The sequence below is a fragment of the Pongo abelii genome, chromosome 19 (assembly GCF_028885655.2).
Source record: "Pongo abelii isolate AG06213 chromosome 19, NHGRI_mPonAbe1-v2.0_pri, whole genome shotgun sequence".
NCBI classification, from domain to species: Eukaryota; Metazoa; Chordata; class Mammalia; order Primates; family Hominidae; genus Pongo; species Pongo abelii.
The window spans coordinates 1,187,701-1,309,596 of record NC_072004.2 but is presented as its reverse complement, the minus strand read 5'-3'; the positions used below and the strand labels follow the sequence as shown (position 1 = coordinate 1,309,596).

Below are 121,896 nucleotides of genomic sequence, written 5' to 3'. Positions count from 1 at the left end.
TTCTGTAGGAGTCCAGGAATCCCCAAACGTCCCATATGCAATAGGTAATCCAATCAGGTTGGAGCAGAAAGCCGCCTGAAAGTGGGAGTGCAGAACGGAGGCGCTCCAGCAGCGGCATAAGCGCCACGGGAATGGGGAGATTATCTGCAGCTGGGGGGCGGGGGAGACCGGATCCCAGGTAGGACAGTGGCTAGGCTGCGTGTCCCCACCCCCGACCCTCGTTTGACCCCTGGGTCTCTGGATGGCGGGGAGCCGGGGCGAAGACAGCACAAGGACGGGGCCCTCGGATCCCTCACGAGCGGGGCAGAGGCTGCCGCGGCGGCGAAGCGACAACTTCCGCCGGAAGACGGCCCCTGGCGCGGGGCACGCTGGGAGCTGCAGACGGCGGGCGCGGGCTGGGCTGGGCTGGGCTGGGTCTAGTGGCGGCCGTACACCTCGCGTCGTTTGGAGCAGTGTTGCGTCGTGCGCTGATGACAGGCCCGACACGCCCCTCTTACGTCCGCGAACCCGTCTTCGCTCAGCCTCTCGCAGCTTTGTGCTCGTGGGAGAGTCCCGCCTCCTTCTGCGAACCGCACCAGCCAGAGCCCGGGGTGCGCGGAGGGCGCGTCTCTGACGGAAGCCGGGGCGGACGGTCGGAGTCCGGAAGAAAAACAGTCCGCGACAGCGAGGCGCGTGAGACCGGCCGCCCGCAGGGCTGCTCTGGCCGGGACCCGCTGGCCGGGAGACACGAACCTGCCGGACCACCGCGCGGGGACGACGGCGGCCATGAGCTCGCGGAAGCTGAGCGGGCCGAAAGGCAGGAGGCTCAGGTGAGGGCGCCCTGGCGGCAGAGGCAGGCCTGCTCGGGGGGATCGGCGCCCCTTGGGCTGCGGGCTGGGGGTGGACGCAGACTGGGAGACAAGGCACCAGACTTCCACGACTGCCTTTGGTTCAGGGGCGCTCCCACCTTCCCCCACGCCTGTGTCAGGTGGGCTGTGTTGGGCCCGAGCCTCGTGCCCCCTCTAAGCCGAGGCCGCCAAGCTCGTTCCCACTGGGGCGCAAGCAGGCGTCCCGGTTGCTTTCTGGAGAGGACAGCCATGTGGGGTTGTTTGAGGTTAAAGACATAACGAGGCCGTCACCCTTCGGCTCTAGGTTAGAAATCTTTTTCCTACTTTTCATCAGCACATACATCAGGAGGTCTGCCTGATGCCATGGTGAACCCCGGGAATCCGAAATCAGATTGAGATAAGATCCTTTAGGGAAGTGACTTAGCCTGGTCTCTTGCCTGCTCTTTCACGGGGAACAACGCTAATCGCCCACTTAGTCTAAGTCACGATGCTTGGATTTGCTACTAATCGTCGGATTTGAGAGTGGGAACAAGAAATCCGGACTTTTGCTCTCCATCCTCTTAGAGTGAGTCTGGGAAAAGAAGTCTCTGAGTAAAAGGTCTTTGTTCCTTAAGCCTCTGTCGGACAGCAGGGGGAGATCGTAAATAAATGAAGCTCAAAATCTCAGGCCGAGTGCCTGGGAAGGTGGTTTCTGTATAGTGTTGTTTATGCTAACAGGGAGGGACAGGAAGTTGCTTTAAACTGGCCAAGAATTTCTTGAAGTGCTTTTGAGAACGTCGACCTCTAAGAACAGGGTCTGTTGGAGAGATGTTTTGGCATCATCTGCCCTTTTCTCCCATCCCCCTGTACTCTCTGCCATTCCAGATCTCCAGCTGCTGCAGGTACTCCTCATCGTGTGCCTAGGACTCATGCTAGGCTGTTCCTGGTCTCTGCAGGGTCTGCAGCTCCTGCCCGCTCTGTGCTCCGCACAGTCTGGGGCTTCTTGAAGAGCTGCTGTGACTGACTGTTCCACTAAAGACAACTGTAGGTCTCTCTTTCCTGAGCCTCTGACTGGATCCAGTGTCATTGAGGCCCCTGTTCTAGTTTTCTTGATTCCCTAAGACTTGTAAGCTGAGGTGGAAAATGTTATCCAACTGATGACTTTTCCCGAGAGAGTACTCTTTATTTTTCACAGAATACTGCGCAGACATAGAGCATAGACTCTTAAGAGAGTTGTCGAGAAACCTGTTACTTAAAAACTCCTTGGCCAGGCGCGGTGGCTCAGGCCTGTATTCCCAGCACTTTGGGAGGCTGAGGCGGGCGGATCACCTGAGATCAGTTCAGGACCAGCCTGGCCAACATGGTGAAACCCCGTCTCTACTAAAAATACAAAAATTAGCCAGATGTAGTGGCACACACCTGTAATCCCAGCTCCTTGGGAGGTTGAGGCAGGAGAACCGCTGGAACCTGGGAGGCGGAGGCTGCAGTGAGCCGAGATCATCCCACTCCACTCCAGCCTGGGCAACAGAGCCAGACTCTGTCTCAAAAAAAAAAAGGCTCGCTGAAGTGCTTGGCAAAATTGGTTTGCTCCAGGGATCTGCTAGGGAGGAGAGAGGAAGGGAATATGGTGGTGTTATCTCTTTTATTTTTTAAATTCCTCTGCCCTTGTAGTGCTGAGGCCTATCACACGGTGAAATCTGAACCCCTAGGATCTTCCTGGTGGGGAGAGAAGTAGGGATCGGAAGTTGCTGACTGAGCCATAGATGATCACAGAGGGGTGTGGGTGGCTGGAGGAGCTGATGGAATTAATACATTCCTGGCAGTTCAGCCCCCTAACCCTTCCCTAGCCTGGTCTGAAAGTCTTGGGTTCCCTTTGGCAACTCTGCTATATCAGCAGCACCAGTGCTGCCAGGTGTGAGTGGCTGTGAGCCTGCATGGAGGACCCAGTCCAGGGTGAGGATTTCTTGCTTCAGCAGAGAAAGGTGAGGACGGACAGCTGATGGTTCAGTATCCCCATTCCCTCCACCAGCACAGAAACCCACATTTCCCATCATGAGTGTGGCAGATTGTGGTGACATGAGCAGGCCTAGACCCCGTGCACTATCTTTTTTTTTTTCGTTTGAGACAGAGTCTCACTCTGTCGCCCAGGCTGGAGTGCAGTGGCACGATCTCGGCTCACTGCAACCTCCGCCTCGTGGCTTCAAGCAATTCTCCTGCCTCAGCCTCCAGAGTAGCTGAGATTACAGGCGCCTGCCACCATGCTGGGCTAATTTTTGTATTTTTAGTAGAGACGGGTTTCACCATGTTGGCCAGGCCTGTCTCGAACTCCTGACCTCAGGTGATCCGCCCACCTTGGCCGCCCAAAGTGCTGTGATGACAAGCGTGAGCCTCTGTGCCCGGCTGGCCCCGTGCACTATCTTATCCTCCTTCCTCCATGACGTCCCTCTGCATCCCTTCCACAGCATACATGTCGTGACTTGGAACGTGGCTTCGGCAGCGCCCCCTCTAGATCTCAGTGACCTGCTTCAGCTGAACAACCAGAACCTGAATCTTGACATATATGTCATTGGGTAGGTATCTGCAGGCTCCTTCGCCCATCCCTGACCAGTCCCAAGTTTCCCTGTGGGAACCACTGTGACCTGCCCTCCTGCCCTCTGGAGTCTGAAGGCTGGGAGCTTTCAGCCTGCTTCAGGGACAGCCCCATGTCTCTGGTCCTGGGTCAGCAACGGCAAAGGGGGCTGGAGATCAGCAGGCAGGGGAGGGAGACCTCATGGCCATCAGAACTCAGGGCTTGAAAGTCCGTGAAGAAGGTATTAAATATCTGTGGCAGGGGAAGTAGCCTGGAGGCCGGGGGCCAAGCCTCTGAGCTGGCATGGTCAGTTTGCAGGAATTGAACTCTGGGATCATAAGCCTCCTTTCCGATGCTGCCTTTAATGACTCGTGGAGCAGTTTCCTCATGGATGTGCTTTCCCCTCTGAGCTTCATCAAGGTAACTTGCCAGTTCATGGGCACTTGACAACTGTGTTTTCACATCTCCACTGACCCCTGCTTGTTTGGTCTGATGTGTTCCTCTTACTCCTACTCAGCCTTTCATGCTGTTTCCCATTTGTTTAAAGGGCTAAACCTCACTTCCACCTGTACCCCTGGGGCTCCTGCCTGCCTTCACCTTTCTGAGGGAGCTGGAGTCTCCAGGGGTTGGGTTAACACCTGGATATGTTTCAGCTTGGGAAGATTCTGAGGGGAGGTGCAGCAGGGCTTGTCAACACCTCAGTCCTGGCCCCTGCCCCAGCCACCAGTCTCTATTCAAATGCCCATCCTGAAGTCTCTGAGTGTAATCATACGGCTGTCATTTATCAAGTGCTTACTTGGTGTTAAACATCATAAGTAGCTCTTTATATTATATATGTTATTTTAAAATCTTAACAAGTCTGTTGAAATAGAGGTATTTTACAGAGAAAACCATGGCTCAGAAGTCACATGCACTATCTGGGATTTGGATCCAGATCTCTCAAACTTCATAACCCAAGTTCTTAACTACTAATACTTTATTGCTATGCTGGTGAACTCTAAGACTGACAGATCTTAGACATGGCTAGCCTGCTGTTGTCACAGGGTATCCTCAGGTCATACGGGATGTGCACTTCAGATTCTAGGGGTCCAGAGGTTGGGAGAGGGGAGTCAGGTGTGGGGAGTACTTTGGGTGGCCTTCTTAGTCTGAGAGACCAGTATACTCTGGGGTGTCTTTAGACAGTAGGAGCAGTCCACAGGAAGGCCCTGGGTTGCCAGATCTTCACCTTGGTTCTGCCCTGCACACCTGAGGGATGAAACACACTCCCATTCACAGCACCTGGTATACAGCTGCTTAGAAATACCAGAATTCCCTCTTTTTCCTTCCTGGATGACTCTTGTACTTCAGAATGGATTCTGTCAACCTAGTTTGCCTGGGGGTACTGAGGCAAGAGCTGTGTGTCCTTTGGAGGGGGAGCAGAATGGGGAGGAAAGAATCTAAGGTTTAGAACTCCTGCTGAGGATAGAAAACGCCAGCCCGAGTCCTTGGTTCCCTCCACATCAAACCCAGAGGCCTCCTTCTGTAGATAGGGAGCTAGATCCTTATAGAGGACAGAACCACTTCTCTCTCACCCGCCACTCCCTTCCCAAGACTGCAGACCTGCTTGCTTCTTGGCTGACTGGCAAAGGATTGGTAGGATGGAATTGAGCCAAGGAAATTAGCTCAGCTTGTGGCAGAGACACAGCCCTTTCTACCCATGTGGCCTACTGAGATTGGGAGGCCAGACTGAGGGCCTGGCACCCAAAATGAATGCCCTTCTTTCCCCAGCCAAGAATCAGGGTGGATGGGTGAGCTCCGTGCATTTGCCAGCTATAGACTGAGAAGGGCTGACCCCCTTCCACTGCTCCAGGGCCCCCAGCCACGTCCTGCTAGTCCTTTCTTCGCTCCTCCTACTTCATTTCCTCCAACTAGAACTTTCCCTAGAACTCTCCTGCTTTTCCCACAGCCCCACCCTTTCTCCCAGTCTAACTCTGTCCTGCCCCGACCCCACCCTCCCCGCCCCCACTTCCCTGCTGCTCCTTCACAAAGTGAGCCAGTGTCTTTGTGGTGGAACCCAGTGGCCTAAAGCTGCTTTGTGGGTGGGGATTAAGCCTGACATTTTTCCTGAGTCTTTATCAGTCCCCTTGCTTCAATCCTGACCCTGGGAGTCAGCCCCTCATGGTCCAGCCCGTCCTCCATCCCTGTTGTCACGTGTGCTTGGGTGTGGGAGAGAGAGAAGACTGGGGAGGAAGGTAGGCTTGAGGACACATCTGTAGCAACCTCTGGCCCACCTGAAGTTCTGATGCCTCTCTTGCCCAGTGCTGGGTTTGAGGTTCCCCCTGCTTTGACTCTGCTATGCTAGGGCTCGTGGCCTGCAGGATCAAGTTTCATAATTCCTGGAAGGCCCCAGTACGCGCTCCCCACCCGGGGATTTCCTCCTTGGCCTCCACACTTCGTTCTCCGGAAACAGCTCCTCGGGTGCTGGTGGTAGACAGCCTGAAGCTGAGAGGGAGAGCTACTGGCTGCGGCCCATTCCCACCCCGCCTTTTGCAGCTGCAGATAGTAGGGATCTTGGCAGTCCTAGCCCTTTGATGTTGTTTTACAATACAGGTAGCCCTACTGGTTCCTTAGCCTCCCTAAATCTTAGTCCCCCATCTACATAACAGGGACGGTGATTCCTTACAGGGTTGACAGGAGTAAATGAGAGAGGAGGCACTTGAGCAGATATTAGCTATTCTCCCCAGCCTGTGAGCATGTGTCCTTACCTGCTGGCATTCCATGGGTGTTGCCTTCATGGACACCCAGCTGCACGCTGTATATAGTCATGGGGTTTGGGGGGAACATTTTCTTATTTTTTTTTCACTGAGCTATAATGTACACAGAAAAGCATGCAGAAATTCAGTGTACACTTTGATGGATTTTTACATATACCCATGTTACCATCAGCCACATCTAAATAAAGAGCAGGCCGGATGCGGTGGCTCACGCCTGTAATCCCAGCACTTTGGGATTACAGAGGCAGGGAGATTGCTTGAACCCAGGGGTTCAAGACCACTCTGGGCAACATGGCAAGACCCTGTCTCTACAAAACAAACAAAAATAGCCAGGCATGTTGGTGCGCACCTGTGGTCCTAGCTACTCAGGAGGCTGAGGTGGGAGGATTGCCTGAGCCCAGGATGTCAAGGCTGCAGCGAGCCATGATTGCACCACTGCACTCCAGCCTGCTGGACAGAGCGAAATCCTGTCTCTAAGTAAAAAGGGAGGAATGGGGGCAGATGGTGGATAAAGAACATTTCCAAGGAGAGAGGGAGGAAGGGAAGGGGATAAAGAAGAGCATTTCCAGCATCTTGGAAACCTCTCATGTTCCTTCCTTTTAAGAATGCTTGGCCGGGTGCGGTGGCTCATGCCTATAATCCCAGCACTTTGAGAGGCCAAGGCAGGCAGATCACCTGAGGTCGAGAGTTCAAGACCAGCCTGGCCAACACGGTGAAACCCCATCTCTACTAAAAATACAAGGCCTGGTGGCAGGCACCTGTAATCCCAGCTACTTGGGAGGCTGAGACAGGAGAATCACCTGAACCCAGGAGGTGGAGGTTGCAGTAAGCCGAGACTGCGCCATCGCATTCCAGCCTGGGCAACAGAGCAAGACTCCGTCTCAAAAAAAAAAGAATGCTTAAACCAAAAAATAATAGCTTTCAGATAATCCCCACAGCATCTATGAGATGGATTCCTGCTTTATCAATGAGAAAATACACTGAGAAACTTCCTCAATGTCAAATACTAAGAATCAGAGCCAGGGTTCGAACCCAGATCTAACTTCAAAGCCAATATCCTTAGCCTTATCTTCTCTTCCCGCCACCCCCAGGCCTAGGAAATCTAAAACCTCAGCCCCCAGAATGTATCATTTGGCAGCTGAGGAGAAGAATGAAAAGGCTTGAAACTGAGATTCAAACTGGGATATCATAGACCCTGGAGCAGGACACTGCATGTAGCTCTCTAGAGTCCCTAGCATGGGGCTTGGAAGGGATGCACTTGGCCTGTGCGGTTTAATGAGCGACCTTTGCCCTCTCTCTCCTGCAGGTCTCCCATGTCCGTATGCAGGGGATCCTCTTACTGGTCTTTGCCAAGTATCAGCATTTGCCCTATATCCAGATTCTGTCTACTAAATCCACCCCCACTGGCCTGTTTGGGTACTGGGTAAGGACTGAGCTATTGTCTGAGTCGTGAGCTGGGAAGGGCTGGGAACTGTGGAGCTGGGCAAAAGAGAAAGGAAGTGAAAGGAATCTTGGTCCTCTGTCCAGCCCAATGCATGTTTGTTCTTTTGCCTCAGAGTGGGCTTGCTATCCCTGAGGCCAGGCGAGGCGAGCTGGGCTCTGTGCATGGAGAGATCACCCTGGGAAGCTTAGTTGCTGTCCCTAGGAGACCCTGCGGGAAGTGAGACTGTCTCCCCTCAGGTCTAGGATGTGGAAAGAGGGGTGTGTCCAACCCAGAGTAGCTTCCCACTCTTCTGTTGACCTGTTCTACCAGGGGAACAAAGGTGGAGTCAACATCTGCCTGAAGCTTTATGGCTACTATGTCAGCATCATCAACTGCCACCTGCCTCCCCACATTTCCAACAATTACCAGCGGCTGGAGCACTTTGACCGGATCCTGGAGATGCAGAATTGTGAGGGGCGAGACATCCCCAACATCCTGGACCACGAGTGAGCCTGGGTCTGCAGACCGTTCCCCGCCCTCTGCCCCACGCTAACCCAAGCCAGCGTCCTCTGCCCCGTCACGGATCCCCCAGTGTCGTCAGTGTTCTGGCTCCCACCCTCTCCCTGCCCCTTCCCTGGTGCCCATCTGCTGTCTCCCCTTGCTTTGCCTGCCTGGGGTCCCCTTCCTCCAGCCCATCTGTCCTGCCTAGAAACCCTGAACACTTGGGAACAGGTCAAGGACCTTGTGGCTCCTGAGGTCACCAGGAGGGCTTCTCAGCCTTTCCTCGTGACCAGTTGAGGAGAGGAAGGAAGGGCCACAGCCTGCTCTGTGTTTGCCAGAGCAGGCTCTTTGGTAGGTCTCTTCGGTTTGAATGGTGGTTTAGGATCCATGAGAACAGTTCCAGAGGACCCATGCGTGCTCTGGCGTTTCACCCGCCCCTCAGGCTTTCTGTGCCCCAGCAGCCTTTGGGTTGAGCAGGCTGAGCCACCTGGTGATCACCCTTCCCTGACTTCATCACAAATCCTCAGGCTGCCCTCCTCTTTTTCTGAAGCCTCATTATCTGGTTTGGAGACATGAACTTTCGGATCGAGGACTTTGGGTTGCACTTTGTTCGGGAATCCATTAAAAATCGGTGCTACAGTGGCCTGTGGGAGAAGGACCAGGTATCAAGGGAGGGGAGGGCCCCAGGGGGTGATCTGAGCCCACGGTGGGGGCCATGTAAGCTGTACAGAGTGTTGCTAGATGCCATCGCTGCTGTTTTCTTTTGCCCAGGTCTGGTGGGGGAAGCTGTCTAGCAGGGCTTCGCATCCAGGGGTGAGGCAGCCACGCCTGCCAGTGCCTGATCTTCACATGGAAAAGCCAGGGTAACAGCCCCTGGATGTGCTTTAGAATAGGGAGCCAGAAACAAAGCATGAAATGAATTATTTAAAAAAGAAGAATAGGGGCCGGGCATGGTGGCTCATGCCTGTAATCCCAGCACTTTGGGAGGCTGAGGTGGGTGGAGCACCTAAGGTCGGGAGTTTGAGACCAGCCTGACCAACATGGAGAAACCTCATCTCTACTAAAAATACAAAAAAAAATTCGCTAGGCGTGGTGGCGCGTGCCTGTAATCCCAGCTACTCAGGAGGCTGAGGTAGGGGAATCGCTTGAACCTGGCAGGCAGAGGTTGCAGTGAGCAGAGATGGCGTCATTGCACTCCAGCCTGGGCAACAAAAGCAAAACTCCATCTCAAAAAAAAAAAAAGAGAAGAAGAAGAATAGGGAACCAGAAGGGCTTTGCACCAGGCACCATCATGCATCAGCCCATGGTATCCCTGTCATCTTTCCCATCCCCAGCCTCGTTTCCCTCCTGGAGGGTGAGATGCCCTTTTGGAGGACCCTGGCTCCCCCAAGTTCCCCTCTGACACATGTCTGCTAGTGACCTCCTCTAGAGATGGAATTGCAAGTCGGGTCCCTGCAATCTAAGGACTGGGAAACAGCAGACAGCTGCCTCCCCTGGGCCTTGGTAATGTTTCTGAAAGGATTCACCTGCTTTCTGGTGGGAGTGGGCTGCTGAGTAGTCACTGGGGCAGTGAGGAAGTGGAGTGGCATTGCTTGACTCTTGCCCCATTTGTGACGGCATGTGCTGATCCCTTGAATGGAGTGTGGTGCTGGGTCACTGGGTCGAGACTACTATGAGACGGGGACTATGACTTTGCAGCTCAGCATTGCCAAGAAACATGACCCGCTGCTCCGGGAGTTCCAGGAGGGCCGCCTACTCTTCCCGCCCACCTACAAATTTGATAGGAACTCCAACGACTATGACACCAGGTGAGGAGGAAGTGGGGGGCCAGAAGGTCTAGGAAGTCAGGTTACACTGACCCTGCTGGCATGAGAGCTGTCTCAGAATAGAAGTGTTAGGGGGGCAGGAATTGGTCTAGTCATCCCCTCTCCAGAGTGGCACCTCCTGTCCACTTCATGAGGCGCTGACTGGGGGAGCCGTCCCAGACCTCAGAGAGAGTGGGAGGAAAGCCAGTGCTAACAAGGGCAGGAGAGGTGTGTCGGGGGTGGGGGTGTTACAGATAGAACCAGAGGAGAGGGTGGAGCAGCTGCCTCCTGACCTAGGAGGGACTGCACTTCAGCTTCTGGAAACCCCAGACCTTCTGGTCCCCAAATGGGGCAGAAAGCTTGGCCCAGCCAGTTACTGGTATTAAGGACGCCTGCCCCAGCCTATGAATGGGTCAGGTCCTGTGTGAGAAGGTGAAGTAGTGGGTAGAGAATTTCATCAGGATCAGTGCAGAGATCATGAGTCTGGTAGTTAGAAGCACGGCTCTGGCTTACTTTAGCCAAAGTGTTTAGGCCTTGATTTTGTCAGCTATAAGGTGTGGATGATAAGAGCACACACCTCATGGGGCTGAGGATTGAAGGAGGCCGGCACCCAGTAACCATGGGAGAGAACTGCTGTTGTGACTTTTCGATTCGTGCCGGCTGGGCGCGGTGGCTCACGCCTGTAATCCCAGCACTTTGGGAAGGCCGAGGCAGGTGGATCACTGAAGGTCAGGAGTTCGAGACCAGCCTGACCAACATGGTAAAACCCCATCTCTACTAAAAATTCAAAAATTAGCTGGGCGTGGTAGCACGCGCCTGTAGTCCCAGCTACTCGGGAGGCTGAGGCAGGAGAATCGCTTGAACCCAGGAGGCGGAGGTTGCAGTGAGCCGAGATCTCACCACTGCACTCCAGCCTGGGTGACAGAGCGAGACTCCGTCTCAAAAAAGTAATAATAAAATAAATAGATTCCTGTCTTCCCATCATAGATTTACTAAAAACCTTTCTAAGAAGCTGAGAAGGGGCCAAATAACCACCAAAACCTGAGAAAGAACCGCTGGCAACATGTCCCTGACTCATTTTGGGACAAGGCCCCTAATCTCTTTGAAGAAAAGAAGAGCCCCTTACATGTCATGAGGGTCTTTGTTCCAGCGGGAGCAGCTCATTCATTCCTCCTAGCCGGAGTGTCTCTGTGAGGGAGGCGGGAGGTACCAGCAGGGCAGCCCAGGGCTTTGGGATTTAGCCAGGGAAGAACTATCTCCACAGCCAGACCAGGACAAGAGGTAGAACTCAAGCTTGGTTCTGGAAGTGGTACAGCAAAGCCAAAATATCCTTGCCAAGGAAAGGGGGAAAGAGTGAGCCGATTCAGCAGTGTGGAGCAAGACAGGGTAGGGTTGTGAGCAGGGCCGTCCACAGAAGAGGAGGCAGTGGACGATGGGGAAGGGATCCGCCCTGGGCAACAGAGCAGGCAGGAAAGGAGGTAAGAGGCCAGGCTGCAGCAGGCTGGCCGGCCCAGATCCACAGCTGCAGGGAGACTGCCGGTCTCTCCACTGGAAACGAGAGTCCTGGTGGAAGCTGTAAGGACAGGGTAGAGCCTTGTGTGGGGAGGGGTTGCTTGAAGCCAGGAGTTCAAGACCTGCCTGGGCAACATAGTTAGACCCTGTCTCTACAAAAATTTAAAAATTAGCTGGGTGTAGTGGCATGTGCCTGTAGTCCCAGCTACTCAGGAAAGCTGAGGCAGGAGGATCACTTGAGCCCGGAAGTTAAAGGCTGCAGTGAGCTGAAATTGACCCACTGCACTCCAGCTGGGCAACCCTGTCTCCAAAAAAAAAATCCTCTTTAAAAACTTAACAACAGGAAGAGAGCTGCTGGCAGGCCCTACAGCCAGGCGTCCCCTTCTCCCAGCCCTGTGGCAGAGAGACCTCCAGGAGACTGAAGTTTGTTGCAAAAGCTGGATCTGGGCTGGAGTTGGCAGGGTCTGAAAGGGTAGAGAGCTTTGCAGAAGTTCAAGGGCTTCCCCAGGTAGCTCAGCCAGTGAGTGGCAGAGCTGGGGCTGAGACTGATCTCTGAGTCTGTAGCCCACAGTGCTTTCCTCAAGCCCATCGTACCTCAGGATTCACGGTCATCCTTGCCAGCAACAGCAAAAAGGATGGCACAGTGAGGACGGCAGACTCCCGCTAAGGAGGAGGCATGCACCTATTTCCAAATAACAGCTCATCGTGATTGGCGTGCAGGTGTGCGCTGAAGCTTCGCCTGTATCAGTTCCTACTACGTCCTCATTAGGTAGACAGTGTTATTATTGATTGTTTACAAGGAAAGCAACTGAGTCTCAAAGAATATATAAGTAACGAGTAACAGACTTTGTCATCGCACGAGGATTGGAATCTGTATCTGTAGACTCGTATCTGTGTCTGTAGACTCATGAGCCTTTGGTACTGCTTCCCTTTGGCTGGAGCCCAGGAAATGCAAGAATGTCTGGGCGGGAACAGGGGACATGGTAACTGAAATATTCCTGGCTGGGGCCAGGGTCCAGGGGCAGCTGGGAGTTCTGCAGTGAGCAGGGCCTGAGCCCACCTGGGGAACAGACATTCCTATCTAATGACACTGTTATTTTATCCTTGGAAACCCAGTTGAGACATCACTTCTCCTAGGACGCCTTCCTGGCCCCTCCCCATCTCACTGAGAGTTCCTCTCCTGCCCTGTGCCACCCCCAGCCTTGCGCATGCCATGCTTTCAGTGTTGCTTTTAAGACACAGCGTACCTTTCTTACTGTACTGTGATTGCCCAGAGAGCAGAGACGATCTGATTTAGGACCATCCCTGGGAGTAGCACAGTGCCTGGCATATGTTACCAAGCCTGGGAGTTAGTCAATAGAAGGTTTCCAGAACTCCGTGCAGAAGGTTGGAACAAGTGTTAAGGAGGTGGACAGCTAAAGCTAAGAGAGGCCTATCAGACTTCCTGTCAAGGAGAGTATCTTGAAGGAGGCACAGAGTTTGGCAGAAAGCAGAAGGGTGGGCTTTCCAGTCAGCACACTGATGAGAGGCACCTGGAGGGGGCCAGTTTGATGAAGTGACTGTGAACGTTAGTGTGCTCGGCCAGCCACTACAGTGTCCCTGAGCCAAGATGTAATGAGAAACGAGGCCAGCTCCCTTATAGGGGAGGGTGAAAGGGCTGAGGGCAGGGCGGGAATCCTGCTAAAGTCCGCGGTTACACTGGAGTTTTGTTACAGTTGTCACTGTGAGCCCAGACAAAGTGTTTTATTTTTTTCGAGACAGAGTTTCCCTCTTGTCACCCAGGCTGGAGTGCAATGGCATGATCTTGACTCACTGCAACCTCCGCCTTCTGAGCTCAAGTGATTCTCGCCTGCCTCAGCCTCCTGAATAGCTGGGATTACAGGCACCCACCACCATGCCTGGCTAATTTTTTGTGTTTTTAGTAGAGATGGGGTTTCACCATCATAGTGAGAACTCTCCCCCTACAAAATTTTTTTAAAAGGCCAGGTGTGGCCGGGTGCAGTGGCTCACGCCTGAAATCCCAGCACTTGAGGAGGTCGAGGCAGGCGGATCATGAGGTGAAGAGATTGAGACCATCCTGGCTAACATGGTGAAACCCTGTCTCTACTGAAAATACAATTAGCCGGGTGTGCTGGCATGCACCTGTAGTCCCAGCTACTCGGGAGGCTGAGGCAGGAGAATGGCGTGAACCCGGGAGGTGGAGCTTGCAGTGAGCCGAGATCACGCCACTGCACTCCAGCCTGGGCGACAGAGAGAGACTCTGTCTCAAAAAAAAAAAAAAAAAAAAAAAGCCAGGCGTGATGGGTCACACCTCTAAACCCAGCAATTTGGGAGGCAGAGACAGGATGATCACTTGAGCCCAGGAGTTCAGGTTCAGCCTGGGCAACATGGCGAAACCCCATCTGTACAAGAAAATACAAAAGTTAGCTGGGCATGGTGGCACATACCGGTAGTCCCAGCTACTCGGGAGACTGGGGTGGGAGCCTTGCTTGAGTCCAGGAGGTTGAGGCTGTAGTGGGCTGTGATCACACCACTGCACTCCAGCCTGGGCAACAGTGAGACCATGGCTTAAAAAGAAAAAAAAAATAGCTGGGCATGGTGTGTACCCCTGAAGTCCCAGCTCCTCAGGAGGCTGAGGCAGGAGGATCATTTGAGCTTCGGAGTTCAAGGAGGCTGCAGTGAGCTAGGAGGACACCACTGCACTCCAGCCTGCATGACAGCAAGACCCTGTCTCTAAAGAAAAACAAGGTGGGGTGGAGAGAACTTGGTTAATTTGTACACGCTCACTTTGCTTATTTCTTGGATTTTGCTAAACAGGCTCCTCAAGAACTTTGTCCATCCTACTTCTCATATCCCCAGTTGCGGGGTACATAAGAAGGGCTAAGTAAATCTTGGTATGCCCAGTGATCAGCCTGGCCATAGCAAGGAAAAGGAAAAAAGGGGGGTGGGGGTGGGCTGAGAGTCCTGAGGAAGGAGAGACAGGCTGTGGTCAGAGCTTGGGGAAGACCCTTACATGACAGCAAATACGGGCTCCAAACCATCACAGGGAACTTAGGGAGGGAGAATGCTTTGAAAGAGAGAGGACGTGCATTTGTGTGTTCATTACCAAGTTTGTTTGTTTGTTTGTTAGAGATGGAGTCTTGCTCTGTCGCCCAGGCTGGAGTGCAGCGGCGCGATCTCCACTCACCGCAAGCTCCGCCTCCCGGGTTCACCCCATTCTCCTGCCTCAGCCTCCTGAGTAGCTGGGACTACAGGCACCCGTCACCACACCCGGCTAATTTTTTTGTATTTTTAGTAGAGATGGGGTTTCACCGTGTTAGCCAGGATGGTCTCCATCTCCTGACCTCGTGATCCACCCGCCTCGGCCTCCTAAAGTGCTGGGATTACAGGCATGAGTCACCGTGCCTGGCCCTATATTTGTTTTTTGTTTTTTGTTTTTTTTTTTTGAGATGGAGTCTTGCTCTGTTGCCCAGGCTGGAATGCAACAGTGCGATCTCGGCTCACTGAAACCTCTGCTTCCCAGGTTCAAGCGATTCTCCTACCTCAGCCTCCTGAGTAGCTGGGGTTACAGGCACATGCCACCACGCCCGGCTAATTTTTTTTTTTTTTTGTATTTTTAGTAGAGACAGGGTTTCACCATGTTGGCCGAACTCCTGACCTTGTGATCCGCCCGGCCCCATTACCAAGTTGTAAGCATTGCTAGGCACCTGCTGTCCAAGGCAGATTCAGGGACGCAGTGTCTGTAGTCTCCGGGATGGGAATACCACATTCCAATGCCCTCTGAACACTCCTTAGAGGAGTGAAAGATTGGAAACGACCCAAGGAGCCAACAGGCAGACCAGGGTTAGTCAAAGTTACCGCTTCTTGACCACTCCCTTGACGCCCTTTAATTTCGTTACTGCTCTTTGAAGTAAGTACTGTTATCACCCCATCTTAACAGTTGAAGAAACTGAGGCTTAGAGAAATGAAGTCACTTGCCCAGGGGCATACAGCTTTCAATTAACAGGACGGAACCTTCCTCCAACTGGTCTCTGATTCTAAAGTCTGAGCTCACCACCGTGACGCCATTCTCCTCAGTTGCTAGAATACTTACTCTTTTACTGTTGAAGGGACACCAGTACATTGGGAACATTTATTTAAAATAGCAGTTGAATAGGCCAGGCACGGTGGCTCACGCCTATAATCTCAGCACTTTGGGAGGCCAAGGTGGGCGGATCACGAGGTCAGGAGTTCAAGACCAGCCTGGCCAGCATGGTGAAACCCTGTCTCTACTAAAAATACAAAAATTAGCTGGGCATGGTGGTACATGCCTGTAATCCCAGCTACTTGGGAGGCTGAGGCAGGAGAATCGCTTGAACCGGAGGCAGAGGTTGCAGTGAGCCGAGATTGCGCCACTGCACTCCAGCCTGGGTGATAGTGAGACTCCATCTTAAAAAAAAAAAAATAGCAGTTGAATAAAGAAGGAGACAAAAATAGTGTTTCCAACTGATTGCGAGTATATGGAAGCTGTAAACATTAAGATTAGATGCGCATTTTTGAGGGATGAGCTTCAGCTTGGGTTTTTAGCAAGTGTACCTGGTTATTGAGTACCTGTGTGCCAGGATCTGTGCTAATGCTGAGGATACACAGGACACTCCAACAGCTAAGTCCTTGCCTTCAGGTCTTACACACTAAGTGACGTGCTGAGTGCGAAACAGAAAATTGCAATGTTGCGTAATCGTATAATACTGGTATAAAATGCTTCAGTGGCCGGGTGCAGTGGCTCACGCCTATAATCCGGCACTTTGGGGGGCCAAGGTGGGCAGATAACGAGGTCAGGAGATCAAGACTATCCTGGCTAACATGGTGAAACCCATCTCTACTAAAAATACAAAAAAATTAGCCAGGCGTGGTGGCGGGTGCCTGTAATTCCAGCTATTCTGAAGGCTGAGGCAGGAGAATTGCATGAACGCAGGAGGTGGAGCTTGCAGTGAGCCGAGATTGCACCAGTGCACTCCAGCCTGGGCAACAGAGCGAGACTCTGTCTCAAAAAAAAAAAAAAAAAGCTTCAGAAGCAAAAAGCTGATGTCTGGGATGGTTTCGGCAAAGGCCTCTCCCTGGTGAAGAAAGGTGTTCCAGGCAGCAAATACTGCAAAAGCAAAGGTCCAGAGGCTTGAGAGAGTCACCAAGCTGGAGTGCGTCTGGGGAAGTGGTGTGAGATGAAGGACAGGGGTGGTCAGACTTCTGAGCCCCTTGAAAGCCCTACTTGGGGACTTTAACTTTATTCTGGAGGCAGTGAAGACGCCTTAAAGGTTCTAAAATAGCCAGGTGCCCTAGCACATGCCTGTGGTCCCAGCTGGTCAGGAGGCGGAGGTGGGGGGTTGCTTGAAACCCAGGCATTTGAAGCTGCAATGAGTTAGGGTTGTGCCACCGCACTCAGCCTGGGCAACACAGCGAGACCCTGTCGATGTATTGATCAATCAATAGGTAGATAGATAGGATTCAACACAGTGAGACCCTGTCGATCGATCAATAGATAAGATAGAGTGTGTGAGACCCTGTCTATAGATTGATTGATTGATTGATCCAATCAGGCTTTATTACTCTGGGTTGATTCAAGAAAGGAGATTGTCCACGAAGGGGGTGGAACCCAGAAACAGCAGCTGTCCTGCTCCCCCACCACACACGTACCCCACCTCCAGGACTCAGAGCTGCTGGTCTCCAGGAGGGCAGGGACTCAAGGCCAAGCTGGCCTTAGAAACTGCCCCAGTAGTTGCTTCGGAAGGCTGGGTTATGGGTCAGAGACTTGTCTTTGGTCAACTTCAGTTACCTAGAGGAGGAATGCATTTTGTCTCCGGGGCGTATGACCTTTTCCAAACCCCTCAGGGAAGCTGGCAAGTGAAGAACAGGTGGGAGGTCTCTCTGTCGACTCTTCTTTTTTTTTTTGGAGATAGAGTCTTGCTCTGTCACCCAGGCTAGAGTACAGTGGTATGATCTCAGCTCACTGCAGCCTCCACCTGCCAGGTTCAAGCAATTATCTTGCCTCAGCCTCCCGTGTAGCTGGGACTACAGGCACCCGCCACTATGCCTGGCTAATGTTTGTACTTTTAGTAGAGACGGGGTTTCATCATGTTGGCCAGGATGGTCTTGATCTCCTGACCTCATGATCCACCCACCTTGGCCTCTCTAAGTGCTGGGATTCCAGGTGTGAGCCACCGCGCCCCGCCTCTCAGTGGACTCTTGAGAGGAAATCATAAAGGCCAGTGTGCATGGCGCGCTCGTTTTGCACCAAGCACTGTGCTAAACATTTTATGTACTTTATCTCATGTACTCATCTCAGCAACCCTACATGGTAACTACTGTTATTCCCTCCACTGGCAGGTGAGGAAGTTGAAGCCTGAGAGAGGTTAGTTTGGTGGTTAAGAGCATGTGCTCTGTGGTCATGCTGGCTGGCCCTGAATCCTGGCTCCACCACTTAGTAGCTTGTGACTTTGGGAAAGGTGCTTCCCCTCTAAGCTAAGTCTCAGTTTCTCCACCTGTAAAGAGAGCATGATACACCTAGGCACAGTGGCCCGTGCCTTCTAATCCCAACACTTTGGGAGGCTGAGATGGGAAGATCCTTTGAGGCCAGCAGTTCAAAACTAGCCTGGGAAACATACTGTCTTTACAAAAAAATGTTTAAAAATTAGCCAGGCATAGTGCCACGCACTTATCGTCCCAGCCACTCAGGAGGCTGAGGTGGGATTGCTTGAGCCAAGTAGTTTGAGGCTACAGTAAGCTGTGATGTAACCACTGCACTCCAGCCTGCATGACAGAGCAAGACCCTGTCTCTTTAAAAAAAAAAAAAAAAAGGTATGGTAACAGTACTGATCACAGGCATCGTCTGGTAAGCATTTCCTAAATGCTTCCCTTCCCTTTCCTGAGGCATACTTCTAGTATGCAGGGCAGCCATATTCAAGCTCAGGTGTGTCCAGCCTCAGAATCTCAAACCTCAGCTACTTTGATCCACTGCTGCTTTTGCTCAAGAAAGAAGCAAAGCTTTGAAATGGAATGTTTCTGAGTCACAATTTGATCCATAAAAACATGAGCTAGACATATAGAGGGTCCTGGGTAAGTCTGACAAGGGCTGGCGTACTTTGGATTCTGTTGGGCACCTTCCTGCCTGCCGCCTTGCTCCCTCCGGCTCTGGCCCTGGGGGTCTGTGGCTGCCAGTAGATGCTGGAGTTAGGGGCTCCAGCAGCTCATGTGGGCTCATTTCTGCTCTTATGCCAACCCTTTCTTCTCTCCCCATTCTTCCTCTTTATGCCCCCTGCCCCTACAGTGAGAAAAAACGCAAGCCTGCATGGACCGATCGCATCCTGTGGAGGCTGAAGCGGCAGCCCTGTGCTGGCCCCGACACTCCCGGACTGCCGGCCCCAGACTTCTCCCTGTCTCTGAGGAGCTACGGCAGCCACATGATGTACGGCATCAGCGACCATAAGCCTGTCTCCGGCACGTTCGACTTGGAGGTGAACTTCCGGGCTGCCTGATACTTGCCAGAGGAATAGCTATGCTGGCCACATCCCCAAGCCCTCCATCCCTGGATTCGAATGTCAGCCAGTCCCCCAGGGGAGACCGGTGGAGGCCATGATTGCCTTTCCTGCCAGGTCGGATATCCCAGCTCCTCTTAGGAGCCGTTGATGGCTCTGTCTGTCAAAACCGTGTTCAAACCCTTTGTGAAAAGGTTTCCATTTCCTTTGGGTATTCTCCCTTGGGGCTAATGAGTTCCATTAGGCTTATTACCCAATGTGAGAAGTAGGACTTCTTTTATTTGTCCTAAATCTATCTGGATCAAGTTGCAATGGGAGCTCCCTCCATCCCTGCGTCCTTGTATCTTGCTATCTAAACGACCAAGGCGGTGTTGGCCTCCTTCAGGCTGCTGCCCCTCAGCCTTCACATTTTCATACGGGTTTACTGGCGTGCGTGTGTGTGTGTGTGTGTGTGTGTGTGTGTGTGTTACTGGTGTGTGTGTGTGTGTTACTGGTGTGTGTGTGTGTGTGTTACTGGTGTGTGTGTGTGTGTGTGTGTGTGTGTGTGTGTCGGTCTCGTGTGTGTGTGTGTGTGTGTCAGGGTCTCCTTCTGCCGCCCAGGCTGGAGTGCAGTGGCGGTATCATAGCTCACTGAAGCCTCCACCTCCTGGTCTCAAGTGATTGATCCTTCTACCTCAGCCTCCCTAGTAGCGGGACTATAGGTGCACGCCGCCACGCCTGGCTGTTACGTATTTTTTGTAGACACAGGGTTTCACTATGTTGCCCAGGCTAGTCTCGAACTCCTGGGCTCAAGTGATCCTCCCAAACTGTTGGGATTATGGGTGTGAGCCACCGTGCCCAGCACCCCCTGGTGTCTGCGTTCTGTTCTTGGATTATGGGTGTGAGTCACCGTGCCCGGCCCCCGCTGGTGTCTGCGCTGTGTTCTTGCACATCCACAGCTGTTCTCACCAGAGCATCCCCCCATGTGGGGCTTTGGGTCAGATAAGGCGGGAGGCCTGAGAGCAGCTGCCTAGCCGCCTCCTTAAGCCTCTCAGCCGTGCCTCTGCTCTCCACCCTTCCTACCCCCCAGCGCTGGGCCCCATGGGATTCCCTGACAGGGCCAGCCACCCCCCTGACTGGTGTTTGGCCCTCTTTCCTGCTGGCTAGCCAAGGTCTGTTGGAGCAGCCCAGTGGAGTTCCATACCCACCCCTCTGGGTGCCCCACCTCCCCTCTATGTTGGAAGGGCACAGTGAGGAACACTTGGCCTCAGAGGAGGGAATGATGCTGCGGGATTCAGCCCCGTTCCCATCCCCGTGTCTAGCTGAAGCCATTGGTGTCTGCTCCGCTGATCGTCCTGATGCCCGAGGACCCGTGGACCGTGGAAAATGACATGATGGTCAGCTACTCTTCAACCTCGGACTTCCCCAGCAGCCCGTGGGACTGGATTGGACTGTACAAGGTGATGTGGCGGCAAGGCAGGAAGTCCATCAGCAACAGCCCCTGGTTCATCCTTCCCAAGGGCTCCTGGGAGCTGGGCAGATGCTGACGAACTCACACTCATCTACCCCAGTGGGTCTTCTGTAGCTAAGGGCTGGCAGTGAAGGGCGGCAGGGAGGCGTACAGTGCGGTAGCCAGGCCCAGCAGTGAGACCATCTTCTCCTTAGGACTTGCCTTGGGTCCCATGTCCTCCCTGACCACTGATGGCCTGACTCCCCCTCACAGGTGGGGCTGCGGGACATTAATGACTATGTGTCCTACGCCTGGGTCGGGGACAGCAAGGTCTCCTGCAGCGACAACCTGAACCAGGTACGTCACCAGCACCAGGTACATCACCAGCAGGCAGGCCTGCCTCAGCACTCCTGTCTTGTGGAAGGAACAGAGTGCTGAATAACTTGTCACTCAGAGGTGGGTGGAGCCCAGAGCCCTGGAGCTGACCCCAGTCCTGTCCATCCCCCTCCAGGTTTACATTGACATCAGCAATATCCCTACAACTGAAGATGAGTTTCTCCTCTGTTACTACAGCAACAGTCTGGGTTCTGTGGTGGGGATGAGCAGACCCTTCCAGGTAAGCGATGTTGGTGAGGGAAGGGGAAGAGTGAGGGCTTGAGCTCATCACTGGTTCCCTGAGGCCCAGGCCTGGGAGCCAGCCTGTACATGAGGAGCCGCTGCAGTGCAGGAATGGGGGGGATGGAAAGCACGGAGGAAGACCTGCTCTCCGTTTCCACCACCTGCTTTATCCCTGCAGATCCCACCTGGCTCCTTGAGGGAGGACCCACTGGGTGAAGCACAGCCACAGATCTGAGCCAGGATGGGACTGAATCCCAGGCGGAGGCCAGAGCTGGCAGCCAGCTCTGCCTTTCCACTGCCAGGAGTGCTGGGGGCCCAGCCTGGCCCCCTGAAGAGACAGCCAAGTGTCCTCCACATACTCCTCCCAGAGTGAGCTCTAACCAGGCTCCTTTGCTCTCTCCACTACTCATCTCTGGAATTAGCCACTTAAATACAGGTTTTTGTTGCTGAGATGTGAGTGAAACCAGCTAGTGTGTCAACAGTGAAGACCTGGGGACAGTTCTGCGTCTCATTTCTGGATTCCTACCCCCTCTTCTAGTCTTGCCCAAGTAGTCCTGCCAGGCACATGCCCCATTTGGCACAGGCCTGCATTCTTGTCGTGCCGTCCTGGGCCTCAGGCTGTCTGGGAGGGGAGATGCTCACATTTGTACAGGCTACATAGACTGGTGCAAGCAGTGCTGGATTCCAGGAGTCTTGGCATCTCATAGCTTGTCCCCGTGAGGAGTGAGCAGAGGGTCTTGGATTCCTGCTTTCAGCAAAAGCAGTCTGACTCAGTGGGCAGAATGGAGGGGCCCCTCTAGCCAGGCTCTTACGCCATGGTTGTGAGCAGGTTGATGAGGGTCCTTCGGCCAGCACAACCTTTCTCCCTACCCATGGCATGGAGTCTGACTTCGTGGAAGTTCCATATCCTGAACAGAGAGAACTGGGAAGGATCCAGGTTCGCTTCTGTTGGTAGCTTGAGTCCCATGCCTCCACCCCGCCATCTGAGGAAGGGGTGACAAGTGGTCAAGGAGCTGTGGCCACAGACTTTTCCAGGGTGGTCCTTGTCAGGTTAGGTGCATCTGCGCCACCCTTGTCAAGAGTCATTGACGACGGGCCCCCCTCTGGATCCCCCGGGACCTCAGAGTTGGGGCAGGCAGAAGGGAGAACCAGCTCAAGACATTTTGGAGGATCTGGCCCTGGGGGTCTTCAGAGAACACACTCTAGGGGCTTTGTGGACATGGCCTGTCCCCACATCCAGCACTTGCCTGCTGCCATGGTCACTCAGCAGCCCTTTTCCCAGGAGAAGACACCTCTGGGAGCCTGCTCAGTGCTTGTCCTGCCATCCTGTGTCCTGGGACTGAGGGTTACTCCAGTTGCTCTGTGTTGCATATTCTCCCCCACAAGCCTGTGTATGAAGAACTGTCCCCTGGCTTCCAGCAGGCCATGGCTGGCTGTTTCGTGACTGTTACATTGTGCGGGATAATTAGAAGCATGGCTTTTACACTTGTGTGTGACTGATGATTGGGGGGTGGGGGGTACGGTGATGTGCCTGGGACTAGCTGTAGATTCCAGGAACAGGGGCCCTGTAGATCCCAACTAGACTTCTGTGTCTGAGATTTGCAGAAGTGGCCAGGATTGGGGCTAGGATGAGGTTCTAGAATAGTGAGCCTCTGGGGCCCTAACCAGGTGGAGCATACCATCTATGCCGGTGGCCGCTTAATGTACTCTGTTAAGTCAAATGAGCTCTCGTTCATCCCTCCTGACCTGCTGCTCTGCATACCCTGGTGTTGAGCCTTCTGCCTGCGTTAACCAGTCCAGAATGCCACCATCTTCTCTTTCTGCCCCACTTCTCCTCAGCCCCTTCTTGCTGAGTTTTCCCCCATGGTAACCTATCCCTGCCCCCAACACATATACCTAGGGACCTCCAAAGCCCTCACTCCCCCACCTGTTCCTTCTCACATACACAGCCATCGCGAGGGTTACTGCATGGCACCCTTCATTGGGCAGACGGGAAAGCCAAGGCTCAGAGAAGTGGTGCAGTCTCTTCAAAGTTCCAGGCGCCTGTGGTTTCCCACAGGACCAGAAACAGGATGGGGTCTGAACCCACCCGCAGAGCGGTCTCAGTAGTCTGTAAAATACAGATGATGTCCCTATTCTCAAGATTATTGTGGGAGAACAATTGCAGAAAGTGTATCACACTAGACCCACCTCCCCGTTCTGATTAATGCAGCCCCGGGGCTTGACCCCAGGGGTCCCCCCACATGCTGGGGGTGTGAACTGAGGTCCCCACACCCCCAGCCTCCTGTGTGGGAGGGGTGAGCCCAGCAGTGATTGAGAGGCGGAAAGGGGAATGGGGGGTGCTCTCCGTCCTCTGGGCCCCAGTCAGGATATGGCCGCTCTGGGTCCACCCCGACCCGCTGGGTGGAAACAGGAAATAAGTGAGACCTGGTGTGCACTGGGTCTACGCCTGGCTCCACGGCTGATAAGGGCCATTGTGTGGCCGCCGGGGATGAGCCTGCTGTGGATAGATGTGCTTCCCGGAGGAAGGAAGGAAGGCTTGCTAGCTTTTCCGGGGCGGGGGAAGCTGTGGGGAGAGAGAAGGGTGCTGGGGGGAAGGCCCCTGCCTATAGGGCTGTCGGTGCCAACACACGCCCACGGGACTCAGCCCTTCCTATGCCAGCCTCTCCCTCTGGAAAGGTCTGTTTCCCCTATCCACTTCCCTGTTCTTACTTCCTATAAGGAATGGCTGGAGACTGGAGGGCTCAGTCTCAGGCCAGGAAAGTGTCAGCTGTGATTTAGCAACAATAAAAATAGAAAAGCAGGAACATCAGGGGTGGGGGTTACCTGGGGGTACTGTTGAAACACAAGGGATGAACAGGGCTAGAGGTTGCCCACACCCAGGGAACCCAGGAACTAACCTCACAAGCTCTGAGGCTCAGAGGAGGGTAAGACAAGAGCTTCCTCACAGCAGGACAGCCCCCTCTCCGGGCCCTGCATGACTAGGCCCCAGCAGCCCTGGTCTCTCAAACTCATGGTGGGGGCTCACCTGCTGTGGGGAGCAGCCCCATTGAGGGGATGTGCAGGAAAGGCAGTGCCTACTGAGGGGTCCTCTTGGCCTAGGGGAGGGCATGCCTGCTGGTTTGGGGAGTGGGCCCTGTGCCCTCTAGCTGGTACCAGAGAGTGGGCGGGAGGGGGGGCCCAGCCATAGAACTGCTGTGGGGATGGGGGGAAGGGGAAAGGCGTCCTGCCCTTTGACCTGGAGCCCAGGGTCCCCCATGGGTGGCTGCATCGGCTCCTCTGGTTACCTGGGACAACAGGCATTTCCTCCATCCCCAGCCCCTCCTCTTCCTGCTCCAACCATCCGGGCCAAGAGGCCTCCCAATCAGACCTGGACGGCTCCAGCTGTGTCCTGAGGCGCTGGACCAGCCACATCCCCTGGGGTTGGAGTTGAAGCAGAACCAAGTGGCCATCCCGGCGTCAGACCATAGGTTCCTGGCTCCCGGAGCGGTCAGAGCCAGCGAGTGGGCAGGCAGCTTTTGCTCACAGGCCCCGGTGCCCAGGGCGCTGGCTCTCCGCAGGGCGGAATGGCGCTGCAAGTTGAGCTGGTACCCACCGGGGAGATCATCCGCGTGGTTCATCCCCACAGGCCCTGCAAGCTTGTAAGCTGGGATGCTCTGGGCTGGGAGGAGGGTGGGAGTGTCTCCCCAAGGCCGGGCAGCCCCTCTCAGGCGGAGCCCTCGGGCAAGAGCTGAGCAGCGGGGAGGGGTTCCGATCCTTGGAGGGGCCAGAACAGACTGACCAAGACGGGGTGAGTGGAAGAGTAAGGATGTAAGGGCCACTACCAGCAGGAGTTTTGGAAGTGGAGGTCTGGGCTTGACTCTTCTCCAGCTTCCTGAACCTCAGTGGGCAGAACTGCGAATACTGGGCACAAAAGGCAAGTGCCGGCTGCAGTGAGGTCGAAGGACGAGGGCATGGAAGCTCCAGGCTCAGTCAACGCCCCGCTCCTCTCCAGTCCGCAGGGCTGGGACCGCCCAAGACTCAGAACACAAGGCCGGTGTGGGAGGCGGGTGAAGGGACACGGGTGGGTAGAAACGGGGGAGCGCGGCCCTGGCCCGGCCCGCAGGAAGGGGCTGGAGATGCAAAGGGCCCGGAGGAGGGAGAAAGTCGGGCGCCCCCACGCCCCCAGCACGGCGGCGGGGAGCCGGGTCTTCGGCCGGAGGGGCGCGCGCGTGTTCGCTGTGGCCGGACGCGCCTGCCCCGGGAACGGGCCGAGGCGGGGGCCGCACGCACCGAGGCTTCGCGGACGCGGCCGGGGCTGAGGCGGGGCGGGGCCGGAGGGTGCGCGGCCCTGCCCGGGATGACGACAGGCTGCGGCCCGGCCCCCGGCGGGCCCTGGGCGGGGAGAGTGCGCCCGGGCCGCGGATCCCCGAGCCCGCCACGCCGCCCAGCCCGGCCCCCGCCCGCGCCGGAAGAGCCACGCCGGTGGGTACTCGGGGCGCGGGGACGGCGGCCGCGGGGGGCGGGTGTGGGGAGCGGGCGGCCGGGCCGGGAGCCGCCGTGCGCGAAGCAGGGGTCACGGCCGGGGATCGCTGGGGCCGAAGAGCGGCCGGGTGGACCCGCGCGGGGGGTCCCACGACCCGGAGGCGCCGGCGTAGCCTGGTGGAGACAGGTTTACCTGCGGGGAGCGGGAGGCGGGGAAGAGCGACCTGGGCTGCAGGACCCAGGACCCTGCACGCCCTTCGGGCCCCGCCCGCAGCCCTGCTCTGCCTCTGGGTTCCGGAGAAGCCGCCTAAACCCGCCCCTTCCCGTTCTCCGCCCCTGGGGCCCAGCGCGCCCCGAGTGTGGCGGGCGGGGGGCTCCGGGGTGGCCGGAGAATGAGGATGGCCACGCGGCCCCCAGTCCTCACGCTCCGGCCTCCCGCGCACACGCCTGGCTCTGAGATTCATTCATTCATCCAGGAGTCCAAGAAGGGGTGACTGAGCCCCACCGTGTGCCTCGCTGGGTGTAGGGAGTGGGAGCCGTCTCCTGGGAGGGACTGACAAGGAAACAGCTGATTCCTGCGGGGTGCGATAAGGAGGCGCTGCGTGTTCGGGAGAACCAGGAGGGGGTTCTGGAGGAGGTGACACCTGAGCCGAGTCTCAGTGAGGTGGGCAGGGAGAGTGCCCCGGACTGGGGAAGCCGCAGGTGCAGGCACTGAAGCTTGGACTGGCTGGCGACGGTGCGAAGGCCCCCTCCTGGGGGAGGGGTGTGGAAAGAGGGGACTGGAGCGGGCTACCTGGCACACCAGAATGCAGGAGCAGTGGGGTAAACTGAGGACAGCAGAGGGGTCTCGGGAGTTCATAGGCAGGGTCCTGGTAAGCAGCAGTGAGTGTGAATCATGGGCCTGGCACATGGAGGGTGCCGTAAACCTTCACTCTATGAACATGAGATGTTGATTTGATTTGTGTTGCCCGAAGGGAAATGGATTGGTAGGAGGAAGGCAAGGAGGCCAGTTAGGCTGCTGTCTTGGCCCAGGTAAGGAGCAGTGATGGAGGTGAGGTTTTTGTTTGTTTTTGTTGTTGTTGTTGTTTTGTTTTATTTTGAGACGGAGTCTCGCTCTGTTGCCCAGGATGGAATGCAGTGGTGCGACCTCTGCTCACCGCAACCTCCACCTCCCGGGTTCAAGCTATTCTGCCTCAGCCTCCTGAGTAGCTGGGATTACAGGCGCATGCCACCATGCCCAGCTAATTTTTTTTTTTTTTTTTTTTAGTAGAGACGGGGTTTCACCGTGTTGGCCAGGATGGTCTCAATCTCCTGACCTTGTGATCCACCTGCCTAGGTCTACCAAAGTGCTGGGATTACAGGCGTGAACCACCGCGCCCGGCCTGGAGGTGAGGTTTTAGCAGGTCGTAACCACTTGGTGTGAGGAGTGGAGGGAGGAGAGCAGGGCTGTTAATGTCAGGCTGTGATGACCAGCTCAAACAGTGCCACCCTTCTCTCTACAAGGATGTTAAACAGGGAGTACAGGTTAGGGGTCAAAGGCCCTGTTTCCTTTTTTTTTTTTTTGAGGCAGTGTCTCACTCTGTCACCCAGTTGAGTGCAGTGGCGTGATCTCAGCTCTCTGCAACCTCTTCCTCCTAGATTCAAGCGATTCTCCTGTCTCAGCCTCCCAAGTAGCTGGGATTACAAGCGTGTGCCACCATACCCTGCTAATTTTTTGTATTTTTAGTTGAAACGGGGTTTCACCATGTTGGCCAGGCTGGTCTGGAACTCCTGACCTCAAGTGATCTGCCTGCCTTGGCCTCCCAAAGTGCTGGGATTACAGGCATGAGCCACCGCTCCTGGGCCGTTTACTTTTTTTTTTCCCCCATACAGATTTATGTTAACATATTACGGGTTTATTGCTTTGTTTATTTGTTTGTTTGACACTGGGTCTTCTGGGGCACCCAGGCTGGAGTGCAGTAGCACTATCATGGCTCACTGCAGCCTCAACCTCCTGGGCTCAAGCAATCCTCCCACCTTAGCCTTCTGAGTAGCTGGGACCACAGGCACACATCATGCCTGGCTAATTTTTTTAAAAAAATTTAGTGGAGGCAGGGGTCTCACCACTATGTGGCCCAGGCTGGTCTTGAACTCCTGGCCTCAAGCAATCCTCCCACCTCGGCCTCTCAAAGTTCTGGCGTTACAGGTGTGAGCCACTCACTGCACCTTGCCTCTGTTCACGTTTGCTGGACCCCACAGGCAGAGGTGTCTGGCAGCCAAAGACCCATGGTTGTGTAGCTAGAATGGACAGTCCTTGACCGAGGCCCTGTGAGCAATCAGGGTAGAGACCCTAAGTCGCCACTGTCTCCTCCCCATTTCCCTTCACAACAGTTCCCTGAGACCCAGAATGGTCCTTGGTGGGCAGCCAGGCCCAGATCTAAGATTGGTTTAATAAACAGAAGCTGAAGCCCTGCTGTGCCCAGCACTGTGCCACCCATGAGACAAGCTATGGCTACCTTTCTGCTGCCTCAGGCTCAGTGGACATCGGTTTATAGCAGCAGTCGCGGGTGCCTCAGATGACACCCCCTCCCAGCCCCCAACACCCCTACCCCACGGCAAAAATCTGTGTGCCCTTAGGCTGGGGGAACATTTGAGGTTTCTGCTGTCCCCAGAAGTCAGGCTTGTAGGCACCTGGCCTATAGGAGCTGAAGGGCACTAGATAGCCCAGGTCTGCTGGGCCACCCCATCCCCTGTGGTTCCAGTAAACGCCTCCCCAGGTGGGAGAAGACCCAGAGGCAGCCTTGGGGAAGAAGTCTCTTGTGTCACTCAGGGGCCACGGCCTGCAGGGAACCTCTAGGCCCAGAGCCAAAGGCCCAGGCCCACTCCTAAAGCCCATATGTGACATACTAGAATCCCATGACACCGACAGGGGCCTGTACCGTGTTACTGAAGGTCACAGCCCTGGTAGCCCTGGTAGCCCTGATAACCGCACAAAGAGGCTCAGGGCAGCCCTGCAGTAAGGTGTTCGAGTGCCCGGGTTCCAGTCCCACTCCTGAGACCTTGCACAAGTCACCTGCCCAGCCTCAATTTCTTCTGCATTGGAGTGATCATACAGACCTCATGGCTTGGCTGGGGTCTCTGAAAGGAGTAACCTAAGAAAGCGCGGAAAACGCAGGAGGCGCCTGGCGCTGCAGCCTCAGCCGCGGCGTCTTTCCCACCCGGGTTCCCCGCTTCCCTCCCCGCCCGGGGCTCGCGCTTCCGTCCAGTGAGGCGGGGCAGGCCGGGGGTTGCCAGTGCTGGAGCCGTCTTGGGGCCCGCGAGCCGCGGAGACGCCCCCTCCTTCCGCCGCCGGGCGGTAGCTGCGGGGGCGCCAGCGGGCATCCCGGGAATGCGGCGGCGCGGCCCGGGAACTGGAAGAAGCGGGCCCGACCCCTCCGCGCGCGGATTCCCCTCATTCCAGCCGCGTGACGTGGAGGGGCGGGGCGGACACTGCGGCCGCGAAGCTCCGCCCCGCCCTCTGGCCGCGCCCCCACAGGCTCCTGCCACGCCCCCGGCCCGAGTCCCCCACGCCTCGCTGGGCAGGGAGAGAGCTGAGCTTCCGGTAGGGGCTCTCTTGACCCTCTACCCCGTCTTCTAGGACGTTCCCCACCCCTGGACGGGCTGGAGGCTGGGTCCCCTCCTTGCTCCCTCTAGATTTTTCTTGTTTTGTTTGGAGACGGAGTTTCGCTCTGTTGCCCAGGCTGGAGTGCACTGGCACAATCTTGGCTCACTGCAACCTCCGTCTCCCAGGTTCAAGCGATTCTCGTGCCTCAGCCTCCCGAGTAGCTGGGATTACAGGCGCCCACCACCACGCTCAGCTAATTTTTGTATTTTTTAGCAGAGACGCGGTTTCGCCATGTTGGCTAGGCTGGTCTCGAACTCCTGAACTCTGATGATCCGCCTGCCTCGGCCTCCCAAAGCGCTGGGATTACAGGCGTGAGCCACCGCGCCTGGCCCTCCCTCTAGATTTTAAACCTGGGGGCACCGCAGCGGGCGTCTCCTCCCGCCCTCCCCCGCCTCTGCCCGAGACGCCCCCATTCCCCCTCCCCCGCTCCCACTCCCCCACCAGCTGGTGTCCCCACTGGGGATCCCCGGGGCCGCCGCTCCGGCCGGGCTGTTGGTTGCAGTAACGAGCCTTCCCCGCAAGGATCCAGCCCGCACCTGCCGCAGCCTCGCCCTCTCCCCAGGGAGCGGGGTCCGCGAGCTGGGTTGGGGCGCTGGGGCTTTGGGTCCCCGCTCTGCCTACCCCACCAGAGCGAGTCTGTGTCCGCCGTTGTGTTGGTGGAGGAGGCAGGTGCCTGCAGACGCGCCTGAGGCTCTCCCCACCGGATGGGAAGCGTGGCCCACGGCCTGGCTCTCAGTAGGCCTCTGCCCGCAAGCAAGTGAGGAATGAGCGTCCGGCCGAGGGAAGGCGGCGGGTGGGGGCAGCGGGGTCTATAGGGGGTCCGGGAGGTGCCCTTCGCGCTCTATCTCAGGCCACCCGACGGCCCTTCTAGGCCTGTGTTAGCCTCATGTTAGGAATGAAGAAAAGAAGCCGAAACGTTAAGTGACTAGCTCAGAGTCCCACCGCGAGAAAGAACCAGCCCAGCCTTTTGCAGGCTCCAGACGTCCCCGCCCCTGCCCGCGGTGGGATCTGAGCCAAGGTTCGCCCCAGGCCAGGGAGGGTGGTGCCCGCAGAGCCCAGCAAGGGTGGTTCTGCCGAGGCTGGTTCGGAGGTGGGGGGCGTCCCGGAGATCCGGAGGGACTAGGGAGGCCCCCTTCAAAGCAGGGAGGGAGATGGGCCGGACACGATGGCTCACGCCTGTAATCCCAGCACTTTGGGAAGCCGAGGCAGGTGGATCACCTGAGGTCAGGAATTCGAGACCAGCTTGGCCAACATGGTGAAACCCCGCCTCTACTAAAAATACAAAAATTAGCCGGGCGTGGTGGTGCTCACCTGTAATCCCAGCTACTCGGGAGGCTGAGACAGGAACATCACTAGAACCCGGGAGGCGGAGGTTGCAGTGAACCGAGATCGCGCCACTGAACGCCAACCTGGGAGCCAGGGCAAGACCCCGTGTCAAAAAAACAGAAAAAGAAAAGGAGGGAGGGAGGAGGTCCGGGCCCAGAGGCTAGTGGGGTGTCCCGGGTGGGGAGAGGCTGTGGGTCCCAAATGCCGTGGGCGGGGGGGACGCGAATTTCCCAGAGGGTGAACTGAGCCCTCCAGAGGGGCCGGGGACTCCGCGCGCTCGGCCAGGGCACCCGGTGGCCGTCCCTGTCCCTGCGGCGCGAGCTCCGTGCTGACGAGGAAAACCAAGATCTTCCTGGGTTCGAGGCTCGGGCCAGGCCCCGGCGCGTGTGGGTGGACGGCGTCCCGCACGGAGAACGCTCCGCCCGCCTGGCGCGCCGGCCGTATTTGGACATTGGTTCTATTTTTAACTTTCCCGGGACCCGAGTTCGGAGGTTGGGGGAGGAAAATCCCGCTTCCTCTGGGACCCGCAGGCCTCGGTGCCCGCCCAGCGCCCAGGCCCGCCGCGGAGTGTCGTCCCAGGCCCGGAAGTGAGTTCCGGGTCGGTGTAGACGCGGCGGCCGCGCGGGTTCCGGGCTCCACCCTGGGGCCAACGGCGTCCCTCCTGGAAAACCTGACTCAGGCGGAGCCCGCCCCGCCCGGCCCCGCCCCCAGCCCGCGGACCCCCCCCGGACACCCCGACACCCCCACCTCCACCAACCCCACCTGGAGGGGACCCCAGCCCGGCCGCGCGGGAGGCGGGGGAGGCCGGGGAAGCCCCGCGCTTCAGGGGCCCGGGGCGGGGCGGGGCGGGGGGCGGGCCCTCCCTCGCTGACGCCGCCGCCGAGCCCGGGACCCAGAGCGCGGGAGCGGAGCGGGCGCCAGGCCGGCCGTGCAGGATGCGCTACCGGGCGTCGGTGAGCCGGGGGGCGGCAGGGCGGGGCGGGGGGTCCCGGGTGCCCCTCCCCACCTCGCGGCGTCGCCTCGGCCTTGCCAGGAAGCGGGCGCGGCCCAGGAATTCCGGGTGGAAAAACGTCCCGGGAAGTTGCAGGGGGAGGAGGAGGCCGAGGCGGGGAGGGCCGCGCGGGACGCTCGGACCCGGGGCCGGATGAGGAGCTGCCGGGGACGCCTGAGAACGTGAAGACCCCTGACCCGAGGGCGAGGGGGCGGGGACCGCGGCTGGATTTGGCAGCCGCTTCGGCGCGGGATTGGAGCGGGGCGGTGAGGACAAGCCTGGGAGGGGCAGGCCCCCCGGCCCGGCCCTGAGTGACGCTCCAGGCCAGAAATCTGGGCCTTTCGTGGTCAGAGGACACCGGCGGCCCCTTTGGGATCCACCCCCAATCACCACCACCTTGTTCTTCTCTGACCCTGGATACTCTGGGTGTCCATTTTTTGGAGCCCTGAGACCCTGTTTGAAGAGGGATCCATCTCAGCCCTGGTTGTGGGGCGAGGGTCTTGCTGAGCCTGTACCACCCTCGACCCTCCAGTAGGACCCAGAGGCAGCTGGGCTTTCCATGGTAAACCCCCATCCCCTGAGGCTTCTCAGGACTCTCAGTGGAGGAGGTGCCTGGGGAGCCCAGCAGCTGGAGGAAAGGGAGTGGCCCCAGCCATGCGAGGGAGGGCCCCGCCCAACCCCCCCGTTCCGGAGTGGGTGGCTGAGCCCAGCTGGGGTGGGAGGCCGTCTGGGGGAATCCCTCTGGTGTAGTCTGGGAGTAACCTTTTGCCTGGTGCTAGACGCTCTACCCGTGGAGGTGCGGGTGGGCCTGTGTGGGAGAGACGGCCCCACCCTGCCTGCAGAATTGACCGAGCCATTTGTCCTCCAAAGCACCTGTCACACGTGGCTCAGAGCTAAGGGACCTGAGGTCACCTGGTCTAACTCAACTCCTCCTCCTTGAGAAGGAAGGAACCCAGAGAGAGGAGGGGATTGGTCCAAGCTCAACAGAGCAGTCTTTCTGCTGTTTCAAGGAGTTCCTTCTTGTGACCCCCCCCCTTTCTCCACCCAAAACCAGCACCTCCCGGGTTCTGCCCTCTGGTCCTGCCAGCGTCCGTGCCCTGTGTCCGAGTCGCAAGTGGTTCATGTTGTCTCTGTTCTGTACCCGCAGCCTCGGTGATCCCTGTGCTGCCACACCGGGACCCGGGCCCTCCACACCCGGCTTTCCACACCCGGCCCACCATGCCCAGGCCCTCAGCACCCGTCATGCTCATGTCCTGTGTCCAGCCCTGAGTTCACAAGCCCCTACGTTCCCTCTCAGTCCCCCAGGCGCAGTGGAGAAGTGGCCTTGCCCCGCCCCCGATGACTCTGACCCTCTTCTGTGGTCCGTTCTCTACAGGCCCTGGGCAGTGACGGGGTTCGGGTGACCATGGAGAGTGCGCTGACCGCCCGTGACCGGGTGGGGGTGCAGGATTTCGTGCTGCTGGAGAACTTCACCAGCGAGGCCGCCTTCATCGAGAACCTGCGGCGGCGATTTCGGGAGAACCTCATCTATGTGAGGCCCTTGTGGGGAGACGGCAGGGATGCTGGGGTCACAGACACGGGCAGGCGGAGGGGAAAGAGACACCAGGGGTCACCAGGATAAACTTTTTTTTTTTTTTTTGAGACAGAGTTTCACTCTTGTTGCCCAGGCTGGAGTGCAGTGGCGCGATCTCAGCTCACTGCAACCTCTTCCTCCCGGGTTCAAGCAATTTTCCTGCCTCAGCCTCCCGAGTAGCTAGGATTACAAGCGTGCACCACCACGCCCGGCTAATTTTGTATTTTTAGTAGAGACGGGTTTCTCCATGTTGGTCAGGTTGGTTTCGAACTCCCGACCTCAGGTGATCCGCCCACCTTGGCCTCCCAAAGTGCTGGGATTACAGGCGTGAGCCATCGCACCTGGCCTGGGATAAACTTTTGACCCTCTTCTCCCCACCCCAGACCTACATTGGCCCCGTCCTGGTCTCTGTCAACCCCTACCGGGACCTGCAGATCTACAGCCGGCAGCATATGGAGCGTTACCGTGGCGTCAGCTTCTATGAGGTGCCCCCTCACCTGTGAGTGACCCCAGCTCCTCCGGGAGCAACCCCTCTGTCTCCATCTGAGGTGACCCCGCCCAACCCTTACTCTAAAATGATCCTGGCCTCCTGCGCCACATCTGTGAGGAATCCCACAGTTTCTCACCCCCCAGTGACCAGAGATGAATGTCGCAACTCAGTTCCATCTGGGTGGGACTCAGTCCCTACCCCGACTCACACCCATGACTTATTCCCCAACTGGGAGTGGCCCCCCAATCTTAGTGACCTCTGAACCCCACCTGCGAAGACCCCCCAGCCCTATCCGTGAGTGACTCCAGCCTCCACCTAAGTGACCTCCAGACTCCCACCTGTGAGATCCTCTCAGTCCTCCCGCTGGCAGTGACGCCCATTCTCAGCTGTGACGGATCTCCCGTGGCCCACACCTGCGAGGGACCCCCAGTCACCATCCTCAAGGGTGTATTCAACTCCCACCCACGAGAGGACTCCACCCAGATGTGGGAGCGGGACTCCCGTGGGGCTCCGCTTGGCCCCCCCCTCCCCAAACTCCCTGACGAGCCTCTGCCCCAGGTTTGCCGTGGCCGACACTGTGTACCGAGCACTGCGTACGGAGCGTCGGGACCAGGCTGTGATGATCTCTGGGGAGAGCGGGGCAGGCAAGACCGAGGCCACCAAGAGGCTGCTGCAATTCTATGCAGAGACTTGCCCAGCCCCCGAGCGTGGAGGTGCTGTGCGGGACCGGCTGCTGCAGAGTAACCCGGTGCTGGAGGTGAGGGCAGGGAGAGAAGGCCAGTGCAGGAGGGCAGAGGCAGGGAGAGAAGGCCAGTGCGGGAGGGCAGAGGCAGGGAGAGAAGCCCAGTGCGGGAGGGCAGGGGCAGGGAGAGAAGGCCAGTGCGGGAGGGGAGGATCAGGGAGAAAAGGCCAGTGCGGGAGGGCAGGGGCAGCAGTAGCTACAAGGCGGGGTGGGGAGGGCAGGGGGAGAGTGCCAGGTGTCCCTCATACCCCCCGTCCACTCCTAGGCCTTTGGAAATGCCAAGACCCTCCGGAACGACAACTCCAGCAGGTTCGGGAAGTACATGGATGTGCAGTTTGACTTCAAGGTACCATGGATGTGTGTGTCGTGAGGATTCCCATTCAGTAGACTCTTCGTGTGTTAAGCACCTGCTAGGTACCAGGGACTATTCCAGGTGCTGGAATTCCAGCAGTCAAACAAAGCAAACAAAAATCCTGCCTTCCAGGGTGATAAACAATAAACAGGGAAATTGAGGCTGTGGCAGAAAATAAAATGCAGTAAGGAGTTGGGGGCAGGTGCGGTCGTATTAGGGTAGGCCTCATTGAGAAAGTGGCATTTTAATAAAGTCTTGACAGCTGGGTAGGGTGGCACATGTCTGTTGTCCCAGCTACTCTGGAGGCTGAGGCAGGAGGATCACTTGAGGCCAGGAGTCCAAGGTTACTCTAAGCTATGATCATGCCACTGTACTCCAGCTTGGGCTACGGAGTGAGACCCTGTCTCTAAAAAAAAATTGAAAATAATGGCTTAATGGAGACAGAGGAGCGGGCTGTGCAGGTGCCTGTCCAGGCAGCGGGAAGGGCCAGGACAAAGGCCTAAGATACGAGGGTGCTGGAAGTGTTCCAGGACAGCACGGAGGCCGCAGCCGCCAGAGAAGAGAGCAGGGGCCTGGGAACAGAGAGAGGCTACACGGTGCAGGCCCTTTTGGGTTGTTGCAAGAACTTTTTTTTTTTTTTTTTTAAACTGAGTAAAAGGGGAGTTGTCAGGCTGGGTGCGGTGGCTCATGCCTGTAACCTGAGCACTTTGGGAGGTTGGGGCCGGTGGATCACGTGAGGTCGGGAGTTCAAGACCAGCCTGGCCAACATGATGAAACCCTGTCTCTACTGAAAATACAAAAATTAGCCAGGCATGGTGGTGTGTGCCTGTTGTCCCAGCTACTCAGGAGGCTGAGGCAGGAGGAGCACTTGAACCCGGGAGGCGGAGGTTGCAGTGAGCCGAGATCGCGCCACTGCACTCCAGCCTGGCCCTGGGAATTCGAGGCTGCAGTGAACTGTGATTGCACTACGGCACTCTAGCGTGGGTGAAAGAGCAAGACCCTGTCTCCAAAAATAAAAAATAAAAAAAAAGACTTTGGCCGCTTCACTAGGAGATTGGGAGTAGATGAATAGATGGTGGGGGAACCAGGCTAAGCAGGGAAACCGGTTAGGAGGCTGATGTCATCGTGTAGGTGACAGGTGACAGTGGCTCAGACCAGTGTGGTGCAGTGGAAGTGGCGAGCAGTGATTGGATTCTGGATGTTTTAAAGGTTAAGGCAGCAGGATCAGCTGCCTGATTGGATGTAGGGTATGGAGAAATACAGGCTTTCAGGAGGAATGCCAAGTCCTTGGCTTGAACAACGAGAAGGATGTAGTCCCCACTGACCAAGGTGGGCAGACCCTAACAGGAGCTCGTTTGAAGAGGGAGAAGGTCCGGTGTTCAGCTTCAGGACTGTTGAATTTGCGATGCCTGTCAGGCATCCAGGTGGAGCTGCCAGGTCAATGGAGTTGAATCTCCCCATTTCCTAGATGAAGTAACTGAGTCCAGCGTGGGTGGCGTGCCTGAGCTCACACAGCTGGTGGCAGGGCTGGAATTGGCGCCCAGTTCTGGCTGCCAAAGCCCAGGAGTTCAGGAGAGAAGAGGGGCAGGTGGGCTCTTTTTCCAGTCCCCCTGACCCGGCCTCATGCCCTGCCCTGCCCACAGGGTGCCCCCGTGGGTGGCCATATCCTCAGTTACCTCCTGGAAAAGTCACGAGTGGTGCACCAGAATCACGGGGAGCGGAACTTCCACATCTTCTACCAGCTGCTGGAGGGGGGTGAGGAGGAGACTCTTCGCAGGCTGGGCTTGGAACGGAACCCCCAGAGCTACCTGTACCTGGTGAAGGTGAGTGGCTGGCAGGCAGGGCAGGTGCCACCCAGGGATCCGGTGCCAGGGCTGGCAACCCAGCTGTGCCCTTCCTCCAGGGCCAGTGTGCCAAAGTCTCCTCCATCAACGACAAGAGTGACTGGAAGGTTGTCAGGAAGGCTCTGACAGTCATTGATTTCACCGAGGATGAAGTGGAGGTGAGGCTTCTTCCGGGACCCTCCCTTTCCTCCTGTCACACCCCCAAAATCACCTTTTTTTTTTTTTTTTTTTTGAGACGGAGTTTCATTCTTGTTGCCCAGGCTGGAGTGCAGTGGTGTAATCTCGGCTCACTGCAACCTCCGCCTCCCGGGTTCAAGCAATTCTCCTGCCTCAGCCTCCTGAGTAGCTGGGATTACAGGCGCCCGCCACCACGCCCAGCTAATTTTTTGTAGTTTTAGTAGAGACGGAATTTCACCATGTTGGCCAGGGTGGTCTCGAACTCCTGACCTCAAGTGATCCACCTGCCTCAGCCTCTCAAAGTGCTGGGATTACAGGTGTGAGCCATTGCGTCTGGCTCCTTTTTTTTTTTTTTTTTTTTTTTTTTTTTTTGAGATGGAGTCTCGCTCTTTCACCCAGGCTGGAGTACAGTGGTGTGATCTCAGCTCATTGCAACCTCTGCCTCCCAGGTTAAAGTGATTCTCATGCCTCAGCCTCCTGAGTAGTTGGGATTACAGACACCTGTCACCACAACTGGCTAATTTTTGTATTTTTAGTAAAGATGGGGTTTTGCCATGTTGGCCAGGCTGGTCTCGAACTCCTGACCTCAGGTGATCCTCCCGCCTCAGCCTCCTAAAGTGCTGGGATTACAGGCGTGAGCCACTGTGCCCAGCCCACCCCCAGAATCACCTTCCACCTTTAACACCCATTCCTACTTCCAGCCCCTTCTCCTCTCCTACACTTCACCACCCACCCCTGCATGGCCATCTGCTAGTTGCCCTCTTAGGGCTCTCTGGCCCCTCTCACCCCCTCCTGCCCCCGGCCCGCTCCCCCAGGACCTGCTGAGCATCGTGGCCAGCGTCCTTCATTTGGGCAACATCCACTTTGCTGCTGACGAGGAGAGCAATGCCCAGGTCACCACCGAGAACCAGCTCAAGTATCTGACCAGGGTGAGCAGGGTGGGCAGAGGGTGAGGGGAGGACAGCGGGGGCTGGGGGTGCACCCTCACCGCATCCTCGCCTGCCCTTGGCAGCTCCTCAGTGTGGAAGGCTCGACGCTGCGAGAAGCCCTGACACACAGGAAGATCATCGCCAAGGGGGAGGAGGTGAGGCTGGGCCCTTGCCCTCGGGTGTGGAGGGGCAGGTGTTCCAAGGCAGCCCCTACTCCCGTCACTCCCCTTTGCCTGGTTCCCTCAGCAATGCTGGAGGGACAGAAGGAAGGCTGCTCAGAGAAGCAGAGTGAGAGCCGGGCGCAGTGGCTCACGCCTGTAACCCCAGCACTTGGGGAGCCCGAGGTGGGCGGGTCACCTGAGGTCAGGAGTTCGAGACCATCTTGGCCAACATGGTGAAACCCCATCTAAGAATACAAAAATTAGCCGGGCGTGGTGGCAGGCGCCTGTAATCCCAGCTACTTGGGAGGCTGAGGCAGGAGAATCGCTTGAACCCGGGAGGTGGAGGTTGCAGTGAGCCGAGATCGCAGCAACAGAGCTAGACTCTGTCTCAAAAAAAAGAAGCAGCACAGGGAGCTGGCCAGGGTCTCATAAGAAGAGAGTGACAGTCTGGCTGGAACCGGACTCCCACCTCAGGAATGAGGCCTCCTGTCCCTCTACCACCTTTCCTCTGGGGTGGCCACCTGTCCTCCCTGAGGTCCCACTACCAGCACCCCTCCCCATACCGCAGGCTCGCCCGTGCCGCAGGCTCGCCCGTGCCGCAGGCTCGCCCGTGCCGCAGGCTCGCTGGAGCTGGGAGTGCAGAGTGGTGACGGCTTCCTGGTCTGTCTGAGCCTGGGGGCAGGTGGGATGCACAGGCTCTGTGGCATTCATCTCCTTGCCTCACGCTGCGTCCACAGCTCCTGAGCCCGCTGAACCTGGAGCAGGCCGCGTACGCGCGAGACGCCCTCGCCAAGGCTGTGTACAGCCGCACTTTTACCTGGCTTGTCGGGAAGATCAACAGGTCGCTGGCCTCCAAGGTGAGGGCTCGGTCCACACTGCTCCTGAGGCAGGAGGGAGGGCTGTTGGCGAGGCGGGGGGGCTGCGGGGTGGGGCTGGCACACGCAGGGGGCCCACACCTTCGGTTGAATGACCGCCCTAGGATGCGGAGAGCCCCAGCTGGCGGAGCACCACGGTTCTCGGGCTCCTGGATATTTATGGCTTTGAAGTGTTTCAGCATAACAGGTCAGTGCCATCTTTCCCCCCACCGTCTCTCCTTCCGGTCTCCTGTCCTGCTCCCTGTCTTCTGTCCCCCAGCCTCTCATTCCTGCCCTGTGACTCCCCAGCCAGCCAGGGGCTGTCTCTGTGTTTCTCACCTCCTGTGCTCAGAGGCCTCGTCCAGCTTTTCCCCTCTCCTGGTCCTGTGTCCCCGCTGAGCCACTGCAGGCTCTTCTCCTTCCTTACAGCTTTGAGCAGTTCTGCATCAATTACTGCAACGAGAAGCTGCAGCAGCTCTTCATCGAGCTCACGCTCAAGTCGGAGCAGGAGGAGTACGAGGCAGAGGGCATCGCGGTGTGTGCTAGCCTGAGGGCACTCTCCGTGGGCCACAGGGAGCCTGGGTATCGGGGCCCCTGGGAGAGGGTGCCAGGACCCCACAGTGATGCCTTCCTTCCCTTCTGCCCCTCAGTGGGAGCCCGTCCAGTATTTCAACAACAAAATCATCTGTGATCTGGTGGAGGAGAAGTTTAAGGGCATCATCTCGATTTTGGTGAGTCCTCTGCGCCTCCAAGGCCTCGTGCTGGAGGCTGGTTGGGAGGATGTCCCCCTTCTCCCTTCCCTCCAGGCTGGTCCACAGAGGGCCAGAGTTTGGGGCTGAGTAGAGACAGAGCAGGGCTGTGAATGGAGGATGGAGGGAGGTGCCACCCCAGTTGGAAGCTCTCTGTGGAGGCTCCCTGTGATCTGCCCCTCCCCTGTGTCTGTGCCTCCCAGCACGGTGACCCCAATCCTCTGTGCGCTCTGGCCTGTCCCCCATACGTCCCTCCCCCTGTGCCACACCCCCCAGGATGAGGAGTGTCTGCGCCCTGGGGAGGCCACGGATCTGACCTTCCTGGAGAAGCTGGAGGATACTGTCAAGCACCATCCACACTTCCTGACGTGAGTGGGGCTGCGGGGCTGCTGGGGGCGAGGACTCACTTGCAGCAGAGCCTGAGGGGTGCAGGAGTCCCTCCACCATCACAAAACACCAGCCGCAAGGACGTGACCAGAGAAGGTGCTGAGTTAAGGACCCCTCACTTGTGTCCAGAAACCAAGAAGCTTAGCCAGGCACGCTGACACGCCTGGAGTCCCATCTATGCAGAAGGCTGGGGCGAGAGCATCACTTGAGCCCTGGAGTTTTGAGGCTGCAGTGAGCTAGGATCAACCCACTGCACTCCAGCCTGGGCTAGAGAGCGAGATCCTATCTCAAAAAGTGAAAAAAACAGCCGGACGCGGTAGCCCACGCCTGTAATCCCAGCACTTTGGGAGGCCAAGGTGGGCGGATCATTTGAGGTCAGGAGTTCAAGACTAGTCTAGCCAACATGGTGAAACCTCATCTCTACTAAAAATATAAGATCAGCTGGGTGTGGTGGCAGGCGCCTGTAGTCCCAGCTACTTGGGAGGCTGAGGCAGGAGAATCGCTTGAACCTGGGAGGTGGAGGTTTCAGTGAGCCAAGATTGCGCCACTGCACTCCAGCCTGGGTGACAAGAGCGAAACTCCATCTCAGAAAAAAAAAAAGGAGAAAAATAAATAAATTAATTTTTTAAAAAAGAGAAAGAAGGCCGGGTGCAGTGGCTCACGCCTGTAATCCTACCACTTTGGGAGGCTGAGGCGGGTGGATCACCTTAGGTCAGGAGTTCAAAACGAGCCTGGGCAACATGGTGAAACCCAGTCTCTACTAAAAATGCAAAAATTAGCTGGGTGTGGTGGCAGGTGCCTATAATCCCAGCTACTCGGGAGGCTGAGGTGGGAGAATCGCTCGAGCTGGGGAGGTGGAGGTTGCAGTGAGCCGAGATCACGCCATTGCCCTCCAGCCTGAGCGACAGAGTGAGACTTCAACCCAAAAAAAAAAAAAAACAAACAACAAGACACTAGTAGCCTAGCTTCTTCCCTATTCTTTTTTGAGAATGAAATTTGCTAGGATTTTTCATCTTCCTTTTTTGGAAATTGCTTTTTATTGAAGGAATCCTCTGAAGTGGGGAGACGTAGGAACAGGAACAAACGCCTCTGTCCAGCGCGGTCTCACGCATGCTGTGCACGTCGTCGCTTCACCTGCAGCCGCTCCTTGAGGGGTTCTTGGTGTTTTCTCACTGAGACTCCAAGAGGCGAAGTCATTTCCCCAAAGTTAGCTCTCATCTGGGTTGCCGAGCTGGGGTCGGTCCCAGGGCTGTTGAATGCCAAAGCCATGAGTATTTTTTGCATAATAATATATTGAAAATTTGTTTCTGGATGGGCGTGGTGGCTCACGCCTGTCATCCCGACCCTGTGGGAGGCCTAGGTGGGCAGATCACTTGAGGTCAGGAATTCGAGACCAGCCTGGCCAACGTGGTGAAACCCCGTCTCTATTAAAACTACAAAAATTAGCCAGGCGTGGTCGTGGGCATCTATAATTCCAGCTACTCGGGAGCCAGGAGAGTTGCTTGAACCCGGGAGGCGGAGCTTCCAGTGAGCTGAGATGGCGCCACTGCACTCCTGCCTGGATGACAGAGCGAGACTCCGTCTCAAAAAAAAAAAAAAAGACTTGTTTCTAGGAGTCTCTCTGAATCTATTCGGGTTTAGGGGCTGCCTGATTCATTAAATAATAAATACTAAAAACTTGTTTCTGATTATAAAAATAATATTGCTCATTAGAGCAAAGCTGGAACGTGCACAAAAGCCACCTGTGATCCTGTCGCCAAAAGGCCGTGGCTGTTCACTGTGTGAGGCGTTTCCCTCCTGCCTTTTTCTATGCGGTTTTTTTCATAGTCGAGAACTTCTTGTGTATGAGGCTCAGGGTAATGCTATATCCTGTGCATTTTCCTGTATCATCAAACAGAACATTTTCCTCAGAACGCTTCCTGGAGCAGTTCTGACCCACAGATACTCCCCTCTCTCACCCAGCCCTTCGGGGGCCCTGGCCAGCCTCCCGGGTTTCTGCTGGAATCACAAGGCTGCCACAAACATCTCCGAGCCTTCAGTCTTTGTCTGTGTCTCTGGTTAGCTGCTTGAAATAGTTCTTAAAAGTAGCAAATGGGTGAAAGGGTATAAACACGCCTAAGACTTAAGTGCCCTCTTGGGGCAGCAGATTCCATTCTGAAAAGTAGTGGGCAGCTCACCACCCCTTCTGAGCAGAGCCCGCAGCGGCCAGAAGCAACGAGAGTTGCCCTCCCTGCAGCGTGCCCTGGCCGTCAGGAGGCCCAGGTCCCGGTCCTAGCACTGTGTGGCCCTGGTCGAGGCCATCTGCGTCTCTGACACTCCGTGGTCTGCTCTGAGCAGGGAGGCCACTGGCCCTGCCTGGCCTGCCTCAGTGACCCAGCCCTGGGGTACACCTGCTCTTTTTTTTTTTTTGAGAAGGAATCTTGCTCTCACCCAGGCTGGAGTGTAGTGGCGCGATCTCAGCTCACTGCAACCTCCGCCTCCCAGGTTCAAGCGATTCTCGTTCGTCAGCCTCCCAAGTAGCTGGGACTACAGGCACCCGCCACCAAGCCTGGCTAATTTCTGTATTTTTAGTGGAGACAGGGTTTCACCATGTTGGCCAAGCTGGTCTCGAACTACTGACTTAGTGATCTACCCGCCTCGGCCTCCCAAACTGCTGGGATTACAGCCGTGAGCCACTATGCCCGGCCTGGGGTGCACCTGGGCAGCTGGTTCCTGCTCCTGAGGCCCTTTCAGCAGGCAGAGGGCTTGGCTCAGCCTGGCAGCCATCTGCAGCTTCTTCCCTGTCACCCCCAGGCACAAGCTGGCTGACCAGCGGACCAGGAAATCTCTGGGCCGAGGGGAATTCCGCCTTCTGCACTATGCTGGGGAGGTGACCTACAGCGTGACCGGTGAGGATCCTGGGGCTGTGTCCCCACAGGGGCCTGCGGGGAGGCTCTGTCTCACCTCACATCTGTTCTCCCCTCCCAGGGTTTCTGGACAAAAACAATGATCTTCTCTTCCGGAACCTTAAGGAGGTGAGGCGGACCCAGGGAGGCCAGGATGGGGGTGGGGATAGCCCACAGCTCTGCACCTGTGTCCAGGAGCCTGTCCTGCCTGTCCCTGTGTCCCACCCTGACCCCAGCTCTGCCCACACAGACCATGTGTAGCTCGAAGAATCCCATTATGAGCCAGTGCTTCGACCGGAGCGAGCTCAGTGACAAGAAGCGGCCAGAGACGGTGAGGAGGTGGCGGGACCGGGCGCGGGGGTGCGTGCGCCTGAGTGTGCATGAGGGCCTGTGTGAGCCTGGGAGCTGGCAGTGTGCGTGTGAATGTGTGTTGGAGCCTGTGCACACATCTGCAGGTGTCTGTAGGGGGCTGCTTTAGGTGCCTCTTTGCCTACTTTTTTTTTTTTTTTTTTTGAGACAGAGCTTTGCTCTGTTGTCCAGGCTGGAGTGCAGTGGCACAATCTTGGCTCACTGCAACCTCCACCTCCCGGGTTCAAGCTATTCTCCTGCCTCATCCTCCTGAGTAGCTGAGATTACAGGCGCCTGCCACCACACTCGGCTAATTTTTTGTATTTTTAGTAGAGATGGGGTTTCACCATGTTGGCCTGGCTGGTCTCAAACTCCTGACCTCAGGTGATCCACCTGCCTCAGCCTCCCAAAGTGGTAGGATTACCGGTGTAAGGCACCACACCCGTCCCTGTTTGCCTACTTGTGTGTGTGTGTGCTGTGTCTATAGTGGAGCCGTGTGTCTTCAGTGTGGGCTGTGTCTGTAGGGGAATCCTTGTGTACGTCTCTCTATGGGTGCCCACATGTTGGCAGCTGCCTCTGTGTGGCTGCTGTCATGTGTCCACCCACTCAACAGACATTTATAGCAGACGCTGCCAGGCACTGAGTTACCACAATGAGTGGGTGTGCCTGCAGCAACGTGCACAGGGTGCTTTGCAAACTTAGAAGACGGAACAGCAAACAGCCTGACAGGGCGGAAGGGGTGAGGGGTTGGGGAGGCTCCCTGGACGAGGAAGCATTGGAGATGACTTGGGAATGTCAGGTGAACCTATAGTGAGGGCCCAATCCAGACACAGAGAGTCTAAAAAGGCCATGAGGTGAACGGGAAAGCGATGGCATCAAGGAGAAGGACCGGGAAAGGCAGGCGTGGCCAGGGTGCCAGATGCAGGGAGAGCTCCAGTGAGCTGGAGGCGGAGGTACGGCTGTTGGGCTTGGCAAAAAGAGGGTCAGGGGAGCCCCAGAAGAGTGAGGTCAGTGAGTCCATAGCGAGGTGGAAGCCAGACTGCCTGGCAGGGAGGGCATGCAGGTGACATGCTGCCTGGGGTCTGGCTCCCTGCACCCCTGCCCGCTGCTGCTGTCCACCCCACCCTCCCCCGAAGTGCCACATCCTCCTGGCCCTAGCGTCTCCCTGCTGAGGATAGCTACACACCCTCCCGCCTAGGCCTCTCCAACAAGCCACAGACTCGTGTATCTCATCCTCTTCCCCTAGATGGCCCCAGGCACCCTAGATCCCATTAGTCTATAACAAATGGGCCCTTGGTCTGCCCCTCCAGGCTTTCTCCTTCTCTCCCTAACTCAAGACAGGGATTACTCACCCAGTCCCCCAGGCCAGAAACCTGGGTGTCATCCCTGGTTCTTTGTTTTTTTTTTTGAGACGGAGTCTCGCTCTGTCGCCCAGGCTGGAGTGCAGTGGCGTGATCTCGGCTCACTACAACCTCTGCCTCCTGGGTTCACGCCTTTCTCCCACTTCACACTCCCGAGTAGCTGGAATTACAGGTATCCGCCATCGTGCCCGGCTAATTTTTTTATTTTTGTAGAGATGGGGTTTCACCATGTTGGCCAGGCTAGTCTTAAAGTCCTGACCTCAGGTGATCCGCCCGCCTCGGCCTCCCAAAGTGCTGGGATTATAGGCGTGAGCCACCGCGCCCAGCCCTGGCCCCGGCCCCCTAGTTCTTTTCTCTCGTCTCCCTCGTCCAGCCACTGGACAGCCACTGGATCTTGCCAGAGTACTTAGCAGCTTCCTGTAGCCACTGCACCCGCCCCTCTCCCTTATCCTTTAAAGCTCAGCAGAGCGTCATTTCCAGAAGACGTCACCTGGTGCCCCCTACCCCTCAGACTGGATGAGTTGTCCCTTTGTGGGGCTCTCAGAACCCACAGGCATACACCTGCTACTCTCGGAACACACGGGATTGTGAGTCTTTGCCAAGGAGTGTGTTCCTCCGCCAGGCCTGAGATCCTTCCAGGTCCCGCAGAGCAGCATACGCAGATAATAGCTGAACGTGTAGCATGGGACACGCTGTTTAGGAACGCAGCCCTGAAGTTCTAGAAAGAAAAAGAAGGGCCACTAAAGGGAGGTGTAGCATTGAGGTTGCTGGGAGACCTGAGCAGGAGTTTTAGGCTGGAGTGAGGCTCGTAGACTGAGGTCTCTCGCCCCGCAAGAGGGGTAAGGGGTGGAGTCTGGCCACCTCCTCTGCAGCGAGGAAGGTGTGGTGGGAGGAATAAGGACCAGGCAGAATCGGGCTGCTGCTCGCCTCACCAGCCGGGGGAGTGGGGTACTCGCTGCTGGGGCCAGCAGCTTTAGCCCAGCTCCGGCCAACCTTCCATGCCTCTTGGCTCACCAGGTCGCCACCCAGTTCAAGATGAGCCTCCTGCAGCTGGTGGAGATCCTGCAGTCTAAGGAGCCCGCCTACGTCCGCTGCATCAAGCCTAATGATGCCAAACAGCCCGGTACGCCCCTCGCACGGGGGACTTCGGGGCTGGGCCTCCCCTGCAGGAGACAGGCTGTCAGCGCCAGCCCGCTGACCACGGCGCTCCCCTACCCCAGGCCGCTTTGACGAGGTGCTGATCCGGCACCAGGTGAAGTACCTGGGGCTGATGGAGAACCTGCGCGTGCGCAGAGCCGGCTTTGCCTATCGCCGCAAATACGAAGCTTTCCTGCAAAGGTGGGGGCAGGTCCGGCTCGGTGCCAGGGAAGGGGGGCGGGAGGGTAGGAGCCCCTAGGTCCCATGAGGGCAGACAAGGGTTCTCGGCCCCATTTTAGAAATGCGGATGCGGAGGCCCTGGGCTGCCCTTGGTGGAGGCCCTTGTGGCTGCGGACCTGACATGAAGCTGGGTGGAAAGAATACCCGGCTCCCCTAGGCCGTGCCCTCCAGGAGCACCCGGTCAGGGGTACAGGAGGCCTCCGTCCACGTGCCGGGCACCAGAGGCAGACAGCAAGCCTTGTAGGGCAGCTTCCAAGGGGCTCCGAAAGGGTGGAGCAGCTTTGTGGTTCTTCTGAGTCAGGGGTCTGGGGGGTCAAACCGTGAATTCCATCTCTGCCACTTTCTAGTTACTTGGCCTTAGGTAGATAGGAACGGTTTCTTCATCTTTAAAATGGGGGCAGTGACCGAGTGAGCCTCCTGCTAGCTGTGAAGGAGTCAGTGGGAGCACCCAGCAGGTGCCCAGAGAAAGCTGATTCGGGTCCCCAGGGCAGGCTGCTGACTGGGGTGGGGGCCGCGTGCATTCCTGCCCCTCCTGTCCCCAGGTACAAGTCACTGTGCCCAGAGACATGGCCCACGTGGGCAGGACGGCTGCAGGATGGGGTGGCTGTGCTGGTCCGACACCTGGGCTACAAGCCAGAAGAGTACAAGATGGGCAGGTGGGTAGTGTCTGTGCCGGGTCCCTGCAGGGAATGGGAGTGGCAACCCTGGGCTGATCACTGCTGCTCTCCCAGGACCAAGATCTTCATCCGCTTCCCCAAGACCCTGTTTGCCACAGAGGATGCCCTGGAGGTCCGGCGGCAGAGCCTGGGTGAGAGAGAGGCCTATCCTTCCTGCTGCATGGGGTCCCTTCTGGGAAGCAGGGAAGTCACTCCCTTGGGCTCCTTCTCCAGGGAGTCCACCCCTCTCTATCAGCTCCAGCCCCACGCCCAGCTCCAGGGAGTCCTTCTCCAGGGAGTCCACTGGCCGACTTGAAGCTCCCCCCACACCACCTCCAGCCCCACGCCCACCATCCCACCCGCCGCCCCCGTTTTCCGGGCAGTCCCCACATTCATTCTTCTTCACCACTCTCCTCCTGCTCGCTGGTTCCTTCAGCCACTCTCCCATTCATGCCACTCATGGAGCGCAGACGGCACCAGGCTCCCAGCTGGCTCCCCGCGCTCTGGCCAATTGCCTTTCTTTCCTAACCGCAGCCACAAAGATCCAAGCTGCCTGGAGGGGCTTTCACTGGCGGCAGAAATTCCTCCGGGTGAAGAGATCAGGTTCGAGGGCCCATGGGTGTCCAGGAGGGGCGGGGTCTGGGGCCGGGGGGCCCACCATGGTAAGAAGATAGAGGTCAGCCATCTGTGGTCCCACGACAGCCATCTGCATCCAGTCGTGGTGGCGTGGAACACTGGGCCGGAGGAAGGCAGCCAAGAGGAAGTGGGCGGCGCAGACCATCCGGCGGTGAGCGCCCGGGTGCCTTGTGGGGGCTGCAGAGCAGGGCGTGGGGGGGGTTCACCGCCAGGCCCCTCACCCCCAACCCTGTCTGGCCCCCACCCCAGGCTCATCCGAGGCTTCATCCTGCGCCACGCCCCCCGCTGCCCCGAGAACGCCTTCTTCCTGGACCATGTGCGCACCTCTTTTTTGCTAAACCTGAGGCGACAGCTGCCCCGGAATGTCCTGGACACCTCGTGGCCCACACCCCCACCTGCCCTGCGTGAGGTCTGTGGGCACCCCCTGCCAAGTGAGGGACCATCAAAGTACACAGCAGAAGGGTCTGATTTCTCGGGGCCAAAGGATCGGTCAGGGAGGGCTCACGGAGGGCCCAGACCAGATCTGAGCAGTGAAAAGTAAGGTCTCTTTTTTTTTTTGAGATGGAGTCTCACACTTTCGCCCAGGGAGTGGTGCGATCTCGGTTCACTGCAACCTCCGCCTCCCGGGTTCAAGCGATTCTCCTGCCTCAGCCTCCTGAGTAGCTGGGATTACAGGCGCCCGCCACTACGCCGGCTGATTTATTTGAGACGGTGTTTCACCCTGTTGGCCAGGCTGGTCTTGAACTCCTGACCTCAGGTGATCCACCCACCTTCGCCTCCCAAAGTGCTGGGATTCCAGGCGTGAGCCACCGCGCCCTGCCGAGTGAGGTCTCTTGACTGGAAGCGTCTCCAGATGGAGGGGGCGTTGCTTATCCAAAGGCTGGAGTAGCATATGTTCGATGTCTTCAGAGGGAAGGGCCCAGGGTGTCCAGGAGTTCTGACCTCACTCTTCCCCTCAGGCCTCAGAGCTTCTCCGGGAGTTGTGCATAAAGAACATGGTGTGGAAATACTGCCGGAGTATCAGTCCTGAGTGGAAGCAGCAGGTATGGAGAGCAGGGCTGGATGAGGATGAGGAAGTGGAGGCAGGGAGTCGCAAGTATTGCTCAAAGGGTGTCCGCCTGGAGGGGCATTTACCCCGGTCTACCGCAGTTACCGCGTTCTACCGTATTTACCCCGATCTACCGTATTTATCCCGGTCTACTCTTATTTACCCCAGTCTACCGTGTTTACCCCGCCTACTGTATTTACCCCATCTACCGTATTTACCCTAGTCTACTCTATTTACCTCAGTCTACTGTATTTACCCCGTCTATCGTATTGACCCCGGTTTACCGTATTTTGCCCTGCTTACCGTATTTACCTCGGTCTACCGTATTTACCGCGCCTACTGTATTTACCCTGGTCTACTCGGCTTACCCCGGTCTACTCTATTTACCCTGGTCTACCGTATTTACCCCGCCTACTTTATTTACCCCGGTCTACTCTATTTACTCCAGTCTACTCTATTTACCCCGGTCTACCGTATTTACCCCGGTCTACCGTATTTACCTCGGTCTACTGTATTTACCCCAGTCTACCGGTGACCTCAGTTGGATGCCAGGCCCTGCTGGGCCTTGTGTAGGAAGTGGACACTGGAGTACATTTGGGGTGGCCAGTAGGGTTCATATCGTGGGCCAACTGCCCTTGATTGGTAGAGACTGCTCAGAACCCTGTGTTGAAAAGTCTGCATCTTCACTCGGGTCGATTGGTGATGTCTGCCCTGATTACAGGCATTGGTTGATGTGTCGTGTTTTTGCCAACTCAGTATTGGATGATGCTAAAGGACCCACCCAGTAACCTTGAGTATTAGTGATCTGCTACTTACAAGACCCCAAGCTGGAGCTGAGTCTCAGGGCCACCAGGGCCTGATGGGGTGGGGAAACATTACCAAGGCCAGTTTCAAAACCCGGCAGTGCCTTTGTGACCCCGCAGGGGAGTGCTTGATGGCGGCGGAGGGTTGATGGGCGTGTGGGGGACACGGCTCAGCCTCCTGGTGCTGAGCCAGAGAGGGACCAGCAAGCAGGTGAGGGAGGCTGTCTCAGGTCCTAAGGCTGGCTCTGCCCCCCGAGATGGTGCTCCCCACCATGACACTCTCCTCACCCCCCTTGTCTCCTCAGTTGCATCAGAAGGCCGTGGCTAGTGAGATCTTCAAGGGCAAGAAGGATAATTACCCTCAGAGTGTACCCAGGCTCTTCATCAGCACTCGGCTTGGTGAGCCCCTGACTTTCCAGCACTCAGACCTTTCATCATCGTCCTGGTCCCCCGTTGCCTCCACTGACCTCCCTCCCTGCCATCTGAGTTGCAGGTACAGATGAGATCAGCCCCCGAGTGCTGCAGGCCCTGGGCTCTGAGCCCATTCAGGTAAGAGCCTGCCTGCAGCCCTGAGTCCAGCAGCACAGTGTTGCTGCCCAGGAGCTGGAGGCAGGTCAGGGCACGGGCAGAGCCTTGGGAGCTTCTCCCCGAGCCCTTTCAGCCTGGTCTCTGTCCCCAGTATGCGGTGCCTGTTGTGAAATATGACCGCAAGGGCTACAAGCCTCGCTCCCGGCAGCTGCTGCTCACACCCAATGCCGTGGTCATCGTGGAGGATGCCAAAGTCAAGCAGAGGATTGATTACGCCAACCTGACCGGTCAGCCAGGGTCCAGGGCTGCAGGGGGAGGGCCCCTGCTCTGACACTCGACCTCTGACCTTTGCCCTCTCCCCTCAGGAATCTCTGTCAGCAGCCTGAGCGACAGTCTTTTTGTGCTTCATGTACAGCGTGCGGACAATAAGCAAAAGGTGCCCTTTCGTGGATGGGGAGGAGTGGGGGGGAATAGGGGGTGGGGGGGATGGGGAGGTGGGGTGGATGGGGGAATAGGGGGTGTGGGGGGGATGGGTGGGGGTGGATGAGGAGGTGGGGTGGATGGGAGAATAGGGGGTGTGGGGGGGAATGGGGGGTTGGGGGGTGGATGAGGAGGTGGGGTGGATGGGGGAATAGGGGGTGTGGGGGGAATGGGGGGTGGGGGGTGGATGAGGTGGGGTGGATGGGGGAATAGGGGGTGTGGGGGGGAATGGGGGTGGGGGGTGGATGAGGAGGTGGGGTGGATGGGGGAATAGGGGGTGTGGGGGGAATGGGGGGTGGGGGGTGGATGAGGTGGGGTGGATGGGGGAATGGGGGTGGGGGGTGGATGAGGAGGTGGGGTGGATGGGGGAATAGGGGGTGTGGGGGGGATGGGTGGGGGTGGATGGGGGAATACGGGGTGTGGGGGTGGATGGGGAGGTGGGAGGGTGGATGGGGAGGTGGGGGTGTGGATGGGGGGTGGATTGGGGGGTTGGGAGGTGGATGGGGAGGTGGGGCGGGGGTTCCTCGAGTTCTGGGCAGGGCCTGACCCCTCCTCCTGCCTGGCCCCCCAGGGAGATGTGGTGCTGCAGAGTGACCACGTGATCGAGACGCTGACCAAGACAGCCCTCAGTGCCCACTGCGTGAACAACATCAACATCAACCAGGGCAGGTGAGGCGCGGGCGGCACCCGGGGGACAGGGCAGGGGGTGGCGAGGGGGCTGTGTGGGCACCCAGGGACAGGGCGGGGGTCCACCTTAGGGTTGGGGGTCTGTCTCCATGGAAAAACCCTCACCCACCCCGTTCCCCCAGCATCACGTTTGCAGGGGGCCCCGGCAGGGATGGCACCATTGACTTCACCCCCGGCTCGGAGCTGCTCATCACCAAGGCCAAGAACGGTCACCTGGCTGTGGTGAGTGGGGCCTGCTTTCCCACTCATGGCCTGGCTGCGATAGCCAAGCCTTCCTTGGCTGTGCTTGGCAGAGCCCGGGCACCTCACCATGGGCCTTCATCCAGAGGCCATCGTACCACCTCTTCCATGCCCTGGCCCACCCATGAGGGCCAGAGAGAGGGGCCGTTCGAGCCCCTCAGTGCAGAAAGTTGTAAAGGTGGCAGCACGGTGGCTCACGCCTGTAATCCAAGCACTTTGGGAGGCCGAGGCGGGTGGATCACCTGAGGCCAGGAGTTTGAAACCAGCCTGGCCAACATGGCAAAACCCATCTACTAAAAAAATACAAAAGGCCGGGTGCGGTGCCTCACACCTTTAATCCCAGCACTTTGGGAGGCCGAGGTGGGTGGATCACCTGAGATCAGGAGTTCGAGACCAGCCTGGCCAACATCGTGAAACCCCATCTTTACTAATACAAAATTTAGCCGGGCGTGGTGGTGCACGTCTGTAATACCAGCTACTAGTGGGGGCTGAGGCAGGAGAATTGCTTGAACCCAGGAAGTGGAGATTGCAGTAAGCTGAGATCATGCCACTGCACTCCAGGCCTGGGGAACAGAGTGAGATGCCGTCTCAAAAAAAAGGCCAGGCACAGTGGCTCATGCCTGTAATCCCAGCACTTTGGGAGGCCAAGGCGAGCGGATCACCTGAGGTCGGGAGTTCGAAACCAGCCTGACCAACATGGAGAAACCCCATCTCTACTAAAATACAAAATTAGCCGAGTGTGGTGGCCTGTAATCCCAGCTACTCGGGAGGCTGAGGCAGGAGAATTGCTTGAATCCGGGAGGTGGAGGTTGCGGTGAGCCGAGATTGCGCCATTGCACTCCAGCCTGGGCAACAAGAACAAAATTCCATTTCAGAATATATATACAAAAAAGTTAGCCTGATGTGGTGGCGTGTGCCTGTAGTCCCAGTTGCTCAGAAGCCTGAGATGGGAGGATCGCTTGAGCCCGGGAGGTTGAGGCTGCAATGAGACCCAAGATCTCACCACTGCACTCCAGCCTGGGTGACAAAATGAGACCCTGTCTCAAAAAAAAAAAAAAAAATGCAGCATGGCAATGCACCCCCAATACAGGCTGATTGGGGGTGCCAGAAGGGAGGACAGGCTCACTCTGGCCAGGGCGGTGGGCATTCCTATGGGGGTCAGCCCGAGTCTCCAGGATGGAGACCACTAGGCCCCCACCACTCCTGCCTGCATCGAACCCATGAATCTAAGCGCTGGGGCTGAGTGTGGTGGCTCACGCCTGTAATCCCAACTCTTAGGGAAGCAGAGATGGGAGGATAGCTTGAGCCCAGGAGTCCAAGACCAGCCTGGACAATATAGCGAGACCCCATTCTCCATAAAAAGGGAAAAAAAAGGGTGAAAAAAAAAAGTCTGAGTACCGGGGCCCCCTGTCTGCTCCCCTCACCACTTAGCCGTCTCTCTCCACCCCCACAGGTCGCCCCACGGCTGAATTCTCGGTGATAAAGGCGCCCACTGGACCCTCCCAACGCCCAATGCTTTGCTTCTCTCCTCCTCCCCCTCCCAGTTACCAAAGACTCGAACTTCCAGACAGGGACCCAGGGACACCCCGAAGCCCACCTGCAATCTGCCACCTCCTGCCCATCCCTCTCTTGAGGGAGCAGCAGGGGCCAGGAGCTACCCCAGGAGGGGCCAGGCCGGGCTACAGCAATAGGAAAGCCAGGGCCAGAGCGAGCCATGCCAGCCCTACTGCCGATGCCAAATATTTGAGAGAAGGGAACTTTTGCTGAGGTTTTCTCGATGCTTTATAGGAAACTATTTTTTAAAAAAAGCCATTTCCCACCCAAGGACACACTGGATGTGTTTTCCCTGACTCCAGCAGGGCAAGGAATGTAGCCGAGAGGTTGTGTGGGCTGGGCTCTGGTGCCCTCTTCCCTGGCCAGGACACCTCTCCTGATTCCCTTGGCACCTTGTCTGTCTGTCTGTCTACCTGTCTCCCTGCCTGCCCATCTGCACCTTTTGCAGCCCACTCTGACTTCCATCTGGGGGCTGAGACCACCTTTGCCTGCCCCCTTCTTTCTGCCTTAAGAATGTCCTTTTAGGCTGGGCACGGTGGCTCACACCTGTAACCCCAGCACTTTGGGAGGCCGAGGCGGGCAGATCACCTGAGGTCAGGATTTCGAGACCAACCTGACCTACATGGAGAAACTCCACCTCTAGTAAAAATATAAAATTAGCCGGGCATGGTGGTGCACACCTGTAATCCCAGCTACTCAGGAGGCTGAGGCAGGAGAATCGCTTGAATGCAGGAAGTGGAGGTTGCAGTGAGCCAAGATTACACCATTGCACTCCAGCCTGAGCAACAGAGTGAGACTCTGTCTTTAAAAAAAAAAAAAAAAGGGGGGGGCCAGGCACGGTGGCTCACGCCTGTAATGCCAGCACTTTGGGAGGCTGAGGCGGGCGGATCACGAGGTCAGGAGATTGAGACCATCCTGGCTAACACGGTGAAACCCCGTCACTACTAAAAATACAAAAAATTAGCCAGGCATGGTGGCGGGCGCCTGTAGTCCCAGCTACTCGGGAGGCTAAGGCAGGAGAATGGCGTGAACCCAGGAGGCGGAGCTTGCAGTGAGCTGAGATAGCACCAGTGCACTCCAGCCTGGGCGAAAGAGGGAGACTCCGTCTCAAAAAAAAAAAAAAGAATGCCCTTTTACTGTCCTCGTCATCCCAGTTTGAGGCCGTGCTGGAGTGGGGAAGGCTATCTTAGACGATAGAGGTTGGAAGACGCTGAGAGATCAGCCCAGCCCCTTGATGTTACAGAGCAGAAAACAGACGCCCAAACAGGAGAAGGCACTTGCCCACGGTCATACAGCAGGTTGCCACAAAACCAAGATGGCAGCCCTTCCTCAGCATGCCTCACTGCCGCTCCCAGAGACAGGGAGCCCCATAAAACCCGGGTCATGTCTTAAGAGCAGATCTGGCTCCTTGACCAGCAAATCAGCCCTGGGAGCTGCCAGGTGGGAGGACCGCCCTGCCTGAGTCCAGGCCTTGGGATGACAGACACTCAGACAGACACTCAGGCCCCACTCAAGGCCTTTTCTGGCCCCTGACCCCTCCCTGGCATGGGAGTGTGGGGAAGGGGTTGGCCTTGGGAGGAGTGGCAGGGGTATCACCTCTCTGCTGCTTCTCCCCGCCCCTACCGTCGAGGGCCTGGGGGCTGCCCAGCTGCCTCTATGCCCTTCTGGGGATCTCAGCCCACTGCTGACACCTGCAATCCAGAGAAACACTAAATAAAGCAATACATGTTTGCCAATGTGGTCTCCTTGTGAATATTAGAAACGAAGAGGGCCCCTGGGAGGCAACCAAGGGCCTTGTGTTGCAGGTTTTTCTTGAGACAGTCTCGTTCTTGTCACCCAGGCTGGAGTGCACTGGTGTGATCTCGGCTCACTGTAACCTCCACCTCCCAGGTTCAAGTGATTCTCCTGCCTCAACCTCCCAAGTAGCTGGGACTACATCATGCGCCACCACGCCTGGCTAATTTTTGTATTTTTACTAGAGATGGGGTTTCACCGTGTTGGCCAGGCTGGTCTCCAACTCCTGACCTTGGGTGATCCTCCTGCCTCGGCCTCCCAAAGTGCTGGGATGACAGGTGTGAGCCAACGTGCCCGGCCACCTCTCGTTCAAATTCTGTTGCAAGTGACAAACCCAGTCCAAACTGGCTTGGGCCAAAAAAAGGATATTTATGAGCATTAGCACCTTAGTCCCAGGGTTAGGCTACTTCCAGGTGCTCACACGCTGTCAGGAATGTGTCTGGAATCATCGCCTGGCTGAACCTTCCTCTACAGTGGCTTCTTTCCCAAGCATATTCTCACCTGGAGGTGGGGTGACAGCAACAGCCACCCACAGCTCCAGGCTTTCATTCTGTCCGTTCAGCATTGGAGGCAGAAAGAGGAAGTGCCTCTTTCCCAAAATGTGAAAGTCTCAGAACCGATTCTCAGTCCAGCACCTTGAATGAGGCATCCACCCTGACCCAATCACTGTAGCCAGGGAGAGGAGTAGATTCTGGTTGGTCAGGCCTGGATCGAGTGCCTGCCCCTGGAGACAGAGCTACGTGAACCACACCGGAAACCACAGGACCAAGAGTGGGAGGAGATGACTCCCCAAAACGAAATCAGTGTCGCCTCCACAAGAAAGAGAATGAGTGGGCCGGGCGCGGTGGCTCACGCCTGTAGTCCCAGCACTTGGGGAGGCTGAGGCGGGTGGATCACCCGAGGTCAGGAGTTCAAGACCAGCCTGGCCAACATGGTGAAAACCCATCTCTACTAAAAATACAAAAATTAGCCAGGCAGGGTGGCGCGTGCCTGTAATCCCAGCTACTCGGAAGGCTGGGCAGAATCCCTTGAACCCGGGAGGCAAAGGTTGCAGTGAGCCGAGATGATGCCACTGCCCTCCAGCCTGGGCGACAGAGCAAAAAAAAAAAAAAAAAAATGAGTGCTTCAAGCTGCAACCACGGAGCTCATCAGCAGATGGCTGTGAGTTTTTCCAAGAGGGCGGCGCGCTGTGGGTGGAGGGAACGGTGTATGTGGAGCTTAGAGGCAAGAATAGGTTTGGCCCTGGGTCGGCAGGGCCAGCTGCCCGAGGAGCTTAGATTTGTAACCTGGGGCGGAGATTCTCAAACAATGAGATACCACACAACGTGATATTTTGGGCTTGACACGATCCTGTACGCACACCTACATTTTGATGCCTCTCTCCATGATTAATTTTCCCGAGGAAAAATGAAACCGCAATTATTCGTCCACTTGATCAGCAGTGACGGTAGCTCCAAGAAGCTGATAGACAAGATAGGTATTGAGTTAAGTGCAATTACACGCTTTATAACTGTGTCGACATTCCTTTCTCTAGCAAACCAGAACGCACGCGAGAATGACATCGCAGACGTTACCCAGGTGTCCGCCTTTTTTTTTTTGTGACAGAGTCTGTCGCCCAGGCTGGAGTGCAATGGCACGATCTCAAAGTGGTCATCCCAAAGTGGTGGGATGACAGGCGTGAGCCACCGTGCCCAGCCTACTCTGACCTTTCGAGAGGTAACCAGGACTGGTTTGTGCCCTCAGCTCACATCCTGAGGGAAGTCCAGTGACCTCCAGGAAATATCTGCCAATTGTGGGAAAAGCTAATCCTGGCTCTAGACAAGAGCTTCCGCCAGTTCTCCATTCATCCTTCCTTCATTGAACCTGGCGCTTTGGGAGGCCAAGGTGGGTGGATCATTTGAGGTCAGGAGTTCGAGACCAACCTGGCCTCCTGAGGCAGAAGAATTGCTTGAACCCGGTAGGTGGAGGTGGCAGTGAGCTGAGATGGCACCACTGTACTCCAGCCTGGGCAACAGATTTTTTGTTTGTTTGTTTGTGTGTTTTGAGAGGAGTCTCACTCCGTCGCCCAGGCTGGAGTGCAGTGGCGCAATCTCGGCTCACTGCAACCTCCGCCTCCTAGGTTCAAGCAATTCTGCCTCAGCCTCCTGAGTAGCTGTGACTACAGGTGCGTGCCACCACGCCAAGCTAATTTTTGTATTTTTAGTAGAGACAGAGTTTCACCATATTGGCCAGGCTGGTCTCAAACTCCTGACCTCATGATCCGCCCACCTCAGCCTCCCAAAGTGCTGGGATTCCAGGCATGAGCCACCACGCCCGGCCCATTCAACCAGTATATATTGAAGGAATGCTTGCCATGTGCCAGGATCTCGGTGAGGCTCTTGGGATATAGCAGGAACAAGAAAAAGACCCAAATCCCTGCTCTCATGGAGTTTACACTCTAGCAAAGAATAGAGACAATACGTAAGGAAAATATGTAATATATTAGAAAGAGATAAGTGCTAGGAAAATAAGCAAAGCAGACAAGGGGAGAGGGAGTGTTGGTGTGTAGTTTGCAGTCAGGCAAGGCCTCACAGAGGAGATGACATCGGAGCGGGGACCTGAACGAGGAGAGGAAGTGACTGCTGGGATCTGGAGCAAGAGTGGTCAAGGCAGAGGGAACAGCAAGGCAAATCCCTCGAGGAACGTGGAGTCTCCTGAGAGGAAAGGGAAGAAGGCTGGGGGCTGAGAAGAGTGGCAGAGGAAATGGGTACCTTCTCCTTGATTCTGCAAAAAGGCCTTTGTGTGAGCAGCTTCCCTAAAAGATTGGAGCGATGAGAGGAGTTTGCACGCAGCAAAGCAAATAACCCATTCTCGATGGTCCTAGAATCACATTGCCAGTGGGGACATCTCACTGACCTTTCCTGGAAGGCGCAGCGTCCTGCCTGTGCTCCTTGCTCCGTCTCTACCCGACTCTCCTTGGAGTTCCCCTCACACGGTGCCCCAGAGTTTTCCTATATTTCTTTATTTAGAGATGGAGTTTCACTCTTCTCACCCAGGCTGGAGTGCAGTGGCTCGATTTCGGCTCACTGCAACCTCCGCCTCCCGGGTTCCAGCAAGTCTCCTACCTCAGCCTCTTAAGTAGCTGGGATTGCAGGCGCCCGCCACCACACCTGGCTAATTTTTTGTGTTTTTAGTAGAGACGGGGTTTCACCATGTTGGCCAGGCTGGTCTCCAACTCCTGACCTCAGGTGACCCACTCGCCTCAGCCTCCTAAAGTGCTGGGATGACAGGCGTGAGCCGCTGCGCTCGGCCACCTTTGCACGTTTCAAGACTGGTCTCTGTCTCTGCAGAACTACAGGCTACCCATTGCGGGCACGGGGGCTTCCCTTTTTCATCATCCGTCCCTTGGACATCTCCCTGTCCCCTTTCTACCCTCCCTGTCTCCATAAGTGGATGAGAACAGGGCAGGAATGCATTTTCCCACTACCATACATTGTATCTGCACACACCCACCTTTTCTCTCTTTCTCTCTCACACACCTTTTGGAAGGTGATACTGTCAGTTTTCTCTTTAAATAGCCATTTTTGCCATCTTGATACAAATAATTGCCTTTTTTAGGCCGGGTGCAGTGGCTCACGCCTGTAATCCCAGCACTTTGGGAGGCTGAGGTGGGTGGATCATTTGAGGTCAGGAGTTCGGCACCAACCTGGCCTCCTGAGGCAGGAGAATCATTTGAACCCAGGAGGCGGAGGTTGCAGTGAGCCGAGATCACACCACTGCATTCCAGCCTGGGCAACAGAGCGAGACTCCCGTCAAAAAACAAACAAAAAAACAAATAATTGTCTTTTTTTTTGTCCATGAGCCTTTGTAAATATATATGACATCCGTAGAAAAAGAATCCCAGGATTTTCCTCTTATGTGTTTTCATCTTGCTGCTTCACAGTCCATGCTGCCAACTGAGTACAATGAAACCAAACCGGTGGGATGGAAGCAGATTATCTTCCATTTTTCTTTTTTTTTTTTTTTTTGAGACAGAGTCTCGTTCTGTTGTCCAGGCTAGAGTGCAGTGGCGTGATCTCAGCTCACTGCAAATTCTGCCTCTTGGGTTCAAGCAATTCTCCTGCCTCAGCCTCCCGTGTAGCTGGGATTACAGGCGCCCGCCACCACACCCAGCTAATTTTTGTATTTTTTTAGTAGAAATGGGGTTTCACCATGTTGGCCAGGTTGGTCTCGAACTCCTGACCTCAGGTGATCCTCCCACCTCCGCCTCCCAAAGTGCTGGGATTACAGGCATGAGCCACCATGTCTGGCCTTATCTTCCATTTTTCTAGATCTCTGAGTTGCACATCAAACCTGGGGCTGATCCCTCCACGCTCAGTGAGCCTGCCTCTGAGGTTCATAACAATTTTCCCAGCTCTATGATCATCAGTGATTTCAAATTCGTCAATGTAACCCCGCTTCATCATCACAGTGAGAAACTGGATGAGGACTTTAGAGCACGACCCAGTAAGAACCTGGCGTTTTGGGCGCGGTGGCTTATGCCTGTCATCCCAGCACTTTGGGAGGCCAAGGCGGGTGGATCACCTGAGGTCAGGAGTTGGAGATGAGCCTGGCCAACATGATGAAACCTTGTTTCTACTAAAAATACAAAAATCAGCCAGGCATGGTGACACACATCTGTAATCCCAGCTACTTGGGAGGCTGAGGCAGGAGAATTATTTGAACTCGGGAGATGGAACTTGCAGTGAGCTGAGATTGCGCCACTGCACTCCATCCTGGGAGACAGAGCAGGACTCTGTCTCAAAAGAAAAAAAAAGAACCTGGCGTCTGCCTCTCTTTTCGGCACTGTTGATGCTGTTGCCAGTATCAGCCAGGATATTCATATGCACCATTGTGGTGGCGTGGAAAGATGGCGGAAAGACTGATAGAAATAATTTTCTTTTTTTTTTTTTTGAGACGGAGTCTCGCTCAGTTGCCCAGGCTGGAGTGCAGTGACGCGATCTCGGCTCACTGCATCCTCTGCCTCCTGGGTTCACTCCATTCTCCTGCCTCAGCCTCCCGAGTAGCTGGGATTACAGGCGCCCGCCACCACGCCCGGCTAATTTTTTTGTATTTTTAGTAGAGACGGGGTTTCACCGTGTTAGCCAGAGATGGTCGCGATCCCCTGACCTCCTGATCTGCCCGCCTCGGCCTCCCAAAGTGCTGGGATTACAGGCGTGAGCCATTGTGTCCGGCTAGAAATAATTTTCTTTCTGCCTGCTTTATTTTTTTTTAAGGAAAAGTAGGAATAAGTAGCCCAACTTCAGAGCGAGCCATTTACACGGTACCCAACCTTGTGCCGTGTCACGACCCTATGATGCGGCTCTGGAGGCTTCAGGGGACGGAACCAGGCAGGCAAGCAGGTTGTCGAGCTCCAGTTTCTTCCCCATTGCTGAAAGAAGGAAGGCCTTTCTTTAGTCAGGAGAGCTGGGAGTGGAGGATTTGGGTAGATTTTTCTGTTGGAATGAGCAGCCTTCCATTCTCTCCCCCTTTCAGCTGTCTTCAGAGCCTCCTTTCAGGACCCTCCCTTCTCTCCTGTCCCCCGCCCCAAATACACACCAGAAACCTCTCCTGAGCAAGGAGGCCACTTTCTTTGTAGGACGGGTCTCAGGCTTATCAGAGGGCGAAAGCCACCATCGTGGCTGCAAATCCTTATGTTTGAAGGGGATGGAGGAGGATGAGAAAAGAAAGGAGAGAGGACTGGGCTTGCTCACTCATTGTCCTGAGGGTCACTCCCGTTCCTACTCTGTTGGCATCTGAATTTGTGGATTCTCCTCTGTCTACAAGGAGGGAAGCACACTTGAGTGGCGGCTGATGGCTGGGTCTTCCCTTCTTATCTCTGTTTTCCATCTTAGTTATGATTTCTTCCTCCTTCTCCTTCTTGTTTTTCTTCTTGAGATGGAGTCTTGCTCTGTCGCCCAGGCTGGAGGGCAATGGCATGTTCTCGGCTCACCACAACCTCCGCCTCCTGGGTTCAAGCAATTCTCCTGCCTCAGCCTCCCTAGTAGCTGGGACTACAGGCGCCCACTACCACTTCTGGCTAATTTTTGTATTTTTGGTAAACATGGGGTTTCACCCATTTGGCCAGGCTGGTCTCGAACTCCTGACCTCAAGTGATTCACCCGCCTTTGCCTCCCAAAGTGCTGGGATTACAGGCGTGAGCCACCATACCCAGCCTATTCTTCTTAAAAAAATTCTTTTTTGGCCGGGTGCGGTGGCTCACGCCTGTAATCCCAGCACTTTGAGAGGCCGAGGCAGGCGGATCACCTGAGGTCGGGAGTTTGAGATCAGCCTGACCAACATGGAGAAACCCGGTCTCTACTAAAAATACAAAAAATTATCTGGGCATGGTGGTACATGCCTGTAATTCCAGCTACTTGGGAGGCTGAGGCAGGAGAATCACTTGAACCTGGGAGACGGAAGTTGCGGTGAGCCGAGATGGTGCCATTGCACTCCAGCCTGGGCAACAGGAGTGAAACTCTGTGTCAATAAAAAAAAAAAAAAAAAAAAAAAAAATTTCTTTTTCTTGTAATTTCCATGTGCCCTAGGGAGGGATCTCAGAGGGATTGCTTTGGAACAGGCAGTCTCTGGGTAAGGTCCAGAGCTCACAGACCAGCCAGAATTCACACTGGGATGGCTGCTTCTGCTGGCTCACAGTGCCAGGCTGTGACTAAGCCAGGGTCACGATGAGTCACCTACAGCAGGAAAGGTGCTCTTGTCCCTCCTAGCCCCCCACCCCCCACTTCCCCTGAGCAGGCCCAAGGGTGTGTAAGGTGAGTCCAGAAGGGCTGTGTTATTCATTAGACCATAATCCACAGCTTACTGCTTTTTTAAAAATGTAGATTTCTGCCACCCATTCCTCCCAATTCCTATCTCAGAAAATTGAGGGTAGAGCAGAGTGACCATAGCTATCTCTCATTCCAGGATTTGAACCCTAGCTCCTCACTCTGCAACCGTGTATCTCTGGACACGTTACTTAAACTCTCTGAGCTTCAGTTTTCTTTTTTGTAAGATGGGGATACTTGTCAAATAAGGTTGTTGAGAGGATTAAATAAGATGATCCATACAAAGGCAGTCAGCACTGTGCCTGGCAGACGGTCATCTCTGAGTAAACGTTAGCGGTCCTGAACGCTCATGGAGTACCTCGTAGACTAGCCGCTTGGCCTGGCAGACGGTCATCTCTGAGTCAATGTCAGCGGTCCTGAATACTTATGGAGCACCTCATAGACTAGCTGCTTGGCCTTTGAGGACATACACAGAACTGCAAATGAAAAATTACAGTAAAATGGGTAAGAGCTGTCATGGGAATAATTTGGACGTACTGCTGTTGATGAAGAGAGGGAGTGATGGGATGGTTAAGAAAGAAGACATTTGGGCCGGGTGCGGTGGCTCACGCCTGTCATCCCAGCACTTTGGAAGGCCAAGGCGGGCAGATCACAAAGTCAGGAGATTGAGACCATCCTGGCTAACACAGTGAAACCCTGTCTCTACTAAAAAAAAAAAAAAAAATACAAAATAATTATCCAGGCGTGGTGGCGGGCGCCTGTAGTCCCAGCTACTCGGGAGGCTGAGGCAGGAGAATGGTGTGGACCCGGGAGGCAGAGCTTGCAGTGAGCCAGGATCACGCCACTGCACTCCAGCCTGGGCGACAGAGCGAGACTCCGACTCAAAAACAACAACAACAAAAAAGAAAGTAAGAAAAAGAAAAAAAGAAAGGGAAGACATTTGAATTTGAGACTCCAAAGTGGGTAGAAGAGCATTCCAGGAAAAAGAAACACAGCGTTCACATAGGAGCAGTTAAATGAGACTGTGGACTGGCACAGTGGCACATCTATAATCCCAGCTACTGAGGAGGCTGAGGAAGGAGGACCCCTGGAGCCCAGGAATTAGAGTCCAACCTGGGCACCATAAGAAGACCTCATCTCTTTTTTTTTTTTGAGACAGAGTCTCACTCTATCACCCAGGCTGGAGCGCAGTGGCACAATCTTGGCTCACTGCAAGCTCCGCCTCCTGGGTTCACGCCATTCTCCTGCCTCAGCCTCCTGAGTAGCTGGGACTACAGGCGCCTACCACCATGCCCAGCTAATTTTTTTTTGTATTTTTAGTAGAGACGGGGTTTCATTGTGTTAGCCAGGATGGCGTCGATCTCCTGACCTCGTGATCCACCCGCCTCAGCCTCCCAAAGTGCTGGGATTACTGGCGTGAGCCACCGCGCCCAGCCGACCTCATCTCTTAAAAAAAAAAAATGATGATTATTATTATTATTTTAGAGATGTGGTCTCGCTCTGTCACCTGGGCTGAAGTGCTGTGGCATGATCATAGCTCAATGCAGCCTCGAACTCCTGGGCTCAAGTGATCCATCCGCCTCAGGTTCCTGAGTAGCTGGGACTATAGCTGGATGTGCCACCATGCCCGGCTATAAAGAAAAACAATTTTTTTTTGAGACGGAGTCTTGCTCTGTCACCCAGGCTGGAGTGCAATGGCGCGATCTCACCTCACTGCAACCTCTGCCTCCCGGGTTCAAGTGATTCTCCTGTCTCAGCCTCTCGAGTAGCTGGGACTTCAGGCACCCGCCACCACACCCGGCTAATTTTTTGTATTTTCAGTAGAGATGAGGTTTTGCCATGTTGGCCAGGCTGGTCTCGAATTCCTGACCTCTTGGCCTCCCAAAGTGCTGGGATTACAGGCATGAGCCACCATGCCCGGCCAGAAAAAAATTTTAATTAAAAAAAAATGAGCCCGGCCAATATGGTGAAACCCCGTCTCTACTAAAAATACAAACATTAGCCGGGTGTGGTGGCGGGTGCCTGTAGTCCCAGCTACTCGGGAGGCTGAGGCAGGGAGAATCGCTTGAACCTGGGAGGCGGAGATTGCAGTGAGCCGAGATCGCGCCACTGCACTCCAGCCTGGGTGACAGAGCAAGAATCCATCTAAAAAAAAAAAAAAAAAGACCGTGTCCCAATTTTATGTTCTATGCTCTGAGCTAAACTGGGAGTTTGAACACCTGAAGACTGTTAAAAGTTTTACACAAGGTAGCAACACATTCAGATTTGTATACATATATATTTTTTTGAGACAGGATCTCCCTCTGTCACCCAGGCTGGAATGCAGTGGCGCAATCTCGGCTCACTGCAACCTCCGCCTCCTGGGTTCAAGCGATTCTCCTGCCTCATCCTTCTGAGTAGCTGGGATTACAGGCACCTGCTAACACGCCTGGCTAATTTTTGTATTTTTAGTAGACACGGAGTTTCACCATATTGGTCAGCCTGGTCTCGAACTCCCGACCTCAGGTGATCTGACTGCCTCAGCTTCCCAAAGTGTTGGGATTACAGGCGTGAGCCACAACGCCCGGCCAGATCTGTATTTTAGAAAACAGTGGGAGCTGTTCACAGTGCAATTAGGGGACGCACAGTGCGGCCAGACGAAAGAGCACCAGCAAGCAAGACACTCATAGGAACACAGTCCAGAGGCGATCATGACGGCAGTGAGAGTAGGAGATGCCCCTGGCTACAATTTAGTGTTTAGAATTATCTGGGCAGGTGACCCCAAAGCCTCAAAAGAGAAGAGAACTCTGTACTTCACGTGGCTTGGCACACTCTGCTCCCTTTGCTTTGAATGTCCTTCCCCGCCGGGCGCAGTGGCTCACGCCTGTAATCCCAGCACTTTGGGAGGCCGAGGTGAGCAGATCACAAGGTCAGGAGATCAAGACCATCTTGGCTAACACGGTGAAACCCCTTCTCTACAAAAATACAAAAAGTTAATCAGGCGTGGTGGCGGGTGCCTGTAGTCCCAGCAACTCGGGAGGCTGAGGCAGGAGAATGGTGTGAACCCGGGAGGCGGAGCTTGCAGTGAGCCGAGATCGCGCCACTGCACTCCAGCCTGGGCGACAGAGTAAGACTCTGTCTCAAAAAAAAAAGAATGTCCTTCCCCATTTGTCATTCAGCAGTCAACACATGCTGCCTCCTCTGGGAAACCCTCCTGGATTACTCCACAGACTGGATGTGGGGGCTCTGCTCTGTGTTCATGTCCGTTTCCCATAATAGCATTTGTCAGCATTTGTCATCCTTTTGTCATCCAGTTTCCTGGTTCCTCTCACTGGTCTGTGAGTTCGAGGAATGCAGGGCCCAGCCTTGATCACCTTTGCACCCGCAGTGCAAGTGGAGTGTCAACAACAATGTCCTAGGTGAATCAATGAAAATGAGAACGTCAGCTGGCCTGTAGAGAAGCTGGAGGAACGAGCAGAAACGGACCGACGTGGCCGGGCGCGATGTTTCTCGCCTGTAATCCCAGCACTTTGGGAGGCCGAGGCGGGTGGATCACCTGAGGTCAGGAGTTCGAGACCAGCCTGGCCAACATGGTGAAACCCCGTCTCTACTAAAAATACAAAAATCAGCCGGGTGCGGTGGCTCACGCCTGTAGTCCCAGCTACTCGGGAGGCTGAGGCAGGAGAATCGCTTGAGCCTGGGAGGCAGAGGTTGCAGTGAGCCGAGATCGCGCCACTGCACTCCAGCCTGGGCGACAGAACAAGACTCCGTCTCAAAAAGAAAAAGAAAAAAGAAACAGACTGATATCGCAGGAAGCCTGGCCGAGAACTCAGGCCCCAGGGCCACACGCATCTTCTCTGCTCCAATTCTGTCTGGGAGTCGCTGCCTAGAAGTCCCTGGTCGTCCAGGAACCGCAGCCCAGAGAAGCATCGCTCTGTCCGCGGCACAGGCGCACTTCTCTGCGGAGGCCGCGAGGCCCCGCCCCTCGGGCCCTAGACCCCGCCTCCCATCCTCCGCAGCTCGGGGCCGGGCAGGGCGGCACCGCCCATGAAGCCGCATGCGCAATGCGCGCGCGAGGCGCCTTGCCCTTCTCCCAATGGCGGGCCGCGGGCCCCTTCCCGGCAGCCTCCCTCGGGCAGGGAGCGCGTCATTTCCGGTGGGGAAGGCCCGCGGCTGCCGCCGCCATTTCGGGCGCTGCTGTGAAGCTGAAACCGGAGCCGGTCCGCTGGGCGGCGGGCGCCGGGGGCCGGAGGGGCGCGCGCGGCGGCGGCACCCCAGCGTTTAGGCGCGGAGGCAGCCATGGCGGGCAACTTCGACTCGGAGGAGCGGAGTAGCTGGTACTGGGGGCGGTTGAGTCGGCAGGAGGCGGTGGCGCTGCTGCAGGGCCAGCGGCACGGGGTGTTCCTGGTGCGGGACTCGAGCACCAGCCCCGGGGACTATGTGCTCAGCGTCTCAGAGAACTCGCGCGTCTCCCACTACATCATCAACAGCAGCGGCCCGCGCCCGCCGGTGCCACCGTCGCCCGCCCAGCCTCCGCCCGGTGAGGGACTGACGGGACGGCGGGCCCTGGGCGGGGTGAGGGCCGCGGAACTCCCAGCCTGGCTGGCTGATCCTCGAGAGCGGACCCTCGGGGGTCGTGGGCAGAGGGCTGGGTGACCGTGGCAGGGGCCCTCCGGCTGCTCGGGCTCTCTCCCACCCGGGGAGCAGGAGTGTGGGGGAGGAGGAGCCGCGGACCGAGGCCCCGGGGTGTGCCTGGGGCGGGCAGCCCCGGGGAAGGGGAACTGCTTCGGCCCCAGGGTGGGGCTGGCTCCGGGGCCAGGCGCAAGGGTAGGGCAGGGCAAGGCGACGTGGGGACAAAGAGCTGAGGGAGATGTTGGCACTGCGGGGGCATCACTTGGCAGCGGCGCCCAGAATGAATCCGATAATCCTACAAGTGGCTTTTAGGCTGGAAACGTTTCCTGCCGTGTTGGAGAGCCGGGTTTGGCCGTGCTCCCCTGGTGGCCTTTGGTAGGAAGTCACCACATACTGGCCGGGAGGGATGGAGACACCCTCAGGAAACCGGTCAGTTTTTTCCTTTCTTGGGCATTTTTCCAAAATCTTTGTACCGTCCTTTTCCCCCGTGGAGGACGAAGGTGGTGAACTAAGTGATAGAATAGTGGTAGAAGAAAGCCTTCAGTGACCAGCCCAACCCAGTTTAAGGCGATGCCTGGCTGTGTGCAAGAGATCTAAGCGTCCAGAAGACTGTCCGCCGTTAGAGGGTTCTGGTTTTCAAAGTGTTGAGTGGAGGAAAGACATTTTATTCCAGAAAATAAACCAGAAGTGAGGCAATGGAAACAGACCCTTCCCTGGAAGTGACTGGAACTTCATTTTCCTTGGACTTAAACATTGTCAGTGTGTACTTCAGGGCGTGACCTTGCTCAGTAAGATGGGGCTGCGGGCTATGTCTTCCTGGATATTGGGAACAGACTCTACGCCAAGAACCTAAATTACCTGCGCTGGGTTTTCCTTGCCAGGGGTCCCTGAGATTGACTGTCTTACCGATGCCGTTGGAGTTGATTTGAGAGTGTTTTAAGGGAATAGATAGATACCCTTAGTACTGGAGATTTGTGAGGTACAAAGTAATTCTGGGGTTCTCATTGTATGTGAACCTGTGTAACAGCATCAGGAGTCCTCGTGCCTTCACACTGTTGCCAAGTCGAAGCAGTTTCTTCTTGGCCAGCTGAGACTGGGTTCAGACTAGTCTCATATGAATCAGGAAGCTCTTGAGCCATCCTTTGTAGACTTGCCCTTGTAGGATAGTTCTAATTTATATTTACTCGCTCCGGCCAGGAATAGAGAATTGGATAGGCAGTCTCTTTGTTGTTAACACATAACAATTTTTATTTTACTTTTTTCTAAGACAGAGTCTCGCTCTGTCACCCACGCTGGAGCTCAGTGGCGCAATCTCGGCTCACGGCGATTCTCCTGTCTCAGCCTCCCAAGTAGCTGGGATTACAGGCACCCGCTACCATAACCAGCTAATGTTGTATTTTTAGTAGAGACGAGGTGTCACCAGGTTGGCCAGGCTGGTCTTGAACTCCTGACCTCAGGTGATCCACCAGCCTCGGCCTCCCAAAGTGCTGGGATTACAGGCATGAGCCACCGCGCCTGGTCAACACATACCAATTTTTTTTTAATTTTTCTTATTTATTTCTTATTTATTTATCTATTTTGAGACGGAGTCTCTCTCTCTCTGTCGCCCAGGCTGGAGTGCAGTGGCCCGATCTTGGCTCACTGCAACCTCCGCCTTTTGGGTTCAAGTGATTCTGCCTCAGCCTCCCAAGTAGCTGGGATTGCTGGTGCGCATCACCACCACGCCCAGCTAATTTTTTGTGTTTTTAGTAGAGATGGGGTTTTACCAGGTTGGCCAGGTTGGTCTTGAACTCCTGATCTCAGGTGATCCACTCGCCTTGGCCTCCCAAAGTGCTGGGATTACAGGCGTGGGCCACCGCACCCAGCTTTGTTTGTTTGAGGCGGAGTTTCGCTTTTGTTGCCCAGGCTGGAGTGCAATGGTGCGATCTCAGCTCGCTGCAATCTCTACCTCCCCGGGTTCAAAGGATTCTCCTGCCTCAGCCTCCCTAGTAGCTGGGATTACAGGCACACGCCACCACGCCTGGCTAGTTTTTGTATTTTTGGTAGAGTTGGGGTTTCGCCAAGTTGACCAGGCTGGTCTTGAACTCCTGACCTCAGGTGATCTGCCCACCGCAGACTCCCAAAGTGCTGGGATTACAGGCGTGAGCCACCACACCCACTCCAACACATAACCATTTTTTAAAAATGAGTATGGGGTCTATAAGCTCACAAATTATCCTAGATCTTTCTCATTGTGGCCAATTTAATAGTATTATGAGATGGGAATATTGATGTACCTGTGTTGGCCCTGAACTAGATATATTCTACTTTGATGCCACCTGCATGGTATCTGGGGTTTTGCATTATATGTAGTCATATGATGGCAAACTGTCCTTGAAACTCACTTTTTAGCCTTTTGTTTGTGTTTGTTGGTTGCCACAGTTGAAAATGGCAGCAGGCAGGTTTGTTAGCTTGATATTTTTTCACATCTTAGCATAACAATTTTATGTCTCAACACTTACCTTGATAATGGAGCACCACCTTTTCAAAACAGATAAGAACTCAATTCTTTGGCTAAGGAAAGAAGGTGAAGATTGCCAAAGTTTATGGATGGGGTGTGGAAAATTCACGAATATTGTGATAATTCTTTCTGCCATGTTGTACCCCATTTTCTACAATTCAGTTGCTGTCTTTTTCTCTCTTCTGAGACAGAGCCTCTGTCACCCAAGCTGGAGTGCGGTGGCATGAACACAGCTCACTGCAGCCTTGACCTCCTGGGCTCAAGCCATCCTCCCACTTTAGTCTCCTGAGTAGCTGGGACTCCAGGTGTATCCACCATGCCTGGTTAACTGTTGAAAATTTTTTTGTACAGATGAGGGGTCTCACGGTATTGTCCAGGCTGGTCTCAAATTCCTGATCTCAATAGACCTCCCGCTTCAGGCTCCCAAAGTGCTGGAATTACAGGTGTGAGCCACTGTGCCTGGCCAGTTGCTGTCTTTTTTTTTTTTTTTGAGACAGTTTTTACTTTTGTCTCCCACGCTGGAGTGCAATGGTGCGATATTGGCTCACTGCAACCTCTGCCTTCTAGGTTCAAGCAATTCTCCTGCCTCAGCCTCCTGAGTAGCTGGAATTACAGGCGCCCACCACCATGCTCAGCTAATTTTTGTATTTTTTTAGTAGAGATGGGGTTTCACCATGTTGGCCAGGCTGGTCTCGAACTGCTGAACTCTGATGATCCACCCGCCTCGGCCTCCCAAAGTGCTGGGATTACAGATGTGAGCCACCAGCGCCTGGCCTGTCTGTATAACCTCAGAATTACTTTGTACCTCACAAATCTCAAGTACTAAGTACTGAATCTTTGTTCTCCCTCTCACCAAGTCCTTTTGAAGTCACACAGAGAAATTTCTTGAATTTTAGGGAGGCGTATACAATATTAATAACTAATGTTTATTGACTGGTTATTCTGTGCCAGGTACTTTGAGTACTTTATGTACCTTATTTCACTTACTGTCTAGGACAATCTAGTGAGATAAGTAATATGATCTCCATTTATTAAAATATTCCCATTTTATACAGGAGGAAACACTCATAGATTCAGTAACTTGCTTAAGGTCACACAACTAATAAATGACTTTCAGAAGTTGAACCTAGGCATTCTGACCTGAGAGCTGACCCTTTTACACTACGCTCTGTCAAAGCCAGCGTTCTTTTGGCATCTCAGCAGTGCACATAGAGGTCCGCATCCTCAATACTTTGCCTCTGCCCTGGAGTCTAAGACTTGGTGTTTTTTGTTTTGTTTTTTTTGGACGGAGTTTCGCTCGTGTCCCCCAGGCTGCTACAGTGCAGTGGTGCAATCTTGGCTCACTGAAACCTCTGCTTCCCAGATTCAAGTGATTCTCCTGCCTCAGCCTCCCGAGCAGCTAGGATTACAGGCATGTGCCACCGTGCCCAGCTAATTTTTTTTTTGTATTTTTAGTAGACACGGGGTTTCACCATGTTGGCCAGGCTGGTCTCGAACTCCTGACCTCAGGTGATCCGCCCACCTCGGCCTTCTGTTTTTTTTTTTTTTTTCCCCACTGTGTTGCCCAAACTGGAGTGCAGTGGCTGTTGTCAGGCACGGTCATAGTGCACTACAGCCCTTAACTTTGGGGCAGGCAGCCCTTCTGACTCAGGCTCTGAGTAGCTGGGACTACAAGCACATACAGCCGCATCCAGCCCAGTTTTTTTAAAGACCAGAATTAAAGAATGGCAAGAAGAGGCCAGGCGCAGTGGCTCATGCCTATAATTCCAGCACTTTGAGAGGCCAAGGAGGGTGGATCACTTGAGGTCAAGAGTTCGAGACCAGCCTGGCCAACATGGTGAAACCCCGTTTCTACTAAAAAATACAAAAATTAGCTGGGCGTGGTGGCGGGCGCCTGTAATCCTAGTTGCTGGAGAGGCTGAGGCACGAGAATCACTTGAACCCCAGAGGCGGAGGTTGCAGTGAGCTGAAATCGTGCCACTGGCTTTATCATTCAGATAATACACATCTGCTATCTAAAGTCAATGATGAAGAAGCTTTTTAAAATTGTTATTACTTTTTTTTTTTTTTTTTTTGAGACAGTGTCTTGCTCTGTCACCAAGGCTGGAGTATAGTGGCGTGACCTCGGCTCACTGCAAGCTCCGCCTCCTGGGTTCATGCCATTCTCCTACCTCAGCCTCCTAAGTAGCTGGGACTACAGGCGCCCGCCACCACGCCCGGCTAATTTTTTGTGTTTTTACTGGAGACGGGGTTTCACCGTGTTAGCCAGGATGGTCTCGATCTCCTGACCTTGTGATCTGCCTGCCTCGGCCTCCCAAAGTGCTGGGATTACAGGCGTGAGCCACCGCACCTGGCCTATTTGTTTTGTTTTGTTTTGAGAGGGAGTTTCGCTCTTGTTGCCTTGTCTGGAGTGCAGCGGCATGATCTCAGCTCACTGTACCCTCCACCTCCTGGGTTCAAGCAATTCTCCTGCCTCAGCCTCCCAAATAGCTGGGATTACAGGCATGCGCCACCATCCCAGCCAATTTTTTTGCATTTTTAGTACAGACGGGGTTTTGCCATGTTGGCCAGGCTGGTCTTTAACTCCTGGCCTCAAGTGATCCGCTCGCCTCGGCTTCCCAAAGTGCTGGGATAACAGGCGTGAGCCATCACGTCTTCCTACAGAGTGTATTTTGTGTACACAGTACATAGGTGAAAATTATACGGAATGGCTTAGGTGTCGTTTTTATCTTTTTTTTTTTTTTTGAGACAGAATCTCACTCTGTCACCCACGCTGGAGTGCAGTGGCGCGATCTCGGCTCACTGCAAGCTCCTCCTGCCGGGTTCACGTCATTCTCCTGCCTCAGCCTCCCAAGTAGCTGGGACTACAGGCGCCCACCACCACGCCCCGGCTAATTTTTTTTGTATTTTTAGTAGAGACGGGGTTTCATCGTGTTAGCCAGGATGGTCTCTTATCTCCTGACGTCATGATTCGCCCGCCTCGGCCTCCCAAAGTGCTGGGATTACAGGCGTGAGCTACTGCACCTGGCTTTATTTATTTATTTATTTATTTATTTATTTATTTTGAGATGGAGTCTGGCTCTGTTACCCAGGCTGGAGTGCAGTGGCATGATCTCGGCTCACTGCAAGCTCCGCCTCCCGGGTTCACACCTTTCTCCTGTCTCAGCCTCCCGAGTAGCTGGGACTACAGGCGCCCGCCACTATGCCCTGCTAATTTTTTGTATTTTCAGTAGAGACGGCATTTTACCGTGTTAGCCAGGATGGTCTTGTTCTCCTGACCTCATGATCCACCCGCCTCGGCCTCCCAAAGTGCTGGGATTACAGGCCTGAGCCACCGCGCCTTATTTTTTAAACTTTATTTATTTTTTGAGAGAGTCTTGCTCTGTTGCCCAGGCTGGAGTGCAGTGGGACTATCTCAGCTCACTGCAACCTCCCCCTCCTGGGTCAAGCCATTCTCCTGTGTCAGCCTCTTGAGTAGGTAGCTGGGATTACAGGCATGCGTCACCACTCCCAGCTAATTTTTTTGTATTTTTAGTAGAGATGGGGTTTCACCATGTTGGCCAGGCTGGTCTCGATCTCCTGACCTCAAGTGATCCGCCTGCCTTGACCTCCGAAAGTGTTAGGATTAAAAGCGTGAGCCACTGTGCCCAGCTGGGTATTATTTTTAAAGGCATGGGTACAGAAAGGGCCAGTGATTCTCAACCTTTTTCATTGAACTTGTTTTTAACTTGTCTTGGGTCCTCAGCTAGCATAGGCTTCCTATGGTGCCATAGCTTGGGAGTTCCCTGGGGCCATAAGGAAGGGCTTGGTCAAGTCTACTGGTCACATTCTGGCAGGTTGGGCTTCAAGATGAACCTCCTTGGAATGCTTGCAAGAAACTAGGTTTTTCGTCTTGGAACAGCTAAACCTTTCAGGTTGACACAACTGAAGGAGTGTGAGTTAGGAGAGTGGTTATAAGCTTGAGCTGTGGATCCTGGGTTGGGCCTTATTTACCTACTACTTACTACTTGTGTAACTTTGGGCGAATTGTTTAACTTTTCTCTGCTTCCGTTTCCTCATCTGTGAAGGAGGGAAATAGTAATACTCATCTCATAGGGTTGTTGTAATGATATTCCGTATTCAGTACTGGCATATTAAGTACTCCATAAGCATTTTATGTATATTAATCTTAACATAATTGAGGTGTGGGGCTTTTGAAGCAAAATGGAAAACTCTTCTCATCTTTGAGAGGCTCTGGAATTCATGGTGTGGATAGTGGGAACTGGTGAAACAGTTTGTCTTAGGGAGTAGGTGCCTGCGTGGGGTGCATCCGTAAGTGTGAAAGGACTTCGGGTCCAGCACATGGAAATAAGATGGTGCCTCCTGTTACCTGCTCATCCCACCTGTTGCGCTAGTGGGTGGAGGGGGCATAAAACATGCTTCATTTTGAAGGCGTGGGACAGAAGCTAGGGTGGTAATAGTTTGTGATACCCCCTTGAGGTAGTGAAGAGCTACATGCCAGGCTGGCAGCTGGGCCAAGCCACTTCTCTGGAGGTAGCGTGAGACTGCTGATGGCCCTGTTGCTCAGGCTGGTGTGCAGTGGCTCCGTCATACTCACTACAGCCTCACTGTGTGACCCAGGCTGGGCTTACACTCCTGGCCTCAACAGATTTCTCCCAAAAGATTGATTAATAAATCAGTTTTTAAAAATAGAGAAAAAGAGATCCTCCTGCCTCAGCCTCCCAAAGTGCTGAGATTACGGGGGTGAGCCACCACACCTGCCTGACCACAGAAATTTTGAGAAGCATCTTGAGATCCTGTGGAATTTTCTCTGGGAAACGGTCCAGTGGGGCTCTGGATTTGAGGATGAATTGAAAATTGCTGAAGGAATTGGGAGGATTGGTTGCTTTTTATTGAGCACCTATAATGTACGAGCCACTTTTTTTTTTTTTTTTGAGATGGAGTCTCGCTCTCGCCCAGGCTAGAGTGCAATGGCATATTCTCGGCTCACTGCAAGCTCTGCCTCCCAGGTTCAAGCAGTTCTCCTGCCTCAGCCTCCCCAGCAGCTGGGACTACAGGCATGCACCACCATGCCCAGCTAATTTTTGCATTTTTAGTAGAGATGGGTTTCACCATGTTGATCAGGCTAGTCTTGAACTCCTGACCTCCGGTGATTTGCCTGGCTCTGCCACCCAAAGTGCTGGGATTACAGGCGTGAACCACCACGCCCAGCCTCTAGCCAATTTTAGGAACTTTATTAGATAGGTATTTGACCCCATTTTGCAGAGTTGGGGGTGAGGCACACAGAAGTTAGGTAACTTAGCTAGAAAATGAGAGCCAGAATGCACCAAACCTGCAAAGGACCATCCTCATACCCACCATCTTTAGAACATTCTATTTGCTTAGGAGGCCATATATCTTCTCAGATGGAAGCCAGTGGCCTTCTGTCGCCCAGGCTGGAGTGCAGTGGTGCGATCTCTGCTCATTGCAAGCTCCGCTTCCCAGGTTCAAGCAATTCTCCTGCCTCAGCCTCCGGAGCCAGTGGCCTTTTTAGCGTTTTGCATTGGTGGGTATTTATCTAAGCAACCCCTGTAAATAACATAGGCAAAGAAGGAAGGGAGGGAGCAAGAATTGAGGAAAGAAGGGAAAAGAGAGGGCCGGGTGCAGTGGCTCGCGCCTGTAAACCCAGCACTTTGGGAGGCTGAGGCTGGCTGATCACTTGAGGTCAGGAGTTCGAGACCAGCCTGGCCAACATGGCAAAACCCTGTCTTTCCTAAAAATACAAAAATTAGCCAGGTGTGGTGGTGGGCGCCTGTAATCCCAGCTACTCAAAAGGCTAAGGAAGGGAGAATTGCTTGAACCCAGGAGGCAGAGGTTGCAGTGAGCTGAGATCGCACCACTGTACTCCAGCCTGGGCAACAGAGGGAGACTCCGTCTCAAAAAAAAAAAAAAAAAAAAAAAAGGAAAAGAGAAAGTGCTGTGAGATCAAGGAGAGACTTGGCCCGGCTCTTGTGGTAGCCCTGTCAGAAGTGATTGGGCCTATTTTACCCCACAGAGCCCTCAGGTGTTCTTCATGAAACCTTCAGGAGGGAGTGGCCTTGTAAAAATGGTCGTAACCTGAGGCTTGAAATGCTTGGAAGGCTTAGAAGTAACGGGCTGAGCAGGTACCGAGAAGCCGAAAGGATGTTCTCTCCTTGCGTTGATTTTTATTTCCGTTTGTGTGACTTCCTAACTCCACGTTCGAAATCCAGCACAGAGTAATGTAGAACAAGTCATTGAGGTTTTCCAAGTCCCAGATAGCTATGAGAATCCTGTCGTTGGTTCTGTTCTCTAGACTGGCTGACTGTGCCTCCTTCCTTTCCCGCCCTTCTGTTTCCTGCCTTTGGCTGTTTGTGGTTGGAAGGAGAGGAAAGAGAGAAAAGGAGCTGGAACACACAGCCATGGTGAGGTTTGGGCTTATCTGGGACTTAGGTGTGTTCTGTTCTCCTCCCTTCCTTCTGGAGTTTGGATCAGTGAAGCTTGATGGCCCCCAGCAGTTCACAGAAACAGGCATTTCTCTGTGAAATTATTACAGTGTCAGAATAGAAAAATAATTTACAAGTAAAGTACATCAGAGGTTTTCCGTGGCGTTTTGCTTACATTTCTGTGTCTATTGGGATTGTCAAACAAAAAGAAAGTCACAGCTGGGCGCGGTGGCTCACGCCAGTAATACCAGCACTTTGGGAGGCCGAGGTGGGCGGATCACGAGATCAGGAGATCGAGACCATCCTGGTTAACACGGTGAAACCCTGTCTCTACTAGAAATACAGAAAAAAAAAGCCGGGCTTGGTGGCGGGCACCTGTAGTCCCAGCTGCTCGGGAGGCTGAGGCAGGAGAATGGCGTGAACCCAGGAAGCGGAGCTTGCAGTGAGCCGAGATGGCTCCACTGCACTCCAGCCTGGGCAACAGAGCGAGACTCCGCCTCAAAAAAAGAAAGAAAGTCGTAGTGAGCCCAGTTCACGCTATTGTGGTATTTGAACAAGAAGAGAATTAAACCTGCTTCCTACCTTTGTGCCAGATGATCTACCAAGTTTTCTCTCACTCATCTTTCAGAGGGACTTGGCTTAGTAGTCTTATTTGTTCTTTCCCCACCAAAATGTATTTCACTCGGCCTGCTGTGGTAACTGAGGAACCATAACAGTAGGTGGCAGGGGGTGGTTGCCTTCCTTCTTCCAGTGGAGAGAGTACCTTGGAAGTGTTCACAGATGGTCGTAGTTGCTCATGGTGATTCTGTTGTATCTCAGGACAGTGTGTTGTTGCAACTGTTTTTAGCAGGAACATAGTTCCAGGTGAAGGTGAAAGCCGGATGGGAGGTTTTCTTCCCAAGACGTGCCACTTTCTCCTTGTTCACCAGCCACACTGTGCTTGCTGTGTTATCTCCAGCAATGCTGTGAACTTCTCTGAGCTTCTCCAGTCTAGGAGGGCATGGTATTTAGCTTCTTTCCAGCACTTCAGAGTTACGCTTATTAAGATAATATCTGGCCGGGCGCGGTGGCTCATGCCTGTCATTCCAGCACTTTGGGAGGCCGAGGCAGGCAGATCACAAGGTCAAGAGATCAAGACCATCCTGGCCAGCATGGTGAAACCCCAACTCTACTAAAAATACAAAAATCAGCAACACTTAACTGAGCACTGACCTGCCAACCACTGTCCCAAAAGGACAACTAATAGAACACCTTCGCATGTAGTTGGGTAAACCTTAGCAAGGGAGCTTTTTTCCACCCAGCTGTGATCAGAACCATTTCTAAGCCATGGGTGCCCAGGTGGCCTCCCTACCACTCTGCCCTAGAGTTTTCTTGACCAGGCAGTGCTAAGTAGGTCCCTCTGCTCACACTGACTCTGTCCTTAACAGTTTCTCCATAGGCCTGAAAGATCACCCAGAATTAGCCTAATGGTGATAGGCAAGGTAGCCATGAATCTCCTTGACTACCAGACTTGAATAGGAATTATTCTCCATCAGTGATCCTCCTCAATAAAGAGAATCTCCAGAATATAGCACTTTCGTGCTCTGCTACTTTCATCACCAAAATCCCCTCTTCAGTCCTGCCCTCGGAACTTTTGCGATCACCTTCTATTGGTGCATGAGGAGTGTTTGCCATAGAGGACAGTCCTGGCACGCGCACCCTTTTCAGTGTCTTAAATTGGAGACACAGCCAGTATTCCTGAGTCTGGGCTGTTCACTGTTTTAAGCTGACAGCCGTGAATTCCACAGATGGACTTCGGGTAATATGAGGAATGTACGGCTGTCCTTCAGACGGTCTCATCATTCATTTGGATGGAAAGAGAAGGCGCTCATCAGTACTCTTTCTACCGGAAGGACTTTTCATTGGCTTCCAAAGTTAACATTGTGTCTTTTTACCTCCCTCCAATAGTGGAATGAATTTTTTTTTTTTTTTTTTTGACGGAGTCTCGCTCTGTCGCCCAGGCTGGATGCAGTGGCGCAGTCTCGGCTCACTGCAAGCTCCGCCTCCCAGGCTCATGCCATTCTCCTGCCTCGGCCTCCTAAAGTGCTGGGATTACAGGCATGAGCCACTGCGCCCGGCCAAGTGGAATGAATTTTAAATATACCTTTTCTGATCATACTGGAAGAATTGTGGTTTTTTTCCTTTTTTCTTTTTATTTTTTGAGACGGAGTTTTGCTCTTGTTGCCCAGGCTGGAGTGCAATGGTGCGATCTCAGCTCACCGCAACCTCCACCTCCCGGGTTCCGGCGATTCTCCTGCCTCAGCCTCCCAAGTGGCTGGAATTACAAGCATGAGACTCACGCCTGGCTAATTTTGTATTTTTTTTTTTTTTAGTAAAGACGGGGTTTCTTCATGTTGGTCAGGCTGGTCTGGAACTCCCAACCTCAGGTGATCCGCCCGCTTCGGCTTCCCAAAGTGCTGGGATTACAGGCGTGAGCCACCACGCCTGGGCTTTTTTCTTTTTTTAATTGAGACAGGCTCTCGCTCTGTTACCCAGGCTGGAGGGCAGTGGCACAGTCTTGACTCACTGCAGGCTCCGCCTCCCATGTTCAAGCAATCCACCTCAGCCTCCGAAGTAGCTGGGACTAAAGGCGCACACCACCCTGCCTGGCCTTTGTATTTTTTTCAGTAGAGATGGAGTCTTACCGTGTGTTAGCCAGGATGTTTCTAATATTCAACGAAATAATTAGGTCTCTAGCTGGGCGTGGTGGTGCACACCTACAGTGCCAGCTACCCAGGAGTCTGAGGCAGGAGGATGACTCCAGGCCAGGAGTACAACAAGGCCATGGTGTGGAGTGATGGTGTCTGTGCATAGCTACTGCAGTTTAGACTGGGCAGCAAAAACCTGCCTCTCAAAATTAACAAGACCAGGCACGGTGGCTCATGCCTGTAATCCCAAAACTTTGGGAGGCCAAGGGGGAAGAGGATTACTTTGAGCTCAGGAGATGAAGATCTGCCTGGGCGACATGGCAAAACCCCATTATTAAAAAAAAATAAGCCGGGTGTGGTGGCTCACGCCTGTAATCCTAGCACTTTGGGAGGCCGAGGCGGGCGGATCACAAGGTCAGGAGTTCAAGACCAGCCTGGCCAATATGGTGAAACTCCATCTCTACTAAAAATACAAAAAAATTAGCCGGGCGTGGTGGCAGGTGCCTATAATCCCACCTACTTGGGAGGCTGAGGCAGGAGAATTGCATGAACCTGGGAGGCAGAGGTTGCATTGAGCCGAGATCGTGCCACTGCACTCCAGCCTGGGCAACAGAAAGAGACTCCATCTCAAAAAATTAAAAAAATGGGGCTGGGCACGGTGGCTCACACCTGTAATCCCAGCACTTTAGGAGGCCGAGGCGGGTGGATCACGAGGTCAGGAGATCGAGACCATCCTGGCTAACACAGTGAAACCCCATCTCTACTCAAAAATACAAAAAAAAAATTAGCCAGGCGTGGTGGCGGGCACCTGTAGTCCCAGCTACTCGGGAGGCTGAGGCAGGAGAGTGGCATGAACCTGGGAGGCAGAGCTTGCAGTGAGCCAAGATCACGCCACTGCCCTCCATCCTGGGCAACAGTGAGACTCTGTCTCAAAGAAATAATAAAAAATAAAAATAAAAATACAAAAATACAAAAATTAGCTGGGTGTTGGTGGGTGACTTGTGCCTATAGTCCCAGCTATTTGGGAGGCTGAGCATGTAGAATTGCTTAAGCCTAGAAAGCAGAGGCTGCGGCCGGGTGCAGTGGCTCACACCTGTAATCCCAACACTTTGAGAGGCTGAGGTCGGTGGGATCACCTGAGGTCAGGAGTTCGAGACCAGCCTTGCCAACGTGGTGAAACCCCCATCTCTACTAAAAATACAAAAAATTACCTGGGTGTGGTGGCGGCCACCTGTAATCCCAGTTACTCGGGAAGCTGAGGCAAGAGAATCACTTGAACCCAGGAGAGGGAGATTGCAGTGAGCCAGGATCGCACCACTGCACTCCAGCCTGGGCAACAGAGCAAGAGTCCGTCTCAAAAAAAAAAAAGAAAGGGAGGTTGCTGTGAGCTGAGATTATGCCACTGCACTCCAGCCTGGACAGCAGAGCAACAGTCCGTCTCAAAAAAAAAAAAAAAAAAAAAAGGAGATTGCTGTGAGCTGAGATTGCGCCACTGCACTCCAGCCTGGACAGCAGAGTGAGACCCTGTCACATACCAGGCACAGTGGCTTATGCCTGTCATCCCAGCACTTTTGGAGGCTGAGGCGGTCAGATCACTTGAGGTCAGGAGTTTGAGACCAGCCTGGCCAACATGGTGAAACTGGGTCTCTACTGAAATTACAAAAATTAGCCGGGCGTGGTGGCACACACCTGTATCCCAAGCCAGGTGTGGTGGCACACACCTGTATCCCAGCTACTTGGGGGGCTGAGGCAGGAGAATTGCTTGAACCCAGAAGGTGGAGGTTGCAGTGAGCCGACATCCAGCCACTGCACTCCAGCTTGGGAGACAGAGCAAGACTCTGTCTTCAAAAAAAGAAAAAAAGACCCTTTCACACACAAGAAAAATCCCAATAAGCAAATAATTAAAATTAATAATAGGCTGGATGCAGTGGCTCACATATAATTAAAATTCATAATAGGCTGGATGCAGTGGCTCACATAAAATTAATAATAGGCTGGATGCAGTGGCTCACATAAAATTAATAGGCTGGATGCAGTGGCTCACATAAAATTAATAATGGGCTGGATGCAGTGGCTCACATATAATTAAAATTAATAGGCTGGATGCAGTGGCTCACATAAAATTAATAATGGGCTGGATGCAGTGGCTCACATATAATTAAAAATAATAGGCTGGATGCAGTGGCTCACATCTGTAATCTCAGTACTGCAGTGGCTCACATCTGCAAGCTCAGTACTGCAGTGGTGCACATCTGTAATCTCAGTACTCTGGGAGGCCAAGGTGGGCGGATCACTTGAGCCCAGGAGTTTGAGACCACCGTGGGCAATATAGCAAAACCCCATCTCCACAAAAAATACAAAAACTAGCAGGCGTGGTGGTGTGTGCCTATAGTCCCAGTTGCTCAGGAGGCTGAGGTGGGAGGATTACTAGAGCCTGGGAAATGGAGGCTGCAGTGAGCTGAGATTATGCCACTGCACCCCTGCCTGGGTGACAGAACAAGACCCTGTCTCAAAAAAAAAACAAAAAACAAAAACAGGCCGGGCACCCTGGCTCACACCTCTAAACCCAGCACTTTTGGAGGCAGGGGCAAGTGGATCTCTGGAGCTCAGGAGTTCAAGACCAGCCTGGACAACATGGTGAAACCCTGTCTCTACAAAAAATACGAAAATTAACTGGGCATGGTAGTGCATGCCTGTAGTCCCAGCGACTTGGGAGGCTGAGGTGAAAGAGTGGCTTGAGCCCAGGAAGTGGAGGTTTCAGTGAGCCAAGATCATGCAACTGCACTCCAGCCTGGGCCACAGAGCCAGACCCTATCTGAGAAGACAAAACCGCAGCCTGGGCGGTAAAACAAGACACTGTCTCTATAAAAAAAATGTTTAAATCAGCTGGGTGAAGGGCCAGGCACAGTGGTTTAAGCCTGTAATCCCAGCACTTTGAGAGGCCGAGATGGATGGATCACGAGGTCAGGAGTTGGAGACCAGCCTGGCCAACATGGTGAAACCTTGTCTCTACTAAAAATACAAAAATTAGCTGGATGTGGTGGCACAGGCCTGTAGTCCCAGCTACTCGGGAGGCTGAGGCAGGAGAGTTGCTTGAACCCGGGAGGCGGAGGTTGCAGTGAGCCAAGATTGCTCCAGTGCACTCTAGCCTGGGCGACAAGAATGTGACTCTGTCTCAAAAAAAAAAATCAGCTGGGTGCAATGCCACCCGCACCTTTAGTCCCAGCTACTGAGAAGGCTGAGGTGGGAGAATATCTTGAGCCCAGGAGTTTGAGACTGTGGTGAGCTGTGAGCACACTACTGCACTCCAGCTTGGACAACAGAGTTAGACCCTGTCTCTAAAAAGAAATAACAAAAACACGTACTCAGGAGACTAAGGTGAGAAGATCGCTGGACCCAGGAGTTTGAGATGAGCCTGGGCCACATAGGGAGACTCCTGTCTCAAAAAACAAAGCCAAGGCCAGGCGTGGTGGCTTATTCCTGTAATACTAGCACTTTGGGAGGCCAAGGCAGATGGATAACTTGAGCTCAGGAATTCGAGACTGGCTTGGGCAACATGGCGAAATCCCGTCCCTACAAAAAATTAGTCGGGCGTGGTGATGCGTGCCTGTAGGCCCAGCTACTCAGGAGGCTGAGTAAGAGGATGACTTCAGCCCAGGAGGTAGAGGTTGCACTCAGCTGAGATCTGCACTCCTGCCTGGGTGACGGAGCCAGACCACCCTGTCCCAAGACAACAACAAAGCCAAAAACTCACAAAACTCATTTGGATTTTAGGTTTGTTTAGACAAGGTCTCGCTCTTTTGCCCAGGCTGGAATGCAGTGGCATGATCACGACTCACGGTAGCCTTGACTTCCTGGGCTCAGGTGATTCTCCCACCTCAGCTTCTCAAGAAGCTGGGACTAACAGACATGCACCACCTTGCCTGGCTAATGGTTTTTTTGTTTGTTTTTGAGACGGAATCTTGCTCTCCTGACCTCATGATCCACCCGTCTCGGCCTCCCAAAGTGCTGGGATTACAGGTGTGAGCCACCACGCCTGGCCTGTTTTTTGTTTTTTTAAGAGATTGGGTCTCACTTTATTGGCCAGGCTGGTCTTGAACTACTGGCCTCAAGCAGTCCTCCTGCCTTGGCCTCCCAAAGTGCTGGGATTACAGACGTAAACCACTGTGCCCAGTCTTTTTTTTTTTTTTCAAACTTATTTATTTTTTCTTTTTTTAAGAGTCAAGGTCTTGCCCTGTCACCCAGGCTGGAGTGCGTTAACGTGATCATGGCTAACTGTAGTCACAAACTCCTGGGCTCAAGCGATCTCTCGCCTCAGCCTCCCAAGTAGCTGCAACTGCAGGCGTGCACCACTATGCCCGGCTAATTTTTTTTTTCTTTTTTTTTTGTGAGACAGAGTCTCGCTCTGTCGCCCAGGCTGGAGTGCAGTAGCGTGATCTCAGCTTACTGCAAGCTCTGCCTCCTAGGTTCATGCCGTTTTCCTGCCTCAGCCTCCCGAGTAGCTGGGACTAGAGGTACCCACCACCACGCCCAGCTAATTTTTTGTATTTTTAGTAGAGACAGGGTTTCACCGTGTTAGCCAGGATGGTCTCGATCTCCTGCCCTCGTGATCCGCCTGCCTCGGCCTCCCAAAGTGCTGGGATTACAGGCGTGAGCCACTGCGCCCGTCCAACCTGGCTAATTTTAAAATAATTTTTGTAGTGATGAGGTCTTGGCTGTGTTGCCTATGCTGGTCTCAAAGTCCTGGACTTAAGCTTAAGCGATCCTCCCACCTCAGCCTCCTAAAGTTCTAGGATTACAGGTGTGAGGCACCACGCCCAACAAAATTCATTTTCTTTTTTTTGTTTGTTTGACACAGAGTCTTGCTGTGTTGCCCAGGCTGGAGTGCAGTGGTGTGATCATGTCTCACTGTAGCCTTGACCTCCCAGGCTCAAGCCATCCCCTTACCTGAGTGTCCCGAGTAGCTGGGACTACAGAAGTGTGCCACCACGCCCAGCTAATTTTTTAAGTTTTTTGCAGTGACAGCCATGTTGCCCAGGCTGGTCTTGAACTCCTGAGCTCCAGGGATCCACCTGCCTCAGCTTCCCTAAGTGCTGGGGTTAGGGATGTGAGCCACCGTGCCCAGCCAAAACTCATTCTCTATGGAGAATGTTTATTAGTTATTATTATAGAGTTGTTTATTACTTCTTCAGGAAACCATAATGTGAAAAATCCAATGAAGATAGTTTGCTATTTTGGGTGCTTAGCTGAGTGGGAGTTAAAGGTTTGCATTCCTAATTAGAAAATTTGTGGCCGGGCGCGGTGGCCCACACCTGTAATCAATCCCAGCACTTTGGGAGGCAGAGGCGGGTGGATCACGAGGTCAGGAGATCGAGACCATCCTGGCTAACACGGTGAAACCCCGTCTCTACTAAAAATACAAAAACAAATTAGCCGGGCATGGTGGCGGGCGCCTGTAGTTCCAGCTACTCGGGAGGCTGAGGCAGGAGAATGGCGTGAACCTCGGAGGCGGAGCTTGCAGTGAGCCGAGATTGTGCCACTGCACTCCAGCCTGGGCAACAGAGCGAGACTCCGTTGTGGTGTCCCACACCTATAATCCCAAAACTTGGGGAAGCCGAAAGCCTGATGATCCCGGGAGTTCACCAGTCTGGGCAACATGGTGAAACCTCATCTCTACAAAAAATACAAAAATTAGCTGGGCGTGGTGACGTGTGCCTGTATTTGAAGCTATTTGGGAGGCTGGGTGGGAGGCTTGCTTGAGGCTGAGGCTGCAGTTAGCTATGATCATGCCACTGCACTGCAACCTGCGTGACACAGCGAGACCCTGACTCATTTTTTTTTTTTTAAAAGAAACTTTGACTCTTGTTTGAACTTACTCGTTTTGTTTGAGTGTGTTCATTTATTTTCCTTGAGTTTTAGAATCTCAGCATAGAAGAAATCCATTCTGAACTATGGTATGTAGGGCCACATACACACTTGTGTCTTAGGAATTTTAAGCGTTTGTAATATGTTCTTTCTGGATCCTCAGTGTGTTATCAGATGTTGAGTGTTTTAACCCTTTATTTCCCCAAACATTCTCTTTTTTTAATGACCTGTTTGCTTCATAGCGAACAGTCTAGTTTCTGTTTTATTTAAGATCTTGGGAATTGATTTTTAAGCAGTTAGCCCCTTAGTTTTTCAGTGCAGCTTCTTGGTTCTTTTACCTTTTAGCTGTCAAAGATAAAATTGAGATCACCTATCTTAGATTTAAAAAGATACCAGAGGCCAGGCACTGTGGCTCATCCCTGTAATCCCAATACTTTGGGAGGCCGAGGTGGGTGGATCACCTGAGATCAGGAGTTTGAGACCAGCCTGGCCAACATGGTGAAACCCCGTCTCTACTAAAAATACAGGAAAAAAAAAAATTTAGCTGGGCATGGTGGCGGGAGCCTGTAATCCTAGCTACTCGGGAGGCTGAGACGGGAGAATCGCTTGAACCCGGGAGGCAGAGGTTGCAGTGAGCAGAGATCACGCCACTGCACTCCAGCCTGGGCGACAGAGTGAGATTTGGTCTCAAAAAAAAAAAAAAGCATGCAACAGAACCTTGAGGCTTACACTGCTCTGTAAATGGGGTAGCGACAGAACATATTTGGAGAATGCAGTGATAGCCCCCGTCTTTGATCAAGTATGAGAGCACGTCCTGACCAGCCTAGTCTCCTGGCCTCCCGATCCTTCCCTGGGGCTGTAGTGATGGGCATCTTTCTTCCCAGGGGATGTTGGTATGCTGTGAAGAGAAGGGGTTATTTTTTCCTAGAGTTTTTTTTTTTTTTGCTGATTAGATCTTGACTAAATGTGTATGAGGCATGCATGAAATCTCCATTTCGGCCAGGCACAGTGGTGGGCTCCTGTAGCCCCAGCTACTCAGGAGTTTGTGGTGAGAGGATCACTTGGGCCCCGGAGGTCGAGACCAGCCTGGGTAACATAGTGAGATCCCAACTCTAAAAAAAATAAAAATAAAATCTGCATTTCATTTCCAGTGTAGTACATCATTAAATAACAGCCTGCTCTGTTTTTTCCAGGGGTGAGCCCCTCCAGACTCCGAATAGGAGATCAAGAGTTTGATTCATTGCCTGCTTTACTGGAATTCTACAAAATACACTATTTGGACACTACAACGTTGATAGAACCAGTTTCCAGATCCAGGCAGGGTAGTGGAGTGATTCTCAGGCAGGAGGAGGCAGAGTATGTGCGAGCCCTCTTTGACTTTAATGGGAATGATGAGGAAGATCTTCCCTTTAAGAAAGGAGACATCTTGAGAATCCGGGACAAGCCTGAAGAGCAGTGGTGGAATGCGGAGGACAGCGAAGGCAAGAGAGGGATGATTCCAGTCCCTTACGTCGAGAAGTATAGACCTGCCTCCGCCTCAGTATCGGCTCTGATTGGAGGTAACCAGGAGGGTTCCCACCCACAGCCACTGGGTGGGCCGGAGCCTGGGCCCTATGCCCAACCCAGCGTCAACACTCCGCTCCCTAACCTCCAGAATGGGCCCATATATGCCAGGGTTATCCAGAAGCGAGTCCCCAATGCCTACGACAAGACAGCCTTGGCTTTGGAGGTACATAACGTGCACAATGTAGAAAGAAGAGATCTGCTGCAGGGTCTCCTCTCGGTCCTCTTAGAGCTTTGTAGCAATGCTGACTACAGCATTGGGATGTTGTAGATGGCAAGCCGCTAAGCACTGATTTTGGCATTGAATGTTGGGTTTTCTCTTCTTCATAGAAAACCTATTTGGGAATGAGTAAGCTTAAAACTGTATAACTGAATGTTCTTAATTGATCTACTAAACACACTTGGACTACTTTAATAACACCACCTGAATTCACAGGAATTAACCTCAAATGTTTTTCCTCATCTACATCCTCATCTGTTTCTTGCTTTCTGTTTGTCGTTGTCTAAAAGAAGGTGGGTTCAGATGGATTTGAGTGTAATAAGTGGTCTCTATCAAAGCACTTAAATGGAATTTTCCCGCAAAAACTTGTTTTTGCTTCAGGGGACGTGAAGTTCCTTACCACTAATTGTGTTCATTGAGTAGAATCCGGGAGGAAACAGGCCTAGTAGAGGTTTGAAGAGATGCACACCCAGAAGTCCTCATTCCGAGGAGCGGCAGGTGCACGGGTCTTTCTAAATCATTTAAAAAGCCAGTTCTTCCTCAGGAATTAATTTTTGCCTCTACTGATGAAATATCTTTGGTAGCCCACTTCCTTCTGGCCAGCCATTACGTGGTGTTAATTCCTTTATTCCTCTCTTCTGCACTCACATCTTGGTCTCCTACCTCTTTCCTTTCTTCTTCCTTCCTCCCTCTCTCCCTTCCTTTTCAGAAGAACTGACGGTTCAGCGTAAAAGCTAGTACAGACTGGGCACAGTGGCTCACACTTGTAATCCTAGTGCTCTGGGAGGCTGAGGCAGGAGGACCACTTGAGACCAGGTGTTCAAGACCAGTCTGGGAAACATAGTGAGACCTCAGCTTTTTTAACAAAAAGTGGAAAAAAAAAATCAGGCGTGGTGGCATGCACCTGCAGTCCTGGCTTGAATGAGAAATGGAATGTATGTTGTTAGGGTTATCACTGCCTCTTGTTCTCATTCCTTGTTTGGAGGAAAATAGATTTCTACCCTCAGGTCTTCCTGTGAGTTCAGATGACGGTAACATCCGGCATAGTGCTGTGTGTATGATGGATCTGACTCTTTTATTTTCTTCTTTTTTCCTCTCTGCTTTTTTTTATTTTTATCTGGCCTTACTGAGTCACTAGATGTAACTCTTGACATTTATTACAGACTTTGTTAGCACTGGGTTGAAGTAAGTATGAAAACGGAACAAAGGCTGGGCGTGGTGGCTCATACCTGTAATCCCAGCACCTTGGGAGGCTGAGGTGGGCAGATCACTTGAACTCAGGAGTTGGAGACCGGCCTAGGCAACATGGCAAAACGCCATCTCTACAAAAAATTAGCTGGGCATGGTGGCACATGCCTGTGGTCCCAGCTACTCAGGACACTGAGGAGGGAGGATCACCTGAGCCTGAAAGGTCATGGCTGAAGTGAGCTGAGATCATGACACTGCACTCCAGCCTGGGCGACAGGGTGAGACTCTGTCTCAAAAAAAGAAAAAGGAAAAAAAAAAAAAGCCATGGAACAAGCCAGCTGACCCAGGAGAAACCAGATATCATGTGAATTTTGCTTCTATTTGCATTTCCTTTCTCAGAGATTTAATCCTGCCTGCCTTAATTAGAGGCTTTACTGCTCAAAAAAATCATTGAGCTTCTCTACCTGCTGTGAAACACAAATCTTGTAAATAAAGATTTGAGTAGAAAACTAGTTTATGATTTTAGTAAGTTTCCTTTTTGATTTGGGTATTGGGTTTTTTTGGATTTTTTTTTTTTTTTTTTGGTTCTTTTTGAGACGAAATCTCGCTCCATCGCCCAGGCTGGAGTGCAATGGCGCGATCTCGGCTCACTGCAACCTCCGCCTCCCAGGTTCAAGTGATTCCCCTGCCTCAGTCTCCTGAGTAGTTGGGATTACAGGCATACACCACTATGCTGGCTAATTTTTGTATTTTTAGTAGAGACAGGGTTTCACCATGTTGGCCAGGCTGGTCTCAAACTCCTGACCTCAGGTGATCCACCCGCCTCAGCCTCCCAAAGTGCTGGGATTACAGGTGTGAGCTGTCGTGCCTGGCCAATTTCTAGAAATGTCTTTATGTTGAGCTAAAACATGTACTATGTGTGGTCACCGCTCATCAAGGGTATGGGGAGCTTAGCTTCAGGCATTATCAGTTGTTGAGCTAGAGATCTTTGTGACTCACACCAGAGCCAGGGTAAGGCCTGTCTCCCAGGATTCTGTGGGATATTTTTTCTGTTCACGTGGAAGCCTACCAGTTAAACCTCAAACACCTTCAGCTTTCCACCAATACCACCCATGCCAGTTTCTGTCCATCTCTGATGCAGGTGAATTGTTAAGGCTGAATTGTCCTCATTTGTTTCCATCAATTTGAAAGACTGTCGATGGGCCCTAGATACACTACCTGTTACTTAGATCTAGGGTCTGCAAACCTTTTCTGTAAAGGTTTTTGAGGGCCTTAAATTCTGTGTCCCGACCCTGCCATTGTAGCAAGAAAGAAATCATAGATAAAACAACAATGAGCTTGCTGTGTTCCAATAAAGCTGCGAAAACAACAGGCTGATGTTTGGCCAGGTGCTGTGATTTATGCCTGTAATCCCAGCACTTTCGGAGGCGGAGGTGGGAGGATTGCTTGAGTCCAGGTGTTTCAAACCAGCCTGGGCTGGTTTGTGAGACCCAGTCTCTACAAAAAATGTTTTTAAAAATTAGCCAGGTGATCTAAAACAAACAAAACAAAAAAAAATACATGCCAGGTGCGGTGGCTCACACCTGTAATCCCAGCACTTTGGAAGGCTGAGGCGGGCAAATCACCTGAGATCAGGAGTTCGAGACCAGCCTGACTGATGTGATGAAACCCTGTCTCTACTAAAAATACAAAAATTAACCGGGCGTGGTGGTGGGCTCCTGTAATCCCAGCTACTCGGGAGGCTAAGACGAGAATCACTTGAACCCGGGAGGCGGAGATTTCAGTGAGCCGAGATCGCGCCATAGCACTTCAGCCTGGGCAACAAGAGTGAAACTCCATCTCAAAAAAAAAAAAAAGCCAGACGTGGTGGTGTGCACCTGTGGTCTCAGCTGCTTGGGAGGCTGAGGTAGGAAAACTGCTTGAGCCCAGGAGGTTGGAAGACAAGGCTCCTCTGCTGCCTCTCTGTACTTGCTCTTCCTTGGTTTTATGTATATAAATTTGTGTGTGCTTCCTGCCCTGAGCTCATTGAAAACAAGTCTGGATCAAGGGATGTTAGCAGTCACTGATGTGCTGCTGGTTGGTAGTAGGGACCTAGAAAAGCAGTCACCTGGGTTTGCACCAGCAAAGAAAATCAGTTCTGTGATGTCCCCTGTGTAGTGAATTCCAAAAATTAATAATTTGGGTTCTGATTTTGTTCTCATTATCTCTGGAACTCATTGATCAGCTGGGTAATCTTTTGCTCCTGGACCAATTCTAGATCTGATTGCACCAGGATCGATTAGCCTTGAAAACAACACAGAGCTAGGGAATAGCCAGTGTTTGTTACGTTCCTTGGGAGCAAAAAAACTGTAGTAACCACATTGAGTCTTCTTTACGAATGACTCCATGACACAGCTGGACTTGCTTCCTAAAAAGTGAAGATGAAAGAATGCTTGTTATATTTTAGTCAACTTTTCTAGGTGTTTTGTGGATTGTGGTTCTTTAAGATATAGTCTTAAGTCCACCATTCTACTTGATAGCAAACTCTATGTTTAAATACCTCAATCTTACATTGTCTTTGTTCTTTTTTTTTTTTTTTTTTTTTGGAGACAGAGTCTCGCTCTGTTACCCAGGCTGGAGTGCAGTGGCACGATCTTGGCTCACTTCAAGCTCCACCTCTCGGGTTCACGCCATTCTTCTGCCTCAGCCTCCTGAGTAGCTGGGATTACAGGCGCCCGCCACCACACCTGGCTCATTTTTTGTATTTTTAGTAGAGACGAAGTTTCACCATGTTAGGCAGGTTGGTCTCGATCTCCTGACCTCGTGATCCACCCGCCTTCGCCTCCCGAAGTGCTGGGATTACAGGCGTGAGGCACTGCACCCGGCCCTTTTTTTTTTTTTTTTTTTTAAAAGACAGGGTCTCACTGTGTCGCCCAGGCTGGAGTACAGTGGCATGATCTCACTCTGCCTCCTGGGTTCAAGCGATTCTCTTGCCTAAACCTCCCAGGTAGCTGGGATTACAGGCATCCACCACCACGCCTGGCTAATTTTTTTATTTTTAGTAGAGATGGGGTTTCGCCACGGTGGCCAGGCTGGTCTCGAACTCCTGGCCTCAAGCGATCCGCCTGCCTCAGCCTCCCAAAGTGCTGGGATTATAGGCATGAGCCACCCTGCCTGGCCTATGCTGTCTTTATTCTTAAACATTCAGAGGGCAGTCCCAAATCCCATCCCACAGAGCTGTAAGAAGCTCCTAAGGATGTGTTTCAGGATCAGAAGGCTGAGGACCAGCCTGGACAGTGAAACAGTTCCTCTGTGGTGACACTCATCAGTCTCTTTCCTGTAGTGAGGTCTCCCTCTTGGAAAGAAAGGTTAACTACCTTGTAGTACTTCAAGTCCTTTATGAAGTCTTTATTGTTCGTTGGTCATTCATATTAGGATTTTTCTTTCCTATTTATAACTTGAATTTTGAAATCAGTAGTGTTAGAACTACTGTTATCACTACATTCACTGATTAGTATATTTCTTTGTATTGTCGGATTGTAACAGTTCCGGGGCAAGCACTTGGTTTCACCTTTGTATTTGAAGGAGTACACCCTAGTCTGGTCAACATGGTGAAACCCATCATTACAAGAATTAGCCAAGTGTGGTGCACATGCCTGTAGTCCCAGATACTCTAGTAACTGAGGTAGGAGGATGGCTTGAGCCTGGGAGGTCAAGGCTGGAGTGAGCTGTGATTGCACCACTGCAGTCCAGCCTGGGCAACAGAGTGAGATTCTGCCTCAAAAAAAAGTAGGACGCCAAGTTTCTTTTTTTTTTCTTTTGTATTTTTAGTGGAGACAGGGTTTCACTGTGTTGTTAGCCTGGATGGTCTCGATCTCCTGACCTCGTGACCCACCCCCCCTCTGCCTCCCAAAGTACTGAGATTACAGGCGTGAGCCACCACGCCCGGCCTACACCAAGTTTCAAATCTGTATGATACCCCTCACCTTCCCTGATCTGATCTTTAGGAATTATGCTTTAGTGAATTAACAGGAGGAAGCACAGTTCTGACTTTGTTTCTGAATTAGAGGAAGAACTGCATTTACTGGAGCAAAATGTTCTTAGAATACCCCATCCCCTCCGGCCTTCTTCGTCCGCCCTCCTCCAGCCAGAGTCAGCAGCCACTCCTTCCTCCAAACTGTTAAAGACCCAAGGCCACATGTGGCACCACAGGAAGCCCTGGTCTCTAAATATCGTCATAGTGCATTTGGGACCTCAGGAGAATTTTCATGTGCTCTAAACATTTCAGGAGAAAGGCCCCAAAAAGCATAAAAGGTTAATTTTTTTGGTTTTTTGTTTTTTTTTTTTTTGGAGACGGAGTCTGGCTCTGTCGCCCAGGCTGGAGTGCAGTGGCGCGATCTCGGCTCACTGCAAGCTCTGCCTCCCGGGTTCACGCCATTCTCCTGCCTCAGCCTCCCGAGTAGCTGGGACTACAGGCGCCCGCCACCACGCCCGGCTAATTTTTTTTGTATTTTTAGTAGAGACGGGGTTTCACTGTGTTAGTCAGGATGGTCTCAATCTCCTGACCTTGTGATCCGCCCGCCTCGGCCTCCCACAGTGCTGGGATGACAGGCGTGAGGCACCGTGCCCGGCCGCAGGGTGAATTTTAATACGGTCCTTCCTTGAGGTATTTTTACTTCAAGGCCATGTTGGTCAGGTTAATTAGCTCAATTGATTGCTTACAAATTTTCTTTATCCGTTTAAAAATCAGAATCAGGCTGGGCGCGGTGGCTCACACCTGTACTCCCAGCACTTTGGGAGGCCGAGGCGGGCGGATCACGAGGTCAGGAGATCAAGACCATCCTGGCTAATACTGTGAAACCCCGTCTCTACTAAAAAAAAATACAATAAAATAATTAGCCGGGCGTGGTGGCGGGCGCCTGTAGTCCCAGCTCCTCAGGAGGCTGAGGCAGGAGAATGGCATGAACCCGGGAGGCGGAGCTTGCAATGAGCGGAGATCACGCCACTGCACTCCAGCCTGGGCAACAGAGCGAGACTGCGTCTCAAAAAAAAAAAATCAGAATCAGCCCAGGTGCAGTGGTTCACGCCTGTAATCCCAGCACTTTGGGAGGTTGAGGTGGGTGAACTCTTCACCTGAGGTCAGGAGTTCGAGACCAGCCTGACCAAGATTTTGAAACGCCATTTCTATGAAAAATACAAAATTAGCCGGGCGTGGGGGCACACGCCTGTAATCCCAGCTACTTGGGAGGCTGAGGCAGGAGAATCACTTGAACCTGGGAGGTGGAGGTTGCAGTGAGCTGAGATTGTGCCACTGCACTCCAGCCTGGGCAACAAAAGCAAAACTCTGTCTTAAAAAAAAAAAAAAAAAAAAAGAATCATTTGAGTTATGGCATAGCCATTATCTCATCCCCGTATATTTGAACCTGTCTGCCAAGAACCTAATCAGCTGTAAAGAAAACATTCGTCTTTGTGGTGGTTTTTCTTTTTTTTTTTTTTTTTTTTTTTTTTGAGATCAGGCTTTGCTCTGTTCCCCAAGCTAGGGTTCCCAGTTGTAGCTCACTGCAGCCCCAAACTCCTGGGCTTGTGATCCCCCTACCTCAGCCTCCCAAGTAGCTGGGAATACAGGCACATGCCACTGTACCTGGCTAATTTTGTACTTTTAATTTTGTAGAAATGGGGTCTTGCTTTGTAACCTAGATTGATCTTGAACCCCTGGCTTCAGGCAATCTTCCTCCTGCTTGGGCGTCCCAAAGCACTGGGATTATAGGTGTGAGCCACTGCGTCTGGCCTCTTTTTTTTTTTTTTTTTTTTTTTTTTAAGAGAGACAGAGTTTCACTATGTTGCTGAGGAAGGCCTCAAACTCCTGGGCTCAGCTGGGCAAGGTGGCTCATGCCTGTAATCCCAGCACTTTGGGAGGCCGAGTTGGGCAAATCGCTTGAAGTCAGGAGTTGCAGACCAGCCTGTCCAATGTGGTGAAACCTGGTCTCCACTAAAAATACAAAAATCAACTGAGCATGGTGGCGGGCGCCTATAATCCCAGGTCCTTGGGAGCCTAAGGCACAGGAATCCAGGAGGCGGAGTTTGCAATGAGACAAGATTGTGCCACTGCATTCCAGCCTGGGTGACAGAGCAATACACTGTCTCAAAAAGAAAAAAAAAAACCCCTCTCCCCTCAGTCTCCCAAGTAGCTGGGACTACAGGTGCACGCCACTGCACCTGGTGTAAAAAAAAAAGTTTCGGATTTTAGTATGGTTTTCCTCTGCAGGGTAGAACCAAGAGAATCTGGCCAGGCACGGTGGCTCACACCTGTAATCCCAGCACTTTGGGAGGCCGAGGTGGGCGGATCACCCGAGGTCAGGAGTTGGAGACCAGCCTGGCCAACATGGTGAAACCCCATCTCTACTAAAAATACGAAAAAATTAGCCGGACATGGTGGCGTGTGCCTGTAGTCCCAGCTACTCAGGAGGCTGAGGCAGGAGAATGGCGTGAACCCGGGAGGCAGAGGTTGCAGTGAGCTGAGATTGCGCCACTGCACTCCAGCCCGGGCGACAAGAGCGAGGCTCCATCTAAAAAAAAAAAAAGAATCTATACATTAAAGATAGTTCTGATATGGTCCAAAGGTCTAATTTACACATAGTTCCTTTCCCTAATAACATCTTGCCTCGTAGAAATCCCTACTCATTTATCCCTTAGAAGTCTGAAAGAAAGCCTGGCGCGGTGGCTCACGCCTGTAATCCCAGCACATTGGGAGGCCGAGGTGGGCAGATCACAAGGTCAGGAGATCGAGACCATCCTGCCCACCATGGTGAAACCCCATCTCTACTAAAAATACAAAAATTAGCTGGGCTTGGTGGCGGGCACCTGTAGTCCCAGCTACTCGGGAGGCTGAGGCAGGAGAATCATTTGAATCCTGGAGGCGGAGATTGCAGTGAGCCAACATTGCACCACTGCACTCCAGCCTGGGAGACAAGAGCAAAAACTGCATTTCAAAAAAAAAAAAAAAAAAAGTCTGAAAGAAAAGATCTGGAGGCACATCAGCAGGTTTTGCCCCATATTTTGAGAAATTGGTATGGTTCTGTGTTAACAGCAACGGGTGGGGCTGATCCACTTTTCAACCTACCCCTACCCTTTACTTCTTCAAGCTCTGTGGGATGTGATTTGAGACTGCAGTTCGAATGCTTAAGAATAAAGACAATATAGGCTGGGCGCGGTGGCTGATACTTGTAATCCCAGCACTTTGGGAAGCCGAGGTGGGCGAATCATGAGGTCAGGAGTTCTAGACCAGCCTGCCCAGCATGGTAAGACCCCGTCTCTACTAAAAATACAAAAAGAAAATTGCCTGGGCATGGTGGTGCATGCTTGTCGTCCCAGCTACTTGGGAGCCTGAGGCAGGAGAATTGCTTGAACTCAGCAGGTGGAGGTTGCAGTGAGCCAAGATAGCGTCTCTGTACTCCACCCTGGGTGACAGAGTGAGACCCTGTCTCAAAAAAAAAATAAAATAAAGACAGTATAACATTGAGGTATTTATTTATTTATTTATTTATTTGAGACTGAGTCTTGCTCTGTTGCCCAGGCTGGAGTGCAGTGGCGTGATCTGGGCTCACTGCAAGCTCCGCCTCCTGGGTTCACACCATTCTCCTGCCTCAGCCTCCCGAGTAGCTGGGACTACAGGCACCCGCCACCATGCCCGGGTAATTTTTTGTATTTTTAGTAAAGATGGGGTTTCACCGTGTTAGCCAGGATGGTCTTGATTTCCTGACCTCATGATCTGCCGCCCTCAGCCTCCCAAAGTGCTGGGATTACTGGCGTGAACCACCGTGCCCGGCCAAGTTTTTTTTTTTTTTTTTTTTTTTTGAGACAGAATCTTGGTCTCTCCACCAGGGTGGGGTGCAGTAGTGCACTCGGCTTGCTATAGCCTCAAACTCCCAGGCTCAGGTGATCTTCCTGCCTCAGTCTCCTGAGTAGCTGGAACTACAGGTGCACACCATGATGCCTTACTAATTTTTTTTTTCTTTTTTTTTTTGAGACGGAGTCTCGCTCTGTCGCCCAGGCTGCATTTCAGTGGCGCAGCCTCGGCTCACTGCAAACTCCGCCTCATGGGTTCATGCCATTCTCCTGCCTCAGCCTCCCTAGTAGCTGGGACTACAGGTGCCCGCCACTATGCCCGGCTAATTTTTTGTATTTTTAGTAGAGGAGGGGTTTCACCGTGTTAGCCAGGATGGTCTCAATCTCCTGACTTCGTGATCCACCCGCCTTGGCCTCCCAAAGTGCTGGGATTACAGGCGTGAGCCACCACGCCCGGCCCCAATTTTTTTTTTTTTTTTTTTTTTCAAGAGACACAGTCTTGCTATTGTTGCCTAGCCTGGCTGGGCTGGGGCGTGTCAGAATCTTTTTTTTTTTTTTTTTTTTTGAGACAGTTTTGCTGTGTCGCCCAGGCTGGAGTGCAGTGGTAGTATCTTGGCTCACTGCAGTCTCTGCCTCCCGGGCTCAAGTGATCCTCCCATGTCAGCCTCTTGAGTAGCTGGGACCACAGGCACACACTACTATGCCTGGCTAATTTATTTATTTTATTTTTTGAGACAGAGTGTAACTCTGTTGGCCAGGCTGGAGTGCAGTGGCACAGTCTCGGCTCACTGCAACCTCTGCTTCCCGGGTTCAAGCAGTTCACTGCCTCAGCCTCCCAAGTAGCTGGGATTACAGGCGCCCGCCACCACACCTGGCTAATTTTTGTATTTTAGTAGAGACGGGGTTTCACCAATTTGGCCAGGCTGGTCTTGAACTGACGTCGTGATTCACCCACCTCGACCTCCCAAAGTGCCGGGATTATAGGCGTGAGCCACCACGCCCAGCCAATTTTTTTATTTTTGGAGAAACGAGGTTTCACTATGTTGCCCAGGCTGGTCTTGAACTCCTGAGCTCAAGTGATCCTCCTACCTCGGCCTCCCAAAGTGCGTGGATTAAAGACGTGAGCCACAGCACCCTGCCCAGATGTGAGAAACGTTGAATTCTAAAATTGCTGGCAGGCCAGGTGTGGTGAGAGCCCTGGTGATAACAGCCTGTGAGGATTGTTACCTGTGTGTAAGGATAGGAGTGCCATCATCCCTTCCTCCCCTTCCTCCACACGTGTGCTCAGCCGGCATTGTCACGACACAGGCAGGGCCATCATCCCTTCCTCTCCTTCCTCCACATGTGTGCTCAGCTGGCATCGTCACGACACAGGCTGGGTTAACTGCTTGGTTTTCTCTTTTTTTGCAGACAGGGTCTTGTTGCCCAGGCTATGGTGCAGCCTTGACCTCCCAGGAGGCTCAAGTGACCACCTACCTCAGCCTCCCAAGTAACTGGGACCAGAGGCGCACACCAGCACGCTTGGCCACTCTTGGCTTTTTAAATTTTTTGTAGAGAAAAGGTCTCACTCTTTTGCCAGGGCTGCTCTCAAAATCCTGGGCTCAAGCCATCCCCCCACCTTAGTTTCCCAAAGTGCTGGGATTATAGGCATGAGCCACCGCGCGAAGCCTGCTGCTATTTTTTTCTCAACCTCTGTATCTTATGTGTCTCTCTATCCCCTTCTTTCTGTTCCTCCTTTTCTCAGCATCCTGTGACCCATACAATGACTTCAGGCCTCTGTAATTTTTAGAGAGTTCTTTAGGAAACAACAGAGGGGCCAATAGGCAAGCTGTTCCATCTGTAAGTGAGGTCACGCTGGGCCTGGAAGAGGCCCTGTGGCTGGACTTACATTGGCTTTGGCCAGTAGATGTGCCTGCGTACATTTTTAGGGAACCCAGTACAACCCCAGAAGCATAATTTGAAAGTTCCTGATACTGTATAAAATGCGTAAATGGTGTGGAGGCTCATGCCTGTAATTAGCTGGGCATGGTGGCAGGCACCTGTAGTCCCAGCTACTCAGGAGGCTCAGGTTGGAGGATCCCATGAGCCCAAGAGTTACAGGCTGCAGTAGGCCATGATGGTGTCACTGCACTCCAGCCTGAGTGACAGAGTGAGACCCTATCTCAAAAACAAGATAAAAAGACGGCCAGGCACGGTGGCTCACGCCTGTAATCACAGCACTTTGGGAGGCCGAGGCAGGCGGATCACAAGGTCAGGCAGATCACGAGGTCAGGAGATCGAGACCATCCTGGCTAACATGGTGAAACCCCGTTTCTACTAAACAAAATACAAAAAATTAGCTGGGCATGGTGGCAGGTGCCTATAGTCCCAGCTACTAGGGAGGCTGAGGCAGGAGAATGGCATGAACCCGGGAGGCAGAGGTTGCGGTGAGCCGAGATTGTGCCACTGCTCTCCAGCCTGGGCGACAGAGCAAGACTCCGTCTCCAAGGAAAAGAAAAAAAAAAGATAAAAAGCATAAATGGGCTTTGGAGCCAGACAGTTATGGGCTCAAATTCCCAGCCCTGTCACTAACTGTGCCACCTCATGTGTATCGTGCAATTTCTCTAAACTGCCGTCTTTTCATTTGTAAAATGAAAACAGTTCCTGTATTGCAGGATTATTATGAGGATTGGAAAATACCTTATATTTTAATGTAATATAAAGTATTATAAAGTATAAAATGCCCTCTACTGTGCTATATAATAATTCAGTAAATAGTAGTTGGTTTAATAAAACCAAATGAACAGTATGCTCAGAATTCAAATGTTGATACTTAAAGGTCATAAAAGTCTTTAGTCTGAAGCTCTATTTCACCATTCAGCATTTTCCCACAGGGTGAATCCATTCATCAGACTGACCTCTGAACTTTCATAGCAGGATAGAAATATATCATAGATTGTTAAAACTTTATATTTTGGCCGGGCGTGGTGGCTCACGTCCCAGCACTTTGGGAGGCCAAGGCAGGTGGATCACGAGGTCAGGAGTTCGAGACCAGCCTGGCCGAGGTGGTGAAACTCCATCTCTACTAAAAATACAAAAATTAGCTGGGCACAGTGGCCGGCGCCTGTAGTCCCAGCTACTCGGGAGGCTGTGGCAGGAGAATTGCTTGAACCTGGGAGGCGGAGCTTGCAGTGAGCCGAGATCATGCCACTGTCATCCAGCCTGGGTGACAGACTCCGTCTCAAAAAAAAAATGGAAAAAAAAAAAAGGGAGAAAGCTGCTTTTCCTCGGATAGGGCCTGTGGAGCAGGCAGAAAGCTGAGGGTAGTGAGTGCAAAGAAAGGGAATACTAGCTAACTCACTGGGATTGCTCGTGCAGAGACAGTTGAGATTTCCAATAATTATCACTTTGCTTTTGCTTTTTTAATCAAAAAGTATCATTATCTGGGGTCCTTTTTACTTTCTGTATTCTCTGTTTTTCCGCACTGCTAAAAACACTTCTTCCTTCTGCCTGCATTAACCACAAGTAATCAGTCTGGTGGCTGGGGCTGGGGAGGCAGCAAATGGCCATTTCTGTAATATCCCTAGAACAGTCACATGGGCAGGGTGTGCCTAACCAGAGAATGGAGTTGTTCAGCTTGCATTCCTAACTGGAAATAAAGTGCTCTCCTTATTCTCCTCCTGCAGGTCGGTGAGCTGGTAAAGGTTACGAAGATTAATGTGAGTGGTCAGTGGGAAGGGGAGTGTAATGGCAAACGAGGTCACTTCCCATTCACACATGTCCGTCTGCTGGATCAACAGAATCCCGATGAGGACTTCAGCTGAGTATAGTTCAACAGTTTTGCTGACAGATGGGAACAATCTTTTTTTTTTTTCCAACTGCCATCTATACAATTTTCTTACAGATGTCCAAAGCAGTCTAGTTTATATAAGCATTCTGTTACCTGTGATCTTCTTTAGACTGAACTACTCCATTCCTAGTCTTACTTACCATATTCAGGGTACGAACTGGAGGGCTTGTGTGTTAGCTTCTGAATTGGCAATTGGAGGAGGTAGTGGTCATGCCTGTGTGTATCAGAAGGGATAGGTATCTTGCCTCCTTTCTCTCAGGCAGTGCATATCACCCTGTGGAAAACTGATGGACAGGAAGGAGTGTTACATACTGCTTACCCTGATTTATTCAGTGGTTTTGTTTTCATTCTGGAACCATACTATCAAATGGCGACAGACTGTTCCCTTCCACCCCCGTGAAGTAATCATGCGCCGTGTGAATAGTATCAAGCAGGATTGCTTTCATTGTATGGAGCATGACCAGCGTATGACTCATTCTGACATTTCAGATCCTAAGAATTCTAAGAACACTACTAGAAGCATTTGTTCCCTCCTAGTCAATGCTTCATACTTTTTCTTGGGATTTTTTTAGCCCTTGACATTCTTGTCCCCCAAACCTGTAAGTAGGTTAATTCCTAAGATAAGTGTGTATTTTCATTCCAGGTGAAAAGCAGGATGTACCGAGCACTTTATTCAGTGCATAGCTTTAAGCCAGTGTTGGATTCACTAAGTGGACAGCCAGTCTCCCAGCTCTCTGCCTTCCCCAAAAGGGTCATAGTAGGTCACCCTTCTACAGCAGCTAACTAGAGTCCTAACTAATGGGATCCAGCAGGGCCATTTCTCCAGAGGGCCAGTATCCTATTAGGAGACTCTTGGAATTCTTAGGTTCTACTCAGAGTGGAAGGACCAATCACCTGTAATATTCTGTGGAAGCTTTTGGGGCCAAATTCTGCCCTCTGCATTCTGTGCAACTTGTATAAAAGTCGTTAGTATTACATGAGTTTGGGGTAAGTTTAGTGCTTTGAAAAATGTTGAACCGGCTGGGCGCAGTGGCTCACGTCTGTAATCCCAGTACTTTGGGAGGCCGAGGCGGGTGGATCATGAGGTCAGGAGTTCGAGACCAGCCTGGCCAACATAGTGAAACCCCATCTCTGCTAAAGATACAAAAAATTAGCCTGGCGTGGTGGTGCACGCCTGTAATCCCAGCTACTCGGGAGGCTGAGGCAGGAGAATCGCTTAAACCTGGGAGGCGGAGGCTGCAGTGAGCCAAGATAGCACCACTGTGTTCCAGCCTGGGCGACAGGGCAAGACTCAATCTCAAAAAAAAAAAAAAAAAGAAAGAAAAAGAAAAAAAATGTTGAACCAATCGTGAATTACTTATGTATTATTCATTTCTCGTGGGGAGAGTAATGGTGTTGAAGAACATTACATTATAAACTGCCTTCATTTTTGGCTCTTTTTGTTTATGTTCAGGTTTAGTTTACAAACCCATTTAAGTATGGAATGATTTATACGGGGTCAGGTGCTCCACAAAATAGACCTATGAGACCAAAAATGATCTAGGCTATTTAGACGACAGCATGAAACTTCCACGTTAGTTCTCAGTCTATAAAGGCACTTACCGGTCTCTGGTGTGGTATGACGAATAGAAACACCTTATAGTTTGCTTTGGACCTCATTTTGGAAAAATAATCTGCCTTTCTAATTGTTCTGCATAGGTTAATATGGTAAATTTGCATTCTTTGAACCTATACCAGATTGTGGTATCCGAGTGACTGGCACATTGTCTGACGCGCAGTCAGTGTGCACGTATTTCTCTGAGTGAATGAGGAGACTTGAGAAACTGGTGATGTGGCACAGGGAAGCCAGCTGGCCCAGGATTCCATACATGACCACAAGCAGACTAATGAGTTGACGCTAATTTAATGTATTTTTACCTCACTAAGGTCATGCTTGATAAAGACATTAAACTCAACTTTTAAAATGTTAGCACAGTGCTGTGCACAGAGTGGGTGCTCATTAGTGCTGAATGAACAAATTTGTAATACTAGATGTAATTCCATCTGACTGCTTTGTTAAATTTTCAGTTAGAACATAGATACTGTAAAATCCACATACACATGAAATCTTGTTTTCCTGAAATTATGGCATCTAAAATATTTGTAGCAAAACCTTGTCGCAACTGATTTGAATGTTCCTATTTTCTTTTCCTTTGACTTTGATATTGGCTTGTAATGTCTCTTTTCATCATATGTAATATCAGTGGAACAGGCAGCGCTACTCAAGTCCTAAGGATTCCTCAGTGATCGGTGATCCAGAGCCGTTCGTGAACCGCTGGGCTGGATTTGGCTGTTGGGTGTGGCAGTTAATGCACCTCAAGAAATCAAAGGATGTCTTATAAGCGTCTTCCAAAAAAAAAGCAAATGCTGAAATCCTATTGGCAAAGTAAACTGAAATTGGCTGCTATATTTTATATAATCATTTCTGCAAATCCCATTTTTTGAATACTAATATTTGACATGGTTAATTCTTATTAATTTGTTGGAATTGTTTATTGTTAATAATGCAAATAGATAATTTTTAATTATCCACAAGTAACATTTCACTGTTAATGGTCTGAAATAGGTGATAAGCAAACCAATTTGAAATAAAATATAAACATGTGCCATTGTATTATAACACTATACACTTTCTTGACAGTTAAATTTAAAAAAAAATTTTTTTTGGTAGCATGTATTGTATATGTTTATAGTATATGTAGTAAATAAAAATATGGCCAAATGTTTGGCTTGGTGATCTTTTGGAAAAAATAATCTTTGAATATTTTTCACACAAAAGAGCTAAATCTTTTTTTTTTTTTTTTTGAGACAGAGTTTCGCTCTTGTGGCCTAAGCTGGGGTGCAGTGATGCAATCTCAGCTCACTGCAACTTCCGCCTCCCACGTTCAAGCAATTCTCCTGCCTCTGTCTCCCGAGTAGCTGGGGTTACAGGCATGCACCACCACGCCCAGCTAATTTTCTGTATTTTTAATAGAAATGGGGTTTTACCATGTTAGCCAGGCTGGTCTCGAGTTCCTGACCTCGAGTGATCTGCCTTCCTCTGCCTCCTAAAGTGCTGGGATTACAGGCTTCAGCCACCACCGTGCCCAGCGAAAGGTAAATCTTTATGCTTAGGAGGTAGGTATGTGCCTTCAGCAGCCTACAGTCATATAATTAGATAAACAATTATACAAGCTTAGTGGATGCTTATTAAACATGGGATTAGGCCGGGCGTGGTGGCTCATGCCTGTAATCCCAGCACTTTGGGAGGCCGAGGTGAGCGGATCAGAAGGTCAGGAGTTCGAGACCAGCCTGGCCAACATAGTGAAACTCCGTCTCTACTAAAAATACAAAAATCTGGCTGGGCATGATGGCTCACGCCTGTAATCCCAGCACTTTGGGAGGCTGAGGTGGGTGGATCACAAGGTCAGGAGATCGAGACCATCCTGGCTAACATGGTGAAACCCCGTCTCTACTAAAAATACGAAAAATTAGCCGGGCGTGGTGGCACACGCCTGTAGTCCCAGCTACACGGGAGGCTGAGGCAGGAGAATCACTTGAACCCGGGAGGCAGGGATTGCAGTGATCTGAGATGGCACCACCGTACTCCAGCCTGGGCAACAGAGCGAGACTCTGTCTCAACTAATCAACCAATAAAATACAGAAATTAGCCAGGCGTTGTGGCGTGCACCTGTAGTCCCAGCTATTCGGGAGGCTGAGGCAAGGTGAATTACTTGAACCTGGGAAGTGGAGATTGCAGTGAGCTGAGATCACACCACTGCACTCCAGCCTGGGTGACAGAGCGAGACTCCATCTCAGGGAAAAAAAAAAAGATGGGATTAATCAATGGTGAGATATATAGATACAGATTTTTTAAAATTAATTAAGTATTTATTTATTTTGAGATGGAGTTTCACTCTTGTTGCCCAGGCTGGAGTGCAGTGCTGCGTTCTTGGCTCACTGCAACCTCCACCTCCTGGGTTCAAGCAATTCTGTCTCAGCCTCCCGAGTAGCTGGGATTACAGGCGTGTGCCACCATGCCTGGCTAATTTTGAATTTTTAGTAGAAACGGGATTTCTCCATGTTGGTCAGGCTGGTCTGGAACTCCCAACCTCAGGTGATCCGCCTGCCTCAGCCTCCCAAAGTGCTAGGATTACAGGGATGAGCCACCATATCCGGCCTTTTTTTTTTGTTTTGGCGGGGTGTGGGGTTGAGGGGGACGGAGTTTCACTCTTGTTGCACAGGCTGGAGTGCAGTGGCGCTATCTCAGCTCGTTGTAACCTCTGTCTCCTGTGTTCAAGCAATTCTCCTGCCTCGCCCTCCTGAGTAGCTGGGATTACAGGCATGTGCCACCATACCTGGCTAATTTTTGTATTTTTAGTAGAGATGGGGTTTCGCCATTTTGGCCAGGCTGGTCTCAAACCTCCTGACCACAGGTGATCCACCTGCCTTGGCTCCCCAAAGTACTGGGATTACAGGCGTGAGCCACCGCGCCTGGCCTTGTGATTTTTTTTTTTTTTTTTTAAAGACGAAATTTCCCTCTTGTGCCCCAGGCTGGAGTGCAGTGGCGCGATCTCAGCTTACTCCAACCTCGCCTCCCGGGTTCAAGCGATTCTCCTGCCTCAGCCTCCCTAATAGTTGGAATTACAGGTGCACGCCACCAAGCCCGGCTAATTTTTGTATTTTTAGTAGAGACAGTGTTTCACCATGTTAGCCAGGCTTCTCTTGAACTCCTGACCTCAGGTGATCCACCCACCTCGGCCTCCCAATGTGCTGGAATTACAGGCGTGAGCCACCGCGCCCGGCCTCTGGCCTGGTGATATTTTTAAGGGTCTCCACGAGTATGAGTCATAAAATACTGATTTGAGGGGACCATAAGAATCATATAAAGGCCTGAAAGCAGGCCAGGTACAGTGGCTTATGCCTGTAATCCCAGCACTTGGGAGGCCTGGGTGGTGGAATCACTTGAGATCAGGAGTTTGAGACCAGCCTGGCCCACATGGTGAAACACTGTCTCTACCAAAAATACAAAATTAGCTGGGTGTGGTGGCGTGTGCCTGTAATCCCAGCCACTTAGGCGGCTGAGGCAGAAGAATTGCTTGAACCCAAGAGGCTGACGGTGCAGTGAGATTGTGCCACTACACTCCAGCCTGAGCGACAGGGTAAGACCCTGTCTGAAACAAAACCCAAAACAAACCAAAAAAAACCCTGTTGAATGGCGTGTTCTTTTATGTAGTCTACAGTATTCATACCAGCTGTCGTATTTTGTGACCTTGACTTCCAGGTTAAATTCTATTCCTCTTACAGGTATGAAAAGATGAGAGGGGGCCGGTATAGAAGAAAATGTGAAAATAACCATTAACCCTGCTAAGTTTGACAGGGAGAGGCGGAGAAAGTGGCGTGCTGTTGCCACCCATGTTCTGAAGACTATGAAATGGGAGATAAGGTAGAGGCAAAAAAGAATCAGCCATCTAGAAGTGAAGCTCAAAAACAGAGCAGGCCGGGCTCGGTGGCTCACGCCTGTCATCCCAGCACTATGGGAGGTCGAGGCAGGCGGATTACGAGGTCAGGAGATCGAGACCATCCTGGCTAACACGGTGAAACGCCGTCTCTACTAAAAAAAAATACAACAAATTGGCTGGGCGCGGTGGCTCACGCCTGTAATCCCAGCACTTTGGGAGGCCGAGGTGGGTGAATCACGAGGTCAGGAGATGGAGACCATCCTGGCTAACACGGTGAAACCCCATCTCTACTAAAAATAGAAAAAACTAGCCGGGCGTAGTGGCAGACGCCTGAGTCCCAGCTATTCCAGAGGCCGAGGCAGAATGGCTTGAACCCAGGAGGCAGAGTTTGCAGTGAGCCGAGACCACGCCACTGCACTCCAGCCTGGACGACAGAGCGAGACTCCATCTCAAAAAAAAGGCCAGGTGTGGTGGCAGGTGCCTTTAATCCCAGCTACTCGGGAAGCTGAGGCAGGAGAATCACTTCAACCGGGGAGGCAGAGGTTGCAGTGAGCTGAGATCGCACCATTGCACTCCGGCCAGGGCAACAGAGCGATACTGTCTCAAAAATAAGTAAATAAAAATACAAAATTAGCCGGGCATGGTGGTGGGTGCCTGTAATCTCAGCTACTCAGGAGGCTGAGGTGGGAGACTCGCTTGAACCTGAGAGGCAGAGGTTGCAGTGAACCAAGACCACACCACTACACTCCAGCCTGGGCGACAGAACCAGACTCCGTTTCAAAAAGCAAACAAGCAAAAAATCTATGATACTTAGAAAAAAGGAATGAGTGTGATGGGTGTTTGTTTCTTTTTTTTTTTTCTTTTCTTTTTTTTTTTTTTTGAGATGGAGTTTTGCTCTGTTGTCCAGCCTGGAGTGCAGTAGTGCCATCTCAGCTCACCACAACCTCCACCTCCCAGGTTAAAGCGATTCTTCTGCGTCAGCGTCCCAAGTAGCTGGGATTCCAGTGCGTGCCACCACGTCCGGCTAATTTTTTGTATTTTTAGTAGAGATGGGGTTTCACTGTGTTAGCCAGGCTGGTCTTGAACTCTTGACCTCGTGATCTGCCTGCCTCAGCCTCCCAAAGTGCTGGGATTACAGGTGTGAGCCACCGTGCCCGGCCCTTTGTTTGTTTCTTTTGGGAGACAAAAATCACTCTATTGCCCAGGCTGGGATGCAGCGGTGCAACCCGGACTCAGTGAAGCCTGGACCTCCGGGACTCAAGCAGTCTGCCGACCTATGCCTCCAAAATAGCTGGGACGACAGTTGCGCACCACCACACCTGGCTAGTTTTTTAATTTTTGGTAGAGATGAGGGTATTGCTATGGCTGGTCTTGAACTCCTAGGCTCAAGTAATCCTCCTGCCTTGACCTCCCAAGTTGCTGGGATTATCTGTGTGAGCTGCCATTCCTGGCTTAATGTGATTTTTTTTTGTTTGTTTGTTTGTTTGAGATGGGGTCTCACTGTGTTGCCGAGGCTGGAGTGCAGTGGCGTGATCTCAGCTCGCAGAAACCTCTGCCTCCTGGGCTCAAGCAGTCCTCCCACCTCTCAGCCTTCTGGGCAGCTGGGACTACAGGCGCACACCACCATCCCCAGCTAATTTTTGAGGTTTGTTTAAATTACTATTTTTTAAGAGATGGGATCTTGCTATGTAGCCCAGACTGGTCTCGAACTCCTGAACTCAAAGGATCCACCTGCCTTGGCCTCCAAACATGCTGGGATTACAGGCCTGAACCACCGCGCCTGGCCAAAGTGAGGTTCTTGATCATATTTTCTTTTTTTCTTTTCTTTTTTTTTTTTTTTTTTCTGAGACAGAGTCTTATTCTGTCACCCAGGCTGGACTACAGCGGTATAATCTTGCCTCACTGCAACCTCCGCCTCCTGGGTTCAAGAAATTCTCCTGCCTCAGCCTCCGAAGTAGCTGGGATTACAGGCGCCCACCACCACACCCAGCTACTTTTTGTATTTTTAGCAGAGACGGGGTTTTACCATGTTGGCCAGGCTGGTCTTGAACTCCTGACCTCAGGTGATCCACCCGCCTCAGCCTTCCAAAGTGCTAGGATTACAGCTGTGAGCCACTGCGCCTGTCTCAGACCCCGTCTGTTAAAAAAAAAAATACTATCAGTTCTCGCTGGATGGACATCTCCATTTGGAAGTGGTGAAGGCACCTCACACTCAACATATTCCAAGCCAAATTCATGATCCTGGCTGGGCGTGATGGTTCATGCCGGTAATCCTAACACTTTGCAAGCGGAGGCAGGAGAATCACTTGAGGTCAGGAGTTCAAGACCAGCCTGGGCAACATAGTGAGACCCTGTCTCTAAAAAATAAAAATAGGCTGGATGCGGCGGCTCACACCTGTAATCCCAGCACTTTGGGAGGCCAACGTGGGCAGATCACTTGATGTCAGGAGTTCAAGACCAGCCTGGCCAACATGGTGAGACCCTGTCTCTAAAAAATAAAAATAGGCTGGACGTGGCGGCTTACACCTGTAATCCCAGCACTTTGAGAGGCCGAGCCGGGGGGATCACTAGTCAGGAGATCAAGACCATCCTGGCTAATACGGTGAAACCCTGTCTCTACTAAAAATGCAAAAAATTAGCTGGGCAAGGTGGCAGGTGCTTGTAGTCGCAGCTACTCTGGAGGCTGAGGCAGGAGAATGACATGAACCCAGGAGGTGGAGCTTGCAGTGAGCCAAGATCGTGCCACTGCACTCCAGCTGGGACAACAGAGCGAGACTCTGTCTCAAAGAGAAAAAAAAAGGCCGGGTGCGGTGGCTCACACCTGTAATCCCAGCACTTTGGGAGGCCGAGGCGGGTGGATCACCAGGTCAGGAGTTCAAAATCAGCCTGGCCAAGATGCTGAAACCCCGTCTCTACTAAAAATACAAAAAAATTAGCTGGGCGTGGTGACAGGCGCCTATAATCTCAGCCACTCGTGAGGCTGAGGCAGAGAACTGCCTGAACCCGGGAGGCAGAGGTTGCAGTGAGCCGAGATTGTGCCACTGCACTCCAGCCTGAGCAACAGAGCGAGACTCGTCTAAATAAAATAAACTAAAATAATTTTTAAAAATTAGCCAGGCATGGTGGCAGGTGGCAGGTATCTGGCAGTCCCAGATACTCGAGAGGCTGAGGCAGGAGAATCGCTTGAACCCGGGAGGCAGAGGTTGCAGTGAGCCGCGATCGCACCATTGCACTCCAACCTGGGCAACAGGGTGAGACTCCATCTCAAAAATAAAAACAAATCGATGATCCCGCTCCCCATTTGCTCCTCGTTCAGCTTTCCTATCTCAATGTCTATCACCATTGGCCAGGCCACAACTCTGGAGGCAATCCTCTCTTTCCTCTCGCTGGTCATTTACCAAGTCCTTAGTCCTGCACAGTTCACTTTCCTCCGTCTCCACTGCTGCCATCTTAGTTCAGACTGCCAGCGCCTCTCGTCTGGATGCCTCAACAGCTGCCTAACTGGGCTCCTTGTCACTAGTTTTGGCCCTTCCAGTCCATCCTCCACATCACAGCCCCTGTGAGCTTTTATATCATCTCCTATTAGATTATATTCTCCTTCAGCCGGTGTCTAAACTCCCTGCAAAGGGAAACGGAGCTCTTCATGTTCCAGTTGCTCCTTCCCTTCCCAGCCTCATCTTCCTCACTCTCCCTCCGGTGCTCTGGGCTCCAGCCACACTGAATTTCTTGCCCTGTCTTTACCTGACCCCTCTGCTCTCTCCTCTGGGCTTTTGGACACTGTAAGTCTATCTCATTTTCAAACATCAGTCTTATCTAATGTCCTAATTTGGGTTAGGTGCATGTCCTGTGTCCTGTCTTGCTAACATGCACTTACTGCCGTGACCTCACACTGAGCTGAGATTGCCCATGAGTGTGTCCATCACAAGGCCACGGCTATTCATTGTTGTATTCCCAACACCCAGCCCTGCTAGACACAGCAGATACCCAGGGGTTGTATTCTGAACCAAAGAGTGAAAACAGAATAGGTGGGCTAGAGGTCATCAAAAGTCACGTGGGCACGGTGGCTCACCCCTGTAATCCTAGCACCTTGGGAGGCCGACGTGGGCAGATCACCTGAGGTTGGGAGTTCAAAACTAGCCTGGCCAACATGGTGAAACCCCATGTCTAATAAAAATAGAAAAATTAAGGCCGGCCACAGTGGCTCACGCCTGTAATTCCAGCACTTTGGGAGGCCAAGATGGGTGGATCACCTGAGGTCAGGAGTTTCAGACCAGCCTGGCCAACATGGTGAAACCCTGTCTCTACTAAAAATACAAAAACTAGCTGGGCCTAGTGGCAGGCACCTGTAATCCTAGCTACTTGGGAGGCTGAGACAGGAGAATTGCTTGAACCTGGGAGGTGGAGGTTGCAGTGAGCCGAGATCATGCCACTGCTCTCCAGCCTGGGAGAAAGAGCAAGACTCCGTCTCAAAAAAAAAAAAGCTGGGCGTGGTCGCGCACACCTGTAGTCCCAGCTACTTGAGAGGCTGAGGCAGGAGAATCACTTGAACCCAGGAAGCGGAGATTGCAGTAAGCCGAGATCACACCATTTCACTCCAGCCTGAGCATCACAGCAGGACTCTGTCTCAAAACAAACAAACAAAGTTACTCTATCAGTTAGCTTTTGCTGCAAAGTAAACCATGCCAATCCTTAGTGGCTTAAAATAACAATCACTTAGCCATCTTATAATTACACGGGTCAGTAGCTGGGGTTGGGCTCAGCTGGGCAGTTCTCCAAGTCTTGGCCAGTTTCACTCATGGATGAGGTCAGCTGCTGATTGGCGGGGGCTGGCTGATCTTGGATGGCCCTCAGCTGACACAGTTTATCTCTACTTCGTGTGGTCTGCCATCCTCCAGCAGGGCAGCCTGGACTGAGTTCGTGGCTATTGGCAGGGTTCCAAGAGACCAAGGTCTCTTAAGGTGTAGCTGTGGAATTGACACAATGTCAGTCCCCCTACATTCTTTTTGTTATTTTCCCCAATTTAAATCTTTTAATTTAAAAGTAAACTTTACTGTCAAAAATGCAAACTTGGGGCCGGGCGCAGTGGCTCACGCCTGTAATCCCAGCACTTTGGGAGGCCGAGGTGGGTGGATCACGAGGTCAGGAGATCAAGACCATTCTGGCTAACACGGTGAAACCCCGTCTCTACCAAAAATATAAAAAAACTAGCAGCCGGCTGTGGTGGCGGGCGCCTGTAGTCCCAGCTACTTGGGAGGCTGAGGCAGGAGAAAGTTGTGAACCCGGGAGGCGGAGCTTGCAGTGAGCCCAGATCGCGCCACTGCACTGCAGCCTGGGTGAAACAGCGAGACTCCGTCTCAAAAATAAAAAAAAAGAAAATGCAAACTTGGGGAGGGCAGAAAGGTCACACACACGGCTGCCACGTCACACTTGGAGGGTTGCACAGCTGCCGAGCAGAGGTGCTCCTTGCTTCCCAGACGGTGCAGCCGCCGAATTCCCCTGCATTCTGTTGATCAAAGCAAGGTACAAGGCCAGCCGAAACTCCAGCAGGCTTTGCCTGCTTGCAGGATGATCGTTTTTGTTTAGTTTTGTTTGTTTGAGACAGGGTCTCAGTTTGTCACCCGGGCTGCAGTGCAGCGGCAGTCACAGCTCACTGCAGCCTCGACCTCCTGGGCTCAAAGTATCCTCCCAACTTAACCTTGTGATCGGTAGGGACTACAGGTGCGCACCACCGCGCCCAGCTAATTTTTGTATTTTTTTATAGAGATGGGGGTTTCACCATGTTGGCCAGGTTGGTCTGGAACTCCTGAGCTCAACCAGTCCTCCTGCCTCAGCCTCCCTTACTGCTGGGAAGGACCCTCTTTTTTTATGAGATGGCGAGTCTCGCTCTATCGCCCAGGCTGGAGTGCAGTGGTGCAATCTTGCTCGGCTCACTGCATCCTCCGCCTCCTGGGACCAAGCGATTTTCCGGCCTCAGCCTCCTGAGTAGCGGGGATTACAGGTACCTGCCACCATGCCTGGCTATTTTTTGTATTTTTAGTAGGGGGTTTCACCATGTTGCTTAGGCTGGTCTTGAACTCCTGAGCTCAGCTGATCTGCCTGCCTCAGCCTCCCAAAGTGCTGGGATTACAGGTGTGAGCCACTGCGCCCAGCAGGATCATTTTTTAATTCAAACGAGGGCATTTCTTTGGCGGGGGTACCTTTTTTAATGAGTCCCACAAAAGTTCCTTATGAGCCAACAGGGCCCTGATATTCAAATGAAAGTTAGCACAGAGCTGGTTACTAAAGAATATGCAAGGGCACGGGGTACGCAACGCAGCAAAATGAAGTAAGCACAAAACTAAAGACACAACTCTTATTAATGGATCAGAATAAATCGATGAGGAATTGAGAGAAACGGGAGCAAGGAAAAACAACAAAGACTCAGTGAAGTTAATATGTCTACATTGAATTCAGAAGTCACCAGAAAAACAAAGCACACAAAATATGATTTATTTCTATAAAAGGCAAATTTATAGAGATAGGAAATACATTAGTGGTTGCCTAGGGCTGGGAGTAGGAAGAGAGATTGATTGTAAATGGGCACAAAGTTTGATTTTAGTATGATGGGAATGCTCTAAAATTAGAGTGTGGCATGGCTGGATAACTCTGTAATATACTAAAACTCATTGAATTCTTGCTCAAAATAGGTGAATTCATGGTGTGGAAATTGTTTCTCAATTAACATATTCTTTTTATTTTGTTTTGCTTTTTGAGATGGAGTCTTGCTCTGTTTAGAGATGGGGTTTTACCATGTTGACCCAGCTGGTCTCCAATTCCTGACTTCAGGTGATCTGCCCACCTCAGCCTCCCAAAGTGCCAGGATTACAGGCATGAGCCCCCATGCCCGGCCCTAACAAACATATTCTTTAAATATTGTCACTTGTCAGTCTTAGCACAATAAGACCAAAGGAAGCTTGCAGCAAGCACCACCTCTGAGGTGTTCTGGAAAAAAAAAAAAAAAAAAAAAAATCTGAACCTAGCTGTCTTCCAGCTGCCACTTTACAGGAAATTTAAGGAAACAATTTAAATAGCATCACAAAGAAGCAAAGAAACAAGTCCAGAGGGCCGGGCGCGGTGGCTCACACCTGTAATCACGAGGTCAGGAGACCGAGACCATCCTGGCTAACGTGGTGAAAGCCCGTCTCTACTAAAAATACAAAAAAATTAGCCACGCATGGTGGCGGGCACCTGTAGCCCCAGCTACTCAGGAGGCTGAGGCAGGAGAATGGCGTGAACACAGGAGGCAGAGCTCGCAGTGAGCCGAGATCGTGCCGCTGCACTCCAACCTGGGCGACAGAGCGAGACTCCACCTCAAAAAAAGAAAAAAAAATTATTTATCAGAACCAATAGTAAACCTCAGTGGTGAAACACGAGTCGTTCCCATTAAAATCAAGTATTCAATAGAATTCAGTAATGCCCATTATTAGATCTCTTATTTAATACTTCTCTGAAGCTCCAAGTCAATGCAGAAAGAAGTTAGAATTAAATAAGAACTTGGCTGGGTGCAGTGGCTCACGCCTGTAATCCCAGAACTTTGGGAGGCCGAGGCAGGTGGATCACCTGAGGTTGGGAGTTCGAGACCACCCTGACCAACATGGAGAAACCCCGTCTCTACTAAAAATACAAAATTAGCCGGGCGTGGTGGCGCACGCCTGTAATCCCAGCTACTAGGGAGGCTGAGGCAGGAGAATCACTTGAACCCAGGAGGCGGAGGTTGCGGTAAGCCAGACATCGCGCCATTGCACTCCAGCCTGGGCAACAAGAGCGAAACTCCATCTCAAAAAAAAAAAAAAGAAATAAGAACTTGGCTGGGCATGGTGGCTCACGCCTGTAATCCCAGCACTTTGGGAGGCCAAGGCGGGTGGATCACGAGGTCAGGAGTTCGAGATCAGCCTAACTATCATGGTGAAAGTCAGTTTCTACTAAAGATACAAAAAATTAGCCGGGTAGGCTGGGCGCGGTGGCTCACGCCTGTAATCCCAGCACTTTGGGAGGCTGAGGCGGGCGGATCAACTGAGGTCGGGAGTTCGAGACCAGCCTGGCCAACATGGAGAAACACCGTCTCTACTAAAAATACAAAATTAGCCGGGTGTGGTGGCACAAGCCTATAATCCCAGCTACTAGGGAGGCTGAGGCCGGAGAATCACTTGAACCTGGGAGGTGGAGGTTGCGGTGAGCCGAGATCATGCCATTGCACTCCAGCCTGGGCAACAAGAGTGAAACTCCATCTCAAAAAAAAAAAATTAGCCGGGTATGGTGGCAGGTGCCTGTAATCCCAGCTACTCAGCAGGCTGAGGCAGGAGAATCGCTTGAACCCGGGACGTGGAGGTTGCAGTGAGCCGAGATCGCACCATTGTACTCCAGCCCAGATGACAGGGTGAGAGTGTGTCTCAAAAATAAATAAATTAATTAATTAATTAAAATAAGTAAGAGCTCCATGGCTGGGTGCAGTGGCTCATGCCTGTAATCCCAGCATTTTGGGAGGCCAAGCCGGGCGGATCATGAGATGAAGAGATGGAGACCATCCTGGCCAACATGGTGAAACCCTGTCTCAACTAAAAATACAAAAATTAGCTGGGTGGGGTGGCGTGTGCGTGTAATCCCAGCTAGTCAGGAGGCTGAGACAGGAGAATCAGTTGAACCTGGGAGGCGGAGGTTGCAGTGAGCCAAGGTAGCGCCATTGGACTCCAGCCTGGTGACAGAACAAGATTCTGTCTCAAAAAAAAAAAAAAAAAAAAAAAGCTCTACATATTACAAAGGAAGAGATAAAATTATCATTATTTCACTCTTAAAGACTAAACCAAATTACTGAAGGCCGGGCACAGTAGCTCACACCTCTAATCCCAGCACTTTTGGAGACTGAGGAGGGAGGATCGCTTGAACCCAGGAGTTTGAGACCAGCCTGAGCAACATGGCAAAACTCTCTCTACAAAATGCAAAATACAAAATACAAAAATATTAGCTGAGGGTGGAGGTGCACGCCTGTGGTTGAGGTGGGAGGTTGGGGTGGGAGGATTGCTTGCACCCAGGCAGGTCGAGGCTGCAGTGAGCCGTGATCACGCTACGACACTCCAACCTGGGCAACAGAGTGAGATCCTGTCTCAAAATCGATGAATCGAATGACTGAAAAACTATTAGAACTAATAAGACAGCCAGGGGTGGTGGCTCACGCCTGTAATTCCAGCACTTTGGGAGGCCAAGGCGGGTGGATCACGAGGTCAGGAGATCAAGAGCATCCTGGCTAACACGGTGAAACCCCATCTCTACTTAAAAAATATAAAAAATTAGCCAGGCGTGGCCGGGCACAGTGGCTCATGCCTGTAATCCCAGCACTTTGGGAGGCTGAGGTGGGTGGATCACGAGGTCAGGAGATCGAGACCATCCTGGCTAACATGGTGAAACTCTGTCTCTACTAAAAATACAACAAATTAGCCGGGTGTGGTGGCAGGTGCCTGTAGTCCCAGCTACTCAGGAGGCTGAGGGGGGAGAATGGCGTGAACCCAGGAGGCGGAGTTTGCAATGAGCTGAGATCACGCCACTGCATTCCAGCCTGGGCGACAGAGCAAGACTCCGCCTCAAAAAAAAAAAAAAAAAAAAAAATTAGCCGGGCATGGTGGCGGGTGCCTGTAGTCCCAGTTGCTAGGGAGGCTGAGGCAGGAGAATGGCATGAACCCGGGAGTCGGAGGTTGCAGTAAGCCAAGATCGTGCCACTGCACTCCAGCCTGGACGACAAAGTGAGACTCCGTCTCAAAAAAAAAAAAAAAAAAAGCATTAATAAGACAATTCAGTAAGGCAGTTGGGTACAAGATAACTATCAAAAATCATTGATTTGGGGCTGGGCGCAGTGGCTTATGGCTGTAATCTCAGCACTTTTGGAGGCTGAGGCTGGCAGATCATTGAGCCCAGGCATTTGAGACCAGACAGAGCAACATGGCAAAATCCCATCTATACAAAAAAAAAGTGATTTTTGTATATATCAGTGGAAGTATAGATCAATCAGAAATATAAAATAGGGCCGGACGCAGTGGCTCACGCCTGTAATCCCAGCACTTTGGGAGGCCAAGGTGGGCGGATTGCCTGAGGTCAGGAGTTCAAGACCAGCCTGGCCAACATGGTGAAACCCTGTCTCTACTAAAAATAGAAAAATCAGCCAGGTGTGGTGGCACATACCTGTAATCCCAGCTACTCAGGAGGCTGAGGCAGAAGAATTGCTTGAACCCGGGAGGCGGAGGTTGCAGTGAGCTGAGATCGTGCCACTACACTCCAGCCTGGCCCACAGAGCGAGACTCTGTCTCAAAAAAAAAAAAAAAGAAAAAAAGAAATATAAAATAGGGGGAGAGCCCATTTATAACCTCAATAGCCTCCTAAATACTTGGGAACAAAGTTAATTAGAAATATATGAGACCTCTATACATCTAACTATACAATTGTACTTAAGATCATTTCAGGCTGGGTGCAGTGGCTCACGCCTGTCATCCCAGCACTTTGGGAGGCCGAGCGGGCAGATCACCTGAGGTCATGAGTTCAAGACTAGCCTGGCCAACATGGTGAAACCCTGTCTCTACTAAAAATAAAAATGTAGCCAGGCGTGGTGGCGTGCGCCTCCCAGCTACTCAGGAGGCTGAAGCAGGAGAATCGTTTGAACTCGGAGGCAGAGGTTGCAGTGAGCCGAGATTGTGCCCCTGCACTCCAGCCTAAGTGACAGAGTGAGACTTTGTCTCAAAAAAAAAAAATCATTTCAGCAAGGAGACTGGAATAAAATTGGAGAATTTTCCTGAGAAAACTCATTTTTGAACATATCTCCAATTCTTGGGCTGGGTGCAGTGGCTCACGTCTGTCATCTGAGCACTTCGGGAGGGCGAGGCGGGTGGATCACCTGAGGTCAGGATTTTGAGACTAGTCTGGCCAACATGGCGAAATCCCATCTCTACTAAATATAAGAAATTAGCCGGGCGTGGTGGCACATGCTACTTTGGAGGCTGGGGCAGGAGAATCACTTGAACCCGGGAGGCGGAAGTTGCAGTGAGCCGAGATTATGCCATTGCACTCCAGCCTGGGCCACAAGAGCGAAACTTTGTCTCAAAAAAAAAAAGAAAAGAAAAGAAAAAAATGTCCAATTCTCTTTTAATTAATCTATAAATTCAGAACAGCCCCCCAAAAAACCTACATGAGTCTTGAGAGAATTTTTCTTTTTTTTTTTTGAGGTGGAGGCTCGCTCTGTCGCCCAGGCTGGAGTGCAGAGTCGCGATCTTGGCTCACTGCAAGCTCCGCCTCCCAGGTTCACGCCATTCTCCTGCTTCAGTCTCCCAAGTAGCTGGGACTACAGGCGCCCGCCACCACACCCAGCTAATTTTTTGTATTTTTAGTAGAGACGGGGTTTCACCGTGTTAGCCAGGATGGTCTCGATCTCCTGACCTCGTGATCCGTCCACCTCGGACTCCCAAAGTGCTGGGATTACAGGCATGAGCCACAGCGCCCGGCCAAGAGAACTTTTCAAGTTGATTCTAAAGTTCATCTAGCAGAGTAAAAATACAAAATGAGTGAAATTTTGAAGAAAAAAATTCTACCAGATATAAAAACGTACTATAATGGTATTATATTTAAAATCTTATTGACATAAGAACAAACAGATCACTGGAACTGAATAGAAAGATTCTAGAACCAGACACAGGAAAATTTGAAACATAATAAACATGTCATTTCAAATCACTTTAGATATGGATTTTTTTTTTTTTTTTTTTTTTTTGAGACGAGGTCTTGATTTGTCGCCAGGCTAGAGTGTAGTGGCTCAATCTCGGCTCACTGCCACCTCCGACTCCCTAGTTCAAGCGATTCTCCTGCCTCAGTCTTCTGAGTAGCTGTGATTACAGGTACGTGCCACCACACCTGGCTAATTTTTGCATTTTTAGTAGAGAAGAGGTTTCACCATGTTGGTCATGCTGGTCTTGAACTCCTGACATCATGATCTGCCTGCCTCGGCCTCCCAAAGTGCTGGGATTACAGGCGTGAGCCACCGCGCCCGGCCTTGTTTTGTTTTTTGAGACAGTGTCTATCACCCAGGCTGGAGTAAAGTGGTATCATCAAGTCTCACTGCAAACTCCAACTCTTGGGCTCAAGCAATTCTCTCTCCTCAGCCTCTTAAGTAGCTGGGACTATAAGCACACACAACCGTGCCCAGTTAATTTTTGTATTTTTAGTAAAGAGAAGGTCTCAGTATGTTGCCCACACTGGTCTCAAACTCCTGGGCTTAAGCGATTCCCCCCACCTAAGCCTCCTAAAGTGTTGGCATTACAGGCATGGGCCACCAAACCTGCATAGATTTTTTTCTTTTTTCTTTGTTCTTTTTCTTTGTTCTTTTTTTCAAGACAGAGTCTGGCCCTGTTGGCCATGCTGGAGTGCAGTGCTGTGATCACGGCTAACTGCAGCCTCCACCTCCTGGGCTCAAGCCATCTTCCCACTATAGCCTCTGGAGTAGCTGGGACTACAGGTTCACGCCACCACATCCAATAATTTTTTGTAGAGACGGAGGTCTCACAGTGTTGCCCAGGCTGGTCTTAAAATCCTGGTCTCAAGTGATCCTCCCACTTTGGCCTCCTAGAGCGCTGGGATTTCAGGCATGAGCCACTGTGCTGAGCCTGGGTGGTTTTTTTTTTTGTTTTTAATACCATTAAGTCTATTTTTTTTTTTTTTGAGACAGAATTTTGCTTTGCCACCCAGGCTGGAGTGCAGTGGCATGATCTTGGTTCACTGCAACCTCCTCCCCCCAGGTTCAAGCGATTCTCCTGTCTCAGCCTCCCGAGTAGCTGGGATTATAGGTGCGCACCATCATGTCCAGCTAATTTTTGTATTTTTATTTTTATTGTATTTATTTTTTTTTTGAGATGGAGTCTCGTTCTGTCGCCCAGGCTGGAGTACAGTGGTGTGATCTCAGCTCAGGGTAACCTCTGGCTCCCGGGTTCAAGTGATTCTCCTGCCTCAGCCTCCTGAGAAGCTGGGATTACAGGTGCACACCCCCATGCCCGGCTAGTTTTTTTGTGTATTTTTAGTAGAGATGGGGGTTTCACTATGTTGGCCAGACTGGTCACGAACTCCTGACCTCATGATCCGCCCGCCTTGGCCTCCCAAAGTGCTGGGATAAGAGGCGTGAGCCACCGCGCCCAGCCTTTGTATTTTTAGTAGAGAAGGGGTTTCACCATGTTGGCCAGGCTGGTCTCAAACTCCTGACTTCAGGTGATCCACCCGCCTCAGATTCCCAAAGTGCTGGGATTACAGAAGTGCGCCACTGAGCCTGGTTAATGATATTTTTTAACGTCTTATTTCCTTCTCATAGTGTTTAGTACACTGCCACGTATCCAGGGGCTCTCCGGACGGACTAAGTGAGTTCTTGTTTCTTATTAAAGCAAATTTTCAATCAGGCAGGGAGACTTACACTTGGGGTTGTGACCTATGACCTGGAGATGGTTTCAAAGGAGTTTCAATAGCAAGTGAAGTACCTATGGCCGTGGCAGCAGTGAAAAGCGCAGGACTGTGTCACGACGGCCACCTCTGTGCAGCACCAAGATGTTTTATATTTGTTCATAATCCCGAATGCTACATCAAAAATGTTTCTGTGTATATTTTTGGTGCCCTATCAACCATGTCTGCCCGTTAGTTCCATGTATTGCGAGAACAGGCAGTACAGTCACAGCAGCAATCTACGTGTAGGGTTTCTGCCATCTCAGCAGTTACGTAGGAAGAGGCACTTTTGGAGAGACTTCGGCGGGTCTGGGGAGACTGTGCAGAAGCTTCTTTGCAAAAGAGACGACCGGTAGCTTCTTTCCCTAGCACAGACAGCTGCATAGCCACGGCAGCAGCCCCTGTAATCAACCTGGCAGCAGAGCTGTCTTTGTAGGTAGGTTTGTGAATGTGTGGACCAAATCCTTAAGTTGGCCACCCCTATTGGCCACTCATTGCTCTCAAATTACCTGTCTGTCTTCACTGCTCCTCTCAGGAGACCCCTACACTTACCAGTTCCGCTTTCTCGACTTCCCTGAGCTTCATCCAAATGCAATCTGGCTTCCAACACCATTTCGAAACTCCTCTTGAAGGTCACTAATGACCTAATCGCTATATCCAATGGCTTTCCCTCAGTGCTAATCTTACTTATGTCTCTGCAGAATTTAATACGACTGACACCCCCTTTATTCTTTTTTTTTCTTTTTTGATACGGAGTCTCACTCTGTCACCCAGGCTGGAGTGCAGTGGTGCAATCTCGGCTCACCACAACCTCTGCCTCCCAGGTTCAAGTGATTCTCTGGCGTCAGCCTCCTGAGTAGCTGGGATTACAGCCGCGTGCCACCATGCCCAGCCACTTCTGTATTTTTAGTAGACACAGGGTTTCACCATGTTGGTCAGGCTGGTCTCGAACTCCTGACCTCATTATCCGCCCGCCTTGGCCTCCCAAAGTGCTGAGATTACAGGCGTGAGCCACTGTGCCCGGCCAACAGCTTCCCTTCTATTTGGAATGCATGTCCCCTTTTACAACTCCTTCGTGGTCATTTGTACCTGGGTGATCCTTGGGTACCTGAGGATCTCTGATCCTCTGAACCAACATGTGCTAAAAGGAACTTTGTCTTTCTCTGCATTCCATCAGCAACTGTTCCTAGCATTCCCATTTTTTGTTAATATTCTCAGGGTGGAAAGATGGACAGTCAATTTTTATTATAAGATCTCCAATCTGGGCCAGGCGCGGTGGCTCACGCTGGTAATCCCAGCACTTTGGGAGGCTGAGGTGGGAGGATCACCTGAGGTCAGGAGTTCAAGACCAGCTTGGCTAATACGGTGAAACCCTGTCTCTACTAAAAATACAAAAATTAGCTGGGCGTGGTGGGGCACACCTGTAATCCCAGCTACTTGGGGGGCTGAGACAGGAGAATCGCTCGAACCCGGGAGACAGAAGTTGTGGTGAGCCGAGATCATGACATTGCACTCCAGCCTGGGCGACAGAGCGAGACTCCGTCTCACAAGTAAATAAATAAATAAAAATAAAAAAATAAATAAATAAATAAAGAGCTGCAATCTGATCAGCTACTTGTGGCTTCCCTCTATAGTGCTATTCCTATTTATCCTTTCCTTTCTATTTTCATTGCTCCCATGTATTACGTTTGGTTATCCTCCTCTTTAATCATTGCTATGGAATATTTGTTAATATTTCTGAAATATAACTATGATGACATCATCCTCCACGCAAAATCATACAGCTCCCTTGCCACAAAATAGGATGCAAAGTTGGGTGCGTTGGTGCAAGCCTGTAGTATCCCACCTACTTGGGAGGCCAAGGTGGGATTGCTTGAGCTCAGTTTAAGGCCAGTCTGCGCAACGTGGCAAGATCCCTCCCTCTCCCCACTTTATTTTTTGAGACAGGGTCTCACTCTGTTACCCAGGCTGGAGTCCACTGGTGCAATCACAATTCACTGCAGCCTCAACCTCCTGGACTCAGGAGATCCTCCTGCTTCAGCCTCTGAAACTGCTAAGATATGGCAGGGCGCGGTGGCTCATGCCTGTAATCCCAGCACTTTGGAAGGCCGAGGTGGGCGGATCATGAGGTCAGGAGATTGAGGCCATCCTGGCTAACACGGTGAAACCCCGTCTCTATTCAAAATACAAAAAATTGGCCGGGCGTGGTGGCACGTGCCTGTAGTCCCAGCTACTTGGCAGGCTGAGGCAGGAGAATCGCTTCAACCCGGGCGGCAGAGGTTGCAGTGAGCCGAGATCACGACACTGCACTCCAGCCTGGGCGACAGAGCGAGATGCCAATTAAAAAGAAAAAAAAAAAGGTTTTTGTAGACATGGAGTCTTGCTATGTTGCCCAGGCTGGTCTCGAACCCCTGGGCTCAAGTCAGCCTTCCGCATGGGCCTCCCAAGCGCCAGAAACTGAAGCAATGTTATGTTCACTGAGTTATTCCTGCCTCCACAGTCTTAATTTCATCTTGGTCCAACTCTTCTGTACCATGTACTCTACACCATCCTCATCTAACAAATTCCCTGCTCCTATTCATAGTGGGCCTAGGGAGGGAAGAAGGTTAAACAGGAGAAGAAAAAGAACAGTGTGAGGGGAAAGTTGAGGCGTGAAAACTGGAGCCCCCCTGTCCCTGACAACTATAATAGGGCCCAGTTCTTTTTTTTTCTTTTTTGTTTTTTTGAGACAGAGTTGTGCTCTTGTTGCCCAGGCTGGAGTGCAATGGCGTGATCTCGGTTCACTGCACCCTCCCACTCCCTGGCTGAAGCGATTCTCCTGCCTCAGCCTCCGGAGTAGCTGGGATTATAGGCATGCACCACCACGCCCAGCTAATTTTTGTATATATATATAATTTTTCTTTTGAGACACAGTCTCACACTGTCGCCCGGGCTGGAGTGCAGTGGGGGGATCTCGGCTCACTGTAACCTCCGCCTCCCGGTTAAGAGATTCTCCTGCCTCAGCCTCCTGAGTAGCTGGGATGACAGGCATGCACCACCATGCCAAGCTAATTTTTTGGATTTTTGGTAGAGACGGGGTTTCACTATATTGGCCAGGCTGGTCTCGAACTCCTGACCTTGTGATCCTCCCGCCTTGGCCTCCCAAAGTGCTGGGATGACAGAGTGAGCCACCGCGCCCGGCCAGGGCCCAGTTCGTTACCCTGAGTGTAAAAGTGTCTGAAAAAGGCCCATGACCAGGCTTGGCCGAGAAAACTAGGACGCTGGCTGGGCGCGGTGGCTCACCCCTGTAATCCCAGCGCTTTGGGAGGCCGAGGCGGGCGGATCATCTGAGGTCGGGAGTTCGAGACCAGCCTGGCTAACATGGTGAAACCCCATCTCTATTAAAAATACAAAAGCTGGGGGTGGCGGCAGGGTCCTGAAATCCCAGCTACTCGAGAGGCTGAGGCAGGAGAATCACTTGAACCCGGGAGGCGGACGTTGTGGTGAGCCGAGATCGCACCACTGCACTCCAGCCTGGGGAACAAGAGGGAAACTCCGTCTCAAAAAAAAAAAAAGAAAAAAGAAAAGAAAACCAGGGCTCGGTAGTGACGGCCGCAGATTTCAGGAAAGAAGACCTGCCACGACAGAAACCGTTACAGCCTCCGTCGTTCTTTTCCGCAGGTCGGGCCTCGGGCCCCGGTCTGACCCAGGTCTCTCGCTGGCTATTTTCAGGAGCAGTCCCGGCCGGCCCCGCCTCAGCCCTTCTCGTTCCCCGGGGGCCGCTCCCTCTCGGCACTCGCAGTTCCCGCCTCTGGGCTCCGGCACCCGCTGAGCCCACAGAGGAGGGGCGTCTAGTGCGCTGGTTCCAGCCTCTTCGGGCGCCGAGTTCCAGGACCCGCCCCCCGCGCCAGTTGCCAGGGAGCGGTTGCCATAGAGCTGAGCAGTTGTCCGCGTGCGCAGGCGGAAGTCCCGGATTGAGGCGCCGCCATTTTTTGTTGCCCGGACGCGGAGCGAGAGGCTGAGAGAGTCGGGGACGCTATCCGCTTCCATCCGTCGCGCAGACCCTGCCGGAGCCGCTGCCGCTATGGATGATCGAGAGGATCTGGTGTACCAGGCGAAGCTGGCCGAGCAGGCTGAGCGATACGACGGTGAGTTGGGGGGGCACCGGGGGGCTGGAATTCTCGGACCCTCTGCCGCCGCCCACAGAGGCCGGGAACAGGAGACAAAATGGCGGCATCGTCTGCGAGCCTGGCCCGGGGGCTTGGGTTCGGGAAGCAGGAAATGGCCTGGGAGCTCCCGGGGCGATGGGAGGCTCTGTGCCCTGGAATGTGACCCCTTCGCCGTCCTTAGCTGCAAACAACTCGCGGGCCGGGAGGCCGGGGCGACAGGGTGGAGGAGTTGGTTGTAAAATGGCGGCTGGGGGGGAGGGCGAGTCCCGGGGCGGGGGAGGGGGAGGAGATGGCGGGTGCTGTCTCCGAACGAGCCACCCTCATGGGAGCTTCTGGGACGGCCTTGGGATGTGGAGAACAATTGGGTGGGGTGACGGGGGAAGCAGCACCCGCCACATGGGAGAGAGCGAAGACCGGGAGCTGTAGCGCGGGCGCCTTTCAGGGAAATATGGCGGGTGGGGGCGGTGGCTTTTCCCCGGAGGCCCCGTGTGGGGCGGCGGCCGTGGAGTCTCACAAAGGGGAACCCTTGAGAGCGATGGGATTCGTCAGGCCTGAGGTGGGGGACAGTCCTGGATGATGGTGAGGGGAGAGGGGTGAGTGGGAATCACTGCAGTTCGTCTTCGGGCGGTGGCAGGCTCCGATGCTGCGATCGGGTGTCTTTCCCGTAGGCCGGCACCTCGCAGTGAGGGGTTTGGGGGCTTTTCCTCCTCGCCGTCTTCTGGGGAGGCCCAGAAAATCCTCACTCCCTCCCTTTCCTCAGACTTAAAACAGGAGACCTGGAAGTTCCTGTAACCTTTCTCTGGCTCCATTACCCGTGGGTTCTGATGGATAGAACCAGGAGACCAGGAGGCCACGACTCTGAGAGTTCGAGCCTTTGTAGAGCCCGAGCCTCCGTCCACCCGTTTGTAAAAACGATGACTTTACAGTTTGTGCGCACCGTCCTGACAAATGGAAAGACCTGTTGAAATAAAGTTATTTCCAATAGTGTTCAGTAACTGTATTTTGGTTAACTCTGCAGGCTCGGAATGCTGGTCTGTACTTCGTGGGGGATCTTAACCTATTCCAGGCGCTCGGCTGAGGCTGGGGTTTTTGAGTTATGAAGGTTGAAGATGCTGTTACTTTCTTTTTTTCCATTTTAAATAAATGGGTTTATGTAGAAATTTTAGTAGGTCCTCTTTGTTCGTTGTTCTTTTGCCCCTGATGGGTTCTCCAGTCCTTTTTCAGAACTTTATCGAATT

The 121,896-nt window shown here is 52.7% G+C and overlaps 4 protein-coding genes across 15 annotated transcripts in view; all 4 read left to right on the top strand.

The window, feature by feature from the left end:
- The first annotated feature begins 355 nt into the window (after positions 1-355).
- Positions 356-22,407, top strand: INPP5K (inositol polyphosphate-5-phosphatase K). Of its 3 annotated transcripts, XM_024234304.3 has the most exons (12): positions 356-809; positions 3,269-3,376; positions 3,687-3,795; positions 7,435-7,551; positions 7,882-8,057; positions 8,603-8,714; positions 9,751-9,860; positions 18,670-18,856; positions 20,179-20,316; positions 20,580-20,663; positions 20,818-20,922; positions 21,103-22,407. In XM_024234304.3, the coding sequence occupies exons 1-12, from the start codon at positions 766-768 to the stop codon at positions 21,157-21,159; spliced, it is 1,347 nt and encodes a 448-aa protein (XP_024090072.1). In that variant the 5' UTR covers positions 356-765; the 3' UTR covers positions 21,160-22,407.
- Positions 22,408-24,281: 1,874 nt separating this feature from the next.
- Positions 24,282-53,945, top strand: MYO1C (myosin IC). Of its 8 annotated transcripts, none has more exons than XM_054535987.2 (32): positions 24,282-24,565; positions 32,724-32,879; positions 33,305-33,420; positions 33,970-34,168; positions 34,419-34,499; positions 36,149-36,328; positions 36,409-36,507; positions 37,342-37,455; positions 37,539-37,610; positions 38,354-38,473; positions 38,596-38,678; positions 38,900-39,005; positions 39,121-39,201; positions 39,496-39,587; positions 42,400-42,494; positions 42,574-42,620; positions 42,742-42,822; positions 45,218-45,323; positions 45,421-45,538; positions 46,120-46,233; positions 46,309-46,385; positions 46,768-46,836; positions 46,936-47,020; positions 47,119-47,278; positions 47,829-47,912; positions 49,026-49,119; positions 49,214-49,269; positions 49,400-49,535; positions 49,614-49,684; positions 50,300-50,397; positions 50,538-50,637; positions 52,109-53,945. In XM_054535987.2, the coding sequence occupies exons 1-32, from the start codon at positions 24,491-24,493 to the stop codon at positions 52,133-52,135; spliced, it is 3,192 nt and encodes a 1,063-aa protein (XP_054391962.1). In that variant the 5' UTR covers positions 24,282-24,490; the 3' UTR covers positions 52,136-53,945. The 8 variants fall into 8 exon arrangements, with proteins under 8 accessions (XP_054391962.1, XP_024091076.1, XP_063574445.1 ...); XM_024235308.3 differs by lacking the exon at positions 24,282-24,565 and adding an exon at positions 25,277-25,388; XM_063718375.1 differs by lacking the exon at positions 24,282-24,565 and adding an exon at positions 25,427-25,575.
- Positions 53,946-64,919: 10,974 nt separating this feature from the next.
- CRK (CRK proto-oncogene, adaptor protein) lies at positions 64,920-100,329 on the top strand. 2 transcript variants are annotated; one of them, XM_003778700.5, is made up of 3 exons: positions 64,920-65,325; positions 84,106-84,471; positions 97,373-100,329. In XM_003778700.5, the coding sequence occupies exons 1-3, from the start codon at positions 65,085-65,087 to the stop codon at positions 97,378-97,380; spliced, it is 615 nt and encodes a 204-aa protein (XP_003778748.1). In that variant the 5' UTR covers positions 64,920-65,084; the 3' UTR covers positions 97,381-100,329. The 2 variants fall into 2 exon arrangements, with proteins under 2 accessions (XP_003778748.1, XP_002826851.1); XM_002826805.6 differs by having other exon boundaries at positions 64,940-65,325; positions 84,106-84,641.
- Positions 100,330-120,473: 20,144 nt separating this feature from the next.
- The window catches only part of YWHAE (tyrosine 3-monooxygenase/tryptophan 5-monooxygenase activation protein epsilon), a 54,507-nt gene continuing 53,084 nt past the window's right edge, over positions 120,474-121,896 (top strand). The window contains exon 1 of one of the 2 annotated variants that reach the window (XM_024234708.3): positions 120,474-120,637. Coding sequence is in view for 1 of the 2 variants with exons in the window: in XM_009251110.4 (XP_009249385.2) it covers positions 120,574-120,637 (64 nt within the window). In the remaining variant the exon portion in view is untranslated. The remainder of the gene's footprint in view (positions 120,638-121,896) is intronic. The other variant, XM_009251110.4, reaches the window with a different exon arrangement.

Excerpts from the sequence above, each read along its gene's own strand:
- INPP5K (XM_024234304.3), top strand. The coding sequence starts at position 766 with ATGAGCTCGCGGAAGCTGAGCGGGCCGAAAGGCAGGAGGCTCAG. Across the intron at positions 9,861-18,669 it reads TCCAACGACTATGACACCAG|TGAGAAAAAACGCAAGCCTG; the intron begins GTGAGGAGGAAG and ends CTGCCCCTACAG. Across the intron at positions 20,317-20,579 it reads ACTGGATTGGACTGTACAAG|GTGGGGCTGCGGGACATTAA; the intron begins GTGATGTGGCGG and ends TCCCCCTCACAG.
- MYO1C (XM_063718372.1), top strand. Across the intron at positions 32,880-33,304 it reads TTCGGGAGAACCTCATCTAT|ACCTACATTGGCCCCGTCCT; the intron begins GTGAGGCCCTTG and ends TCCCCACCCCAG. Across the intron at positions 47,913-49,025 it reads GTCCTGAGTGGAAGCAGCAG|TTGCATCAGAAGGCCGTGGC; the intron begins GTATGGAGAGCA and ends TTGTCTCCTCAG.
- CRK (XM_002826805.6), top strand. The coding sequence starts at position 65,085 with ATGGCGGGCAACTTCGACTCGGAGGAGCGGAGTAGCTGGTACTGGGGG. Across the intron at positions 65,326-84,105 it reads GCCCGCCCAGCCTCCGCCCG|GGGTGAGCCCCTCCAGACTC; the intron begins GTGAGGGACTGA and ends TGTTTTTTCCAG. Across the intron at positions 84,642-97,372 it reads AGACAGCCTTGGCTTTGGAG|GTCGGTGAGCTGGTAAAGGT; the intron begins GTACATAACGTG and ends CTCCTCCTGCAG.